We start from the raw sequence: 144,179 nt of genomic DNA on the forward strand, positions 1-144,179 counted from the left end.
TCAGCGCTTAGAACAGTGCTTCGCACATAGTAAGTACTTAATAAATATCATTATTATTATTATTATTGTTATTATTATTGTTACATTTAGGATCAACTTTCCAACTCACCTGGAAGCTTGGAATCCGTGAACCGATTCCAGGAGTCAGAAGATGGTGAAGATGGTGCCCAGGGTGGGGGGCACGTGGATGCGGGCACCAGAGGACTGTGGTGGTGGGAAGGCTGAGTTGAGCCGCTCCTTTCAAAGCCAAAATGCCCCGCTGTGAGGACTGTGGCAGAGACGACAAAGGATGGCTGGCTCGGGGCCAAGGTGCGGCCGGACAGCCGGCAGGTCACTTCACCTCTCTGTTCCTCAGTCCCTCATCTGTAAAATGGGGATTAAGACTGTGAGCCCCCTGAGGGGCAACCTGATCACCTTGTAACCTCCCCAGCGCTTAGAACAGTGCTTTGCACATAATAAGCGCTTAATAAATGCCATTATTATTATTATTAGGTCACCCCCAAGAACGGGGCGGGGTTTGAGGCCCGCGGCGAGCCCTGCAGCGAACCCCCTAGCCACGACAAGCCACGCCCCCAGCCGCGGAAGCCACGCACCTAAGGGGAAAGAGAAGCAGCGTGGCTCAGTGGAAAGAGCACGGGCTTTGGAGTCAGAGGTCATGGGTTCGAATCCGGACTCCGCCACATGTCTTCTGTGTGACCTTAGGCAAGTCACTTAATTTCTCGGAGCCTCAGTTACTTCATCTGTAAAATGGGGGTGATGACTGTGAGCCCCCCGTGGGACAACCTGATCGCCTTGTATTCCCCCCCCCAGTGCTTAGAACAGTGCTTTGCACATAGTAAGCGCTTAACAAATGCCATCATCATCAGAGCCATGCCCCCACGGGAAAGCCACGCCACTTAGAGGAGGAGCCACGCCCCCAGGCTAAACCACGTCCCACATGGGGAAGCCACGCCCCTTAGAGGAGAATCAATCAATCAATCAATCAATCGTATTTATTGAGCGCTTACTATGTGCAGAGCACTGTACTAAGCGCTTGGGAAGTACAAATTGGCATCACATAGAGACAGTCCCTACCCAACAGTGGGCTCACAGTCTAAAAGGGGGAGACAGAGAACAGAACCAAACATCCCAACAAAATAAAATAAGTAGTATAGAAATGTACAGGTAAAATAAATAAATAAATAAATAAATAGAGTAATAAATATGTACAACCATATATGCATATATACAGGTGCTGTGGGGAAGGGAAGGAGGTAAGACGGGGGGATGGAGAGGGGGACGAGGGGGAGAGGAAAGAAGGGGCTCAGTCTGGGAAGGCCTCCTGGAGGAGGTGAGCTCTCAGCAGGGCCTTGAAGGGAGGAAGAGAGCTAGCTTGGCGGATGGGCAGAGGGAGGGCATTCCAGGCCCGGGGGATGACGTGGGCCGGGGGTCGACGGCGGGACAGGCGAGAGCGAGGTACATTGAGGAGATTAGCGGCAGAGGAGCGGAGGGTGCGGGCTGGGCTGTAGAAGAAGAGAAGGGAGGTGAGGTAGGAGGGGGCGAGGTGATGGAGAGCCTTGAAGCCCAGGGTGAGGAGTTTCTGCCTGATGCGCAGATTGATCGGTAGCCATTGGAGATTTTTGAGGAGGGGAGTAACATTCCCAGAGCGTTTCTGGACAAAGACTATCTGGGCAGCGGTGTGAAGTATGGATTGAAGTGGGGAGAGACAAGAGGATGGGAGATCGGAGAGGAGGCTGATACAGTAGTCCAGACGGGATAGGATGAGAGCTTGAATGAGCAGGGTAGTGGTTTGGATGGAGAGGAAAGGGCGGATCTTGGCAATGTTGCGGAGCTGAGACCGGCAGGTTTTGGTGACGGCTTGGATGTGAGGGGTGAATGAGAGAGCGGAGTCGAGGATGACACCAAGGTTGCGGGCTTGTGAGACGGGAAGGATGGTAGTGCCGTCAACAGAGATGGGAAAGTCAGGGAGAGGACAAGGTTTGGGAGGGAAGACAAGGAGCTCAGTCTTCGACATGTTGAGCTTTAGGTGGCGGGCGGACATCCAGATGGAGATGTCCTGAAGGCAGGAGGAGATGCGAGCCTGGAGGGAGGGGGAGAGAGCAGGGGCAGAGATGTAGATCTGGGTGTCATCAGCGTAGAGCTGATAGTTGAAGCCGTGGGAGCGAATGAGGTCACCAAGGGAGTGGGTGTAGATTGAGAACAGAAGGGGACCAAGCACTGAACCTTGGGGAACCCCCACAGTAAGAGGATGGGAGGGGGAGGAGGAGCCTGCAAAAGAGACTGAGAAAGAACGACCGGAGAGATAAGAGGAGAACCAGGAGAGGACGGAGTCTGTGAAGCCAAGGTCAGATAACGTGTTGAGGAGAAGGGGGTGGTCCACAGTGTCAAAGGCAGCTGAGAGGTCGAGGAGGATTAGGACAGAGTATGAGCCATTGGATTTGGCAAGCAGGAGGTCATTGGTGACCTTTGAGAGGGCAGTTTCCGTGGAATGAAGGGGACGGAAGCCAGACTGGAGGGGGTCGAGGAGCGAGTTGTTGTTGAGGAAATAATAATGATGATGGCATTTATTAAGCACCTACTATGTGCAAAGCACTGTTCTAAGCGCTGGGGAGGTTACAAGGTGATCAGGTTGTCCCACGGGGGGCTCACAGTCTTCATCCCCATTTTCCAGATGAGGGAACTGAGGCCCAGAGAAGTGAAGTGACTTGCCCAAAGTCACACAGCTGACAACTGGTGGAGCCGGGATTTGAACCCCTGACCTCTGACTCCAGAGGTCGCGGCTCTTTCCACTGAGCCATGCTGCTTCTCCAGTCAGGAGAAGCCAGGACCCCAGGCTGTTACGCCCCATTCATTCAATCAATCAATCAATCAATCAATCAATCGTATTTATTGAGCGCTTACTGTGTGTTGAGCACTGTACTCAGCGCTTGGGAAGTACAAGTTGGCAACATGTAGAGACAGTCCCTACCCAACAGTGGGCTCACAGTCTAGAAGGGGGAGACAGAGAACAAAACCAAACATACTAACAAAATAAAATAAATAGAATAGATAGGTACAAGTAAAATAAATAAATAAATAGAGTAATAAATATGTGCAAACATATATACATATATTCAGGTGCTGTGGGGAAGGGAAGGAGGTAAGATGGGAGGGATGGAGGGGGGCGAGGGGGAGAGGAAGGAAGGGGCTCAGTCTGGGGAGGTCTCCTGGAGGAGGTGAGCCCGCCCGCCTTACCTCCTTCCCCTCCCCACAGCACCTGTATATATGTTTTTACATATTTATTACTCTATTTATTCATGTATTTTATTTGTACATATTTAGTCTATTTATTTTATTTTGTTAATATGTTTTGTTTTGTTCTCTGTCTCCCCCTTCTAGACTGTGATCCCACTGCTGGGTAGGGACCGTCTCTATATGTTGCCAACTTAGTCCAGTGCTCTGCACACAGTAAGCGCTCAATAAATACGATTGAATGAATGAATGAATGAGAAGCACTCGTGAAGAGCCCCGCCCCTAAGGGGGAGGGGCCGCGCCCCGGGATGTAGGCCTCGCTCCCTCCTGGCCCCGCCTGGACCATGCTCCGCCCCGCCCTCCGCGGTTTCCATGGTGACGAGTCGACACAAGGCTGGGCCGCAGTGGTGTCCGGGTTGGGGCAGCTGCTGGCCTGTTCCCTCCTTCCTTCCCTCCTTCCCTCCCTCCAGGCTGGTGAGTGACCGACAGAGTGACTGCTGGGGCAGCTGGTGTGGCTTGGGGAAGCGGGGGGCACTGGCCCTCCTGTCTACATTAATAAGAATAATGATGGGAAAAATAATAATAATAATAATAATAGCATTTATTAAGCGCTTACTATGTGCAAAGCACTGTTCTGAGCGCTGGAGCACTGTTCTAATAATAATAGTCATTATTATGGTATTTGTTAAGCCTTATTATGTGCCAAGCACTGTTCTAAGCGCTGGGGTAACAATAATAACAATAATAATGGTATTTGTTAAGCGCTTACTATGTGAAAACACTGTTCTAAGCGCTGGGGGGGGGAATACAAGGTGATTGGGTTGTCCCACGTGGGGCTTACAGTCTTAATCCCCCTTTTACAGATGAGGGAACTGAGGCACAGAGAAGTTAAGTGACTTGCCCAAAGTCACACAGCTGACAATTGGTAGAGCAGGGATTTGAACCCATGACCTCTGACTCCAAAGCCCGTGCTCTTTCCACTGATCCACGCTGGGTAAATACAAGGTAATCAGGCTGTCCCCCGTGGGGCTCACAGTCCCTTCTGGAATGTGAGCCCGTTGTTGGGTAGGGACCGTCTCTGTCTGTTGCCGACTTGTACTTCCCAAGCGCTTAGTACAGTGCTGTGCACACAGTAAGCAATCAATAAATGCGATTGAATGAATGAATCATTTTACAGATGAGACAACTGAGGCAGAAAGGTATTAAAAGACTTGCCCAAGGTCACTCAGCAAACAAGTGGCAGAGCCAGGATTAGAGCCCACTACCTCTGACTTGTAAGCCTGTGCTCTTGCCACTAGGTATTTGTTAAGCTCTTACTATGTGCCAAGCACTGTCCTAAGCACTGGGGTAGATACAAGGTGATAAGGTTGTCCCACGTGACACTCACAGTCTTAATCCCCATTTTACAGATGAGGTAACTGAGGCACAGAGAAGTGAAGTGGCTTGCCCAAGTCACACAGCAGACAAGTGGTGTAGCAGGATTAGAACCCGTGTCCTCTAACTGCAAACTATTTCCATTATCCTGAACACATCAGAGTGAAATAGCTGAACAAATAATTAAATGTACAGACAATTATCTATATAACTGAAAATTTACACATACACAAGTGCCGAGAATAGGATTAAAGGACCACAATTTTTAGGGATGGGTGTTCGTCTGACAACTCAATTCTCTTGATTTTGTGCAGTAATACATATGGTCTTCCTCTTCTGAAAAAATATTAAAAATATACTTTTGATTAGATATTGGACTTAGGGTGTTCAGGATAATGGAAATTATTTGACTATTACCTAAATTGCTGATGCAATGTTTGGCATCTTTTGTTGCCTAGTAAAGTTCCATTTTAACTATTTGTTTTACCCATTCATATTACCTCACACAATCATTGTGGAAAGATATTATTTGAATTTTTCAATAATGATAATAATAGTGGTATTTGTTATGTGCTTACTATGTGCCCGTCACTGTACTAAGCACGAGGTGGATACAAAGTAATCAAGTTGGACACAGCCCCTGTCCCACATGAAGCTCACTCTATTTTACAGATGAGGTAACTGAGGCCCAGAGAAGTGAAGTAACTAGCCCAGGGTCACAAAGCAAATAAGTCGTGGAACTGGATTAGAACCCAGGTCCTTTTCACTCCCAGGCCTGTGCTGTATTCACTAGGCCAACTGCTTCTCAATGCTTAACAAACTAAATATACTTTAAATCATCCAGGAGACTAACAGTGATTTGTTCTAATGGAAGGATTTGTTCCTACCTGGTTATATTGGACCTGATCCTCTCTCAGCCTATAGCCCATTTTCTGTTCATTTCACAAAACCACAGACACATTAGAGTAGTGGAATTGGCCAAAGTGCATTTTAATAGCACTAACATTTTCCAGTGTTTTCCTGCAGAGCATTTTTTTCACAATTTTGCATTTTTAACAAACATTTGTGAGTTGATTAAAAACTTGTCTCTTCCTTTACAAAGATTAAAATTCAAATTTCTGATGTCACCAAAGTATTGTTATTTTAGAGGAAGAAATTTCCTGCCATGCCTCTATTATGCATAATAGAAGTAACTGAGGACTGATTGAAAAAAAATTACCATTGATTTCTTGCCATCTCTGTAAATGGGCATAGACTAGTCATTGTTTCATCTTTAGTTCTCAGAGTTTTGAATAATTAGGGTTTATGTTGTGAGTTTAGTTTCTTAAAGGGTGATCAGAATCTCTTCTCTTACTCTCCCTTTTCTTTCTCCCCATTGATACCAGCCACCAGTGAAATTTCACCTCTTCTCCCTTTTTGCACCAAAAGGGTCTTGTCTTATGCCACTGAGTCGTCTCTGACCCATAGCGACGCCATAGACACACCTCCCCCAGAACTCCCCACCTCCATCTGCAGTCGTTCTGGTAGTGTATCCATAGAGTTGTCTTGGGAAAAATACAGAAGTGGTTTACTATTGCCTCCTTCCACGCAGTTACCCTGAATCTCCAACCTGACTCTCTCCCATGCTGCTGCTGCCCAGCACAGGTGAGTTTTGACTTGCAGCAGATTGCCTTCCACTTGCTAGCCACTGCAGAAGCTAGAAATGGAGTGGAATGGACATGTCTCTGCTTGACTCTCCCTCCCATAGTCGAGACTGGTAGAGTACGGGAAACTCTCCATGTGCAACCCTGAGAGGGGACCAAAAGGGTTTGTTGTTATGCTGTCGAGTTGTGTCCGACCCATAGTGACGCCATGGACACATCTCTCCCAGAACGCCCCTCCTCCATCTGCAATTATTCTGGTAGTGTATCCATAGAGTTTTCTTGGTAAAAATATGACAGTGGTTTACCATTGCCTCCTTCTGTGCAGTAAACCTGAGTCTCCACCTTTGACTCTCTCTCAGGCCACTGCTGCCCAGCACAGGTGAGTTTTGGCTTGTAGCAGATTGCCTTCCAATCGCTAGCCCCAGCCCAAGCCAGGAATAGAATAGATATGCCACTGCTTGACTCTCCCTCCCATAGTCGAGACTGGTAGGGTACTGGAAACTCTCCAGGTGTGACCCAGAGAGGTGACCAAAAGAGTACTGAATAATAATAATGATGGTATTTCTTAAGCACTTACTATGTGTGAAGCACTATTCTAAGCGCTGAGAGTTAAACGACTTACCCAAGTTCACACAGCAGGTATGAGTTGGAGTGGGGATTAGAACCCTGGTCCTCTGACCCCCAGCCCCTTTCCCCTAGGCTATGCTGCTTCCCATTGAGCCACCATCAGATTCAGTATTCTGTGAAATCTTACTCCAGTGAACTATTCCTGCTTTGATGGTCCTGGAGTATGTGAGTGTGGAGGGACCAAGGTGCAGGGAGAGAAGGGAAGGAGAGTCCCCAGGAACAAGGGAGGATGAGATGGGAGTAGGGAAGAGATGGACACAGGGGTTGGAGGGGGTTTGGTAGAACGGGGAGGAGGGAGGCGATCGAGAGGGATTTACAACGTAGCTTTGACTTCTGTGCCGTGTTCAACATCACTCTGGGGTTGGTTCTGGAATGGATTCTAACGAACCCCATGTAATTCTATGCGCAAATGTTCTTCATGATAGAATTATTCACGAGCAACCAGATTTTGAAAAAACATACAAAACAACTCCTTATCTTCCCACTCAAACCCTCTCCTCTTTCCAACATCCCTACCACTGTTGACACCACCTCCATCTTCCCTGCCTCAAAAGGCTACAACCTTGGCATTATTCTCTACTCATCTCTCTCATTCAACCCACTTACTCAGTTACCAAACCCCGTCGGTTCTACCTTCATGACATCTGTAGAATCTCCCCACTTCCTCTCCATCCAAGCCGCTGTCACGCTTGTCCAGTCACTTGTCATCTCCCACCCCCACTACTGCATCAACCTCCTCCCTGACCTCTCTTGCCTCCATCCTCTCTCCTCTTGGTTTGTACTTCACTCTGTTGCCTGAATTGATTTTCGAAAGTATCATTCTGCACACATCTCCCTACTCCACAGAAACGTTCTATGGTTGTCCATCCATCTCTGCCTTAAACTGAAGTTCCTCACCATTGGCTTTAAGATAGTCAAAAAGCTCTGGTTTTAATTAAGAAGCAATCAACAAGAGAAGTGGAGAAGCAGCATGGCCTAGTGGATAGAGCATAGGCCTAGGAGTCAGAAGGACCTGGGTTCAAATCCCGGCTCCACCCCTTGTCTGCTCTGTGACCTTGGGCAAGTCACTTCACTTCTCTGGGCCTTAGTTACCTCATCTGTAAAATGGGGATAAGACTGTGAGCCCCTTGTGGGACAGGGAATGTTTCCAACTTGATTACCTTGTATGTACCTCAAAGCTTAGTACAGTGCCTGGCATATAGTAAGCATTAAACAAATACCACAATTATTGTAGACTGTAAGCTCAGTGTGGGCAGGGAATGTGTCTATTGATTGTTTAATTGTACTCTCCCAAGTGCTTCATACAGAAGCACTGTGGCTTAGTGGAAAGAGCACGAGCTTGGGAGTCAGAGGTGGTGGGTTCTAATCCCGGCTCCACTACTGGTCAGCTGTGTGACATTGGGCAAGTCACTTAACTTCTCTGTGCCTCAATTACCTCATCTGTAAAATGGGGATTAAGACTGTAAGCCCCGTGTGGGACAACTTGTTAACCCTGTATCTCCCCCAGTGCTTAGAACAGTGCTTGGCACGTAGTAAGCGCTTAACAAATACCATCATTATTATTATTATTACAGTGCTCTGCACACAGTAAGCACTCCATAAGTATGACTGAACAAATTTTTACAATTCAACAGAGTTGATAGACACGTTCCCTGCCCGTAGAGAGCTTAGTCTAGTGGGAGAGACAGACATTAAGAAATATAAAAAGTTGTAATATATAGCTAATCTATGTGTACATAAGTGCTGTGGGGCTGACGGTGGGGCAAATAGCTAATGCCTGAGGGTCACACATGGGAGAGGGAGCCAGGGAGAAGCCAGGGAAGGCCTCTTGGAGGAGATGTGACCTTAATAGGGCTTTGAAGGTGGGGAGAGTGGTGGTCTAGTATATATGGAGGAGGAGAAAGTTCTCCAGAGGGAGGACATGGGCAAGGAGTCAGTGGTGAGATAGATGAGATCGGGAAACTGTGAACAAGCTTGTGCTAGAGGAGCAAAGTGTGCAGGCTGGATGCTCTTGAATCCCTCCAGCACTTGCATACATAGTATTATACTCTGTGCTTCTCCTTAATTAAATGATTTTAATGCCTTTCTCCCCCACTAGACTGTAAAGTCTTGAGGCCAGGGATCATGTCTACCAACTCTGTTGTACTCTCCCAAGTGCTTAGTACAGTTCCATGAACACAGCACTCAAAAAATAGCACTGCTCGGTTGATTGAGTTGTACCATGGAGAATGCCTCTACATGGTTGCAATTTACCTCCCAAAGTCGACATTTTATATTTAAAAGTGGATAGTTTTTCCATTAAACATAATACTTGGCTCGGTTTTCAAGTGTAAGAACTGTGAAAGATTTTTCATCATAATTAGGAAAGCAGAGTGTCTCAGAATTAAAAATTCATTATCGGTGTCATTTTATATTTCTGAGCTATCCTGCAGAAAATTGATATCTGCCACAGACTTCCTCTTTGGCACCAGAAATCACCATCATTATCACCACTCCGCCACTCCCCCACCTGCAAAATTGTCAAAGGAATTTTTGGCTAATCACTATGGAAAAAAAAATGAAGTTTAAGAGGAATGTTATTAGATACTTAAAAAGACATGATACAGATCATTCTTTTATATGAATCTCACATTAAACTCCTGCTGCTTTTGCCCAGGCCAGCCCATGAGCATAATAGTTTCTTCTGACTCCATAGGATGTTGTGTCCAGAAAGACGCACACTGAGGGAAGAACGTTCCCTAATTTTTCAATAGCATTCTGATTAAAACATAGAATGAAAACACACATTAGAGAAGAACTGACTGCCTCATCAGGTCTTTTCCGTTAAAACCAAACAGAAGTTAGGGGCAGTTGACTTATGCTTGGGGGTATGACCTAATTAATTCCAATCACTGTCTCAACCCTAAATCTCCATGGCTTTGTGGATGTGACCGTTGAAATATTAAGCAAGATTACTGTAAACATGCTCAGACAGGATGCACATTCTGTTTATATTTAGGCACATGCTAAATGGTCTCCTTGGTAATAGGATGTTCCTGGGCAGTTTTTCAGTCCACATATTAATGCTGGAATGATACAAACTATCATTGTCTCCCCCCTGCCCCCGCTAGACTGTAAGCTCATTGTGGTCAGGGAATGTGTCTGTTTATTGTTGTATTGCACTCTCCCAAGTGCTTAGTACAGTGCTCTGCACACAGTAAGCATGCAACAAATACAATTGAATGAATGAATAACCCAATTATATTTTGATGAAAACATTACAGGAAAAGCAGAGATCATGAAAGCCTTTTTAAAGAGCTCCGAAAGCATATTTGTCCTGAGAAACATCACTACCATCGGAAGGCATGAAAACTCAGACCTTATTTTAAGGGTAAGAACAAAAAGTCATTATTACTCAGTATTAACTCTAGATTACTTTAGGTGATAAACCAGGAGCCAGGATTTATGTCTTCCTGTGTTGTTCAGTCAGCTCTCAACCAATAATGAACAACAGTGACTTTAATTTCTCTAGCTACATGGCCTAGTGGAATGAGCATGGGCCCGGGAGACAGAAGACCTGGGTTCCAGTCCTGAGCATGTCTGCTGTAAGATCTTGGACAAATCACTTAACTTCTCTGTGCCTCAGTTACCTCATCTGTAAAATGAGTATTAAGACTGTGAGCCCCACTTGAGACGTGGGCTATATCCAACCTAATTACCACTATGTACAGTGCTCTACACTCATTAAGTGCTTAATAAATACAATTGAATGATTGTATCTACCCCAGTTCTTAATTCATTCATTCAATGGTATTTAGTGAGCACTTACTGTGTGCAGAGCACTGTACTAAGCACTTGGGAAGTACAAGTTGATACAGTGTGTAGTAAGAGTTTAACAAATGCCATTAAAAAAATAAAATTCATCTGTTCTTAGAAACAGTAGCTTGTTTTCCTGATTCTACTGATAGATATAGAACAATAGGAGAGGAAGAGAGTAATAAAAATATTGGTAAAAGCCTCTTAGAAGAACATTAAGGAGAGGGAGGAAATATTTGGAATCAAAGTTTAAAAAGGAGATAGCATTAAATAAATCAATATATCAATTAATGGTATTTACTCAGCATGTATTGTTTACAGAGCCCTGTGCTAAACACTTGGGGGAGTAGAATACAACAAAATTCATCGTAAAAGGAACTTACAGCCTAGACAAGGAGAAAGGGATAAAAATAAATTACAGATATGTGCATAAGTGCTGTGGGGCTGAGGGTAGGGTGACTATCAAGTGCTTGAAGGTAAAAAAGTGACTAATTGCATTGAGTAAAGTGTAATGTCTTTTCTAAGCAGGTGATAGCTTCTAAGTAAGCAGCTATGAGGTCTAGAGGGTCTTCCTCTAATAATAGTAATAATAATGGCATTTATTAAGTGCTTACTATGGGCAAAGCACTGTTCTAAGCGCTGGGGAGGTTACAAAGTGATCATGTTGTCCCACAGGGACTCACAGTCTTAATCCCCATTTTACAGATGAGGTAACTGAGGCACAGAGAAGTTAAGTGACTTGCCCAAAGTCACACAGCTGACAAGTGGCGGAGCCATGATTTGAACCCATCACCTCTGACTCCAAAGCCCGGGCTCTTTCCACTGAGCCATGCTGCTTCTCTAAGCCCAAGCCACTTTTTAAAACATAATATAAGTCAAACTTGCGGCTTGTGAAATGGAGACCTAGAAAGATAGCTCTGAGGCATTCAGATATTAGCAAGCTATTTGGAAACTGTAGTTAATGTGGTAGTCATTGTCGTTCAAGTGGTAGTCAGAAGGTGACACCTAGCCTTAGAATCTGAGCAGGTCAGACTGCATTTAAGCCCACAGGTTTGTTACATGGAATGAGAAACACTAGTCAGAAGAGAAATATTGACTCATGATAAATCCATTTCATCCTTGGAAAGGAAACCTGTCAATTTCCTAGTTTCCATCTGGGATTTAAATGATATATTTTCCAAAGATCTGTAATTTATTTATTTATATTAATATCTATCTTCCCCTGTAATAATAATAAATAATAATGATGGCATTTGTTAAGCACTTACTATGTGCAGAGCACTGTTCTAAGCACTGAATAATGGTATTTGTTAAGTGCTTACTATGTACAATGCACTTTTCTAAGCGGTGGGGGAGGATACAAAGTGAGCAAGTTGTCCCATGTGGGGCTCACAGGCTTAATCCCTATTTTACAGATGAGGGACCTGGGGCCCAGAGAAGTGAAGTGACTTGCCCAAAGTCAAACAGCTGACAAGCAGCAGAGCCGGGATTAGAACCCATGACCTCTGACTCCCAAGCCCGCGATCTTTCCACTGAGCCACGCTGCTTCTCACTAAGCTTGTTTTGGGCAGGGAATGTGTCTGCTTATTGTTATATTGTACTCTCCCAAGTGCGTAGTGCAGTGCTTTGTACCCAGTAAGCACTCAATAAATATGATTGAATGAATGAATGAAGGCGAGGTTAGGGGCAGATCAGTGGTACTGCTGCTCCCCTGTTGGAAAAGAGCAAAAAGCACAGCTAACTTCATTATCCACTGGGCAAGCAGCTGGCAGATCTGAATTCTGGGGCCCAGCCCAGCCCACTAAAATCCAAGCCTGAAAAGAAAATACAAACACATATGCAGCGTGGCTCAGTGGAAAGAGGCTGGGGCTTTGGAGTCAGAGGTCATGGTTTCAAATCCCGGCTCCACCAGTTGCCAACTGTGTGACTTTGGGCAAGTCACTTAACTTCTCTGTGCCTCAGTTACCTCATCTGGAAAATGGGGATTAAGACTGTGAGCCCCACGTGGGAAAACCTGATCACCTTGTAACCTCCCCAGCGCTTAGAACATTGCTTTGCACATAGTAAGCACTCACTAAATGCCATTATTATTATTATCTTTCAGATGCCCGAGCCCATCTTGGCTAGGCAGAGAAGCAGCATGGCCTATTGGCAAGAGCATGGGCTTGGGAATCAGAGGACGTGGGTTCCAATTCCAGCCCAGCCACTTGTCTGCTTGGGCAAGTCACTTAACTTCTCTTTGCCTCAGTGACCTCATCTGTAAAATGGGGATTAAGACTGTGAGCCCCACCAGGGACTGTGTCCAACCTGTTTTCCTTTTATATAGGTTCTAATCCCAGCTCTGCCATATGTCTGCTGTGTGACCTTGGGCAAGTCACTTAACTTCTCTGAGCCTCAGTACCTCGTCTGTAAAATGGGGATTAAGACTGTAAGACCCACATGGGACAACCTGATCACCTTGTATCTCCCCCAGTGCTTAGAACAGTGCTTGGCACATAGTAAGCGCTTAACAAATACCAACTATATATATATATATATACATACACCCCAGCACTTAGAACAGTACTTGGCACATAATAGGCACTTAACAAATACCATAATTATTATCATTATTATTATTGTTATTTGACTTCCTGGTGGCAGGGGGAGGGTGGGAGGAGAGAACTCTGGAGACTTGAACACGCACAACGTTAACTTCATCATTTTATATTATCTAAAAGCATCACCACTATCAGTCTCTTAAACCTGCTGATCTATGGTATATAGAGTATCATTATTATTGACTCTGGTGGTTGATATTCCTTTATTATAAGGTTTATGTTATAATGAGGAGAGAGTCATTCATCCAAAGTTTTCCCCAGGGACAGAAAGACAGAAATATTGTTTTAAGATCTGCCTTGTTTCTTCATCTTCTGAAATTTGTGCTAGAATTTAGGGTATTCCATTTGGGTGAGGGAAGTTGAGGGTCTATTTAATAGCTCAGTAAACTTTAACCAAAAAGTTAGTAATGCCAAACTCTTGTAAACTTACCTCTACTCTGTGGAGGCTTCAAAATCAATTCAGATCTTAGCTGTCAGCTAAAACTGGAGCTGGAAAGCTGCAGATCAGATGAAAACAAAGAACAGAAATTACAAGAAAATTCATTTTCCATCACCTCTTCTCATTTTGGGTTTCATTTAGCACTGTTCCTTGTGACTTTCAGCTTCCTGCATCTTTCATTTATTCTACAGTCCTTAAGTTCATGCCATTCATCCTTTCATAGCACTGCCCATTCTCAATGTTAGTTCTGTAACTTTCAATAATGCATCATCTTTGGAGTACAAAATACAAAAGCCATCTTGAAGTGACATTAAATGTATTTTAATAAGGGTTTTTCCCCCTTTTCCCGTGAGTTGCTGGCTAACTCCATATTCCCGGGCCCCTCGCTTACTAGCGATGTTTCCCAGGATGAAGAGGACCATGCTGTGATTTCAAGTCAGCCACTGCTAACTTTAGAGGAGAATGAAGCTTGTTTCACTTGAAAAATGGCACATATGAAGGATACTTTAAACTGGAAAGTTTCAGAAGAATCTTCTAAGTTATACAGGATGCCTGCAGCCTAGAGAATATAGCATCTGGAATGTTAAAATGAATAGCTAGTGCTGAATTTTTCAAAGGATAAAGTGTTAATTTACATGACCTGTGGGAAAAAGCATAATGGGGATATTAGCCTTTATGGGCCTTTGGCAGCGTGTTCAAAAAATGAATATTACATCTATGGAAAATGGAGGGACATTAGAAGACAAGCCATGACTTTGCAGATAAACTTTTTAAAGTGGCCAAGTTTCAACTCGAATCACATTTCTCATAAGGAAATGATGAAGCCTTATGTGTCTGAGTTTCTGAAAAGACTGGCACTTCTGCATTCCAAGAAGTCAGTGCTACTAAAAATGTAATCAGGATGTATGGTGAGGCTGAAGTTCAGCACATTTAATTTCATACTGGTGCCAGACAGGAAAAATATAGTGCTGTTGCTCTGTAGGGTGAGGTTCTTCCATTCTACAGAACTTAGATACTTTCTTTCTGAATTGCACCCCAATCAATCAAGCAATTTGTCATATTTATTGAACACTTTGTGCAGAACACTGTACTGAGCTCCTGGGAGAGTTCACTGTAACAGAGTTGGTAGACTCATTCCCTGCCTACAGTGAGCCAACAACTTGGCACAAATGGGTACTAGCTGGGGGAATTCCCCCCCCTCCAACAGGCTGGGCAGAGCAGATTTACTTATTTATTTATTTTTTGCCACTATAGTTACAGAGCTTATAGGTGTCTCTTAATTGACTAATTACAGCATGGTGTAGGGGATAGAGGACAGTGCTGGGAGCCAAAAAGCCTGGGTTCTAATCCCCGCTCTGCCACTGGTCTGTTGTGTGACCTTGGGCAAGTCACTTCACTTCTCTGTGCCTCAGTTACCTCATCTATAAAATGGGGATTAAGAATTGGAGCCCAGTGTGGGACAGGGACTGCTTCCAACCTGATAAACTTGTATCTACCCCAGTGCTTAGAACATTGCTTGGCACATAGTAAGTGTTTAACAAATACTATTAATATTACATAATTATACAATTGGCACCAACTCATTTGTATTTTCCCAAGCAGTTAGTACAGTGCTTTGCACCCATTAAGCATTAAATGTGCCATTGATTGACTGATTTGATGAACTTTGAAATTTATAGAACCCAATGCCTCCCCTTCCTTTCACCCCTTCTTTTCAACTGAGGAATTGATGATGCCGGTAGACGTTGATTGCAATAATTCCATCACAACATATCTTTCCGGAATTTCTGTAGCTAGTTTTTCAGATTATCTTCCACTTCACCTTTTTTCTCATTACTCCATACTTTCCTTTTAAATATTCTTTCTTCTATGTGACTGTGCTACACCCACTCCTGGACCACCTCACTCCCAGACTTCCATAATGGGAAATATAAACACATAATAATAATAACAATAATTTTGGCATTTGTTAAGCACTTATTGTTGGGTAGGGACCATCTCTATATGTTGCCAATTTGTACTTCCCAAGTGCTTAGTACAGTACTCTGCACACAGTAAGTGCTCAATAAAAATGATTGAATGAATTAATGAATGTGCCAAACACTGCACTAAGTGCTTGAGTTTATACAAAATACTCAGATGGGGCACAGTCCCTCTCCCACATAAGGCTCATAGTCTCTATCCCAATTTTACAGATGAGGGAAATGAGGAACAGAGAAGTTAAGTGACTTGCCCAAGCTTACACAGCAGACAAGCGGCAGAGCTGGGATTAGAGCCCAGGTCCTTTTTTACTTAGTTGCAATATGTGCATATATTGTGCAAGAGCATATTGCAACTGGAAAAAAAAATCAGTAAATGCTACGTGTTTAGCACTTACTATGTGCAGGGTACTCTACTAAGAATTTGGGAAAGTACATTATGATAGAGTTAGTAGACATTATCCCCTGCCCACAGGGAGCTTATGTAGATACCACATAGACAGACATTAATATAAAAGTTTTTAGGTTGGGGTTTGGTGGGGTTTCTTGGTTTCTTAACCTTGAAAAATTGCTACCCTCCCAAAATTCACCATTCTAGATGAAGTCCTATAAGCTTATCAGGAAATCTGCCAGTCAGTGGACATATAAAACTAGTCCTTCTTAGCTTAATAGCACACAAGGTTGGAGGCATTAAACCCCCTCTGAGACCCTCCTGTTTCTCTTGGGATTTTTAATGACCATTTTCAGCTTGGAGGCTGAAGCTAGTCTATGTTTAGTGAAATATGTTCTGTTGTCATTTTTCCTTTACTCATCCAGGAAATTTGAAAGCAAATCTGGGTTTGATCATAGAAATTGACAAGAATCAGTTATCTGGAAAGATAGTTAATATAGGAGTTTTCCAATTCTATTTGCCTTCTTTCTGCCACATCTAGTAGTCTGTTCTCCGAGCAGTGTCTATTACTCATCCCTCCCCTGGCACCACCTCTAAAAATTAGCTTTACTTCTTTGGGCTAGCTTCCCCTTCAGCACTTATTTCTAAACCTTTTTCCTGATTCTAGTCTCCAGGTATTGATGATCAACACGCTCTCATTGAATTTAACGACTCTGAGGGCAGCATTGTTCTTCAGGATTTCAACTCTCTCACTGGTACATTTGTCAATGACTGTCACATTCAGAATGCTGCAGTCAAGTTGGAACCCGGAGATATTTTGCGCTTTGGAGCTCGAGGGCCATCCTATGAGCTGGTGGTCGAAAACTCACCCCAGGTAATGTAATAGCTTTCCTTGTTCCATTTCCAATCCACTGAGTTTTTCTTTTCCTCACTTCTTAGCTCTTCTAGGAACATAGTGAAACACCATGCTTCTCTATGCTGTGGGAAGCAGCATTTCCTAGTGGATAGGGCACAGGCCTGGAAATCAGAAGGTCCTGGGTTCTAATCCCAGCTGTACCACTTAACTGTTGGGTGACCTTGGGCAGGTAATTTCACTTCTCTGTGCCTCAGTTACCTCATCTGTAAAATGGAGATGAAAACTGTGAGCTCCATTTGGGACAGGAACTGTGTCCAACCCAATCATCTTGTATCTACCCCAGTGTTTAGTACAGTGCCTTGCACACAGTAAGTGCTTAACAAATATCACAATTACTGTTACCAAGAAACAGCTGGATTTTATGAACATTCATTTGTTTGAATGAACAAAATGGAATTTATTACAAATTTGACCAAACATTTGGTGACTAACAATGTAAAGTGGGCCTCTGAGGTAGCATTCCCTTGATTAGATTCTCTTGAAAAAAAGAAAATGTAATGCATTATAGTATTAATAAGTAATCAATCAAGCAATAATATTTATTGAGCTCATACTGTAAACCGACCTCAGTACTAAACCTTTGGGAGAATACAGTACAACAGAGTTTGTAGACACGTTCCCTGCCCTCATTGAGCTTATAGTCTAGTGTAGGAGATAGGCATTAATATAAATAAATCTCCGATATGTACATACGTGCTGTGGGGCTGAGGGAGGGGTGAATAAAGGGTGCAAATTCAAGTGCAAGGGTGATGTAGAATGGAGAGGGAGAAGAGAAAATGAGGGTTTAGTCAAGGAAAGCCTCTTGGAGGAAGATGTGCCTTCAATAAGGCTTTGAAGGTTGGGAGAGTGAACATCTGTCAGATATGAAGAGGGAGGGTATTCCAGGCCACAGACAGGATGTAAGCGAGAGGTCAGCAACAAGATAAACAAGATTGAGGTATAGTGAGCAGGCTGGCAGTAGAGGAGCATATTGTGTGGTTTGGGCTGTAGTAGGAGAGGAGTGAGGTAAGGTAGGAGGGCAAGGTGGTTAAGTGCTTTAAAACTGATGATAAGGAATTTCTTTTTGATGCAGTAGTGGATGGGCATCCACTAAGGTTTTTGAGGAGTGGGGAAACATGGACTGAACATTTTTTTAGGAAAATGATCCAGGCAACAGAGTGAAGTATAGACTGGAGTGGGGAGCAGTAGGAGGCAGGGAGATCAGCAAGGAGACTGATGCAGTACTCAAGGTGGGATAAGATGAGTGCTTGGATTAACATGGTAGCAGTTGGAATGAAGAGGAAAGGGCAGATTTTAGCAGTGTTGTGAAGATTGAACTGACAGGATTTAGTGACTGACAGATTGAATATGTGGGTTGAATGGGAGAGCTGAATCAAGGATAACACAAAGGATGTAGACTTGTGAGAAAGGAAGGATGGTGGTTTGTCTAGAGTGATCAGAAAGTCAGAGGGAGGACAGTGTTTGAGTGGGAAGATAAGGACATGTTAAGTCTGAGGTGCCGGCAGGACATCCAAGTAGAGATGTCCTGAAGGCAGGAGGAAGGAAATACGAGACTGCGGAGATGGAGCTAGATCAAGGCTGGAAATTTAGATTTAGTTATCATCTGCACAGAGGTGGTAGTTGAAGCCATGGGAATACATGAGTTCTCCAAGGTGAATGGTTGTAGATGGATAATGGAAAGAGACCAAGAACTGAACCTTGAAGGACACCTGCTGTTAGGGGGTGGGAGGCAGAATAGGAGCCAGCAAAGATATTGAGAATGAGCGGCCAGAGAGATAGGAGGAAAAGCAGGAGGGGTCAGTGGCAGTGAAGTCAAGATTGGACACTGTTGCCAGGAGAAGGAGGTGGTTGACAGTGTTGAAGGAAGCTGAGAAGTCACGGAGGATTAGGATGGAGTAGAGGCTGTTGGATTTGGAAGAAGGAGATCATTTGTGACTTTTGAGAGGGCAGTTTCTGTGGAGTGAAGGGGGTGGAAACCAGTTTGGAGCCAGTAAAAGAGAGAATTGGAGAAGAGGAATTCAAGACAGCAGATGCTGACAATTCACTCAAGGAGTTTGGCAAGGAATAACCGGAGGGAGTCATGGGGTCAAGGGAGGGCAGTTTGGATGGAGGGCAGATTTAGAAATGTCGTAAAGGTAAAACTGACAGAATTTGGGGACAGATTTCCTTTCTAGACAAATTGCTATTACGCTGAAGAGGAGAACCAACAGATGACAGTGTCAGTAAAACCCTGAAATTAATCCTGGAAATTAAGGTTCATCCTTTTGCATAAGGGTTCCATTGTCTCCATTTCATTTTTATTTTGAAGATGTAATTTTTGTTGCGTGGCTCAAAGGCACAACAGAAACAAGAGATTTGATTCAAGGTCGCTCCAATAGGGTCAGAATGAGAAATCTTTAGCTCCCTCTTCTGAGCATTCACGGGCACTTCATTGAAGAGGTTATAAAATACCTTAATAAAGCTATAAACTTTCTTCTCAAGATCCAAATAAAGGAAAAGTTAAAGCTTCAGAGACCCCAAAAATACCTCATATTTTTGGGTTTCTTTTCTGTGAGCCTAGAGATCATCTGGAGAATTTTCATGAGTCATATGTTCCCATAGTAGTGGCTCTCCAGGAAGAGTTATACCCATATTCGGTAAATACATTAAATCAAAACCCAGTGTAAATAGGCAGCACCATGTTTGTCTCTGCAGTGCAAATGCCAATGCAAATAGGCAGAACCATTTTGGTCTCTCCAATGCTAATGCCAGTGCAAATAGGCCACACCATGTTGGTTTCTCCAATACTAAGGCGAATTAAAGTAGGCAGCACCAAATTGCTCTCTCCGGAACTGAAGCAGCAACAGCACTTTCAGGCAGCCTAAGTTCAAGTTCATTCTTGGTGATTCCCCAGTTGGACAAAAGGTGAGAAAAGGGAACTTTTTATCTTTGACATGTAATGTTTGGGAGACATTGCTACACTCACACCCTGAGTTAAGATCTCAGCATTCCTACAAATATGAAGGAAGATTATTTCATGCATCTATACATCCATCCATCAGTCAGTTGTATTAACTGAATGCTTACGATGTGCAGAGCACTGTACTAAGTTCTTGGGAGAGTACAGTATAACAATATAACAAACATATTCCCTAGCCACAAACGAACTTACAGTCTAGAGGGGGAAAGTTTCTGTTTGGTGCTTTTATTACCAAAGCACCTTACATGTGTTATTTTTATTTACTCCCCACAACACCCCTGCGAAGTAGGGTTCAAATATTATTATCCCCATTTTACAGCTGGGGAAACTGAGGCATGGGGAGGTTAAGTAGCTTGCCCAAGGCCACACAGTGGATGGGTGGCAGAGCTGAGACTAGAAGCCAGGTCCTTCTGACACCCAGGCCCATGCTCTATCCACTAGGCCATGCTGCTTCTCCAAATAATAGGATATGAGTTTTTAGGATCAGTACTAGTTCAACTCAATTTCTATTCCACCATATCATTTTTAAATTAACAATAGTAACAATAATTGTGGTATTTGTTAAGCACTTTTTATATGTCAAGAAATAAAATTAAGTCACCCATAGTCTCTGACCCGCATGGGGGTCACGGGGCAAGGCGAACACATATTTAATCCGCATTTTATAGATGAAGTAGCTGAGTCGCAGAGAAGTTAAGTGATTTGCCCAAGATGACACAGCCAGGAAGTAGTAGAGCTGGGATTAGAACTCAGGTTTTCTGATTCCCAGTCCTGTGCTTTATCCACCAGACCACACTATTTCTTTTAAGTTGGGTCAAACCCCTCAACATTTAATTTTGTCATTTTGTTACATTTTTCACTACCTTAAGAGATCTAAAGTCAATTACCGAATCCATCTTAATTGAGCCACAGTTGATTCATTACACCATTATTGTGTATTAAATTGATATGTATTTTGGAACTTGGTAGCAGGAAGCAATGTAGTCTAAGGTATAGAGCATGGGCCTAGGAATCAGAATCCCAGTTCCCCCACAAGTCTGCTGTGACACCTTGGGCGAGTCGCTTAACTTCTCTGTGCCTCAGTTACCTCTGTAAATTGGGGATTAAGACTGTGAGCCCCATGTGGGACATGGACTATATCCAACCCAATTAGCTTGTATCTACCCCAGAGCTTAGAACAGTGCCTGGCTTATAGTAAGTGTTTAGCAAACGGTATTTTTTTAAAAAAAGATATGGTCATTTTTAAATATAAGTATTTTTTTTCTGGAGGACTTCTTGGCTTCTACTTCTGTTAAACATTTTGCTGTTTTCTTGGATAATTGGCATCTGTAGTTTGATTTGACCTATGATTAATGTTTGTGTTGCTCCAATATAAAACCTTAACCCTAAAACCATGATTTGAAAATTATTAAATTTTGGATTCACATTAGAGGCCGGTACCTTATATTAAGACAGGATTCCTTTGCTATGATTACCAACAGTTAAACTGTGATATTAGTCATTCATCTGGGCGCACACATAATTTCGCAAGTATCAGAAAGAGGTATATTCCTGGAGAAATGCCGAGCACACAGGTGGTATTGTTTGCAAATCATAAGAATGAACACTAAAATAAAATCTAAACATTTTTGAAATTTTGACTTGGTTTTTATCTAGTTTATTCCAATTGACAAACTCCTGGGGATTGCTTTGGGTTGTGATTTTTGGGAATTCTTTTCAATGGATTCCCCACATTTTTAAATACATTTTCCAGCACTGTCTCCTATATATCTTTACTCCTCCCTCTAAAACAGAACCAGATCAGAATTCCTAACTCTTCCCCATCTTTCTGCCCTTCATCATTGTTGGTCCCTAACTTAAGTCTTGAGTGAGAACATAATACTTGACACCAAATCTAACCAAAGAAATTAGGAGAGGCAGTGTGGACTAGTGGAAAGAACCCAGACCTGGGAATCAGAGGATTTGGGTCTAAACCTGGCCTAACTTGGGACTAAACCTGTGTCTAAATTTGGGTCTAAACCTGGCTCCTGTGTGCCTGCTGTGTGATCTTGGGCAAGTCATTTCACTTCTCTGTGCCTCATTTACCTCGTCTGTAAAGTGGGGATTCAATACCTGTTCTCTTTCCTTCTAAGACTGTGAGTCCTGTATGGGACAAGGACTTAAAAGATCCCACAATCCTTATTATCCACACTAGCAAATAACCTAGTCTACAGACTAAGATGTAGAGAGAGCATAGTCATATCACCAAGGTTTCTGGATTTCTTGCTTTTGGATGAAATACATTTACATTTGAGCCATTTATAATTTTCAGGCCCCTTAGACACAAAAATTGGAAACATTACTCCTGAAGGGATTTGAATGTCACTCATTTTTTGAGCAGCCCCAGCTAGAAAAAGGGAAAAGAAGAAAGATTTCACAAAGCATTCTATTCATCATCATCGTCATCAATCGTATTTCTTGAGCACTTACTGTGTGCAGAGCACTGTACTAAGCGCTTGGGAAGTACAAATTGGCAACATATAGAGACAGTCCCTACCCAACGGTGGGCTCACAGTCTAAAAGGGGGAGACAGAGAACAAAACCAAACATACTAACAAAATAAAATAAATAGAATAGATATGTACAAGTAAAATAAATAAATAAATAGAGTAATAAATATGTACAAACATATATACATATATACAGGTGCTGTGGGGAAGGGAAGGAGGTAAGATGGGGGGATGGAGAGGGGGACGAGGGGGAGAGGAAGGAAGGGGCTCAGTCTGGGAAGGCCTCCTGGAGGAGGTGAGCTCTCAGGAGGAAGGAGGAAGAGAGCTAGCTTGGCGGATGGGCAGAGGGAGGGCATTCCAGGCCCCGGGGATGACGTGGGCCGGGGGTCGATGGCGGGACAGGCGAGAACGAGGTACGGTGAGGAGATTAGCGGCGGAGGAGCGGAGGGTGCGGACTGGGCTGTAGAAGGAGAGAAGGGAGGTGAGGTAGGAGGGGGCGAGGTGATGGAGAGCCTTGAAGCCCAGGGTGAGGAGTTTCTGCCTGATGCGCAGATTGATTGGTAGCCACTGGAGATTTTTGAGGAGGGGAGTAATATGCCCAGAGCGTTTCTGGACAAAGATAATCCGGGCAGCAGCATGAAGTATGGATTGAAGTGGAGAGAGACACGAGGATGGGAGATCAGAGAGAAGGCTGATGCAGTAGTCCAGATGGGCTAGGATGAGAGCTTGAATGAGCAGGGTAGCGGTATGGATGGAGAGGAAAGGGCAGATCTACTCCCAAATTTGGAAAAAAATAACTGGTCCATGGGTCTTGAAGTTAAATCCTATATTTTTCTATGTCATCAAAAATGCACTAACAGGATTCTCCTGCCCAAACATATTAGAAAATATTGGCTCCTCCCTACAACATTTGTTTGCTAAACCAGAACAAAAGCAATGCCTCTGCTCTTAGAACTAGGAAATTAAGGTAACAATACTTGGCGTGTCAGAGATTTCGTGAAACTCACTGTTTCCTAAAAGCTTTACAATCTTTCCATGAGCAAAAACTGTGAAAGCAAAACATTATTTTAGTGGTGTTGTTGCAGTGTTTTTACAAGGCTGTTGGGTGTGAGTATAATTATTTCACTAGCTTGCATAAATTGGGTGTTTCTTCAAAAAAAACATAGAAATGCAGGTTCCAAAATCAGGATATGGCATAATTGTTTCACAAATGGTTTTACTGACAACAGTTTCTTCAGCAGCAAAGGCATTTCCTTTCTGCATTGACCAAGGAATGGAACTCTGCAGTAGAATGTTTACACACTTAATACTAAGTTGTGTATGTTCTGAATGCCATTTGCCTTTAGGTATCAGCAGAGCTTCAGAGATAGAAAGGAATGATAGCAGAATGTTTTCCTGCTTATTAGCCAAGGCTGGACAGGATCTAAAATAAAAGAAACCAGATTCATGACATCCCTTCCCTGTTGAAATAGTTACATTTCAAATAACAATATCTTTTGTTTACCCCTTTTTCCCTGACTAGGTCTTCAAGACTAAGCTCCTTATGGGCAGGGAATGTCATTGTTTATTGTTGTATTGTACTTTTCCAAGTGCTTAGTACAGTGCTGTGCACACAGTACACGCTTAATAAATACAATTGAATGAATGAACAAATTTCTCCATTTCGAACTCCCTTCTGCAGTCAGTGAATTATATTTATTGAGCACTTACTTTGTACAAAGTGCTGGGAAGAGTATACTATAACAGTATAACAGACACATTCCCTGCCCACAATGAGCTTACAGTTTGCATTGCCTATAAGGCTCAGTGGAAAGAGCATGGGTTTTGGAGTCAGAGGTCATGGGTTCAAATCCCAGCTCCACCAATTGTCAGCTGTGTGACTTTGGGCAAGTCACTTAACTTCTCTGTGCTTCAGTTCCCTCATCTGTATAATGGGGATTAAGACTGTGAGCCCCACGTGGGACAACCTGATCACCTTGTACCCTCCCCAGCGCTTAGAACAGTGCTTTGCACATAGTGAGTGCTTAATAAATGCCATCATTATTATAATTGTTATTATACCTGGATCCATGTCCCTTAAGCATTTGATATTCACCCCAGCCCTACAGTACTTATGTCCATATCTTTATTCTCTCCCATTTCCCCTATCAGTATTTTATTTCAATGTTAGTGTCCTTATCTCGACTGTGAACTCCTTGTGGGCAGGAAATATGTTTATCAACTTTACAGGATTGTTCTCTCCCAAGCACTTAGTACAGTGCTCTGCACACAGGAAGCCCACAGTCAAACAATCTATCAGTGGTATTGTGTGCTTACTCGGTGCAGAGCACCGTATTAAGCACTTGGGAGAGACAGAGTTGGCAGACACATTCCCTGCCCACAAAGGTTACCATTAATGGACTGATTGATTTTTCCTCCTGCTACTACTATTATGAGGGCATTTTATAATAATAATAATAATGTTGGTATTTGTTAAGCGCTTACCACATGCCACATACCACTGGGGTAGATACAAGGTAATCAGGTTGTCCCCCGTAGGGCTCACAGTCTTCATCCCCATTTTACAAATGAGGGAACTGAGGCCCAGAGAAGTTAAGTGACTTGCCCAAAGTCACACAGCTGACAAGCGGTGGAGACGGGATTAGAACCCACAACCTCTGACTCCCAGGCCCAAGCTCTTTCCGATAAGCCACACTGCTCGTCTATAACGTGACCAGATTTTCCTAAGTTCCGAGTGGAATAAAGGGTAGGAGTAATGAATCAGCATATGGGGTAGAAGCAGCATGGCCTAGTGGGAAAAGCACAGGCCTGAGGACCTGGCTTCTCAGCCTATCTCCACCCCTTGTCTGCTGTGTGATCTTGGACAAGTCACTTCAATTCTCTGTGCCTCAGTTCCCTTATCTGTAAAATGGAGATTCAGTGCCTGTTCTCCTTCATTCTGTTGTATTTATTGAGCGTTTGCTGTGTTCAGAGTGCTGTACGAAGCACTTGGAAAGTACAGTTCGGCAACGGATAGAGACAATCCCTACCCAACAAAGACTGTGAGTCAGTCAGTCAACTGTATTTATTGAGTGCTTACTGTGTGCAGAACACTTGGGAGAGTACAATATAACAACATAACAGACGCATTCCCTGCCCACAATAAGCTTACAGTATCGAGGGGGAAACAGACATTAATATAAATAAATATATATGTACATAAATGCTGTGGGGTGGGAGAGGTGATGAATAAAGGGAGCAAGTCAGGGCGACACAGAAGGCAGTAAAAGAGGAAAGGAGGACTTAGTCAGGGAAGGCCTCTTGGAGGAGGCATGCCTTCAATTATGTTTTGAAGGAGGGGAAGAGTAATTGTCTGTAGGTTATAAGGAGGGAGGGTATTCCAGGCCAGAGGAGGAAGGTGAAGTTCGAATTGCTTAGAAGTGCTCATGGAGGTTGGGGATCATGTTGAGAAGTGAAGCCCAAATAATCCCAAAGTTCCTGTTCCACAGCGTCTTCTTCCCCCTCCTTCAAATTCTTGCTAAGTTAATTGTATTTATTGAGCATCTACTTTGTGCAGGTACTGTACTAAGTACTTGGGCAAGTACACTGCAGTAACCTATAGAGTAGTTTCATCTCTTCAGTCTTCCACTGCCCGCCCTGCATTGAGGAAGGTAAATGAAACATAGAATGTCCAAACAGTGGGTAGCAGGAAGGAAGATGAGGAAAAACAAAGGGCCTTCCATGCCTGAGTAATCAACTAAATGACTAATCAGAGCCCAAGGATTTGGGGCTCTGCTGTTTTAGCAGTATTAAGTGCTTCCTATGTGCCAGATACTGTACTAAGCGCTGAGGTAGATACAAGCTAATCAAATTGGACAAAATTTTTGTCCCACATGGGGCTCACAGTCTTAATCCCCGTTTTACAGATGAGGTAACTGAGGCACAGAGAAGTTAGATGACTTGTCCAAGGTCATATAGCAGAAAAATGGTGGAGCCAAAATTACAACCCAGGTTCCTCTGACTTCCAGGCCTGTGATGTATTATAATATTAATAATAATAATTATAATGGCATGTATTAAGCGCTTACTATGTGCAAGCCATGCTGCTTCTCTAAAGCCATAAAAATTTTAAAAGCTTTACATTTTTTTAAAAAAAGTTTTGAAGGCATAAGAAAAATTGACAGATGTGTGCAAAACAATTTACATATCCTTCAGTAGGAAATTCTCTTTTAAGTAGCTTTGAAATAGAAGCTTTAATGCTTGAAACTGTAGAGATGGTTGACAGCTGAAGATAATTTTTTCTGAAGTTTCTTTACAAGTGTTTTTCATTCTCTCTTAATATGGTTCTCCTGGTGCTGCTTTATAACTGTAACTTAATTAGAGTCATTGAAAATTTTCCTTCTTTTCAACCTGAAGCGTCTTTTAAGTTTTAAATGACCTTAATTTTAATGCTAATATTTTATTTATGATGAAAAAGATAGCCTCTTTCATCTGCTAAACATTATGCACGTATGGCACCTTTCATAGGAAAGACTGTCACCACACTTTTAAATGCTTTCTTGCAAACCAGACATCTTTCCTAATAGGATCATATCTGAATTCATAACCTGAGTGACCAGGCTTCATCTTGCTTACCATTCTGGAAGAGGTAAAGTCAGGTTCTTTTAAAGTCCTATGGTTCATGCAGAAGCACCTGAGAAAACTTGGGTCACCTTGAACTACAAGAAAAGAATAGAGATTACGATGTTGAAAGAGAAACCAAGTAAAGAAAGGGAAGTCTGACCCTAAAAAGCATATCGAATCCCTTTGATTTAACGACTTCAGGGAACCTAAGTTTGCTAGACCCTTTTCTCGCAAAACTTGATCATGGTTCTGCAGTTTCTGATATTAGCAAGATCTAAACTTTACTAGCATATAAAGAATATGCTTAATCCACTGACCATCCTACTCCATCCTAACATATAAAGATCGGCTAAGGCCTTACAGAGGAAAAGCCCTGAAGTTGAAAATTCAAAAGGGATTAGGATGAAGGATTTGAGTTCCTCTGGTCATTCTAATTGACTGTCTCGAGAAGCAGCATGGCTTAGTGGAAAAAGCATAGGCCTGAGAGTCAGAGGACCTTGGTTTTGAACTGGTTTTGCCACATGCTTGCTGTGTCATTTTGGGCAAGTCACTTAACTTCTTTGGGCCTCGGCTTCCTCATCTGTAAAATAGGGATTTGATACCGGTTCTCCCTTCTCTTAGATTATGAACCTCATCTGGGACAGGAAACTGTATCTGACCTGATTATCTTGAATATGCCCCAGTCCTTAATACAGTGCTTGGGACATAGTATGTGCTGAACAAATACCACAGTTATCATTACCTTGTTCCCAAGCTCTGTGCTATGGGATCTGATAAGGAGTTTGAAGGGTGAAAGTATGACTGGGAATAATTTCATCGTGCAAAGAAATTTTATTTTTGAAAGTTAGCCCAAAGAAATATATGGATGTGTAATTTTGGGAAAACAGCATGGTGTAGTAGAAAAAGCACAGGCCTGGGAGTCAGAAGACATGGATTCTAATCCCAGCTCTGCCTCATGTCTGCTGTGTGACTTGACTTCTCTGTGCCTCAGTTAACTCATCAGTAAAATGGGGATTAAGCCCCATGTGGGACAGAGACTGTGTCCAACGTGTTTACCTTGTATCTACCCCAGCACATAGAACAGTGCTTTGTGAATAGTAAGCGCTTAAAAATACCAAAATTATTGTTATTATTAATATTTTTATTGTCTTTGAAGATGATATTTCTGTTAATGAGATCCTTACTATATATGGGTGTTTACAGCCCAAAAGACTGACGAATGATGAATCCTTTCCACATTGTATGCATAAAAAGATCATCCTTTTTCATATTAATGTATTTGCTACATGAAGGATCTATTATTTTTAACCTCCCTCTTGGTATCCCAATTTTTCCAAAACTTCTGTTCACTTGATCAATCAGTTGCAGTTATTGAGCACTTACCATGCACAGAGCACTGTTCCAGGCACTTGGGAGAGTACCCTGCCCGTGACAAGCTTACATTCTAGAGGGTGACAGACATTAATATAGATAAATCAAATTACGGATTTGAACATAGTACTGCGGGGCAGAGGTAGGGGTGAATAAAGCGTGCAAATAATAATATAATAATAATAATGGTATTTATTAAGCACTTACTAAGTGCAAAGCACATTTCTAAGCACTGGGGAGGTTACAAGGTGATCAGGTTGTCCCACGGGGGGCTCACAGTCTTAATCCCCATTTTACAGATGAGGGAACTAAGCACAGAGAAGTTAAGTGACTTACCCAAAATCACACAGCTGACAATTGGCGGAGCTGGGATTTGAACCCATGACCTCTGACTCCAAAGCCTGTGCTCTTTCTACTGAGCCATGCTGCTTTTCTATCAATCAACCAATCAATCAATCAACCTTGCACTCAAATCCCAGTGCAAGGTTGATGCAGATGGGAGTGGGAGAAGAGGAAATGAGTACTTGGGGAAGGAGATGTGTTTTTAATAAAGCTTTAAAGGTGGGGAGAGTGAACATCTGTCGGATGTGAAGAGGGAAGGAGTTCCAGGTCAGAAGCAGGATGTGGGAAAGGAGTCAGCAGTGAGATAAAAGAGATTGAGGTATAGTGAGTAGGTTGCCAATAGAGGAGCGAGGGTTTGGGCAGTATAGACAATCACGGAAGTATGGTAGGAGAGGTTGAGGTGATTGAGTGCTTAAAAGCCTATGGTAAAAAGTTTCTGTTTGATACAGAGGTGATGGGAAGTCATTGAAGGTTCTTGAGGAATGAGCAAATGTGGACTGAACAGTTTTTGTTGTAAAATGATCCAGGCAGTGGGGTAAACTATGGACTGAAGTGCGGAGAGACAGGAGGCAGGGATTCCGGCAAGGAGGCTGATGCAGTAATCAAGGTGGGATAGGATAAGTACTTGGATTAACATGATAGCAGTTTGGATGGAAAGGAAAGGGCAGATTTTAGCGATGTTGTGAAGGTTGAACTGACAGGATTTCATTCATTCGTTCAACTGTATTTTTTGAGTGCTTTTTGTATGCAGAGCACTGTACTAAATGCTTGGGAGAGTACAACATAACAATAAACAGACACATCCCCTGCCCAAAATGAGCTTACAGTCTAGAGGGAGAGACAGACATTAAGATAAATAAAATTACAGATATGTACATAAGTGCCGTGAGGCTGGAAGGGAGAGATGAATGAAGGGAGCAAGTCAGAGCGATGCAGAAGGGGGAGGGAGAAGATGAAAGGAGGGTTCGTAACTGACAGGTGGAATTAGGTGAGTCAAGGATAGTGCCAAGGTTGCGGGCTTGTGAGACAGGGATGATGGTAGTGCTGTCTATATGATGGAAAAGTAAGAGGGAGGGCAAGGTTTGATTGGGAAGATGAGGTGTTATGTTTTGGACATGTTAAGTTTGAGGTGTTGGTAGAGATATCCTGAAGGCAGGAGAAAATGTGAGACTGCAGAGAAGGAGAGAGGTCAGGGCTGGAGCTGTAGATTTGGGAATCATCTGCATAGATATGGTAGGAGAAGCCAAGGGAGCAAATGAGTTTTCCAAGGGAGTGATTGTCAGTCAGTCAGTCAGTCATATTTATTGAGTGCTTACTGTGTATCGAGCACTGTACTAAGTGCTTGGGAGAGTACAGCAATAAACAAACACATTCCCTGCCCACAGATGGGTAATAGAAGGGGAACCAGACTGAGCCCCGAGGGACTCTGATAGGTGGTGGGAGGCAGAGGAGGAGCCCACAAAGGAGACTGAGAATGAGAGGCCAGAGAGATAGAAGGAGAAACAGGAGAGGACAGTCTCACTGATGCCAAGGTTTGATAGTGTTTTGACGAGAAGGAGATGGTTGACAGTTGAAAGCAGCTTGAGAGGTCAAGGAGGATCAGGATGGAGTAGAGGCCATTTGATTTGGCAAGAAGGAGATCCTGCAATCCTGATTGCTGCATGTCATGCTCATCTGACAGGTTGTTTTCTCTCAAAATTCCTGTTTAACCTCAGTGAGGTCATATCAGTTTATAAATGTCATATTGTGTATAATAAAATCCTGTTAAAATTGGAAACTACACTAAATAATAGGGAAGGAAATATGTCACAGCTCCTATTAAGAAGGGTTTAAAATGGGTTTTATTATTAAGTGCCGTTGAGTCATTTCCAATTCATAGCGACTCCGTGGATATACTTTCTCCAGAATGTCCTGTCCTGTGCTATAATCCACAACCTTTCTAACGGTTCTTCAGTTATCATTGTTATGGTCTCTATCCATAACAAGGCTGCTTGTCTGCCTCTTCCACGTTTTCCTAGTATTAGTGTCATCCTTCCATGTCTTCCTAGACTTTTCCTAGTATTAGTGTTTTCCCCAAGAATTAATCCTCCTGATTATGTGTCCAAAATATGCTAATCTAAGTCGAGTCATTTGGCCTTCTAAAGACCGCTTTGGCTTAATTTGCTCCGAAATCCATTTGTTTGGTTTTTGGGCACTCCATGGTATTCACAAAAGCCCTCTCCAACACTACATTTCAAAATAATCGATGTTCTTTCTATCCTGGTTTTTCACTGTCCAGCTTTCGGTTCCTTACATTGTCACTGGAAACATGATACAATTAACAATTTGTGCTTTAGTGGCAATTGTTACATCAGCACATTTCATGACTTTTTCTAGGCTCTTCATAGTAAGTCTTTCTTACATTAATCTTCCACGTATTTCTTGACTACTAGTTCCTTTATTGTTGATTGTCGTTCCCAGGAGAGAAAAAATGTCAACTATTGTCAACAATTGTCAACTTCTCTCCATCCACTACAAATGTGTTAAAAATCCATTTGTCATGATCTTTGTTCTCCTGACATTCAAAGTAGGCCCATCTTTTTGCTCTGGTCCATAACTTTTAATAATAAGCCCTTCAAATCATCTTCACTTTCTGCTATAGAGTAGTATCATCAGCAAAATCAATTTTGTTTACATTCCTTCCTCCCATCTTTACTCCCCATTCATCTTCATCCAATCCAGAGTAAGTGATTATGAACTGCTATAGTCTTGAAATTGAACAAAATTATATGTGTGGAGTCGAAAGCTATAACACTGGGTAGTGATGGTTTCTCAGTGTTTAGATGGGATTAAAGATTCTAGGACATGAGGGGAGAAAATACAGTCCACAGGACAGATTCAACTCACCAGTGATTCACCCATCCCAACACTTTATCTAGCTAATAGTAGGGGTGCAGCATTCAGGAGTTGCAGCATTCAGGAGTTGCTACCTGCCCCCACAGGGGATCAGGGGTGAAGAGATGAGGAGCTGCCAGCAGGATTGGAGCCTTTTAGGAGCCATGGTGGGTGCAAAAACAGCTACTTTTGCCTCTAAAATCATCCTCCCCCTCCCCACTCTTAAGCACAACACTCAGATGAAGGTGGACCAGCAATAAGAAAAATCTCCCAGCAAGTGGAAGCAACATAGCCTTGTGGGTAAACCACGGCTCTGGGAGTCAGAAGGACCAGCATTCTAATTTCCTTATTCACCCCACCCCGTCCCAGCCCCACAGCACTTAGGAACAGATCCGTAATTTATTTATTTATATTAATGTGTGTCTCCCCCTCTAAACTGTAAGCTCACTGTGTCTGAAATATTGTATTCTCCTAAGCACTTAGTACAGTGCTCTGCGCACAGTAAGCGACTGACTGACTGACTTTCTTCCTCCTGCAGTTTTCCTATACACCCGTGATCCGACGAGCCGCCTGGCCAAGCCAGCTCCAGTTCGTATCAGAACCACTGAAGCCCAGTCTTCCATCCACTCCTCCCCAGCTCCCTTCCCTCCAAGCTGCTCCATCCCTTGGCATTCAGCGGAGCTGGTCCCAGAGGTCAAATGGAGTCACCACTCCCCACCCCCCAGTGAACAAGAGACCAGCAAGTGCAGGAGCAAGAAGGATGATTTCATTTGTTTCTGGTACTTACAACAGGCCTCTTGCCGTTAAACAAGGTATTCGATTGATTTTTCCATCTCTGTTGCAATAAATAATACAGAACCCTCAGTTCTAAACTCACACAATGAATACATTGGGCCTATCATATGAAAACAGTGCACTTCTAAAGGAGGTTATATTATTAATTAGCTAAGCCCAGATCCACCCAAAAATATCCTCCACATCTTTTTCAACCGTCACAGTGGAGGGATGGAGAGAGAGAGAGAGGTAGTGAAGAAGAAGAAAAAAATGAAGAGGAAGAAGGAGCCAGATGGGAGGAGGAGAAGCAGCATGGCCTAGTGGAAAGAGCACAGGCCTGGGAGCCAGAGGACCTGGGTTCTAATCCCAGCTCTGACAATTGTTTGCTGTGTGATCTTGGGCAAGTCACTTAAGTTCACTGTGCCTCAGTTCGCTCAATTATAAAATGGGGATTCAATACCTGTTCTCCCTCCCACTAGACTGTGAACCCCATGTGGGATGGGGACTGTGTCTGACCTAACTAGTACCAACCCCAGTGCTTAGAACAGTGTTTGACACATAGTAAATGCTTAATAAATACCCCCCAAAAAGGGAGAGAAACTCCCAAAGGAGGTTCGGATCCAGATGGCTAAGAACTGGGGGAGAGTTAAAAATCAGGAGCCATGAGTGGAAAGGAAAAGAGCTAAGCACAGTGGAAGTCACCTGCTTTCAGGGTAAGTCAAAAGGAGGAAACCCATTCTATGACATCCTCCCTTTCTGTGAGGAGTCCACTACTGTTGAGGAAGATTCTGGCAGAAGCTGTGCAGCTGTCCCCTCATCCAGTCAGACTCCTGTCAGCTCCACTTAAAGGGGAAGTGTGGGGGGAGCTTGGAAGATTGGGGAGGGGATGGTGATATGAAAGTAATCTCTGCTTTTATCCTTCTATTTGTATTTATATTCTCACACAGTTATCTGGAAGAACACTCAAAGGGCTATATGTGTCCACACTTTGGTTGGGTTTTTTTTATGGTATCTGTTAAGTGCTTACTAAAGTATGCCCTGTTCTAAGAGCCAGGGTAGATATAAGTTCATCAGACCAGTTACAATCCCTATCCCTATGGGGCTCACAGTGTAAGTAAGAGGGAGAAAAGGTTTTGAATCTCCATTTTGCAATTGAGGAAACTGAGGCACAGAGACATGAAGTGTCTTGCCCAAGGTCACACCACAGTCAAGTGGCAGAACTGGGATTAGAACCCTCTGGCTCCCAGGCTTTATCCACTAAGCCAGCCACTCTGCTTCCCCGATTCCCTGCTTCTATCTTCAGAACTATGAAATAGAGCATCTGTTCAGCATTTTGGAATGCAGCTGGGAGACTTTTCCCTACAGCTGGTAGTTGTCCTTCCATCCGTGACTTACTGCATTTGATCGTCACGATTCTTGCAGTCTGAATGGCTCTTGCCAACTTGGAGTGCTTAGCTATTTCCTTTGGGTGGAATTTCAATGGACTTTATGAAGCCTGCTCAAGGTTAAAATGGTATTAATGTCCCAGCCCTGGGTAATTTTAGATACATTTCCACTTCAAAATTCACCCCATTTCTATCCACCAGGCTGAAAGAATCCTAGACTTTGGTCAACACTGGAGTCAACTGAATTGTTTTTCTTCAAATCATCAGTGGTATTTACTGAGTGCTTTCTATGTGCAGAGCACTGCAGTCAGAGCTTGGGAGAGTACAGTACAACAGAATTACTAGACACCTTTCCTGTCCATAATGAATTTACAGTCTAGAGAGGAGCTTACAGCCTAGAAATGAGTTGTTTTTGGACAGGGATAGACAGCAGACATAAGAAGCCAAGGCAACTGGGAGTTGTACTCAAGCTTATTGTTGTTCCCCACCTGAAGGTTTATTTAGGGCATCTGAACACTTTGTTCCCCGAATGCTAACCTTCTCACTGTACCTCCATCTCGCTGCTGACCCCTTGCCCACTCCTTTCTCTGGCCTGGAATGCCCTCCCACCTCATAACAGAGAGATAATTGCTTTCCCCCACTTCAAGGCCCTATTGAAGCCACATCTCCTCCAAGAAGCCTTCCCTGACTAAGCCTTCCTTTCTTCTTCTCCCACTCCCTTCTGTGTCACCCTGATTTGTTCCCTTCATTCATCCTCCCTCCCATCCCCACAGCACATATATGTGTATATATAAATATATATATATATATACTTTATTTATATGAACATTTTTCTCCCCCTCTAGACTGTGAGCTCATTGTAGACTGGGAATGTTTCTGTTTGTTGTTGTATCGTACTCTCCCAAGCACTTAGTACTGTGCTTTGCACACAGTAAGCACTCAGTACATACAAATGAATGAATGAATCTGAACATTTGCATTAAACATCCTATGTGACTACTGACAGCAATTCCAGTGAAGTGCTGAGGCCATTCAAAACATTTTTCATGGTTTACTGCAATTGAAAAATCTCTCTGCTGGTTTTTTCCAACTTAAATATTAGCTCAATTCACCTATTGCTCTCAAGATTTTCTCCTAATTTTATCTTGTTTTCATCCACAGCTCGACTCATTTTCAAACCCTCCCCAAATTCCCACCTCCTCTGGGAAGCCTTTCCTGATACATTCATGAGAACCCAGTTGTGTTTACCCAACACCCACCCTTAGATCTTTTGTATTTTATTCCAATCCTCAGCACTTACATTGATATGTATATTTTTAAACGTATACTTATTTATTTGTGCATTAAATTATTTCTCCAGCCATTCACTTATTTTTATCCTTTCTAAACTGATGTCTTTTTTCAGTCTGGGCCAATATCTTGGGAAATGGAAAATCATCAGTGAATGGAATTCCGGGGTACAAATCCCTTAACCAGGATTTATCGCCTCAGGAAAAGGTGAGCTATAGTCATGATAAGGTGTGATGTCTGTGGAACCAGATTTATCTGTGCTAACAGTAGCTGGGAAAGGCAGATTTCTTAGAATCCAGGCCCTGGGCAGACTGGTGGCTTTGTACCCGAAGAGTCAAGGTGTTCATCATGGTGCTCCTTTTGGCTGATTCCCTGACAAATGATATGGGCTTTGAGGGCAGTCAATTAGTCTTATACCAGCCAAGTGAAAAATTGGGTGGAAAAGCAAGAAATCCTTTTAAAAACCTGCCACATTTGATTTGTGCTTTTCCATTTACAGTTTAGGATTTGTTCTGGATTGTCTCTTCCATCCATTTCTCTGCTGACTTGATCCCCTTTTCTTTTGTTCTTTGGAAGTCTTTTGCTTCTATTCAAAGTGGGGCCATATCCTCCATTTTTGTCCACCAGTCATTTTTCTAATTGTTTTTTGTAGCATTCAATAAGCCCAGTTCTTTAAACTCTACAAATGTGGAACAGCAATTTCATGAAACACTGGAAATCATCTCCTGCCCCACAAAATTCCCAAGTAGGATTTTCTTGGGGGAGAAGAAAAACACAGCAATCATATGATTCTCATTGATTTCATATGGAGCCAATTCTTGTCATCATTAGCCATTTGAAGGTTTGGTTCTGAGATATGTTGCCAGGTGACCTGAGCAGAAACAACTGCAAGGAGATCAAGACATTATCCCTAGGTTTTCCAGAACATTTGAAAATATGGAAAACCTCTTTTAGGTTTACAGCACCTAGAGTCTCTCTTACTAGGCAATTACAATGTGATCTGCCATCAGGATGAAATCATTCTGAAGCTGGTAAAAGAAATCAGCCGTCTCTCTGGTTTTGAAAGCGATTCCAAGCACAAAGATTCCACTATAACAAATCTGCAGAATGAAATTGCGACATTGAGTCAGAAACTGTCTCGAGCAGCGCCTGGCTGGAATGAAGTGGAAATGGCTCAGAAACTACTGTCTCTGGATAAAGACATTGGAGCAAAAGTGGAAGAGATTCAAAACTTAAAAGAGCAGGTATTGCATAATGATGATGACTATCTTAAAAGAGTATTTTTAAAAGAGTATTTTTAAGTGGCCCGGTCCAAATCTGGGTAATTCAGACAGAAGCTTAATTTCTTTTTTTTGAACTATCTGCTTCTGCTGTGGTTAGGTAGTGTGGTCTGAAATTTTTGCTTAAAGTACTGGGTCTTTCTGAAAATGTTTTGTAAATTTCTATTTTACTTCTTATTTACTTAGTAATTCAGGATATGTAAAGTATCAAAAAACTATCTCTAATCTGGATTTTCCTCTTTTAGCCCCCGAAAGATCACCTGAGCAATTGCTTTCCCTGAGCTCCCAGTCCCAGCCCAAAAGCTTGATGCAGCAAGGTAGACTAAAGAAGGAGAAGCATTTTATGCTCAGGCACATGTCTTACAAAAAAGATGTGTCTTAACAAAAAAAGGAAAATTCCAGAGGGCTTTTCCAGCTTAATTGTTCGTCTCCCAATCAGTCAGTCAGTCCTATTTATTGAGCACTTACTGTGAGCAGAGCACCATTACTTCAGCATATTTGCATCACTGAAACACTCACTACTTCTCATTGCACTTTGGAAAAGATCATTTAACTTGTTTGTGACTTAAGTACTTCCTCCTATTTGTAAATCATTCTGTCTCTATCTCCCACAGTGAATTGTTAAGTCTCTGCCACACATCTGCTATGTGACCTTGGGCAAGTCACTTAACTTCTCTGAGCCTCAGTTGCCTCATCTGTAAAATGGGGATTAAGACTGTGCACCCCACGTGGGACAACCTGATCACCTTGTATTCCCCCAAGCACTTAGAGCAGTGCTTTGCACATAGTAAGCGCTTAACAAATGCCATTATTATTATTAATAATATTATTATTATTACATCTTCTATTGTACTTCACCAGTTGTGTACAGTGTACAGCGCTCTGCATGCAGTAAGAGCTCGATAAATACTATGTATTTATATGTCTGTAATTTATTTATTTCCATTAATGTCCATCTCCCCCTCTAAATGGTAAGATCGTTGTGGGCAGGGATTGTGTCTGTTATATTGTTGTATTGTACTCTCCCAAGTGCTTAGTATGGTGTTCTTCACATAGTACATGCTCAATAAATACCATTGACTGCCTGACTGATTGATAGACTTTATTGTAGGGCTTGAAGGGATTTTTCTCCAGGGATAAATGGTCTAGGTGGTGGCCCAGATCCAGAAAGCACTTTCCCCTTCTCCTCAAAGCTGCCACCACACCCTTTGGGGGAAGTGGAGAGTCAGGGCAGTTGTCCAGATCATTTAGACAAAAGACCTTTATGTAATGGAGGAAAAAGCAGTCTCAGGGTTTCAATTCTCCAGTTGGGGTTCAACACTGACTGAATTTACTGGATTATTGTTTAGCTCTCCACTTCCCATTGCTTGGTTTGAAACCAAATCGGTTTTTAAATATCAATTAACAACTGTGTTTTTGTCTCAAAGAACTAGACGCTTTAAAAAAAATGTCATAAAATAGATTCAAGTGCTTTGTACAGTGCTCTGCACACAGTAAGCACTCAATAAATTTGATTGCATGCATCTGTGTTTGTATTTTTGTTTCCTGCTCACAAAGTAGGTTTTCTCCCCCCTCTCTTGGGTGCTTAAAATCTCAATTTATAGGACTTGATAACCTGGTTGTGTGCTGCAAAATCCATCTTCTCTCTCTCAGAACTTCCCCCACCCTTCCCTTTCTCTCTCTCTAGACTGTAAGTTCCTTAATAATGATGGTATTTGTTAAGTGCTTACTATGTGCAAAGCACTGTTCTAAGTGCTGGAGAGGTTACAAGGTGATCAGGTTTTCCCACCGGGAGCTCATAGCTTTAATCCCCATTTTCCAGATGAGGTAACTGAGGTCCAGAGAAGTTAAGTGACCTGCCCAAAGACCCATAGCCAAAAGTTGTCAGACCTGGGATTTGAACCCATGACCTCTGACTCCAAAGCCTGTGCTCTTTCCACTGAGCCACGCTCCTTCTCCCTGTGGGCAGGGAACATGTCTGCCAACTCTGTTAATACTGTACCTCCCAAGTGCGCAGTACAGTGCTCTGCCCACAGTAAGTATTCAGTAAATTCCACTAATTGATTGATTGCTCTATCCCTCTTCTCCTCTCTTGCTTAAAATTCATTCATTCAACCACTTGTCTGCTGTGTGGCCTTGGGCAAGTCACTTCACTTCTCTGTGCCTCAGTTGCCTCATCTGTAAAATGGGGTTTAAGACAGTGAGCCCTGCATGGGACAGGGACTGAAGCCAATCCAGTTTGCTTGTTTACAACCCAGAGCTTAGCATAGTGCCTGGCACATAGTAAATGCTTAACAAATGCTACAATTATTATTATTTTATGGAAATTTGGGGGAATACAGCCAAAGGTGGTAGATCTTGAATTTTTGCCTTTAGAGGGTGATTGGGAAATTGTTTAACAGGAGGGACTCATGGAGCTACAGGAGGGTAAACTATTATTTCCTGCATATATTGCCACTTGGCCTGGAAGAGTGAGACAGGGGCTTTTTTTTTCTTTAATTTAAGTGCTTACTATGTGCTAGACCCTGTCCTAAGTGCTGGGTTAGGTACAAGATAATCAGGTTCCACAGTCCATGTTCCTCCTGGGACTCACAGTCTTAATCCCCATTTTACAGGTGAGGTAACTGAGGCACAGAAAAGTGAAGTGACTTGCCCAGGATCACACAAAAGATGAGTGGTAGAGCTGGGATTAGAACCCAGGTTCTCTGTCTCCCAGGCCAGTGCTCTCTCCACTAGAGCATGCTGCTTCTGCATATCAGTGCTCTGCACACAGTAAGCGCTCAGTAAATATGATTGAATGAATATCAGATTTAGAGATAGTAGTCACCTCAATCTCTCTTTTATTTTTGTCATACTTTCCCAAACGTTTAGCACAGCCCTCTATGAACAGTGATATGTCCCTGTTACCCTCATCCAGCCACTATTAGCTTTGTTCTGGGAAACCAAAAGCTGCTGTGATGTTGAGAGTCAAAAAGAGTTGTTTTAAACAGTGAGAGGACCCCAGTGAGAGCACTATTTGAACATTTTCAAGTCCTAGAGGGTAAAATCTATCCCTGGATTGAATCCAGTATTAAATACATTTCTGTGGAAGGAGCAGAGGACAAGTAAATTGAGATTTCAGATTTCATTCTAAATTCTGCATCTGTCTGGAATCAAGAGGGCTAAGGGCTTCCAGAAATCAAAAGTGATTTTTCAACCAAACAATTATGAAAGTATAAACCTCGGAGAAGAGGCGGCTCGGTTCCCACTGTCTGGTTTTTTGCTGATTTTGTGTGGACTTCTATAGATCAGTCATCTGCAGAGAGGCTCTAGTGAGGTGCTGTGCCACTCCCTTTCTGAGCGTGACCTGGAAATTACAAACCTGAAAAATGAGAGCGAGAACTTAAGGAGGAACAACACTATCACATCAGGTGAGTTTTCTTCTAAGGGCTGCCAAATGTAAATTCCTGGAAAGGGAATGAGTCTCCCTGCTTCTTCTTCTTGGGATGGCGTCATGTCATTTCTGATCCATAGTGACTCCAAGGACACACCCTCTTCTGTCATAACGTCATTCTGGTATGTGTATCTATAGAGTTTTCTTGGTAAAGGTACGGAAGTGCCTTACCATTGCCGCCTTCTGCTCAGTCAAACCTTGAGTCTTTGCCATTGTTTTTGATGAGTGTTTTGATCATTTGATCAACATCCTTTGGTTCTTTCCCATGCCACTGCTGCCCAGCCCAGGTGAATGGACTTTATCTGATGCTTCGGCTTAGACCTTTCAATTTCGGGTAACCCTATAAGGCATAGCTCTAAGCTTCATCAGTGTACAAAAACTCTCCTGCCACAATAAGGTGTCAGTTCATAGGATAGATGTGTCTCCCAGCTCTGTTATACTGTACTTAGTACCATGCTTTGCACACAGGAAGCACTCAATAAATATGATTGATTGATTGATTGATTACATCCTTGGCCCTCCCCAAACCAAACAGCGCTTCTGGAGGACAGAGGTGGGACACGGCCCCAGCTTGCCTCTGGGCCTTCAGGGAAAACCTAGACGTTTTCAGTCCAGAGGTATACCCAGGCAGTCTGGGAGCTCTAGAGTTTTCCCAGCTTTGATGTTGGGAGCCGGGACGCCCCAGGGCTCAGCTTCAGTGGCACCAGAATTTTGGTTGGGAGGCCGCAGGTTCCCGAAGAACATCTGCTCTTGATCAATTTCAAGGTGGCCATGCTTAGTGGCTAGAGCGAGCCTAGTGATTAGAGAACAGGCCTGGGAGTCAGAAGGACCTGATTTCTAATCCTGGATCTACACATGTCTGCTGTGTGACCTTGGGCAAGTCACTTAACTTCTTTGTGCCTCCATTACATCATCTGTAAAATGGGGATTAGAGTGTGAGCCCCATGTGGTACAGGGACTGTGTCCAACCTGATTGACTTGTATCTACCCCAGGGCTTAGAACAGTGCTTGGCACATAGTAAGCCCTCAACAAGTACCATTATTATTATTATTCCAAATGTTGACCACATCAATCAAATGAATAAAGCCAGAGAGTCATAAATGTGAATTTCACCATGATTAGCTGGAACGGACGCAAGCTGAGTCTTCACTGAAGGCATCCAGTGAAGAGATGAAGAATGGTCACTACCTTATGCTGTTACTTGCTAAATGCTTGCTAGGTGCCTGGCTCTGTACTAAGTGCCGGACTGGATAGCAGCAAATCGGGTGGGGCGTGGTCCCCGTCCCATCTGCCCGTTGTTGGGTAGGGACCGTCTCTATATGTTGCCGACTTGTACTTTCCAAGGGCTTAGAGAAGCAGCATGGCTCGGTAGAAAGAGCACAGGCTTGGGAGTCAGAGTTCATGGGTTCTAATCGCGCCTCCCCCACATGTCTGCTTTGTGATCTTGGGCAAGTCACTTCACTTCTCTGAGCCTCAGTTCCCTCATCTGTAAAATGAGGATTAAGACTGTGAGCCCCACGTGGGACACCCTGATCACCTTGTATCCCCCCCAGCGCTTAGAATCGTGCTTTGTACGTAGTAAGTGCTTAACAAATACCATTATTATTATTATTAGTATTATTATGTGTTTTTATTCCTGTGGAACTGAATAAAAATATCACAGTCATTGTTAGATGCTGGTTCCTTATTTCAAGCAGGTGATAAATCTGAGCCTTTAATCTGAATCCAGATACTCCAAAAGCTTAGTGGACTGCCTAGTAATTGGCAGTCAGTTGTCAAGCATTTAAATTGGTTCGGCGTGAGGCTTGAATGGTCACATGTCGAGCACTCTCTACAGGGGTGTAGACTGAAGGCTGGGGAAATTGCGTATGGTGAACAGGAGAGTGAAAGCCCAAGCATTTGTGTGTTCTCCAGAGAATTATATACCAGGACAGCTGGGATAAATTGTTTAAATGTTCTGTGTCTCTATTTCCTCCCCCGTAAATTAAAGCTTGTAGTACTAATAATAATAATAATAAGGGTGTTTGTTAGTATTTACTATGTATCAAGCACTGTTCTAAGCACTGGGGTAAATATAAGATGATCAGATTTTACACAATACCTGACTCACATGGGGCTCAAAGTCTTAATCTCCATTTTACAGATGAGTGTAACTGAGGCACAGAGGAGTTAAGTGACTTGCCCAAGGTCACACAGCAGAGAGGTGGTAGAGGCATGATTAGAATGAAGGTCCTTCTGAGTCCCAGGCCAGTGCTCTATCCAGTAGGCCATTCTGTGCTCTATTTCAGCTAAGGGTCAGTAGTTCCATGGAGTTGCCAAGCATTATTGCTGTGGCAGGTGAAAAGTTAAAAACAGCAGCTTACCTTCTCCCAGCCTCTTCAACTTCTATCAGTTATTTCTGGTCCCAAGCTCACTGGCAAATATCTAACTGCAAAACTGATTAATCAGTGGTGTCAGAGGCCAGTTGTCAATCCAAATTGTCATTAAGGTGCATCCTTTCATGGCTTGAGAGCAATAGTTGACTCTAAAATAGGTCTTGAAAATTGTTTGGGTTTTTTTATGGTATTTATTAAATGGTTACTCTGTATCTAGCATTGTTCAAAGCACTGGAGAAGATACATGTAAATTAGGACAGATTCAGTCCCAATCCCACACAGGGTTTACAGTCTAAGTGGAAGGAAGAACAGGCATTGTATCCTCATTTTGCCATTGAGGGAACTGAGACACAGAGACGTTAAGTGACTTGCCCAGTGTCATATGACAGGCAAGTGTTAGGAGAAGCAGCGTGGCTCAGTGGAAAAAGCCCGGGCTTTGGATTCAGAGGTCATGGGTTCAAATCCCGGCTCTGCCACTTGTCGGCTGTGTGACGTTGGACAGGTCACTTAACTTCTCTGGGCCTCAGTTACCTTGACTGTAAAATGGGGATTAAGACTGTGAGCCCCCGTGGGACAACCTGATCACCTTGTAACCTCCCCAGCGCTTAGAACAGTTCTTTGCACATAGTAAGCACTTAATAAATGCCATTATTATTATTATTATTATTATTATTGTGTTGTAGCCAGTATTAGAACTTGGGTCCTTTGGCTTCCAGGCCCATGCTTTATCCATTAGGCCACGCTGGCATTTGTTAAGTGCTTACTATGTGCCCAACACTGTACAGGATTAGTACAGTGTTACAATGTTCCCAATGTAGCTAAAATTGGGATAGCTACAATTTTATCAGATTGGACACAGTCCCTGTCCCACATGGGGCTCACAGTCTAAGTAAGAGTTTCTCTGGTTGTTTTGGAAAAGGATAACGTATTGTAGTTCCTCTTGAACAAACTGCCCTCATTTGCTGCTGTCATAAATGTCTGTCTGAAAATATCCTTTGTGTCCGGGGAAAATGGGATGCCCTCTGAGAAACAAAGTTTCTGGACACAGGAATGGAAATGTCCAGCAAAATAGGGTTATAAAGAAAGGATAGAAGCTTAGCTCCAAATAAAAGGAAACATTTGAAATGAAAGGACTTTAGAGAGCTGAAGACTAAAATACTTTTTTATCACCAGGCTAGTCTTATCATTTAGATCCTTGTGAGCCTTCTAGTCTATGCCCCGGCTCCAGGAGAATCCCTATTATTTCCATCTCAGGCAGATGAGAGTCTATCCCCCTTTTATTTTTTCAATCTCCAAGGAAAAACATTGCAGTCAGCCTTCCTAACCCATCCAAGTGTCTTATAGCCATCACTCTCAGGATGTACTTTCTGGGGTCTAATTTCAAATGTTCCTGCTGTAAATTAACTCTAAATTGCCTTCCTTTGTCCCCAGTCAAGAAGGAGGTTGCAGCCTTTGAAGTTCAGTTCTAAGCTTTCAGAAAGTTAGCCAAACAGTGAATTTCTTGCAGTCACTAGTAATATTCTTTGGTTTAGACACAAAATATATCACAGGTGCACTGTTTGTTAGGGATTATAGGCCTCTTCAGCTACATCTGTACTCATGGGTAAATTTCATCATCAGTGGCATCGTTTTCCAATATGAAAGATAATGAACTAAATTTAGATGATTATCATTATTTCTAGGTGTTTTATCAAAAATAACTATTTCCTTTCATTTTTCAATATTTCATTCCCCAAGAAAAATATAACAAGTGATTATATTTTCTGTAAAGAGTCCTTTGGAACCTCTCCTGCCACATTCCTATTGGTTAGAATTATTATTTTCCTAAGTAGAAAAGCAAGTCCATGCCCAGAGGTGTCAGCCCACTCCAAGAACAAAATATGTCTGGGGAGAAAGTGGTTTGGCTTTGATATCAATCACTCCGCAATGGACAAAACAATTTGGGGATTTGGAGGCTTGCCATTACATTTCAGGCTCCTTTGAAGCCAGAGTTCAGAAAAGACCTTGTAGTCTGCTGCTGCTGCTTTTTTTTCCCTGCAGCTCAGCTTGTTGATGCCTCTCTGATAAATAGAGAGACAAAGTGAACTCCAAATCCTTCCAGTTTCTAGTTTTCTGCTCTTTGACCTCAATACCTCTTTTTTCAGCCCTAGTGACCAGTTTGCAAAACGACATTGCAGCAAAGGAGCAGCAGATTCAGCACCTCAAGCAGGATGTGGACAGGCTGGAGAATGAAAACAGGGAAAAGGATCATCAACTTGCAGCCATTATTGCCAGAGTGAATATATGCTACCATTTTTTGCTCATTAATGACCCTGTGGGGGTAAAAATTATCCATAGCCTTCCAATATTTGGTGCAAATCTTCTAAACAAGGAGTGTTTCTATTTGCTACCATGAAGTCACCGAAGTTGGCCCTCAACTCCCCTTTCTAGGGTGAGGGCTGGTTTAAAACACTATTTTTATTAAATGGTATTTGTTAACCACTTACTATGAACGAGGCTGTACTAAGTGCTGGGTCAGACACAGTCCCCGTTTCATGTGAGGCACAGTCTTAATCCTCATTTTGCAGATGAGGTAACTGAGGCACAGAGAAGTCAAGTGACTTGCCCAAGGTCACACAGCAGACAAAGGGCAGAGCCAGGATTAAAACCCAGGCCCTTCTGACTCCCAAGCCCAGCATCTATCCATTAGGCCACATTGCTTCTCTATTCTGTCAATAGTCAACTTCACCTCTGCTCCACCCTCCCTCTGCAGATTTCTTTCACCCACTTTAGTGGCTGAAGCCAAGATCAGGAAATTTGACAGTTGGCAGATGTGAAAAGTTATAAGCAATTTTTTATTATTATGGTATTTATCAAGCACTTACTATGTGTCAAACACTGTAGTAATTGCTGGGGTAGATACAAGATAATCAGGTCCCTATCCCACATGGGGCTCACAGTCCGAGTAAGATGGAGAACAAATATCAAATCTTCATTTTACAGATGAGGAAACTGGATCACAGAGAAATTAAATTGCTTGTCCAAGGTCACACAGAGGAGAAGTGGCTGAGTCAGGAGTAGAACACAGATCCCCTGACTAAGCCCATGCTGTTTCCTCTGGGTCATGGGTAGGGTAGGGTTTTGAAAAAATCCTTCCTCTTAAGTTGATCTTTAACCTCACCCTACTGTATTCAGCTCTGGCATTTTTCACTAGATTGCAAAATCCTGCTGGGTAGGGACCTTCTTTTTGGATTGTGACAAGTACAACGGATGCTTAATAAAGGTTTTTATTTGACATTAAATTCAGTGGTCACCCCACTTAGTAGGTGGGGCTAATCCAGATTTGTAAAGGTGGCTTTTTCTCTTGTTTCACAGCCAAGTTTCCTGAAGAAAACTGTAAACTGTATTCCCTGACCTCTGTCTTTGAGTGATACTGTTTCTGTGTTGGTGAGTCAGGAGATCTGAACTAGTTGGTGGCTAGGGGTTACTGCACAAAGTGATCTTTGATGCTTCAAGCTCAAGGGCTCTGGTTTTGTGAAACTTGGATTAGTGACAATTATTTCATTTGAGAAACAGTGAGGCCCAAATAGAAAGAGCTCAGGACTGGGAGTCAGGAAACCCAAATTCTAATCCCAGTTCTGCCACTCACCCTCAATGTGACCTTGGCAAGTGTCTTAATTTCTCTGTGCCTCCATTTCCTCATCTGTAAAATGGAAATTAAATTCCTTTGCTCCCTGCTCTTTCTAGTCCTGTAGACTGTAAACTCACTGTGAGCTGGGACTGTGTCTGTTTATTGTTTATATTATATTATTATATTGTGGCCTCCCAAGCACTTTCTGCTCTGCACAGCGCTCAGGAAATATGAGTGACTGATTGACTGTGAGCCCTGTTATTATTATTGTTATTATCATTATTATATTTAAGCACCTACTATGTGCCAATCACTGTTCTAAGCACTAGGGTAGATACAAGATAATTAGGTTGTCCCACGTGGGGCTCACAGTCTTAATCCCCATTTTACAGATGAGGTAATTGAGGCAAAGAGAAGTGAAATGGCTTGTCCAAGGTCACACAGTTGGCAAGTGGTGGAGCTGAGTTTTGAACCCACGTCCTCTGACTCCCAAGCCCATGCTCTTTGTACTAAGCCACACTGCTTCTTGTGTGGGACAGAGATGGGTGGTCAATCTGATTCTACCCCAGTGCTTAGTAGTGTTTGGCACCTAAAAATGCTTAACAAATACCACCATTATTATTATTATTATTCTTTTATTATTATTGTTTTTGTTGTTATTATTACTTTGGGAGGGAATGAAAGTTGTCCAAAATGAAAAACCAACCCTGAGTGTCTGCTTTTCATCTGACAACTTCCTTCTTTCAACCTGTCCTTGCCAGTGCTCAAGCCTGAAAGAGGAAATTAAGAAAAATAACTCAGAAGCAAAGGAAAAAGAACTAAGAGCTTGTAAAAATGTGAGTTAATTCTCATTGTTATTTGCCGTCCATTCAAAACCTTGAAGTGCACATTCAGAATGTCGGTGAAACCAATTGTTAGAAGCCACGGGCTTCACCTGCAACCTTTTCATATCAAGAATTTTAGAAGCTGGATCTTTATTTCACCAAAAGAACCCCTCCCTTCACACCCACAGAAATACAGGACCCAAGCTAATAATTTGTGGTGGGGCAAAGCAGCAGGTCATGGAGCGGCTGAGAAAAGAATGAGCTCCAGTTGATCCTGCTGCCTCTGCTGGTGTCTCGCTGGGCTCCTTGCTTCATTGGCTAGCTCACTGAAAAACCCAAGAAGCAGGTGCTGCCAGGGGCAGTAGTAGTAGCAGCAACAGGAGGAACAGGAGCAGTGTCTCTTCTTGTCTGCCCCTTCTTGAGCTCCCCTTAGGGAGCCCAGCAAGAAGCCATTGCCTGTCACTACTTTAGTGCTTGGACTATCTGACTGTGAGCTCACTGTGGGCAAGGAATGTGTCTGTTATATTATTATAATAATTGTTGCATTTGTTAAGCGCTTACTTGGATACAAGCAAATTATGTTGGACAGAGTCCCTGTCCCACATGGGATCACTGTCTCCATCCCCATTTTACAGATGAGGTAAATGAAGCAGAGGGAAGTGAAGTGACTTTCCCAAGGCCACACAGCAGAGCAGTGGCTGAGCCAGGATTAGAACCGGTCTTTCTGACTCTCAGGCCTGTGCTCTGTCCACTAGGCCATGGTGCTTCTCATTATAGCATTGTAGTTTACTCTACCAAATACTTAACACAGTGCTCTGCACACAGTATGTGCTCAGTAAATATGATTGATTGAGTACCTATAAAAGCTCTGCTGTAGAACATTAAAATTACTTTGTCCACTGTTTGTGATGAATAGAGCATGGGCCTGGGTTTTAATCCTGGCTCCACCACTTCTCTGCCGTGTCACCTCGAGCATGTCACATAACTTCTCTGTGCTTCATCTTAAAAATGGGGATTAAGACTGTAAGCCCCATATGAGACAAGGACTGGGTCTAGCCTGGTAAGATTGGATGTAACCCAGTGCTTAGTACGGTGTCTGGCACATAGTAAGCACTTAACAAATATCATAAAAAAATTAAATTATTTAGTCCATTGTTTGTGATGTTCTCCTGTGAGTACTAAAGATATTGGAACTATCAGTGTTGCCATACCTTGACTATATGGATTGTGGCACAGAAATTTCCATGCTTAGCCAGCATGGTACCTGTCACGCTCAATGTACACATATAACACATGTGAATACCACACAAAGATTTTCTCAAACTGAGCTCCCCTGGCTCTGATAGTCACACCCCAGCAAAAATTCATCTATCAATCAATCAATTGTTTTAACTGAGCACTACTATGTACAGAGCACTGTAATAAGTGTTTGATAGAGTGCAATACATCAGAATTGATAGACACATTGCCTGCCCGCAACAAACTGACAGTCTAGAGAGGGTGACAGATATTAATATAAATAAACACATTACGGATAGGTACATAAATTCTGTAGGGCTGAGGGACGGGAGAATAAATGGTGGAAATCCGAGTGCAAAGATGACAGAGAAGGGAGTAGGAGTAGAAGAAATGAGGGCTTCCCATTCACCAAAATCAATACTAGGTTGTATCAAAGTTTACCTGTTTCTTTGAAGTGCTTATCCTGCCTTAGAAAGGTATGCCTGAATTTTGAATTTAGAAATACTCCTTGGTGGTGAAGACTAATGAATTGGTGGATATTTTGCATGATAAACACTGCACTAATATTTACATTCAAAATAAATCACCTGTAATAGCTGCTTCCCTTTTCTACTATAAATCCAGCCCATCCTATATGATAATTAAATATTAAAGACATGTAAAAAATGAAAAAATGAAATAGCTGAACCCAACGGTAATAGTTTTCAACTTAATGAACTCATCGAGACTTGGGTAGAGAAGCAGCTTTGCCTAGTGGTTAGAATACGGGCCTGGGAGTCAGAAGGACCTGGGTTCTAATCCCAGCTCAGCCACTTGTCTGCTATGTGACCTTGGGCAAGTCACTTAGCTTCTCTGAGCTTCAGTTCCCTCATCTGTAAAATGGGGATTAAGACTGTGAGCCCCATGTGGGACAGGGACTGTGTTCAACCCGATTTGCTTGTATCTACCTAAGCTCTTACTACAGTGCCTGGCACATAGTAAGCATTTAACAAATACTATTATTTCTATCATTATTATTATTATTGGTAAATCGTTACAACTGTCAAATAGAAAGACACATTATGCTGTTTCTGTTTTATCGAAACTCCTGCAGCGCATCACAGAGATGGAGCGAGAAATGAAAAGACTGCAGGAAGAGATAGACAAGAGCCAGATAGAGCAGAAAATGGCCATGAAGAGGCTGGAAGAAAACACTAAGGTTTCCCACTGTAGGCTTTCTCCATGCGGAGTGGTTTATGTACAACGAGCAGTAAGATGTCAGAGAACACTGACCTAGAGATCAAGCAGACAGACTGGATCAATTTCTGGCTCTGTCACTGACCCACTTGGTGTTCATTTGACTGCTTCAAGTTTTGGGGTCCCTACCTGGAAAATGGAATAACTGTAGTTTCCTACCACAAGATACTGAGATAACAACCAGCAGCCATTTTAGTCATGCCAGGGATTCAAGCACTTTTCCTGTTATTGTTTTTCACCCCTTCTTCAGCCCAGCCCTGGGGGATTTCTAAGTTATCATCCCTGTTTGCCTTGGAACTGGGCCATGATGTGGTGGCTTTCTAAATTAAGCCTCTGGTAAAAGAATAAAAGTAGTAACACAAGTGAATTTCTGCCAAGGGGCACCACGTGCTTCATGTATGGAACAGTAGAAAGCCAATCAGTCCATCAGTGGTATTTATTGAGCACTAGAGCACAGGCTTTGGAGTCAGAGGTCATGGGTTCAAATCCTGACTCCACCAACTGTCAGCTGTGTGACTTTGGGCAACTCACTTAACTTCTCTGTGCCAGTTACCTCATCTGTAAAATGGTTATTAAAACTGGGAGCCCCATGGGACAACCTGATCACCTTGTAACCTCCCCAATGCTTAGAACAGTGCTTTGCACATAGTAAGCGCTTAATAAATACTATTATTATTATTACCAAGCACTCCTTATTCAAGGAGAATAAACTGCAACAGAGTTGTTAGAGACCTTCTGTGCCCGGGAAGGGTTATAGTCTAGAGAGGTAGTCACATTTAAAAACAAATTGGGGCAGTCACATTTAAAAATAAATTATGGATATGTACATAAGTGCTCTGGGGCTGAAGATGGGGTGAATATCAAGCACTTGAAAAGTAGAGATCCAAGCACCTAGGTGATGCAGAAGCCAATTATCCAAACTAACTAGGATCAGGTATTTGGGATTGAGGCTATCTCAGATAATTGAAAATTTGGATAACCGAACATAATTAGTTTTACTATCTCCATTAGATCTAAGTCCTATTTTGTTTGGTTATCTAAACTAGTCTCAGACCAGATAACTAATCTTCAGACAACTGAGGGTTGTTAATGACTTTCTACCCTGTTTCTTTCATTATCACCTCCCCTGTGAATTGAGTGGTAGCAGATATTACATATACTCTCAACATTTTTCAAATGGAGAACTGAGACCCAGAGAGGTAAAGAGGGGGTCACATAGTAAATCAGTGATAGAGCCAGGAATCAGACCCAAGTCTATAACTCTAACCCAAAATGATAAAACATCAATATGATAAGTCCTTGGCTATATTTTTCTTTTATCAGACAACTAGTGCTCTGTCACTTTGGAGCAATCTGACTCATTCCTGGGAACAATAGAATTAATTTTTCCAAATGATTTAGCCTCTCTTTTGGAAAGACAACATGATGCTACTGAGGAGTTAGCTAACCTACCCATAGCGCTATACTGCACATTATTATTGTTATTTTTATTGTTACTGTGTTTTTTGGGTGCTTACTTTGTGCAAAGCACTGTCATAAGTAATAATAATAATAATGATGGCATTTATTAAGTGCTTACTATGTGCAAAGCACTGTTCTAAGTGCTGGGGAAGTTATATGGTGATCAGGTGATCAGGTTGTTCCACGGGGGGCTCACAGTCTTAATGCCCATTTTACAGATGAGAAATAGAAACCAGAACCTTCAGCAATCAATCAATAGTATTTATTGAGCACTTACTGGGTGCATAGCACTGTACTAGGTATTTTGGACTATTCCCAAATCTTCATCTCAAGCCTGGTCTCTCTCCTTCTCTTTAATCTCATATTTCCTCCTGACTTCAGGGCACCAAACCTCAAAGTTAACATGTCTAACCCAGAACTCCTCATATTGCCACAAAAGCCTTGTCCTCCTCGTGACTTTCCCATCACAGTAGTCAGCACCACCATCTTTCTTGTCTCTCAAGTCAGTAATTTTGGCATCATCCTTGATTCATCTTTCTCATTCAACCCACAAATTCAATCTGTCACCAAATCCTGTCAGTTCAACTTTCACAACATCACTAAAATCTCTCATTTCCTCACCGTCCAAACTGCTACCACTTATCCTATCCCATTTTGATTACTGCATCATCCTCGTTGCTGACCTTCGTGCCTCCTGTCTCTCCCCACTTCAGTCCTTACATCACTTTGCTCCCCCATATCATTTTTCCTCAAAACTGTTTAGTCTAGGTTTCCCCACTCCTCAAGAACCTCCAGTGGTTGCTCATCTACCTCCACATCAAACAGAAGCTCCTCATCATAGACTTTAAAGTTCTTCATCACCTGACCCCCTCTTTCCATACCTCCCTGATTTCCTACTACAACCCAGTCCCCACACTTGGCACCTGTAATGCCAACCTACTCACTCTACCTCAGTCTCATCTATCTCACTCCCAACCTCTCGCCCATCTCCTGCCTCTGGCCTGGAACTCCCTCCCTCTTCATATCCCATAGAATTCACTCTTCCCACCTTCAAAGTCTTATTAAAATCACATAATAATAATAATAATGGTATTTGTTAAGTGCTTACTATGTGTCAAGCACTGTTCTAAGCTCTGGGGTAGATACAAGGTAAGCAGGTTGTCCCATGTGGGGCTCGCGTCTTAATCCTCATTTTACAGATGAGGCAACTGAGGCCCAGAGAAGTCAAGTGACTTACCTAACATCACAAGGCAGACAAGTGGCAGAGCTGGGATTAGAACCCACGACCTCAGACTCCGAAGGCTGGGCTTTTTCCACTAAGCCACACTGCTTCTTTCAGAAGGCTTTTCCCAACTAAGCTGTTGCTTCCTCTTCTCCCACTCCTTCCTGCATTGCCCTTGCATTTAAAATTTCTCCCTTTATTCACCCCTCCCTTAGCTCCACAACACTTATGTACACATCTGAAATGTATTCATTTATATTAATGTCTGTCTCTCCTTTAGATTAAAAACAGGTTGTGGGCAGGAATGTGTCTACTTGTACTTTCCCAAGGGCTTAATACAATACTCTGCACACAGTAAGCTCTCAATAAATATGATTGACTGACCAATTGATTCATTTGAAAAATGCAATACTACAGAGGTGGTTAGATGCAATCCCTGCTCACAAGGACCTTACAGCCTATAGGGGAAGACAGACATTAAAATAGATTAATGGTAGGAGAAATAGTAGATAAGAATATTTACATAAAGAGACAAAAATATTTACAAAATTTCTGTTATTTAAATCAAAACCATTGCTCTTTTACACAGGCCACTTTGGGAAGACAATATCATTAAACAATCTAAACTGTAAATAAATGCTTGCAGGAGTCAAAAACTCCAGCAGAGAGCAGCAGCACACCCTCTCTTTTCTCCTTCAGTAGGGAGGGCCATTTTTGCCCTGGGAAGATCTTCTCAACATCACCTACACTTTATTTTATGGTATTTGTAAAGCACTGACTATTTGTCAGGCACTGTTCTAAACGCTGGTGTAGATGCAAGATAATCAGGTTGGACACTGACCCTGTCCCCCATTGGACTCACAGCCTAAGCAGGAGAAGCAGCGTGGCTCAGTGGAAAGAGCCCAGGCTTGGGAGTCAGAGGTTATGGGTTCTAATCCCGGCTCGGCCGCTTATCAGCTGTGTGACTTTTGGCAAGTCACTTAACTTCTCTGGGCCTCAGTTACCTCATCTTTAAAATGGGGATTAAGCCAGTGAATTCACTGTCTTAATCCCATGTGGGACAACCTTATTACCTTGTATCCCTCCCCCCAGAGTTTAGAACAGTGCTTGGCACATAGTAAGTGCTTAACAAATAATAATAATAATAATAATGGCATTTGTTAAGTGCTTACTATGTGCCAAGCACTGTTCTAAGATCTGGAGAGGATACGAGGTAATCAGGTTGTCCCACATGGTGCTCACAGTCTTAATCCCCATTTTACAGATGAGGTAACAGGCCCAGTGAAGTGACTTGCCCAAGGCCACACAGCAGACAAGTGGTGGAGCCGGGATTAGAACCTATGGCCTCCTGACTCCCAGCCCCATGCTCTATCCACTACACCATGCTGCTTTCCTACTTCATATTTGCTGTTAGAAGAAATGAGGAAACCCCTACCTTCCTGGAGACTAGTAACCCATAGCTTCCCACAGAGTGGATTATAGTAGTACTAAGAGGCCTTCCCCAACTAAACCATAATTTCCCTTACTCCCTCTCCCTCTATGTCACCCTTGCACTTGGATTTGTAACCCTAATTCACCCCACTTACATGCACATCCATGATATATTTTAATGTCTGTCTCCCCCTCTAGACTGTGAGCTCCTTGTGAGCAGGGAACACATCTCTCCCAAGCACTTAGTACAGTGCTCTGCCCACAGTAAGCACTAATTAAATATGATTGATTGTTGATTGATTGATTGATTACAGAAGCATGATCATTTGAACCACCTTTCCCCTCAGGTTGAGAAAGAGGTTCAGGAAGAATCCAAGAGAAAATCACTGGAGCTGAAGGAGATGGCATGTAGAGAGCTCCTCATTAAAGCAAATTTAGAGAAGGCAACTTTTCAGGTAAACAGGTTCTCACCCAGACAGCTCCTTCTTATTTTTCCACTGTCGTCTTCAAGCCAGCTCACACTCTTCACTCCTCCCACAAATCTTCTAACTGTCCCTCACTTAACTCTCCTATGAATCAGTCAATCAATCAGTTGTGTTTTTTGACTGCTTACTATGTGCTGAGCACTATATTCAGGGCTTGGGAGAGTACAATACAGCAGAGCTTGTAGACATGATTCCCTGGACACAGGGAATTAGCAGACTAATGTGTTTGAAACACCAAATGTGCTTGAAACATTCAGTTCCATTTAAAAAATGCTTCTGGTGAAGAAAAATGAGGCACATAAAGATGGTATTTGGATTTTTGAGATGCTATCCAGGAAAATGAATGCGCACAAAATAGCTTATTGAAAAGAGGTTTTCCAGTGTCAACCTAGCTCAATCAAAAGGTGCAGGGTACTTGTAAAGGAAATTTTGCCTATGCTACATTGATGAGTGGGAAAAATAATGAAAATGTAGACCTGTTCAGATGAGGTTCACACTATTTTCATGCAACTATTTTCTTACCTCCTCCAGGAGGCCTTCCCAGACTGAGCCCCTTCTTTCCTCTCCCCCTCGTCCCCCTCTCCATCCCCCCGTCTTACCTCCTTCCCTTCCCCACAGCACCTGTATATATGTATATATGGTTGTACATATTTATTACTCTATTTATTTATTTATTTATTTATTTATTTTACTTGTACATTTCTATCCTACTTATTTTATTTTGTTGGTATGTTTGGTTCAGTTCTCTGTCTCCCCCTTTTAGACTGTGAGCCCACTGTTGGGTAGGGACTGTCTCTATGTGATGCCAATTTGTACTTCCCAAGCGCTTAGTACAGTGCTCTGCACATAGTAAGCGCTCAATAAATACGATTGATTGATTGATTGATTGATTACAACCACACAGCCCTCTAGCACACTAATGTCAATGTGTCTAATCTTAAGCACAATCATTATAATAATAATAATAGTAATGGCATTTGTTAAGCACTTACTATATGCAAAGCACTGTTCTAAGTGCTGGGGAGGATACAAGGTGATCAGGTTGTCCCTCATGAGGCTCACAGTCTTAGTCCCCATTTTACAGATGAGGTAACTGAGGCACAGAGAAGTGAAATGACTTGCCCAAAGTCACACAGCTGACAAGCGGCAGAGCCGGGATATCATCATCAACAATGATATTTATTGAGCAGTTGCTGTGTGTAGAACACTGTATTAAGCTCTTGATGTCCCTGATTTATTGCTCATGTCTTTTCCCTTTGCACTTCCCTCCTCAAATCTGCTAAGCCAAGTCTCTCTCTCTCTCTCTCTCTCCTTTCTATACCCTCCTAAAATGCTGTCTTCCAGGATTCCCTGATTAATCCTCATCCTCCTGTCATGCCACCCCCACATCAGCTGCCCTTAGCATACATGTTTGTTTTACTGTTCACTTAGTTAAATACTTACTTCCATTTTTATTTTTAACTCCACTTTTACTCTTTTACCTACTGTATCTTTAGCAGTGTATTTCCATTTCTCTCCCCCATTAGATGGTACGCTCCTTTTCTGGGACTGGGTGTTTTATATCTATCATTTTTTTTATGGTATTTGTTTGGCACTTATATATCTGGCACTGTTCTAAGCTCTGGGGTAGTTGCAGAGTGGCTTAACGGAAAAAGCACAGGCTTGGGAATCAGAGGACGTGGGTTCTAATCCGGCTTCTACCACTTGTCTGCTGTGTGGCCTTGGGCAAGCCACTTCACATCTCTGTGCCTCAGTTACCTCATCTGTAAAATGGGGATTAAGACTGTGAGCATCATGTGGTACATAGACTGTGTCCAAACTGATTAGGTTGTGTCTGCCCCAGCACTAGTACAGAACCTGGCACATAGTAAATGCATAACAAATACCATGAAAAATTAATTGATTAATAAAATAATAATTGAATGGGGCTGTCCTCCATATTGATTTTTCCCAGCTTTGCAGTAAGGAAGCCAGACCAGTCCAACTGGTCTCTAATAATTTCTGTTACCTTATGTTTCATTCTTCTGTTCTGCTTCAGCTGGAGCACTTCAGAAGTCAAATTATTGAAGCCATTTATGGGCGAGAAAAGGCAGTTCCAGAAAAGACGATTCCAAATCAACAGGTGGGTCAAGACCTCAAACAACCTGATTCTGCTTTTTGGTTTGTATATTTGAGACTCGAGCTACAAGTGCAGCATGGCTCAGTGGAAAGAGCATGGGCTTTGGAGTCAGAGGTCATGGGTTCAAATTCCTGCTCCACCAATTGTCAGCTGTGTGACTTTGGACAAGTCACTTCACTTCTCTGTGCCTCAGTTACCTCATCTATAAAATGGGGATTAAGACTGTGAGCCCCCCGTGGGACAACCTGATCACCTTGTAACCTCCCCAGCGCTTAGAACAGTGCTTTGCACATAGTAAGCACTTAATAAATGCCATCATTATTATTATTATATGCTCCTGTTTGTGTAAATGGAAAATACATTCCCCTCTGTTGGTACGCCATAAGTTTTGTTTGGTTTTAATATAATTTATTTTCAATTTAACCAACTGGGATTTTTTTCAAGGAAAATCCTCAACAATCTTGTAACATTTTTGTAGAAATCAAAGTGGACGGTTCAGTCTTATTTACCCCAACCTCCCACATATCTATTTTAAATTCCATTATCATTTTTCAAGAGGAATTGGCTTTGTGCAGGATGAGTTTTCTAACGTGTTCATTGTGAAATGGCTCAGTGGCTGGTAGGTTTGATTGCCACTGGGTTACATTATTATTCCTTCCTGTGCTTGGCCCATTTTGTCTTGCCAGTTAATACAGAAGATTAGTCAGGTCATTGCGGACCACGTCAACTTCCAGCAGAGGAAACAAGCACTGCAGGAGGAAATCCTGTCCAGGAATTTAAAAGAGGAAGAAATGTCTGAGCACATCAAGGAATTGAAGAAATCCTTAGAAGCCTGCCAGGTCACTTGCTATATATTTTGATGAATTCCAAGTTAGTTTAGTTCTGTTCTTGTTTGCAAAAATGATTTGGTTCCAGCATAATTCTAGTAAAAGGAGTAAGGTGGGCGACATCAGGACAATCTATCCTATCTGCATTATCTTACCTTGCTTGAGGGTAATAGTATTATATTGTTAAATTGTACTCTGTCAAGTCCTTAGTACAGTGCTCTGCACACAGTAAGCACTCAATAAATATGCATGATTGATTCAGGCAAGAAAATAAAAGCCCTTTAGAAAGCTTAAATTGGTAGATGATTTTTTTAATCTGTTAAAGCAATCAACAAGCTCTGACTCTTTGCAAGCTTCCCAGCAGTTTCCATTCAAAGGCTGATGTCTGCTCTTCAATCTAACAGAGCAATGGCTATGTTGTTTTATCCTTTGGGCTTTGATCAAAGCATAGGATAAAGGCCCCAAAGGCCTCACTGTGCTTTACAGCCACAAAACACATCTGCATCCAAGCTAGCAGCTGGGTCTGCTTTCTCTGGAAGTAATCAAAAATCATTTGGGGATTTGATGAATATGTTAGGCCTGGATCCTTGACACACGCTCAGATTGGAGAACAAAGCTCTGTTTTCTTCACGCACTTTTTCAAAGGGCACACCAGAGTGCGGAAGTAGCCTCTTTAAAATGTAATCTCTGAACAGAATTTTAGGATGAATTTGTGCTGTTGGAATCACAGCTGCTTTAAGAGGGGAGCAATTTTAACAGTACTGAGTAGAAATTTCAGCATGAGGAAAGCTAATTTTCTGAAACACGTATTTTTCCATAACTTCCTGGAACTGCCAATTTTAGCAGTAACACAAGGCTCTATGCTTCCTAGCAGAGTGAAGTCTTGTATCTTAATTAATTACACGAATCAATACTTTTCACCATGAAAGTATTTGATCCAAATTAATGGGATCTGGCTTCTCTTTCATCTCTTGTTTTTCCAGGCTTCCTTGAAAATGCCTTACTGTAGCCTTGATTTAAGAAGGGAACTTAGCATCCTTCAGGATCTCCGCATTGACCCCTCCATTCGGTGGATCCAGGAGTCTGTGGTAGAAGTTCTAACCAGCTTGCTGTCATTGGTACAAGAAATAGAACAGCTCCTGCAGGAGACTGGAATTGAATTATCTAGTTCTGACAAAGGTTTCTGAGATTTATTGTTGTGGTATTTTCCCATACTGTTTCCTAACTTTCCAGTTGTTTGTTAAATCTCACAGGGCTGGAGTATCTTTTGAAGAAAACTTCTTGGGTGTGTTTAAGATTGTCTTCTCCTCCAATCTCACTCTGCTTCTCAGTCTAGAGGTTGAATTTAGGTTTTACAGTCATTTGGCTGGAAGGAATCTTGAGAAGAATGATGGAGGGTTCACTGGGCTAGTAGTTAGACTCTAGGAGACCCTGGGACACGACAGCCAAAAAGTTCAACTAGTCCATAGGACACCAATGCCCAGCCCTATTTCCATATGTGCCGTCCCCCTATGGTACTTCCAGGGCTATTTTTAAAAAGCAACCACGATGCAACACAGAAGCAGCATGGCCCAGTGGACTGACCACAGGCCTGGGAGTCAGGAGGACCTGGGTTCTAATCCCGGCTCTGCCACTTGCTAGCTGTGAGACCTTAGGCAGGTCACTTCACTTCTCTGGGCCTCAGTTACCTCATGTGGAAAATGTGAGCCCCATATGGAACATGGATGTTGTACAGCCTCATTAGCTGGTATCAACACTGTGTTTAGGACAGTACTTGGGGCATAGTAAGCACTAAATAAATACCATTAAAGAAAACAACAACAGATGCAAGGTGTGTATCAGGCTGTTTCTGAATGGAGCACACAAACAGGGAGGCAGGAACAATCATTCATTCATTCATTCCGTCGTATTTATTGAGCGCTCACTGTGTGCAGAGCACTGCACTAAGCATTTGTGAGAGCACAATACAACAATAAACAGACACATTCCCCACCCGCAAGGAGCTTACAGTCTAGAGGTGGGGAGACATATTAATATAAATAAATCAATTACAGATGAGACATCAGTGCTGTGGGGCTGGGTGGGGGGATGAACAGTGGAGCAAGTCAGAGCGATGCAGAAGAGGGTAAGAGAAGAGGAAAGGGAGGCTTAGTCAGGGATGGTCTCTTGGAGAAGTGCCTTCAATAAGGCTATAAAAGGGGGGAGACTATTTGTCAGTCAGATTTGAGGAGAGAGGGTGTTTCAGGCCAGAGGCAGGGCTTGAGCGACAGGGCGGCAGTGAGATAGATGAGATCGAGGCACAGTGAGAAGGTAAACATTAGAGCAGTGAAGTGAAGTGGGTTGTAGTAGGAGAGTAGCAAGGTGAGGTGGGGGGGACAAGGTGATTGAGTGCTTTAAAGTCGATGGTGAGGAGTTTTTGTTTGATGCGGAGGTGGATGGGCAACCACTGGAGTTTTTTGAGGAGGGGGGAAACATATCCTGAAATGCTTTTGTAGAAAATTAAACTGGCAACAGAGTGAAGTGTGGACTGGAGTGGTCAGAGACAGAGGCTGGGAGGTCAGCAAGGAGGATGATGCAGTAACCCAGGTGGGATAGGATGAGCGATTGTATTAACATGGTAGCAACTTATTAATGTGGTATGGTATTAATGTGATGGCAGTCATTTCAAAGCTATAAGAAGTTCAGTCTCAAACAATGTGGTATAATAGTGAATTGATGGGAGACAACTGAGGTAGCCAGATCAGCCTGACAAATGGCAATCAAGAGAAGGTTATTCTCCTTGCAAGGAGATTGGGAGACAGATATGAAACTATTATAAGTGACAAATGCATCACCATGGCAAAGTGAATCAATGGTGTTTATTGAGTGCTTAATATGTGCAGAGAACCGTACTAAGTACTTGGGGGAGAGTTCGAGTTAGTAGACACAATCCCTGCCTTCAAAGAGCTTACAATCTAAAGGGAAAGGACTATGTTTATACACTCTCAGAGTGAAATGGATTGTCAGTTATACACAGGTCATTTCATGTAAATTTAAGTATCTATAAACTATATATTGTAAATTATTTATTTATATTAATGTCTGTCTCCCAATTGTAGGCAGAGAATATGTCTACCAACTCGTATTGTACTTTCTCAAGTGCTTAGTACATTGTTCTGCACACAGTAAGCATTCAGTAAGTAACACTGATTGATTGATTCAAGCTACCAGTAACCTTAGATGGGGTTCCACTATAGTAACATCATCTTCTAATACCAAGGATTAATGTATACAATTATAAATATTAATGTGTGTATATATGTATATATATGTACACGTATGTATGAGGCGGGAGGGGTATGTGTGTATAACACAGGAGAAGCAGTATTGCCTCGTGGATAGAAAATGGGCTAGGAAGTCAGAAGGACCTGGGTTCTAATTCTGATCCTCCACTTGTCTGCTGTGTAACCTTGGGCAAGTCACTTGTACCTCCATTGCCTCATCTGTAAAATGGGGATTGAGACTATGAGCCCCATATGGGACAGGGACTTAGAACAGTGCTTGGCATGTAGAAAGTGCTTACCAAGCACTATTATTACTATTTCCTAAATGCTGAATAGAGAGCCTTGCACATAACACATATTTTAAAATGAGGTTAATTCCACATGAGTGGGGGATCATCTCCTGACAAGAACTTCGGGCTGATGGGTAGCATGGTGATTGACAGACACCCCTTTCATGCAAATGATAGGCATTTTCACCATGTCCTGCAAGGCAACTAGAATAGCTCACCAACATGGGTGGTCAGAATGCAACTGGCCTGAAAATAATCATATAATAATAATAATAGTTATGGTACTTATGCACTTACTATGTCTAGGCACTGCAATAATAATAATAGTAATAATAATAATAATAATAATAATATGGTATTAAGCATTTACTACGTTCCAGGGTATTCTGATAAGCTCTGGGGTAGATACAAGCAAATCAGGTTGGACACAGTCCCTGTCTTACATGGGGCTCACAATCATTCATTCAATGTTATTTATTGAGCGCTTTCTGTGTGCAGAGTACAGACAACAATAAACAGTGATATTCCCTGCCCACAACAAGCCTACAATCTAAAGACGAGCTTACAGTCTCGAGCTCCAATCCCCATTTTGCAGATGGGGCAACTGAGGCAAAGAGAAGTGAAGTGACTGGATTGATTAATTGACTGATCAAATATACGTGTACCAGGCTACTGTCATTCATTCATTCATTCATTCAGTGGTGTTTAGTGAGTGCTTACTATGTGCAGGGCACTGTACTAAGCACTCAAGTCACTTAACTTCTCTGTGCCTCAGTTACCTCATCTGTAAAATGGGGATTAAGACTGTGAGCCCCACTTGGGACAATCTGATCACCTTGTATCCTCCCCAGCACTTAGAACAGTGCTCTGCATATAGTAAGCACTTAACAAATGCCATTATTATTATTATTACCATACAACAGTAAACAATGACATTCCCTGCTCACAACGAGTTTACAATCTAGAGATGGGTAGACAGATATCAATACAAACAAATAAAGTTAGAGATAATATACATATGTGCTGTAGGGCTGGGAGTGGGGATGAGCAAAGGGAGCAAGTCAGGGTGACGCAGAAGGGAGTGAGATGAGGAAAAGTGGAGCTTAGTCTGGGAAGGCCTCCTGGAGGAAATGTGCCTTCAATAAGGCTTTAAAGGAGGGGGGAAATAATTGTATGTCATATTTGAGGAGAGAGGACATTTCAGGCCAGAGACTGGTCATGGGCTAGGGGTCAGTGGTGAGACAGGTGAGATGGAAGCACAGTGAGAAGGTCAGCACTAGAGGAGCAAAGTGTGCAGGCTGGATTGTAGAAGGAGGGAAACGAGGTGAGGTCGGAGGGGGCAAGGTGATGTAGTACTTTAAAGCCAGTAGTAAGGAGTTTTTGTTTGATAAGGACATGGATAGGCAACCACTGGAGTTTTTAGACATGTCCTGAACGTTCTGGTAGAAAAATGATCCAGGCAGTGGAGTGAAATATGGACTGGAGTGGGGACAGACAGGAGATTGGGAAGTCAGCAAGGAGGCTGATGCAGTAATCCAGGCAGGATTGGATGAGTGATTGTATTAACATGATAGCAGTTTGGAGAGGAAAGGGCAGATTTTAGCAGTGTGGTGAAGGTGGGACCAACAGGATTTGGTGACAGATGACTATCCAGGTTGAATGACAGAGAGGAGTCAAGGATAACACTAAGGTTATGGGCTTATAAAATAGAAAGGATGATGGTGCCATCTACAGTGATGGGAAAGTCAGGGGGAGGACAGGGTTTGGGTGGGAAGATATGGATCTCTGTTTTGGACATGTTAAGTTTGAGGTGACAGGAAGACAGCTAAGAGAGATGTCTTGAAGGCAGGAAAAGACGCGAGACTGGAGAGAGGGAGAGAGATCAGGCCTGGAGATGTAGATTTGGGTATCCGATGGGTTGGGCATTATGATGGGTGTCACAATAATAATAATGCTGTCCTGCACTTTCCACTCAACTCAAGGGAGGTCATAAAGCAGCCTGTATGTCTGGACTAAGATTGCTCTACTGCCCTCTGTGAAGTTGAGGGGTGAGGGACAGAGGCTAAAGAGGCAGCTGCATGTGTAATGGAGGCAGACACGTGAATTAATTTTTCCAGACCGAGGGACCTGGGGTGGTACCTATTCTGTCTTTTTGTCTTTACCAAGCACTCCTGGAAAGGAATCCAGCTTTAGGCTTGGTTTCCATCCACCAGAAAACTCAACTGGGCGATAGCTCGTGGTGGGCAGAGAATGTGTCTGTTTATCGTTATATTGTACTCTCCCAGGCACTTAGTACAGTGCTGTACACACAGTAAGCGCTCAATAAATACAATTGAATGAATGAATGAGAGGTTCTCCAAGTTGCCCCCCACCCCGACCCCGACACCCCGGCTCTAACTCTAACAAACTGGACATGTTTAATAACCAAGACGGTTTGTAAAATCCTAATTGTTCTCCCTAAGGGGAGCACAAGCGGCCTCATTCATTCTAAATTAATCATGTATTAAGAGTCTGAGTGTTAGAAGACATAAAGAAAAGTAAAGATGATGAAGCACTTTAGCTCAAGAGGGTATTACTTTCAAGAGTCTGAGCAATAAATTCCTTGCCACTCAGTGTGGTTGAAGGGTAAGAATCATCTGGTGGTCTGCCTAAAAGCTTGAAAGTTAGCCAAGCAGTCTCACTGGCTGACTTCTCTTGACTTCCAGTTGATCAAGAAAGAAAGAAATGTTTTTCTTTTAGATTTACTTTCTTTCAAAGTCCTAAGTAATCCACATAACTTGAAAATTTGTAACAAGGTTTTACATCCCTAATTAATTACCTTCTAGCCTCTTCAAGAGGATGGATGGGTAAGGTGTGAGATTTTTAAGCTTCGAAAGGGACAGATGGAGACATCAAGAGGTAGCCAGGTCAATGTCTGCTTATTGTTGTATAGTACTCTCCCAAGTGCTTAGTACAGTGTTCTGCTCACAGTAAGTGCTCAGTAAATATTATTGAAAGAGCCTGGGCCTGGGAGTCATTCATTCATTCAATTGTATTTATTAATCACTTACTGTGTTCAGAGCACTGTACTAAGTTCTTGGGAAAGTACAGTACAGCAATAAACAGTGGATATTCCCTACCCACAATGGGCTCACAGGCTAAAGGCGGGGAAACAGACACCAACATAAGTAAGTAAAATTACAGATATATACTTAAGTGCGATGGGGCTGGGAGGGGGAGGGAGAACAAAGAAGGTAAGTCAGGGCAATGCAGAAGGGAGTGGAGATGAGTCAGGAGACTTGGGTTCCTCACTTGTTTGATGTGTGACCTTGGGGCAAGTCATTTCACTTTTCTGTACCTCAGTTCCCACATCTACAAAATGGGGATTAAATACCTATTTTCCCTTCCCCTTAGACTGTGAGCCCCACATGGGACAGGGATTGTGTCTTGATCTGATAATACTGTGTTTACCCCAGTGTTTGTTTTGGCACATAGCGCTTAACATAAACCACAGTTATTAATATTATTATGGACCCTACTGGTTTATAATCAACTCTATGAGAAATCCGTAGTTGAATTTATTTGTGTTATCCTTTAGATACTTCTGTTTTCCTCTAACAGGGTCAGGAAGAATTTCCTGCCTTTAAACACTGTTTGTGTCTGGAACATATAGGGTCTTGAGGAGTTCTGTCAAGACTGGGATAGGACCCTGGGACCAGAGCCTGTGAACATGGTGCAGTGGATAGAGTACAGGCCTGGGAATCAGAAGGTCATGAGTTCTAATCCAATCTCCACCACTTGTCTGCTGTGTGACATTGGGGAAGTCACTTCATTTCTATAGGCCTCAGTTACCTCATCTGTAAAATGGGGATTGAAACTGTGAGCTCCATATGTCTCCCCCTTCTAGACTGTGAGTCCACTGTTGGGTAGGGACCGTCTCTATATGTTGCCAACTTGTACTTCCCAAGCGCTTAGTACAGTGCTCTGCCCACAGTAAGTGCTCAATAAATACAATTGAATGAATGAATGTGGGATAGGGACTGTGTCCAACCAGATTTTCTTGTATCCACCCGAGTGGATACAGTACAGTATCAAGTACGAGTACAGTGCCTGGCACCTAGTAAGCACTTAACAAATACCACATTTGGTATTAATAAATAATAATAAACCCTGGCAGGTTCATACCTGACTCAACCAGGCTTTTCCTCCTCTTGCTGCCTGCACCTCAGCAAGGGGAAGGGGGATGAAGTGGACTGGATAGATTTAAATGTCCTTTCATTTTTCTTCCCTAAGTAAGTATACTTAGTACAACACAGCACTGTACTAAATGCTTGGGAGAATACAATTATTATTATTATTATTATTATTATTATTATTAGTGATAATAATAATAATAAACCCAGCCAGGTTCATATCTGACTCAACAAAGCTTCCCCTCCTCTTGCTACCTGCACCTCAGCAAGGGGAAGGGGGATGAAGCAGACTGGATAGATTTAAATGTACTTTCATTTTCCTTCCCTAAGTATACTTAGTCCAACACAGCACTGTGCTAAACACTTGGGAGAATACAATACAACAGAATTGGTAGACGTGTATTCTGCCCACAATGAGTTTAGAGTCTAGAGGGGAATTTAGATGGGAGCTGAAAGAACTGGAACCTATCATCTTCTCATTTCTTCCTTAAGGAATATCATTGTATATGAAAAATCTTCTGGAGAATCATCAGAAAATTGTCAGCAAAGCTCAGACACTCCAGGTAACTATGATATGAAGTTATTGCATTCTTTTCTATACTGGCAACACTGATTAGCATTTCTATAACATTTTGTATTTTCAGAGGAGTTCATAATCACTGGTTAATCCTTCCTACCTCTTGTAGCAGGGAATGATATTTTCCCATTTTCCAAATGAGAAGACTGAGAATCAGAGGCTGAGTTATGGGCTCTGGCTCCCTCAGGGAGGGAGCAGTGAAGCTAGTCATGAAGTCTACCTCTGTCAAATGAGAAAATTGTTGAAATAGCCTCTAACGTTTTGTAACGCCCACAATGGAGTATTTGTAAAAAAAAAAAAAGCCCCTCGCTAAATTTGGTTTTAGTCATTAGTTATGCATGCCCACTTTTCACAAACAATGTATAAAATTGATAGGCAAATGACCCCTTTATTGCTTCCCCATCTCCTTCTCCACTATATTTTAATCTCTGTCATTATTCTCTCCCTCCAGGCAGAGCTAGACCATTTGCAGGAAACTCAGCATTCTCTGCTACAGGAAAAGCTGAATGAGCAAAGTATAGAATTTGAGAAACAGTTGCAGGCCCAGATGAAGCAGATGTGGGCAGAAAAAGAAGAAGAAAACAAAATGGTAGAGTAGAATACTGATTGTAGGCCTTGATTGTTTTCTTTCTTCCCATCAAATATCCAGAATGGTGTAAAGGCCTATTCAAATATTTTATCAGCATTCTGTGGTCAATCCAGGAAACAAGTGGTATCAGAGGCCTTTGAGGAACACTTGTTAAAAATCTTTAAATCCAACATTAACTTAAGGAACAGTTAGAAGACTAGTGGACAAAGCATGGCCTCAGAAGCAGTGTGGTATGATGGTTAGAGCTTGGGCTTCGGAGTCAGAAGGAACCTGAGTTCTAATTCCTGCCCTGCCACTTGTCTGCTGGGTGACCTTGGGGAAGTCACTTCACTTCTCTGTGCCTCAGTTACCTCATCCATAAAATGGGGATTGGGATACTGAGCCCCTCATGGAACATTGATTGGGTCTAGCCTTGTAACTACTCCAGTGCTTAGTACAGTGCCTAGTGCCTGCATAGTAAGCGCTTAATGAATACTATTAAAAGAAACTTTCCTTCCTGAAAAATGCTTAGGTTTCACAAAGAAACTGACTTCTTTTCCTGGTTCCTGTATTCTTGGCCAGTCGTGCACATCAACAATTCAAATTCTGTTTTGTTCAGGCCTGGCTTTCCCTCTATGAATGGAAATCCATTTGCACATTCCTTTTAAATCACACAACTCTGGCTTATTTATTGAGAAAATAAAAAGTGATTTGAATTACATTTTGGACCCAGTTGATTTTGGCCATGACCGACATTGCTGATTTTCTCTCTTGTGCAACTGCTTCCCCAGCTGACAAATGAATTCTATTTTTCCCTGCTTTTTTGTCAGTAACTTCCCTTTTTCAGTGACATTAACTTAGACTATTTGACCCAAGTAGTTCAGCAGTAAAGGTCTTGCTTGGCAGACAGTGGTTCAGAATTATTTGAGTGAATTTGTTTTATGAGAACAATTAAACTTGCATTCACTTTCTCTACCCCATAAGATACGTCTCAAATATTCCTCCCTCGATTGTAGAAATTAAGAACCCAAATCATTTCCTCCCTCATTAAAACGTAAATGCTCTTGAATTGCCTTTTTTGAATTATAGAAAATTCTGGTTTCTTATACTATTGCCATTTTGCTTCTTATTAATGTTTTCTCTGAATGAACTTTATATAAAACATCTGTTTTGGTTTTCAGATTTTGGAGAATAGAATTGCCCAGGAGAAAAGCAAAGCAAAGAAAGCTTTAGAGGAAGAAAAGAAAAAAGTGCAAGATCTTGAGAATCATTTAGGAAAACTAGAAAAGGTACCTAGCTCGGGAAAAATAAGGTGACTTAACAGTAATCAGCCTTCTCTATAAAGGTGATTAGAAGAGGAAGCTTTAAACCCCACATAAAATGGACAGAGAATGGAAGGGTTGGGAAAGCAGCATGGCATAGTGGATAGAGCCCAGGCCTGGGAGCCAGAAGGTCATGGGTTCTAATCCTGGCTCTGCCACTTGTCTGCTTTGTGACCCTGGGCAAGTCACTTCACTTCTCTGTGCCTCAGTTACCTCATCTGTAAAATGGGAATTGAGATTTTGAGCCCCACATGGGACAGGGACTCTGTCCAACTTGATTTGCTTGTATCCATCCCCGAGTTTAGTACAGTGCCTGGCACATAGTAAGTGCTTAACAAATATCATTATTATTATTATAACTATAGCAGTGCAAGGGACAGGCCCAGGGGGTGGGAGGGGAGATTTTAAGGATCAGGAGTCCTAAATCCTAGTTTGGGTTCCTCTAGTGACTCAGGATGTGAGGTATTAGGATGGGGGAGGAAGGGAATCCCAACTCTTCCACTTGCCTGCTCTGTGACTTTGGACAAGTCACTTAACTTCTCTGGGCCTCAGTTTTCTCACATGTAAAATGGGGATCCTATACCTGTTCTCCCTCCTAGTTAGACTGTGAGCTCCATGGGACAGGAATGGTGTCTGACCTGATTGACTTGTATCTACCTCAGCACTTAATATAGTGCTTGGCACCTAGTAAGGCTTAATAAATATCACAATTATTATTATTGAGATAGAGGCTCCTCCACAGCGTACAGTCCAAAGGCCAAGCGGTCAAAGGTCAGACAGTGTTTGTGGAACTAATTGCCAAAGGCGGGGCTCTGTCATGGAGCTGGTAATAAGGATCAACTCCCAACTTCCCTATAGGAGCTATTAACAAAGTGATTGCCCCTGTCATGATGTTGCCTTGAAAGTTATGTTATTCCCAGAGATTGTTTTTACCCTGGGTAAAGTGTTAAAAAAAAACCTATTAGATGAAATCAGTGTGAGGTTTTCAAAGTAAAAGGTTAATGAGAAACACTGAAACTCAGGAAAGCTCTCCTGGCCACCCCAGCCCTTGGGACAATTTCCCACAATTTCTCCATGTTAAAACAAAAATGATAATAATGATATTTGTTAAGACACTATGTGCCACATACTTTACTAAGCACTGGAGTAGATACAAGATAATTTGGTCAGGTACAGTCTGAGTAAGGGGGAGAATAGGTATTGAATCCCCATCCTACAGATGAGGAAATTGAGGCACAGAGCAGCCCAAGGTCATATAGCAGACAAGTGGCAGAGCTGGGATTAGAACCCATGTCCTCTGACTTCCAGGCCCCTGCTACTTCTCATTCTTTTCAGTGACGTGCCTCTCTCGCCCAGCTTTTTCACTCTGACCTATCTTTTCCAAGTCTTTTCTTCCCTCTTAATTTTAGTTGCATTCTTTTTTTGAGTCAATCAGTCAATCAGTTGTCTTTATTGAGAACATACTCTTGTGCAGAACACTATAGTAAGCATTTGAGAGTGTATACTAGAGTTAGTAGAAATGATCCAAGGATCTTACAATCTAGCAAAGTCCCAATCATCTGTGTATATTTATCTGTTCATACATTTTCTTCCTTTCAATTATTTTCCTTTTTGTAACCTTGTCATCATCCTCCTTTTCTCCTCCCTCCTCTGTTTTTGCTTTCCTGCCATTTATTCACTCTCTTTTATAATATTCATTGAGCACCCAATATGATTTTCAGCACTGGGTGCAATGCATTATACGTTTGAGAAGTACAAAACAAGCGATACTTTCCCTGCCCTCAAGGAACTTTCCCTCTTCCTTACACTCTTTCTCTGGCCATCTTCCTGCTTGTTTTTTTTCCCTGCCTCCTTTTTTCCTCTTTTCTCTTTATTCAGAGAATAGAGATCCTTAGACTCTCTCCTTGTCCCTTCTGTCCTTGCTGTCCTCAACCCAGCTACTTGAAGTGGCTCTGTTCTCCAGGAGAGAGCTGGCACAGCCCCAGAATTCCCTGACTTTCAGAAAGCAATGAGAAGAGGGTGACTGAAAAATCAGTGGCTTGATCTGAATCTTCTCAAACCAGTCTTCCTTGGGGTTCAACCTTCTCTCCTCTATTCTAGTTAGCACGGATGCCCACTCCCAGCCAGGTGTAGCCAAAGTGGGTCCCTGGTTTTAGAAATAAGGTGTGTTTCTTCTTGATGACCCAGCTTTTATTGCCTGATCTAGGAGGTGGAATGTAAAGCAAAATCAGAAGAACTGTTAAATTCAAAGTTAAATGAAGCCCTGGCCAACTTAGAAGCTGTTAGAAAGACTGAAGATAGAGAAAAATATGAAGTGATCCTTCAAACAAAACTGAGTGCAACTCTGGCAGGTCTAGAAGAAGCTAGCAATAAGCAGGTAAGTCCAATGTCCATCTTTGGTGGGACTGAGGAGCTAAAGGCCTTCTCTTTGGTTTTCAGCAGCAGGCAATGGAGGTGAAGCATGTCTAGACTGTGAGCCCGTTGTTTGGTAGGGACTGTCTCTATATGTTGCCGGCTTGAACTTCCCAAGCACTTAGTACAGTGCTCTGCACACAGTAAGCACTCAGTAAATATGATTGAATGAATGAATGTCCGTTTCAGAGTGAAAGTGAAATTGAACAAGGTTGCTCCCTTTATTTATCCTCTCTTCCCCCAGCCCCACAACACTTACGTACATATCTATAATGTATTTATTCCAGCGCTTAGAACAGTGCTCCAGAGCTTAGAACAGTGCTGGGCACATAGTAAGGGCTTAACAAAATCCATCATTATTATTATTCATATTAATATCTGCCTCCCCCTCTAAACTGTAAGCTCATTGTGGGCAGGGAATGTGTCTGTTTATTGTTATATTGCACTCTCCCAGTGACTTAATACAGTGCTCTGCACACACTAAGCACTCAGTCAATATGATTGACTAAATGAACGAATGAATGAATGAATGAAAAGTTGTGGTATCCTCTTTTGGAGATGTCATAAAAATAAAAACAGCAGTCTTTCTAATATGGTTAATTATAATCTATCACAGAGGCAGAGGATGAATTGGATGACCCATCAAGGCCCTTTCCAGTGCAATGATTCTATGATTTTCATATCCACTGCCAGGGTGGGCTAGTGGAAAGAGCACCAGCCTGGGAGTCAGAGGACCTTGGTTCTAATCCTGGCTCTGCCAATTGCTTGCTATGTGAGCTTGGGCAAGGCACTGAACTTCTCTTTGCCTCAGTTTCCTCAACTAGGAAACAGGGATTAAATCCTACTCCCTCCTACTTAGACTGTGAGCCCCATGTGGGACAGGGACTGTGTCCAACCTGATAAACTTGTATGTACCCCAGCGCTTAGAAAAATGCTTGTCATATAGTCAGGCTCTTCACAAATACCGTAAAACAAAACAAACAGGAGAGGCCTTTGGATGGCTTTAACTGGTTGCTTTTGTGTTGCTGTAATCACTTTTTCTGAACATCTGTGGAATTGAGAGGCATTCCAGGCTGGAGCTCTGATTATAGGTTGACTGAAGGGAACCCAAGGCCTAGAATTGTGCCCGAGACCCAGGAAAATCTGAAGAAGGTGTTCAGGATGAAAGACTTTGCCCTGGTTCTTAGTGCATATATTTTGGCCCGTCCTTTGGTTTCCCAGGCTGCTTTAGAAGAGCAGGTATTGGTTCAACAGCAACAGCTGAGATTGGTCCAGGAGGAGAATGACTTACAGAGGCATCAACTTCAAGAGGAAATAGTGCAGTATAAGGAACAAATTAGACAGCACTCAAAGACCATTGTAACTTTAGAAGAAGGACTACAGAAAGCAACACAGCAGCGTAAGGAAGAGGAGATTGCAGCTTTGAAGGAAAATATCCCAGGTTGGTAAAGAATAGCTGTTGAAGATGGTTTTGTATTGGAAGTAGTTCATTCTTTGGCAGTTGGTACATGCTTATTGATAAGAATATTAGAGTTCTGTTTTCTCACCGGAAAGAGCATTTTCTGGGTGGCCCTAATTTTGTACCTGTTATACAACAATTTCAGAAGCCTTCTGTGGTTGCAGTCTAAGCAGAGAAATCATCATAATGATTTAGGACATCTTTTATAGAAGCGCAGTGGGCCAAAGAATGACAACTGGTGATGAGTAGTTTGAAGGTTCAGGATAATGGCATGAATCAAAATCATCTTTTCAACCATAAAGACATCAAATGTAGTGGGCTTTGAAAGGCTCCTTTTTGCCTTCAGCTTATTTTGTGAGTTGGATAAATGCACTCTCAAAGACCAACTGGGATTTGTTTATTTTTTCCTTTTTAACAAGGTAAAGAGGAAATAATATGGAGCTGAGGACATTCTGAGAGAACAGTAGTATGGCCTTGACAAGATCTGTGATACAAAGAATATCAAATTAATAGCTGAAGGGAGGTGGGAGTTAGTACCCCTGGGGTAAAGCCCTAGTTTTGTCATGGGTTGTCTGGGTGGCCACCACAAGTAGGGTGAAATAACTCGTCTCCTACCATTTCCTTGTATTATGACTAGCAGTGTGAGGCACTATGGCGTCTAACAATCAGAGTAGTTGTATTTTTCTTTAGTAGCTCAGGTGAAAATCCAGAAAGATCTTCCAAAATTGTTTCCTCCACAAGATGTTTCTGCCAGTGAGAAGGCCTGTTACCACTTGATGTAAGTATCCCAAGAGATCTTTGATGGTCCTTATCAATAACATTATTTTGACATCTCCTTACTGGAAACAGAAAATGCTATCCTAAAAGTCTTTCATTAGAGTATAAAATTATTATGGGCAGGGAATGTGTCTATTTATTGTTATAGTGTACGCTCCCAAGTGCTTAGTACAGTGCTTTGCATACAGTAAGCACTTAATAAATGCAATTGATGAATGAATGAGCAGAGTTTGGGTGAACACTGACCACAACCATATTAGATGAAAGTCCTCTGTTAGGGACATAGTAAGAGTACAGCCCTACCCCTTTGAATGACTGTCAAGCAGTCAAGAAAACACTTTTGTGAAGTTTAGTCTCCTGTGCAGCCAAAATCAGTTCGAGAAATGCCAAAGCCACTGAAGCACATTGTGGGTGTTCAGCAGATTTGAGCAGCCTGCTTTGGAAAGTTCCAGAATCATTTTGGGGGAGATAATTAGACTAAAATTTGGCAGCGATCTGAAGAGCATCCTAAGGGTTGCCCTCTTTATTAGTCAGAAGCACATGTCTCAAAAAGGCAGAGGTGCATATAAAATTAAGCAGTTAGCCAAGGAGAAGAGAACCATCTTCTCACTGTGCTACTGTATTCTTAGACCACTGTAATCTGAATGCTCTCAGTCTCCAGAAATTAAAATTTAAATTGACAGATCCTAAAGCTGATTCAATGATGATCTGTACCGCTGCTTTACCTGAGAGCTAATGTCTTTATTCTGAGGGATTTATACTTGATGCTTTCCCCTTGCAGGCTTGTTCCCTGTAAAGTTGATTAATGGGCTTCCTATTTTTAGGAAAATAGTGCATATCGGGTCACTTATCTTCTGCTTATGTGAACAATCTCAATTCTGAATTTCCTGGTTTTCTGGATTGGAATAAAGTCTCTAATTTCTCTCAACTCCTATCATCAGTCTCATTATTATTATTATTATTAACAATTGTGGTATCTGTGGTATTTAAGTGCTCACTTTGTACCAGGTACTATCCACTATCCATTGGGATGGATACAATTAAATCGGGTTGAGTACAGTTCCTGTCCCCTGTCGCAGCCCCACTCTTTTTCATGGTTCTGAGCCACCCTTTCACAAAAAGAGGAGTGGGGATTTAGAGAGTTCTGAGATCAGAGAGAATCACTTGGTGGCCCCCAGGGCCCCACACTTCCCACAGCCTCCTTTTTTTCCTAGCCACTCAGTCTGTTTCCTCAGCACCCTCTCTCTCAACACTGCATCCTCCTTTTCACCTCATCCCTCAGCGCCTTAGCTCCAGTTAAGTGTTTCCTTTACTGGACAAAATAAAGGGAAGGTATTATTACTGCCCTCCCTTCCCAACTACAGGAGATGCACCATATTTTTTATTTAGGGGGGGGGACACTTCTTTTGGAAGGGGGTGAGGGGAAGGGGCTGGGAAAAGAGGAAATTCTGGAGGTACAAGTTCCTATGACCCACTTCCCCATCCTTTCTAATAACCAAGTTGGAGGTGCATTAACTATCAGCCTTGTGAATTTCAGAGAAGATGTAGTGGCAGCCCGAAGAGAAATCCTGTCTCAGCAAGACCTCATTCTGCAATTAAGAGAAGACTTAGCAGAAGCCCAAGCCAGAATGTCAGATTTGAGAGGCATGTTCCATTTATTACATGATTTATCACTCTGACCCACTTCACTATTTTCTCTTAGGGCGCAGAGAAAGCCTCCTTGGGTCAGAAATATTCACTAATCCACAGAGATCATCCCAACCAAACTGAGGGACAGCTGGCTAAACTCTCCAACATGACATCTGCCTTTTTATGGTCATCTATAGTAGATGCTCTCTGGAGGGTTGGAGGTGCTTCGGAAGCTTTCCCTCCAGAGGCACCGGCTTCTTTACGCAGCTGCATTTGCCTTTGAAGGACATTCAACACCTCTCCTTAGCCCTGAGTAAAGTCCATTGGGTCCTATTGATTCTACTTTGGAACCATCAGAGACCTTAATCCTTAAATCTAAGTGGAATGTCACCAGATTTCAGATTTGATGATTTTTAGAATGGGTAACTTTTTAATAAGGGGAGCAGTGAGGCTCAGTGGAAAGAGCATGGGCTGGGAAGTCAGAGGACTTGGGTTCTAATCCCAGTTAGGCCACTTGTCTACTCTGTGACCTTGGACAAGTCACTTCACTTCTCTGTGCTTCAGTTTCCTCATCGGTAAAATGGGGGTGTAGTACCTGTCCTCCCTCCTACTTAGTCTCTGAACCCCATTTGAGAGAGGGACTGGGTCCAACCTGATTATCTCATATCAATCCTAGCACTTAGTTCAGTGCCTGACACATAGTAAGTGATTAACAAGTACCGTGAAAATAGTAGAAATAAAAGGGGCTGATAAATAGTCTCTCTGCTAGCAGAAGGCAATCTAATTTTTCCATTATAACCCTAACTTGTGTCAAGCATTCCAAATAATTTGTCTCCTAAGACTTCCTTAGCTGGAAACTCCAAATCATTTTATGACTAATTTCTCCAGAGCGGAGTGTATTCCCTAGGAGTTTTTTTGCTTTGTTTTGTTTTGTTTTGATATGGCATTTGTTAAGAGCTTACTATGTGGCAGATACTGTACTGAGTACTGGTATAGATACAAGCCAATCAGGTTGGACACAGTCCAGGTCCTACGTGGGGCTCACAGTCTTAATGCCTGTTTTATGGATGAGGAAACTGAGGCACAGAGAAGTGAAGTGACTTGCCCAAGGTCGCACAGCAGACAAGTGGTAGAGCCAGGATTAGAAACCAAGTCTTTCTGACCTCCAGGCCCGTGCTCTGTCCACTAGGCCAAGCTGCTTCTCCTAACCAGTTGGTCAGGCCAGGTGTGATCCAGTTCCCTAAATGCTCACTGAAGCCTCTGAAGAATTTCTGTAATTTAGACCCACTGTCAGGGCCTGAAGTAGAGTCATATTGAGGTGGGAGAGAGGGTTTTTTAAGGAGCAAGAACTCCTTTGCTTTACCCCAGTGCCACTCTCCTTCCCGACTTCAAAACAAAACAGCACTCAATCAATCAATCAATCAATGCAGAGCACTGTACTAAGCACTTGGGAGAGTACAATATAACAGACCTGATAGCCACGTTCCCTATCCAAAAGGAGCTTACAGTCTAAAGGGGGAGACAGACATTAATATAAATAAATCAATTACGGTTATGTACATAAGTGCTGTGGGCTGAGGGAGGGGTGAAAAAATGGAGCAAATCCAAGTGCAAGAGCAACACAGAAGGGAGTGGGAGAAGAGAAAGTGGGAGTTTAGAGAAGGCCTCTAAATCGAGCACCCATTTTATGGGGTTTTGACAAGATGCACCCCATCCCTAAATCTGGGTATCTGGACTTCAGCCCGATGCCCCTGCATTAATCTGGCCCTGCCAGTCGGGTCTGTCTCTTCGGGTCTGGATTGGTTTGCTGCAACCTCAGTAGAAATTGTCGGTGAGAGTCTCACCCAGGTGCCTCTGCCTTTTTCAGGAGAACTCAATGAGAAGCAAAAGATAGAACTGGAAAGGAACATCAGCCTGGTTCAGCAGCAAAGGCAGGAGCTGTGCACATTGAAGGGGAGGCTGTCAGAGATGGCAAACCTGGCCGAAAAGAAGGACAAAGAGCAGAAAATTTTAACGGAAGAGCTAAGGTAGGGTCGTTGTGTTCATTAAGGGGCCCAGCAAAAGCCTCAGGAGATTAAAGCTTTGTCGAGTCAAATTAGCTGTGGGTTGGATGATTGCTATTTTGGGAGTGACCCCTCCTTGAATTTTGGCAGTTGACCTAAATCAGAAGCAGGAACTTAGGTCTGGTATTGGAAAACCCAAATTACAGCTACAAATGTTGCTCACTGCCCATTTTTGGTCAGAGCGTGTTACCTGGTGTTTGTCATCTGTCTGATTTCCTTGAATCATGCTCCCTGATGTAGGTCAACCCTTATTAGCTACATCCTTTGACCACAGGTGTGCCCAAGAGAGGCTGAAAACACAGGATGCAGAACAAGAGAAAAGCAGAAAATTCGAACAGGCCCTGTGTGATGTGTCTGTCCAGACAAATATTGCCCAAGGGGATGTCTTCACTGCTGTCAAGCAGGTGAGGCCCAGTCTGCCTTTGCCACACGCACTAGAAATTCAGGAAACGAACTCAATTTTCTGAGTTATTCCTTGATTAATTATGTCTCCTTTAACAACCGCAAGCTTTCAAATACTTGGAAAGCACAGCAATAAATCAAAAGGAGAGAGCTCTCTTCAATGAGAAAAGCCTAAAACATGCCGTACGCAGTGAGCCTAGTGTAGCCAGCCCTGTTGCTGGGTGTGTTATTGTGAAGTGGTTTTAGTAGGTTAACTGTGGGATGTGGTTGCACTTCAAGACCATGCTTTTCCCTGCAGACATAGATTTGTGGTGGCATGGGTGGTTGTGAGAACTAAAATGGATTTTATGAAAATAAAAAGCAACGCCTTTAAATTAATAGCATCTAAATTTATTTTGGAAACAAAGCCAAATCCTTTGACTTGTGTTCTTGCTCTTCTCATTGACGTCTGTGCCCTGCCAAACAACAGATCAGGCAGGCTGAAGAAATGACTCTGCTCCAGGTGCTTCTCCCTCTGCCAAGGTGACCTCTTCCTAGCCCACATTCAAAACCATTGTATTTTGTTTTGTTTATTACTGATAAAGGAAGAGAAGGTGAGGGATGGAGAGGGTGGGGAGGAGCAAAAGTGTAACTGGGAGCAAGGAGCAAGGCGATTCCACTCCTTTTTCCAATGATCAGAAGGAGTGGGAGAAGATGAATCCTCCTCTGAAGAAGCAGCAAGAGGAGGCAGACTAATCCGAGTCGAGGTCAGAAGTGATCTTAGGCTGAACCAAAAGGGGCCTGAACTCGTTTGCTGAACTCTCTAGACTGTAAGTTGCTTGTGGATAAGGAATGTGTCTACAAATTCTGCTGTATTATACTCTCCCAAGCATTTAGTACAGTGCTCTGCACACAGTCAAGTGCTCAATAAACACCACCAATTGATTTACGGGTTGGTGATGGAGGGTGCTGTAACCTCACAGATGACAGAAAATTGTAGCTTCAACAACCAAGAGAAACTATTGTGAACTAGTGCACGTGCACAACATTCCCAAAACCAAGCAAATGATTTTGTACCTTATGAAATCGCTTGCTTGGTTTCGTAAGTATGAAAGGTTGAAGTCTCCACATTCCCACAGAAAGCAGCATGTATCTATGGTGTCATCTTGGACAAGTCACTTCACTTCTCTGTGCTTGTTACCTCATCTGTGATTAAGACCGTGAACCCCATTTGGGACATGGACTGTATCCAGTCTGATTATCCCATATCTATCACAGCATTCAGTGCAGTGCCTGGCACATAGTAAGCACTTAACAAATACCACAGAAAAGTTATTAGAGAGGATCAGATAATGGAATCTCCCTGTTTATGTTCAGAAACTCTCATCTCAGTTACAGTTGGGAGCATTCGTTTATTCATTCAATTGTTTTTATTGAGTGCTTACTGTGTGCAGAGCACTGTACTAAGTGCTTGGGAGAGTACAACATAACAATAAATGGACACAATCCCTGCCCACAATGAGCTTATTGTGTATTCCTTCACAGCTGTTAGTACAGTGCTGTGAACATAGTAGGAACTTAATAACAACTACTACTGCAACGTGCCCTGAAGATCTTTTTATAGGGTCCTAAGTAACCATATTACAACTACACTGAAGGACAGGTACAGATTTGAGCTGGGGATCATGGTTCTAACCCAGAGCTAAGAGAGTTTCTTTGTAATTCCAGAAACCATCTGCAGGGCTCAGTGACCTGGGGGCTAAATGTAAGGGGTTCAGACATGAAGAGGTAATTCAGCGCCAGAAAAAGGCCTTGTCTGAGCTGCGATTGCGAGTTAAAGAATTGGAAAAGGTCGGCTCCCCAAGTAAGTTCTCTTGATTTCTTCTCTAGCATGTCTTAACAATTATGTGCATTCAGTTGCATCTAGGTAATTATTCCTCTATAAATACCCTGAAAGGGGATGTTTCTCACCAAGATATTTGGTTCCCATTGTAAGAGCTCTGGGGCAGAATTAGTAACTAAAAATTAAAGCGGCAGCATCTGCTGAATAGGCCACTGGAACAGAGATCGAGAGACTTAGATTTTGGTCCTCATTACTAACCTGCTGTGTGGTCCTGGGCAAGTCACCTAACCTCTCTGGGCTTCAGTTATCCTACCTACAAACTGGGAATAATATCTAAATGCTAAAAAGATAAAGTAGAATGGATGTGAAAGATGTGGAGAAGCAGCATGGTCTAGAGGATAGAGCATGGATCTGGGATTCAGAAAGACCTTGTTTCTAATCCTGGCTCTGTTGCTTGTCAGATGTGTCTCTTTGGGCTTGTCACTTCACTTCTCTGGGCCTAAGTTACCTCATCTGTAAAATGAGGATCAAGACTGTGAGCCCCACATGGGATGGTAATGTATCTACCCAGCATGGCTCAGTGGAAAGAGCATGGACATGGGAGTCAGAGGTCATGGGTTCTAATCCCGGCTCCGCCACTTTTCAGCTGTGTGATTTTGGGCAAATCACTTCACTTCTCTGTGCCTCAGTTACCTCATCTGTAAAATGGGGATTAAGACTGTGAGCCCCACGTGGGACAACCTAATCACCTGGTATCCCCCCCAGAGCTTAGAACAAACAGTGTTTTGCACGTAGTAAGAGCTTAACAAATACCATCATTATTATAATTAGTATTATCCCAATGTTTAGAACAGTGCTTGGCACATCGTAAGTGCTTAACAAATACCACCATTATTACTTAACTTCCCTGTGCCTCAGTTACCTCATTTGTACATGAGGATTAGGACTGTGAGCCCCATGTGAGACATGGACTGTGTCCAACCTAATTAGCTTGTATCTACCCCAGTGCTTTATACAATACCTGTCCCACCATTTAAAAAAAGAGAGAGGGAGAGAGAGAACTGAGAAAGAAAGATATTTTGCCAGTGGCCCGATGTATGCTTTTCAAAATGTTACAAAAATATGGGATAGAAGTCTGCGGGGGAAAGTTCAGTGGACCAGGGAATGGGAAGAGTTCTTGGTTCTACTTTTAACTTTTGTTGAGGGAAATCATTCATTGTACACTGCTAAATATTTCTCTTTTTTTCTTCTCTCGGATTGTAAACTCTTTAAGGGCAGGGGTTGCTTCTATTTCATTTCTATACAATTTCCCAAGACCCTAGAACACTGCTCTGCACAAATCAATCAAACTAATCAATAGTATTGACTGAGCACTTTCTCTGTGAAGAGTATTACTAAGGGTCTGAGATAGTACTATAAAATTAATAGATATGATCCCTATCCTGAAGGAGCCTACAGTCTAGTAGGAGAGACAGACACTAAAATGTAAAAGTAAGGGGAATCAACTGAATTTAAAGATATGTACATAAGGGCTGTAATAGGCAGGGGAGGAGAGGAGGGTGATTACTTAAGTACAGAAGGGGTGAGAACCAAAGAGCATAGGTGACATAGCAGGAGAGGAAATGTGGTGGAGAAATGAGAGATTAGTCAGGGAAGGCGCCCTGGAGGAGATGTAATTTTAGTAAGGCTTTAAATAGATTGAGAGAGGAGTCGTCTGCCAGATGTGAAGGGGGAGAGAGTTGCAGGCAGGAGGGAGGGCACAAGCAAGAGGCTGAGTGCGAGAGAGATATGAATCAGACACATCGAGTAGGTTGGCGTTAAAGGGACAAAGAGAACAGGATGGGTTGTAGTGGGGGAAAAGGAGTTGCTAAGTAGTCGGAAGAGAGCTGATTGAGTGTCTTAAGGCCGGTGGTTAGAAGTTTCTGCTTGATGCAGGGAGGGATGGGCAACCATTAGAGGATTTTGAGGACTGGGGATATGTGCACCGTACAGTGTTTTAGAAAAGTGATCCAGGCAGCAGAGGGAAGTATGAACTGGAGAAGGGAAAGGGTGATGACAGGGAGGTCTGGGAGGAGGGCGATTAAATAGTCTGGTGGCAGTTTGGGTGGAGAGGATGGGGCAGATTCTGGAGATGGTGTGGGGGGAAAAACAGATTTGGTGTCTGAATATGCAAAGAGGAGGAAAGAGAGGTGTCAAGGATAATGCCTTGGTTGCCAGCTGTGAGACAGAGAGGATGATGATGTGATTAAGTTGGTAAAGGAGAATGATCAGCAGATGATGGTGGTCCTTAGAGTAGGCCTTCAATAAATAAATGATAAAAATGTTGTAAATGTCAAAATTACCCCACCTCATTCCAGTGTAGACTGGAGCCATTATGTAGATCCATAGAATGATTGGCAGTAGATGTTATAATCAGATTCCACCTGGGTTGGTCATTTTACCTCTTCTTAAGGTATTTAAGGCATAGTGGATAGAGCACAGGCCTGGGAGTCAGAAGGTCTGCTTGTCTGCTGTGTGGCCTTCGGCAAATCACTTTACTTCTCTGTGCCTCATTTATTTTATTTGCAAAATGGGGATTAAGACTGTGAGCCCTATTCAGGACAAGGACTGTGTAATTTGCTTTTATCAACCCTCAGCACTTAGTGCAGTACCTGGAACATAGTTAGCACTATACAAATACTATTATTATTATTATTATTGTTATTATTATTATTATTATTATTTATGGATTTTTCTCCCCTGTAGCAGGCAGTTGGCTGAAAAGCAGAACATTTTTCTAAGGCAAGGCATAATCTCTCTTTTCATTCTGATTGTCTCTTCCATTAGATGCTCATGAGAAGGGAACAGAGGCCATTTTAATCCTAAAGAAAGGAATGTTGGAAAACACTTCCCAGACAACATTCTTGGAAAATGGGTCTGGATTGCCACCTGTTTCAAACATGGAGGCCAGAATGGTAAAATGTGCATGTTAAGAACATAATAAATGCCATAATTTGCCAATGGCAGCAGCAAATTCTGCTCCTATGATGTGGTAACATGGATCCAAGACATATTTCTTCTCCCTGACTCTCTCTGTGGATAATAATCCTTCTATGCCTAAATCTCAAGGTTACCCAGCAAAGCAGATCCATGTTTTAGGGGCTGGGCCTCTAGCCCCAGAAACAGGGCAGGCAGGGGGAGCCTGGAGATCAAGGGAACCAGTGTTGGACCTTGCAGATATTGGAACCCCCAAACTCCTTACACCAGGCATGCAATAGAACATTCATTCATTCAATCGTATTTATGGAGCGCTTACTGTGTGCAGAGCACTGTACTAAGCGCTTGGGCGGTTCAAGTTGGCAACATATAGAGACAGTCCCTACCCAACAGCGGGCTCACAGTCTAGAAGGGGGAGACAAACAATAAAACAAAACATATTAACAAAATAAAATAAATAGGATAGATATGTACAAGTAAAATAAATAGAGTAATAAATATGTACAAACATATATGCATATATACAGGTGCTGTAGGGAGGGGAAGGAGGTAAGACGGGAGGGATGGGGAGCGGGAGGACATGATAATGCTGCACACACACACGATTTTGCAGAAGTCCCTAGATTGCCACCCAATTTTAGAACATCTGTCCAGGGTACCTGGACATCCCCAGGTTCTACAGAGCCCTTGTATTTTCCACCCAGGTGCCTCTGAGCACAGTCATCAATACTGGGGTGTGGAACTCAGAAACAGAAGCTGAGGGGGAAGGAAGTCAGGAGCTGAAAATAGAAATACAGTATATCACTGTGTCCTGTGCCATATTTGTACCCTACAAGGGCCAGACCAGCTGAAACCCAGACAACTGACCACCCTACAAGAGATCCCTCCCCTTCACCAGTCTCACAAGGCCCGCTGACTTAAATAAACTGTGAAAGCACAGTCTGCTCCAAATCAACAAAGTAACTAATTGCCAAATGTAGCTCAAGAGAGCCAGTGCCTGTGCACTTTCAGCTGGGATTCTTCAGCCACATTTTCCTGCAAAATCCGTGAGCAGACCAGGGTAGTCCCCTCTTCAATCCAATTTGTTTACCGTATTTAAATTACCTCTGGTTGGAAGATAAGTGTAGGCATGGGCTTTGAGAATTGTCTTAGGTTTGGTGGTGTGTCACCAGCCAACCCAGAGAAATTGCCTGCAAGCCTTGGTCTAGCTATGACAGTATTCTGTCTCCTCCAGAGGCAATGGGATGCTTGGAGAAACAAGGGAGATGGTAGCCATCCTGGACAGCCATCCAGGATTGTCATTCGAGACTGGGAAATGAATCAATCAATGATATTTATTGAATACCTATTAATATTAATAATAATAATAATAATGGCATTTATTAAGCGCTTGCTATGTGCAAAGCACTGTTCTAAGCACTGGGGAGGTTACAAGGTGATCAGGTTGTCCCTTGGGGGGCTCACAGTCTTAATCCCCATTTTACAGATGAGGTAACTGAGGCACAGAGAAGTGAAGTGACTTACCCAAAGTCACACAGCTGACAATTGGTAGGGCCGGGGTTTGAACCCATGACCTTTGACTCCAAAGCCCGGGCTCTTTCCACTGAGCCACGCTGCTTCTCTAATTTGTGTGCAGAACACTGCACTGAGCTCTTAGGATAGTAAAACAGAGTTGGTAGCCACATTCCCTGCCCTTAAGAAGCTCACAGCCTAGAGGGAAATCAAACAGGAGCTGTATTACAAAACCATTTTTGGAGGCCTGGAATTTTGTCCATTCCCATAATTATTCTTATTCTCCCCCCCACTCCCTCAACCTTCCTCTCCCTCCCTCTCACTCTTTCTCTATTTTTTTCTCTCCCCTCTTTCTCTCTCACTCTCTCTCTTTCTCTCACACACAGAGCTCTATCCTTGGAGACAGTAAGCACACATTTTACAGCCACATTGGCACTAGCATAAAATAATTTCGGGGTCAGGCAACCTTTTCTGGAAATATTTGAGAAGGCACATCCCTTCTGCTAGTGAATTTGGGCAAATGTTTTTGATCACATTTAGAGCATCCAAACTATACAAATATTCCAGCAATCCTTCGCCAGGCCTTTCAAAAAGCCTGGTGGTCCAAGGGGAAAGTTCACATGTGAGGAAGTAGTGGAAAGATGCTATTAAGCACCCACAAACACTGCCCCAGTATCTGTTTATTGTGAAATAAACTGTTTTCTTCTAGGGACTTTGGAAGTACACTTTTTTTTACAACTGAAGCTAGTGTTTGCAATGCTGAGATGAACCTCAGATGCTTTTTTTTTCCCCCAGAGGTTTTTAATCTAATATAGAGATGGGCACAGTGTCTTTCAGTAGTAAGTCATTCAAATTCATGGCAATTGCATAGCATCCATTCCATTCTATATTTTAACATTTTGACCTTTGTGAATCCCTTTTTTCATTAAAAAAAAGATTTTTCCAAGGTCCAAAGTTTGGTTACAGAAACCTGCTTTGAGATGATGAGATTAAAAGAGTCCCCCATCAGGGACAGCTGACATGCTTTGGTTGTGAGATTTCAGGACCCAGAACCCATGCACAGGAATTGATTATAAAGCCAGTTGCTAGTGTGGTGACAATCACACTCTTTCTTCCTCATCAATTTGTTCCCGCTGGGGCACGGGATGCAACAAGCAAATAGGCGGCAGGAGTGCAGCACACCGTGTAGTCCATCTGCAGTCTTCACTCATAGTAGCCGGCTCCAGGCAGAACTGGGACTAGAGCTGAGATCTCCTGACTTCCCAGAGGAATGCTTTTCCACTCTTTCCATTCCTCAGAAAACTCCACCGGTTGCCCGTTCATCTCCACAGCAAACATAAAGTCCTTACCATTGGTTTTAAGGTACTCAATCCAATGGTCTCTCCTTCTTTCCTGTCTTTCCTCGTTAATTTCCTATGACAACCCAGCCCACATACATCACTCAATCAATCAATCAATCAATCAATCGTATTTATTGAGCGCTTACTATGTGCAGAGCACTGTACTAAGCGCTTGAGAAGTACAAATTGGCAACACATAGAGACAGTCCCTACCCAACAGTGGGCTCACAGTCTAAAAGGGGGAGACAGAGAACAAAACCAAACATACCAACAAAATAAAATAAATAGGATAGAAATGTACAAGTAAAATAAATAAATAAATAAATAAATAGAGTAATAAATATGTACAACCATATATACATATATACAGGTGCTGTGGGGAAGGGAAGGAGGTAAGATGGGGGGATGGAGAGGGGGACGAGGGGGAGAGGAAGGAAGGGGCTCAGTCTGGGAAGGCCTCCTGGAGGAGGTGAGCTCTCAGCAGGGCCTTGAAGGGAGGAAGAGAGCTAGCTTGGAAAAATATGGAACGCTTCACGAATTTGCGTGTCATCCTTTGAAGTCAACCTACTCACTGTACCTAGATCCCATGTTTCTTGCCACTGACACCTTGCCCGTATCCTCCCTTTAGCTTGGAACTCCATCCCATCTTCAAAGCCGTACTAAAATCATATCTATTCCAAGAAACAGCGTGGCCTAGTGGATAGAGCCTGGGCCTGGGAATCAGAAGGACTCCGAACACTTGTCTGCTGTGTGACCTTGCACTTAACTTCTCTATGCCTCAGTTACCTCATCTGTAAAATAGGAATTAAGACTGTGAGCTCCATATAGGATGTAGACTGTGTCCAACCTGATTAGCTTGTATCTACCCCAGGGCTTAGTACAGTGCCTGGCACATAGTAAGCACTTAATAAATACCATAAAATCTGAAATTTTTCCACCATATTCACCCTCCCCTCTGCACTGCTGATGCCCTTGGGTCTGAACCCCTTAAGCAGTTTGATACTCACCAGACACCCAGTCCCACTATACTTTTGTCTATACCCTTGTATTCTGCACCTTCCCCTAAATGCAATATATTTTAGTGTCTGTCTCCTCCACTTGACTGTAAGTTCCTTGAGGGAAGGGATCATGTCTACCAACTCTATTGTATTGTACCTCCTAAGCCCTTAGTACAGTACTTTGCACATAGTAAGTGTTCAATCAATGCCATCAGTTCATTAGATAACAGTAGGGCTCCTATCAAATAAATGTCTTTCCTGGGGAGAACTTAGAGCAGGCTTTTTAAAGGAGGACATGTTTGCTTGTGGTCCTCAGCTAGACTTCCCGTGATCACGCATTTTAGCATCTTGTATTCCTGGCTCTTAAAAGCAAATGCAAAAAGTAATTATCATTTATTTTTGTTTCAGCCTCAGATCTCTCTTCCCAACTGTTACATGGCCATTGAAAGGATAGCAAAGCTAGAGACAATGGATGCTTTGGATCTCAGTGAGAGGCTGGTACGTATACGGAGGGCAGATTAACTTTCCCATTCAGATTGCAGGGAAAATGCAAACGTAAGTCAACTTTATGAAACCTCAGATGAAGTTAAGCTCTTCATCAGATTTGATAGTTCCACTAAAATGTTTCTTCTGGAAATACTATCTAACCTCAGCTTCACTGACACTGTCCTCTCTTGGTTCTCCTTCTATCTCTCTGCCTGCTCCTTTTCAGTCTCGTTTGCAGGCTCGTCCTCTCTGCCTCCCACCCCCTAACTTTGGGAGTTTCCCAAGGTTCAGTTCAGGACCCTCTTCTATTCTCCATCCATGCCCAACGTTTGGAGAACTCATTCCCTCCCACTTCTTCAATTACCATCTGTACACGGATGATTCCTAAAATCTGTCTCTCCAACCCTGACCTCTCTCGTCTCTCATTTCCTCCTGCTTCAGGATACTTCTACTTGGATGTCCCATTGACACCTCAAACTTAATATATCCAAAACAAAGCTCCTCATCTTCCCATCTAAATCCTGTCCTCCCTCTGACCTACAGCACCACAATCCTCCATCTAACAAGCCCGTAACCTTGGCACTGTCCTTGACTCATCTCTCTGATTCAACCTGCACATTCTGTCATGAAATTCTGTCAGTTCTACCTTCACAACATCTGTAGAATCTGACCTTTATTCTCCATCCAAATTGTTACTAAGCTGATCGAAGTCTTTCTCAAATCCCATCTTGATTACTGCATCAGCCTCCTCACTGACCTCCTTGCCTCCTGTCTCTCCCCACATACAGTCACTACTTAATTCTGCACCCAGATTGTTTTTCTAAAAAAAAATTCAATCCACATCTCCCCACTCCTCAAAAACCTCCAGTGATTATCCATCCACCTCTGAATCAAACAGAAACTCCTGACCATTGGCTTTAAGGCACACAGTTGGCTTGCCCCCTCCTATTTTTTACCTCACTGATCTCCTATTATACCCTAGCTCATGAACTTCCCTCCTTTAATGCCAACCTACTCAATCAATCAATCATATTTATTGAGTGCTTACTGTGTGCAAGGCACTGTACTAAGCACTTGGGAAAGTACAACACAAAAATATGACAGATGCATTCTCTGCCCAGAACGAGCTAACAGTTCCACTGTACTTCAATCTCTATCTTGCTGCCACCCTTTTGCCCACATCCTCCTTCTGGCCAGAAACTCCCTCCGCTTTCATAACCGAAAGATGATCACTCTCTCCACCTTTAAATCCTTATTAAAATCTCATCTCTTCCAAGAGGCCTTCTCTGTCTAAGTTATCCTTTCCCCTACTACCTCTCCCTTCTGCATCACCTATTCACTTGGGTCTCTACCCTTTAAGCACTTGATATTCACCCTTTCCTCAGCCCCACCAAACTTATGAACATATCTTTTTGCTCTGCCATTTCCCCTCTCTGTAATCAATTTTAATGTTTGCATCCTCCCCTAGACTGTAAACTTATTGTGAGCAAGGATCATGTCTACCAACTCCATTGTATTGTACTCTCCCAAGAACTTAGTACAGTGCTTTGCACATAATGAATGCTCTATAAAAACAATTTGATTGATTGATTGATTTGATAAAATCCGAGCAGAGACAGTACAGTAGACAGGGGTCAGTAGTTACTCTATTTGTGTTGTGAGGTATTGTGAAGGAGTGTTCGAATCTGCTTTTCTATTTGATTCTTGAGAAGGTGGAAAAGAGCCCTTAATGATGATGATGATGATGGTATTTGTTATGTGTTTACTATGTGCCAAGTACTGTTCTAGGCGCTGGGGTAGATACAAGGTAATCAGGTTATTCCACGTGGGGCTCACAGCCTTACAGATGAGGTAACTGAGGCACAAAGAAGTTAAGTGGCTTGCTCAAAGTCACACAGCTGACAAGTGGCGGAGGTGGGATTAGAACCCATGACCTCTGACTCCCAAGCCTGTGCTTTTTCCACTAAACCATGCTGCCTACTAAGTGAAGGGTGTGCTGAGTCAGTGCAGGATGCTTTGTGGGGTGATTATAGGAGCTTTCCAGTTTCAAAGGTATCATTTACCAAGGCATTCATTTTGCTCTAAGGTATAGAAGCAGCATGACCTTGTGAAAATCAATCAATCAATCAATCAATCGTATTTATTGAGTGCTTACTGTGTGCAGAGCACTGTACTAAGCGCTTGGGAAGTACAAGTTGGTAACATATAGAGACAGTCCCTACCCAACAGTGGGCTCACAGTCTAAAAGGGGGAGACAGAGAACAAAACCAAACATAGTAACAAAATAAAATAAATAGAATAGATAGGTACAAGTAAAATAAATAAATAAATAAATACAGTAATAAGTATGTACAAACATATATACATATATACAGGTGCTGTGGGGAAGGGAAGGAGGTAAGATGAGGGGATGAAGAGGGGGAAGAGGGGGAGAGGAAGGAAGGGGCTCAGTCTGGGAAGGCCTCCTGGAAAAGAACATGGGCCGGGAGTCAGGAGACTTGGGTTCTAATCCCAGCTCCACCACTTGCCTGCTGTGTGACCTTGGGCAAATCAATTAAATTCTCTGTGCCTCAGTTTCCTCATCTGTGAAAAAGAGGATAAAATCCCTTTAGACTGAGCCCCATGATGGACAAGGTTGTGGGGAAGGAATGGTCCTACCAACTCTATTATATTGTAAAAAAAAAAAAATTATGGTATTTGTTAAGCGATTACTATGTGCCAGGCACTGTTCTAAGCGCTGGGGTAGATACAGAATAATTGGGTTGGACACAGTCCCTGTCCCACACTGGACTCACAGTCTTAATCCCCATTTTACAGATGAGGGGACTGAGGCACAGAGAAGCAAAGTGATTTGCCCAAGGTCACACAACTGACAAGTGGCAGAGTGGGGATTAGAACCCATGACCTTCTGACTCCCAGGCCTGTGCTCTGTATGCTAGGCCATGCTGCTTCTCAAGCACTTAGTACTCTCCTAAGCGCTTAGTATAGTTTTCTGCACACAATAAGCACTCAATAAATATGATTGATTGACAAAGTCTGATATGGTTAGGTTGTGTCAATCCCAGTGTTTAATACAGTACTCGGCCCAAAGTCAGCACTAAACAAGTATCATAAGTTATCATTATGGTTGAAAGCAGCTAAATAAAGAAGTTTGCATTGTTTTGAGGGAGTGATAAACAGGTCAATCCTGTAATTGGAGAAATGTTTTCCATGCAGTATCTTGATCTGATGCACACCCTCGGGAACCTGATGAATATAAAGGAGTTGTCGGGGCTAGTGTCCTTGAAGAATCTGTCCCAGAACGAAAGGGAGCAAGTGAGCCACCTGAGACAGAGAGACCTGGAACTGGTGTGTGGGAATGTCAGCCAACTCCAGAGGCTGTTGGAGAGGAAGGAGGCGCTCCTGAGAGAGTATGAGACCGACATCCAACAGCTCAGGTACTAGAAGTTTTTTGGTTTTGTTTTGTTTTTATGGCATTTAAACACCTACTATGTGCCAGACACTGTACTAAGTTCTGGGGTAGATAGAAGCTAATCAGAATGGGTACAGACCATGACCCATATGGGGCTCACAGTCTTAATTCCCATTTTACAGATGAGGTAACTCAGCCACAGAGAAGTGAAGTGACTTGCTCCAGGTCACACAGCGGACATGTGGCGAAGCTGGAGTTAGAACCCAGGCCCTCTGACTCCTAGGCCCATGCTCTGTCCATTAGGCCATGCTACTTCTGAGTTTCTATTTGGTGCTTTTATTGCCAAAGCACCTTACATTAATAATGATGGCATTTATTAAGTACTTACTATGTGCAAAGCACTGTTCTAAGCGCTGGGGAGGTTACAAGGTGATCAGGTTGTCCCACGGGGGGCTCACAGTCTTAATCCCCATTTTATAGATGAGGTAACTGAGGCTCAGAGAAGTTAAGTGACTTGCCCAAAGTCACACAGCTGACAATTGGCGGAGCAGGGATTTGAAACCATGGCCTCTGACTCCAAAGCCTGGGCTCTTTCCACTGAGTCACACTGCTTCTCACTGTTTTAATTTGCTCCCCAGTACACCCTTGTGCGGTAGGGTTCAGGTATTTTTATTCCCATTTTACAGATGTGGAAACTGAGGCATGGGGAGGGTAAGTGCCTTGCCCAAAGCCACTCAGTAGACATGTGGCAGAGGTGGGACTAGAACCCAGGACCTCTGACTTCTAGAGCAGTAGCTCTCCCACTACAACATAGAGCCTCCCCAGAAAGTTGTTAAATAACTCATCAGGAGTTAAGTCCCTGATCCCTTCCTGTGTGAAACAATAATAATAATAATAATAATAATAATAATAATAATTGTGGTATTTGTTAAGTGCTTACTATGTGTCAAGCACTGTAGTAAGCACTGGGGTGGATACAAGCTAATCAGGCTGGACACAGTTCCTGTACCACGTGGGGCTCACAGTCTCAATCCCCAAGTTACAGATGAGGTAACAGGCAGAGAGAAGTTAAGTAACTTGCCCAAAGTAACACAGCAAACAGATGGCGGAGCTGGGATTAGCACCCATGACCTTCTGACTCCCAGACCTGTGCTCTATCTCGTATGCCATCCTGCTTCCAGTGGCTAAGCATCTGGGAATCTGTAAGGCCTGGAGAGAATTGAAAATCAGTGTCACAGGGAGGCAGATTTTTCTTTCCTCCCAAAAGAAAGTGGTCGTGAATGGAAACTCCGATATTCTCATTTAAACTTCCAAATATTTGCAAGAAAAAATGAGGGGATCCCGAGTATCATACAGCTTCACCCAACTCTTTGTGGCACCCATCTCCACTGCTGCTTCTAGACTATGGTTGTTTTCTGAAAGATCAAATCTTGAGAGAAACGAAGAGACTGTTTTAGGCATTGCTGGGGCTCATTCCCCTTCTCCACTGTGAGCCTCCTGAACCATGACTCATGCTGAACACCTCCTAGAGGGTTGACAGCTTTTCCTTAAGCCGCGTGTTAAACAACTTTACAAACGCTGAAAGAAATGAGAGAAAAAATGACTTAATTTCTTCTCTTTGCCCAGGCTGAGTAAAGTTTCTCTGCAGATGTACCAGTCACAGATAAATAAACTGGAAGATGATGTTCACAAAGAGGCTGAAGAAAATGCTTTGCTCAGAGAGGCCCTGGAGAGGACCCAGGCCCAGCTAAATCAAGAAAGGAGGATGAGCAGAGCTGTTAAGCAGCAGAAGGTAAGCAGATTTTGGTGGCAATGATTATACTTGATTTAACCAAGGTGAAAAGACAGTCAAGAGAAAGGAAGAAATTTGTCTAAACTTCATCCAACCAGCCAGCCGTACTTATTGAGCGCTTACTATGTGCAAAGCACTATACTAAGTGCTTGGGAGAGTGCAATATAACAATAAACAAGCACATTCCCTGCCCACAGTGAATTTAGAGCTAAAGGTGTCCTGTCTTGAAGACTCAAATATGTCCTGGTCATTAGAAGCAGTGTGTCTCAGTGGAAAAAGCCTGGGCTTTGGAGTCAGAGGTCATGGGTTTAAATCCCAGCTCCACCACTTGTCAGCTGTGTGACTTTGGGCAAGTCACTTAACTTCTCTGTGCCTCAGTTACCTCATCTGTAAAATGGGGATTAAGTCTATGAGCCCCACGTGGGACAACTTGATTACTTTGTATCTACTCCAGCGTTTAGAACAGTGCTTTGCACATGATAAGCGCTTAATAAATGCCATTATTATTATTATTATTATTATTATTAGAAGACAGGGGACCCACTCGAGGTCAAATTCCACGCCTCTAGCTCTTCGTACCCTTCCTTCCTCAGCACTGTCAGGGTTGTTTTTAAATGGAACCGCTGGGACAAGGGAGATAAGAATGAATAGAGGAGAAACTGTAGTGATCCACTGTGCTAGGCAGAGTCGTCCCCCAAGAACCTAGGAACGTGCAATTTGACTAATGGATGTAGCATCCCCTGCTTCCACAAAGTTCACGGTAGTTTTAAGATTCTCCAGGATTACTATGGGGCTGTGGTGAGTCAGCTTTACGTGGCCACAGAGAACCCGCTTCAGGCCCTAGGTGTCCTGAGGGGTCAGAGCCAGGACAGCTCCCAACTCTGAACCCTCTTCGAAACTGGGGCAATAAATCAATCAGTGGTATCTCTTGAGGACATAATAATAATAATAATGGTATTTTTAAGTGCTTACTATATGTCAAGCACCATTCTAAGCGCTTGGGTAGATACAAGCTAATCAGGCTGGACACAGTCCCTGTTCCACCTGGGACTCCACAGTCTCAATCTCCATTTTACAGATGAGGTAACTGAGGCACAGAAAAGTGAAGTGATTTGCCCAAGGCCACACAGCAGACAGATGGCAGAGCTGGGATTAAAACCCATGGCCTTCTGACTCACAGGTTCATGCTCTATCCACTACGCCATGCTGCTTCTCTATGTGCAGAGCACTGTACTCAACCCTTGGGAGGAGTACAGTACAATAGCGTTGGTAGATATGATTCCTGCTTACAAGGAATTTATAGTGTAGAGGGGGGAAACAGACATTATAATGATGTACAGATAAGGGAAATGGCAAATCATAAGGATATGGATTATTATTATTATGATGGCATTTGTTAAGTGCTTACTATGTGCCAAGCACTGTTCTAAGCACTGGGGAAGTTACAAGGTGATCAGGTTGTCCCACATGGGGCTCACAGTGTTCACCCCCATTTTACAGGTGAGGAAACTGAGGCCCAGTGACGTGACTTGCCCAAAGTCACACGGCTGACAAGTGGTGGAGTTGGGATTAGAACCCATGACCTCTGACACCCGGGCTCTTTCCATTGAGCCACACTGCTTCTAAAGGCCACTTGCCACTATGGCTGAGCAGAGAGGTATGCCCTATGGCCAGCAGGACATGTACAGGAGTTGTTTTTACCATAGCAGTGCCTGCTTTCACTCTCACCAGTTCCTCTGTGCCTGGAGACATGCACTGAGAGGCAGCCCCCCACAGTCAATCATATTTATTAAGCATTTACTGTGTGCACAGCATGGATATAAGGGCTGAAGGCCTTGACGTAGGGAGAGTATCACAAGACTTAAGAGTTACGGGCCCAAGTACGTAGGTGACACAGGAGGGCAAATAGGGTGAGGAAATGAGGGGTTATTCAAGAGTGGTCTTTTGGAGATGATATGATTTTAGTAGAGCCTCGAAGATGAGGAGAGAGGTGGTCTGTCTGATATGAAAGGCAAAGGAGTTTCAGGCCAGAGGGAGGACATGGGCAAGGGGTAGAGACTAGAGACTTCTAGAGTTTCAATGCACTGACTCGAGGAAGAGTCCTGGGCTGTTGGGCTTAATTAGAAATCCACTACATGATCTCCCTTCGGACAGTCAGAATCCCAGTGAGATCCAGCCCCATCCCAGCCCACACCTTCCACCAGGCCTGCTCAGCCCAGAGCCATTCTCTCCAAGGACCAGGGCACCTCATTCATTCATTCATTCATTCAATCGTATTTATTGAGTGCTTACTGTGTGCAGAGCACTGTACTAAGCACTTGGGAAGTACAAGTTGGCAACATATGGAGACGGTCCCTACCCAACAACGGGCTCACAGTCTAGAAGGGGGAGACAGACAACAAAACAAAACGTGGACAGGTGTCAAGTCGTCAGAACAAATAGAAAAATCTGCACGTCTGTCCTAAGGTACTGCTAGATACCTGCTGGGTTCAGGGGGTAGGGGAATTCTGGGGGTGACTCAGCTGCCTAGTTATGGCACCTGAGCTATATTGTGCTGGGAGCAGAATGATATAAAAGAGTGTGCTGTCCTATTTCTTCAGGCCTTTCAGCATTGGCTGAAGATCCAAGGTGGAAATACAGAGTGAAATGGCTTGCCACTCCAAAACCTCCCACTCCCTCCACTGCCTTCTACCTTAAACTGATCCTGGGAAGGGCAGTTTAAGGAGCAGAATTACTTCAGCATTAGGCAGCTCCACTCCTTATTCACCCTCCAGCCCAAGCACAAAACCCCAGCCGCTGAAGAAAGGCGGGGAGGGTACGCTCTTCAAGGCCTCTGCTTTTGGGGGTTTCATTCTTCACAAAGGAGGGAAAGAACCTAGAAAGGGCAGCCTCTGCAAATTGGTAGCCCTGAGTGACTATGTATTCCACTTCCCCATAAAAGCAGCTCGGCTGCCTCAGTGGTTTTTCCAACTCTACTCCTCCTTCCTGCTCACATTCAGTGACCATCTGATGCTCTGCAGAAGCCTGTGCTAGAGGGGAGAAGTGGATGTGAGGTTCAAGGCAAGTGCAGATGGGCCCCGCTCAAGTTTATAAGCCTATCGTGGTCAGGGATTTTCTCTTTTTATTACTGTATTATACTTTCCAAGTGCTTAGTACAGTGCTCTGCACACAGTAGGTGCCCAATAAATGTGACTGAGTGAAAGAATGAACAAGCACTTAATAAGCCCCAGTGCATTTCAGTTCCAGAAATCTCAGGGAAGACCTTGGCTAACACCTTTTCAAGTTTCTGTTATTGTGAATTTGACTCTATGTACTATGACCTGTTGTCTCTAAGATGGTGCTCTCCTGGTGCAGATGGCCAGAGTTTGCTTTGACTTGGCAAGGACCCATGGGGTCAGAGTAGCAACAGAGAAGTTGGCCTTCAGTTGGGTGAGACTTCCAGGAGCTGTCTTAAAACCACTTAACATCTTAGCTCGAAGCCCGCCCCAAACTGTGGGACCCAGCCCAGCCCAACCCCACACTCAATAGGGTCTGATGGAGACCCCCCACTTTTATTTTAGTGGGGAAACCCAGCCATGCAACCCCACCATGTCAGAGTACTTCTGACCCTTTTCCTTTTTCTCCTTTCCTTTTCTTCCACTCCACTTATTATGTGCCCAGCACTGAACTAGCTGCTGGGGTAGTACAAGTTAATCAAGTTGGACACATTCAGCCTCTGTCCCATAATCTAAATTGGAGGGAGTAGGTCACTCCCCATTTCACAGGTGAGGAAACCGAGGTTCAGAGCAGTGAAATGATTTGCCCAAGATCACCCAGTAGGAAAGTGGCAGAGCTGGGATTAGAACTCAGGTTCTCTGACTTCCATGCCCGAGCATGTTCTTTCCACTAGGCCAGGCTGCTTCAGTAGTTGAATTCTGAGGCCCTAACATATGAAGTGCTGCTGAAGGGACACCTTTCCCATGTCCTCTTCCTAGACTGGAACTCCCCCCGCTGACCTCCATATATGCCAGACGACCACTCTCTCCATCTTCAAAGCATAATTAAGGTCACATCTCCTCCAAGAGACCTTCCCCAATTAAGCCCTCTTTTCCCTGGCTCTTTCCCCATTCTGTGTCATCTATGCACTTGGATCTGTGACCTTTGGACAGTTGATATTCATCCCACCCCAAACCCCACAGCACTTACATACATATCTTTAAATTATGTATTATTATTTATTCATATTTATGTCTTGTCTCCCCCGCTAGACTGTAAGTTCATTATGGGCAGGAATGTATCTGCTAATTCTGTTGTACTCTCCCAAGTACTTAGTACAGTGCTCTGCACATAGTAAGCATTCAATAAATACCATCGATTGATTGAAATATGACAGATAACTTAATAGAGTGCAGCCCTTTAATAGTGTTTTTACTTTTTTATTCAGTCCTTAATGAATTATCCCATAGGGTTCTTGTGAGCTGGTTTTCTTGTCCCCCTTTTCCTAGATGAGAAGATGAGGTGAAATGCCTTACCCTGGGACAAATTCAGAATCGTAATTCACTCCCAACGCCCCAAACCTAGAGACAGTTTACCCTGTTTAAGAGCTTTGTCCCCACAAGGCCTTACTTGATTCGCATTTTGGTATCAGTTCATTTTCCATGTGATGACAGGAGCTTGTGTGGAAGCATTAACTTCAATTCTTAACACATAACCACAAGATTAAGTGTTCCCGAGGGAGCAGAGGTAGACAGACTCTGGGGAAGGGAATCTCCTGGCTTATTTGGGCAATCTGTGTCAGCATTGTTCTTCCCCTGTTACATGGACACAGGGAATTGGATTCGGTGGATTTGATTACAAAGAGTGAGGCAAAGGAGCTGAAAGATGTAATTTTTCTCTCCATCCCTTACCTTCAGTTCGCTGCTGGCTCAGAAATGTAGTTCTCCAATCCTGGATTTGATTACTTTGTTTTTTCTTTTTTTTTTTCCTTCCTACCTGGAGGATGGAGTTTTATATAAGGAGGCTCAAATGCCCTTTGGGTTAAGATATTTTTAAGATCACAGAAATTAGCAAACCAGAAAAATGCACATGCTTAAGGAGCAGCTGGATGATGGATAAAGAATATATCCATAACTTAAACCAATGGCCTAAGCAGAGTTATATGTTCAATTGTAACTCTCTCTTTTCACATTGCAAGCAGTTCAATCAAATCTATCAATTGTATTTATTGAGCATTTACTGTATGCAAAGCACTGTACTAAGCACTTAGGAGAGTACAAAACAACAGAGTTGGTAGACACTTTCCCTGCCCACCAGGAGGTTATAGTATAGAAGGGAGATACACATTAAAATAAATTATGGCTATGCATGTAAGCTCTGTGGGGCTGAGGGTGGGGTGAATATCAAGTGCTAAAAGGGTACAGATCCTAAGACTAACAGACTATTTAGGGGGAATCACTCAATGGTATTTATTGAACACTTATAATAATAATAATGGCATTTATTAAGTGCTTACTATGTGCAAAGCACTGTTCTAAGCACTGGGGAGGTTACAAGGTGATCAGGTTGTCTATCAGGGGGCTCACAGTCTTAATCCCCATTTTACAGATGAGGTCACTGAGGCACAGAGAAGTTAAGTGACTTGCCCAAAGTCACACAGCTGACAATTGGTGGAGCTGGGATTTGAACCCATGACCTCTGACTCCAAAGCCCGGGCTCTTTCCACTGAGCCACGCTGCTTCTCATACTATGTGCCAAGCACTGTACTAAGCACTTGGGAGAGTGCAATATTGCAGAATTAGCAGACACATCCCTTGCCCATAACAAGCTGACAGTCTAAAAGGAGAGACTGACATTAATATGAATAAATAAATAACATGCTATATAATTTTACCATATGCACATAAGTGCGTTGGGGTTAGAGGTGGGGCAAATATCCATTGTCCAAAGATCACAGATCCAAGAGCGAGCTGGGGAAAAGAGGGTTTAATCGGGGAAGGCCTGTTGGAGGAAATGTGACCTTAATAATGCTCTGAAGATGGAGAGAGTGGTGGCCTGACATATATGGAAGGAGGAGGGAGTTCCAGGTTAAGGAGAGGACTTGAGAAAGGGGTTGGAGGCAGGATAGACAAGATTGGAGCATAGTGAGTAAGCTGGCACTAGAGGAATGGAATGTGCAGGCTGGGCTGTAGTAGGAGATCAGTGAAGTAAGATAAGATGGAGGGAGATGACGGAGTGCTTTAAAGCCGATGGGAAGGAGTTTCTGTTTGATGTGAAGGTGGATGGCAGCCATCGGAGGTTCTTGAGGAGTGAGAAGACATGGACTAAACGTTTTTGATAAATGATTCATGCAGCAGAATTAAGTATGGACAGGAATGTGAAGAGACAGGAAGCTGGGAAATCAGGAAAATAACAAATGTAACCAAGAGCTAGCCGTGTACACACACACACATCACATCACCTCACACCATAACACTGCCTCAGCCTCTACTGCCCTGATGCTGTGTGCCAGGAAATGAAACACAATCAAGCTTCTTAACCCTAAAGAAGCTAAAGGAAAGCTAGAAGGGTGGTGTCAGTGGAGAAGCTGCTCAGAGGGTACTGAAGGGTATGGCAGGGAAGACTTGTGAGAGATCTTGAGGAGATGAAGTGTGGAAGAGCTGGCCAGAAAGAAGAGGGAAACCCAGTTGGTGGCAATGTGTTCTGAACTAAAAACAAATGAATCAAGAGACACCACCACTCTTATTAACAATAATAATGATACTAATTGTATTTGTTAAGTGCTTCCTATGTGCTAAGCCCTGTACTAAGCCCTGGGGTAGATACTAGATAATTGGGGTTCACAGTCTGAAAGGAAAAGAGAATAGGTATTTCATCCCCATTTTACAGATAAGGAAACTGAGCCAAAGTGAAGTGATTTGCCCACGGTCACACAGCAGGCAAGCGGTGGAGCAGAAATTAGGGCCCTATGTCACCTAGTGAGAAGAGCATGGGCTTGGGATTCAGAAGGACCTGGGTACTAATCCCACCTCAATTGCTAATGATAATGATAGTAATAATAATAATGATGGCATTTATTAAGCACTTACTATGTGCAAAGCACTGTTCTAAGCACTGGGGAGGTTACAAGGTGATCAGGTTGTCCGGCAGGGGGGCCTACAATCCCAATTGCTTTCAGTGTGTGTGACCATGGGCAAGTCACTTAACCTCTCCATGCTTCTGTTTCTTCAACTGTAAAATGGGGATTCAATAGATGTTCTCCTTCCTACTTAGACCCTGAGCCCCACGCAGGACAGGGACTGTGTCTGACTTAATTAACTTGTACCTACCCCAGCGCTTAGAACAGTGTTTGCACATAGTTAGCACCTAACAAATACCATTAAAGAAAAATCCTCTGACTCCCAGCCCATGCTCTTTCCACAAGCCTTGATTCTGTCCCCCCTTCACCTGAGGAAGGGGCTGCCTTAAGGCCCTGGGAAAATCCCCTCCTAAATGACCCTTCTCCCCAAACTGTCAGTTCTGTGGCCAGAAGGGAATCTGAGCAGTAAAGAGGGCTCGCGTCGACCTGAGGGCAGCCACAAGCCTCTAGCAGAGCATAGTCTACTGGGGCCCAGAGGCTGTTGGAAAACTGGGAACTTGCTCCTATTCTGTGTCCCATCCCCTTCTCCCCTACTTCACACCTATAAGTGGAGCTGACGGAAAGATATGTTTCTCCACTCAGCACCCGGCTCACATCTGCCGTGCCAAACACAATCCTGTGAGGAGGGGCAGATGTTTCCAAATGCATCTTGGATGCCAATAACACTTTTTTTCATTGCACATTTTGAAAACCAGTTGGGTCTCAAGCAGCGTGGCTCAGTGGAAAGAGCACAGGCTTTGGAGTCAGAGGTCATGGGTTCAAATCCTGACTCCGCCACTTAGCTGTGGGACTTTGGGCAAGTCACTTCACTTCTCTGAGCCTCAGTTACCTCATCTGTAAAATGGGGATTAAAAGTGTGAGCACCCCCGGGACAGCCTGATCACCTTGTATTTCCCCAGTGCTTAGAACATTGCTTTGTACACAGTAAACGCTTAACAAATGTCATTTAAAAAAAAAATTACTCTGGTGGATCTGTAAGCAGGTCCACTCAGCTGCTGCCAAAGCCTTGGAGGTCCTGGAAATCTCACAGAAAGGAGCATGGGCAGCAGCGACAGGTGGAAACATTCAAAAATCACTGGGCCACCCAAAATAATGGTCTGTTTCACCCTCTCAGTTAAAACCAGTGTTTTGGAGAAATGGGCTGCTGAAACAAACATACGCCCATGAATCAAATATTTGGGCTGTTAGAACACATCCAGAACTTATTTCATTTACTGAAACTTTAGCCACTGTAGATATGGCTCTGAGTTTAAGAAAGTCTGAATCTGCTTCTTTTTTTATTCCTTTAGCCACCCCTTTTGTAAAACACACTTCTGGCTTTAGAGCCCCTTGTCCAATGTGTAGCAAGAGCCAGCAGTTCTAATACAGGGACTCTGAAAGCAGCTTTATGGAGGTTGTCCCCTGCCTTTGAAGATAACTTTTTTAAAGCAGGCCCAGTGACATTCTCTTCCCAGAAGGTCAGCAGCTGCAGCACTTTCCAAGTACCCCAAACTAGAAGGAAATCACAGTGCCCCTGCAGCTCCTTTATTCCTCCTCTGTGGCTCTCCTTCCGACTTAGCAACTGTTTAGTCTAGAGGACCTTTTCCTACAGCTCGTTGGCCCAACGCAGCTTTGAAGCATCCCTCAGCCAAGGGTGCCAGGGCCTAGCTCTGTAGAGGCTGCTGAGAGCCAAGTCACAGCAGTGTGGATCATTAATTGGATTTGACTGATCTGGTAATCTCCTTCTGAGACCCACAGTCCCTCATCCCCGCTTCGAAAGACTTAAAATCCAAGGCAGGAAGCACGTGGGAATGAGGAGAAGAAGTATTTTGTTAGTGGTGGGGGGAGCAACTAGGAAGTCAGTTGAGTTGGCATTTTTGTATTAAATGGATACTTTGTATGGGTGAATAGAGCCTTCTGCAGGATCAGGTTACCCAGATGTGAGAGGGGAGAGAGAGATTACAGGGGATGGGGGAGGCCTTGCCTGGCAAATCCAATTAGTTTCTTGAAGGAAGCAGCAATGGAGGCCAACAGGAAGGCCAGGGAGGGATAATCTTCTTTAACTCCCAGGAGTCTTCCACAAGAGGACTCAGAATGATGATATTGAGTTTTGCAGACACTGGCATTTACTCCCTTGATATTTCTATAAAGTGGAAGGGAGCCCAATCACAAGAGTTGGCAAGCTGCTTTAGGAACTCTTCCTGTCTGAGCTCAAAGTCTCCCTGTACCTGTGCAATCTCAAGATTTCTCCGAGAATGAAGTACTCCCTCTTCACTCTGCCTCTCCACAGCCCACGCCCACCCGCCATCCGAGAACCACTCTCCATTACTCACAGGTGTACAGGAATATCTACTGGAGGTGGAGGCAAGGGAGCGGGTGAGCAGAGAAACTGCTCCTGTTTGCTTCAGGCTTTGGTCCTGGCAGGCAAAGGCGGGAACACCAGAAGCAGTGGGAGGATGGTAAGAGGGGTGCCAACACAGGAGCATTTTCTCTACTTACCTGCTCTGGCTTCTACTCCTCTGTTGGGTGTTGTGCTCTGTGGTTTTTTCTTTAGTAGGAACCCAGCTAGAAGCAGTCAACAATGGCAAGACCTTGCCTAGTACTTCATAGATAAAATTGAAACCATTAAGCGTGGCCTCCCTGAAATCTCCCCTGCTCTCCTCCAGTCCCCTCCTCCTCCTGCCCCATCTTTGACTCCTCCCATCCTACCCAACAGTATCTCAAGTGGAGATCTCCTGCCTCCTCTCAAGTTCTTCTCCGTCCCTCTTCGTCTCCAACCCCATCCCTTCCCACCTTATCAAAACAATCAGCCCCTCCTTTTTTCCCTCTGTGACCGCCATCTTTCACCACTCACTTTCCAGTGGCTCCATTCCCCACTGCTTTCAAACCAGCCCCAGTATCCCCCATCCTAAAGAAACCCTCCCTTGACCCCATAGCACCCTCTAGTTATCGCCCCATTCCCCTCCTACCATTTATCTCCAAACACCTTGAGCAAATTGTTTCCACTTGCTTCCTTCACCTCCTCTCCTTCAACTCTCTCCTTGACCTCCTGCAATCTGACTTCAACTCCCTTCACGCCACAGAAATAGCCCCCTCTAAGATCACCAGTGACTGACTTCTTGCCAAATCCAATGCCCTCTGCTCCATCCTAATCCTCCTCAACCTATTTTCTGTCCTCAACACTATGGACCACCCCCTTCTCCCGAAAGCATTACCTTGACTTCACTGACATGATCCTCTTCCAGTCTCCTATCTCTCTAACCAGTCCTCCTAAATCTCTTGCATTGGCTCCTCCTCTCCCTTCTACCCTCTGACTGTGGAGGCCTCTCAAGGCTCAGGTCTAGGTCCTCTTCTATTCTCCATCTATACCCACTTCCTTCAAGAACCCATTCTCTCCCAGGTCTTCCACTACTATCTCCATGTAGATGATTCCCAAATTTATTTCTTCAGCCCTGACCTCTCTCCTTCTCTGCAGTCTCACATTTCCTCCTGCCTCAGAACACCTCTGCATGAATGTCCTGTTGACACTTCAAACTTAACATATCCAAAACAGAAATACTCATTTTCCCACCCAATCCCTTTGTCCTCCCTGACTTTCCCATCACTGTAGACAGCACCACCATACTCCCTGTCTCACAAGCTCATAACCTTAGCCTTATCCTCAAATCACCTTTCTCATTCAAACCACATATTCAATCTGTCACCAAATCCTGTTAATTCCACCTTAGAGAAGCAGCATAGTTTAGTGGAAAAAGCACGGGCTTGGGAGTCAGAGGTTGTGGGTTCAAATCCCGACTCCACCACTTGTCAGCTGTGTGACTTTGGGCAAGTCACTTAACTTCTCTGTGCCTCAGTTACCTCATCCGTAAAATGGGGATTAAAACTGTGAGTCCCATGTGGGACAACCTGATAACCCTATATCTACCCCAGCGCTGAGGACAATGCTTGGGACATAGTAAGCACTAAACAAATACCATCATTATTATTATTATCACAACATCACTAAAATCCACACTTTCCCATCCATCCTAACTGCTCACGCTGATCCAAAACTGATCATATCCCACCTTGACTACTGCATCAATCCTATCGATCTCCTTGCCTCCTGTGTCTCTCCTCTGCAGTCCATACTTCACTCTGCTACCTGAATCATTTTTCTGGAAAACAGTTCAGTTCTATATTTCCCCACCCCTCAGATATCTCCAGTGGTTGCCCATGCACCTCTGCATCAGAACTTCCTTACCATCGGCTTTAAGGAACCTAGTTGGTTCTCTCCCTCTTACCTAACCTTAACTGTATCTCCTACTGCAACCCAGTGTGCACACTTTGTTTCTCTAACACCAATTACTCCTGTCTATTTCACTGCCAACTCCTTGCCTGAATGCTCACTCTGGTCTGGAAATCCCTCTCCTTTCATAGCCGGTAGGCTACCTCTCTCCCCACCTTCAAAACCCTCCTAAAATCACATCTCCTCTAAGAGGCCTTTCCTGTTTAAGCCCTCATTTTCCCTATTCCCCTCTGTGTCGACTATGCACTTGGCTGTGGACCCCTTAGGCATTTTGATACTCACCCTCATCTCCACAGTCCTTTTATAAATATCCTTATACTCCACTACTTCTCTTGTCCGTAATTTATTTAAATGTCTATCCCCCTCCCATCACAGACTGTAAGGTCCTTGTGGGCAGCAGGGATCATGTCTGCCAACTGTATTGTATTGTCATTCCCCAAATGTTTAGTACAATGCTCTGCACACACTAAGTGCTCAATAAATACCATTGATTGATCTATCCCATTATTATTGAGGCAGAGTGGAGAATGAAGAGTCTGGAAAGAGGTTTGAGTTGGGGATATGGATGGATGAATCCACAACTAGGTTGCAGGTTTAGCACTGAAATTTTTGGGTGACATCTACACTACCGTTATCAGAGGAGATTTATCCAAAAGTCTCTTCACACTTCCTCCGGTTTGGATTCTGTTAGTACATTCGCCCCCAAATGCAATGCCTCACTCATGTGATTCATAGCTAGACATAAATTCAAAGGGAGGGGAGGAGTGAAGGAAAATTCCCATAAGAGTTCTCGAAAAGCCACAGGAGTGAGTTGAGGCGTGAGTAGCAGCAGAACTGCTAAGATCCTTTAGCTTGCCTTACTAGTCTAGGAATGTCCGGCTAACTCACACCCAGATTCACTGGAAAGAACTGGCTAGAGCTGAAAGACACAGATGTAAATTTAGTCCTGGTTTTGATGTAACAAAATTAACTGAATTATAAATGATACTGTAATGTTTGTTAAGTGCTTACTATGTGCCAGGCACTGTACTAAACATTGGGGTGGATGCAGGCAAATTGGGTTGGATACAGTCCCTGTCCCCATGGAGTTCACAATCTTAATCCCCATGTTATGGATGAGGTAAGTGAGGCACAGAGAATTTAAGTGACTTGCCCAAGGCCACACAGCAGAATTATCCAAGCAGTTGCCAAAATATACAGGTAAGTATGTCTGGGTAAAGACATGCATGTAGATTATTGGCTATCGGTCCTAACCTCTCCATTTTTCATAGCATGGGAACATGTCTTGAAGTTGGGAATAAGAACATAAAATGGCAAGGACCAACTTCAGGATAGTGGATAGAGTTTGGACTTGGGAATCAGAAGACATGGGTTCTAATCCCAGTCCTGCCACTTGTCTGTTATGTGACCCTGCACCAGTCACTTCACTTCTCCATGCCTCAGTTCCCTCATCTGTAAAATGGGGATTGAGACTGTGAGCCCCATGTGGGACAGGGGACTCTCTCCAACCTGATTACCATGTATCTACTCCAGTGCTTAGAACGGGGCTTGGAACATAGAAAATGCTTAAGAAAAACTGTTATTATTATTATTATTATTACTACTATCTTGGTTGATTCTTAGTGAGCGCTGTGTTTCCAGAGGGGTTGGCAGCTGCCCCATGGGTCCAGGAATACTGCTGGCTGCCTGCCACCCATAGAGATTTTAGCCATATATGTGCAACCGCCCAAAGGAGTTGGAAAGTGCCTGAGCAGCTGAGGTTTTTGGCGACAGATCACACTGTAATAAAGGGCTGTGCCGAAGTACAGCAGCTGATGTGATAGAGCCTGCAAAGAGGAGTCCTCGTAGGGCTGTCGGCTCTGCCACATGAAAAGTGGAAACTTCTGACATTTCTGTTCTCTGCCACACTTACCCATATGGTGCCTTTGTACAGCATTGAGATTGATAATTAAGCTTCTTTCTAATTCCACCCACACCTCTTCCCCCTCCCACCCAGCAACGTGGGAAGGAACGTGGCCTAGTGGAAAGAACACTGGCCTAGGAGGCAGAGGACTGGGGTTCTAATCACAGCTCTGCCGCTTGTCTGCTATGTGACCATGGGCAAGTAACCTCACTTTCATTTCTTCATTCAGTCGTATTAATTGAGCGCTTACTGCGTGCAGAACACTGAAGCAGCATGGCTCAGTGGAAAGAGCATGGGCTTGGGAGCCATAGGTCATGGGTTCTAATCCCAGCTCCGCCACATGTCTGCTGTGTGACCGTGGGCAAGTCACTTAACTTCTCTGAACTTCAGTTACCTCATCTGTAAAATGGGGGTTAAGAATGTGAGCCCCTCCTGGAACACCCTGATCACCTTGTATCCCTCCCAGCACTTAGAACAGTGCTTTGCACATAGTAAGCACTTAATAAATGCCATTATTATTATTATTATTACTAAGTGCTTGGGAGAGTACATTATAACAATAAACAGTCACGTTCCCTGCCCACAATGAGCTTACAGTCTAGAGGGAGGGAGACAGACATCAATACAAATAAATAAAAGAAAATTACAGATACATAGGTAAGTGCTGTGGGGCTGGGAGAGGGGAAGAGCAAAGGGAGCGAGTCAGGGTGACTCAGAAGGGAGTGGGAGATGAGATAAAGAGGGGCTTAGTCTGGGAAGGCCTCTTGGAGGAGATGTGCTTTCAATAAGGCTTTGAAAGGAGGGAGAGTAATTGTCTGTCAGATTAGATCAGGCAGAAACTCCTCACCCTGGGCTTCAAGGCTCTCCATCACCTCACCCCCTTCTACCCACCTCCCTTCTCTCCTTCTACAGCTCAGCCAGCACCCTCCGCTCCTCCGCTGTTAATCTCCTCACCGTACCTCGCTCTCGCCTGTCCCGCCATCGACCCCCGGCCCACGTCATCCCCTGGGCCTGGAATGCCCTCCCTCTGCCCATCCGCCAAGCTAGCTCTCTTCCTCCCTTCAAGGCCCTGCTGAGAGCTCACCTACTCCAGGAGGCCTTCCCAGACTGAGCCCCTTCCTTCCTCTCCCCCTCGTCCCCCTCTCCATCCCCCCCATCTTACCTCCTTCCCTTCCCCACAGCACCTGTATATATGTATATATGTTTGTACATATTTATTACTCTATTTATTTATTTTATTTGTACATATCTATTCTATTTATTTTATTTTGTTAGTATGTTTGGTTTTGTTCTCTGTCTCCCCCTTTTAGACTGTGAGCCCACTGTTGGGTAGGGACTGTCTCTATATGTTGCCAATTTGTACTTCCCAAGCGCTTAGTACAGTGCTCTGCACATAGTAAGCTCTCAATAAATACGATTGATGATGATGATGATTAGAGGAGAGGAGGGTGTTCCAGGCCAGAGGGAGGACTTGGACTAGGGTTCAGCAGCGAGACAGGTGAGATTGAGACAGTGAGGAGGTTAGCACTAGAGGAGTGAAACTTATGGGCTGGGTTGTAGAAGGAGAGAAGTGAGGTGAGGTAGGAGGAGGCAAGGTGGTGAATTGCTTTCAAGCCAATGGTGAAGAGTTTTTATTTAATGTGGAGGTGGATGGGCAACCCCTGTAGTTTTTGAGGAGTGGGTGATATGTTCTGGTTGTTTTACCTCATCCGCAAAATGGAGATTAAGACTGTGAGCCTCATGTGGGACATGGACTATGTCTAATTTGATTATTTTATATCTACCCCATCACTTAGTACAGTGCCTAGCACATAGTAAGCACTTAACAAATATCATTTTAAAAAATAGCATTGTGGGGCTCATGTCTCCCCTCTTTAGAAAAAATTCCTTGGATTTTATGTTTTGGTCTCCTTCAGTCACCATTTCAAGCGTGGGGTTTGGAAAACCTTTTTGGAATCACCAGTTCTCTTTCAGAAAGTGTGACCCACGGCATCAGTCTTGTAAAGGAATTTGATTTAAGCATAAGATGGGATGCACATGAGATGCTTGAGAATTGAAATTTCCAGTCTTTCAAGAAAATTCCATGACTGTTTCAGTCCTAAAGATTGTACATTCTAATCTTTGCAGAGGCAAACGTTGGCATAATTGTTGGGGGAGAGCTCTCCAGCACAGTGAACTGACCTTTCTAAAATTACAGCTAAATTTTTAATTCAGGTTCCAACCTTACCTCTTAAATACAGCGGCTGAACTGCTTAGCCTTTGAACACTATCTATTTTCTCATGTTGAAAGCTACGAAAGGGTTTTCCAATACAGTGGACTTAAATCCATGGAAATCACCTCTCATGGCCCTTCAGGTAGATTCCAAGAATCATTTGGCCACAAATTATCCCTGTTCTGCACTGACCCTGTCCTCCCCCATCCTTCCTACCACTGCAGACAATACCACTATCCTCCCTATCTCTCAAGCCCGTAACCTTGGCAGTATCTCGGCTTATTTCTCTCATTCAATCCACATATTCAATCTATCACCCAAGCCTGTCAGTTCTACCTTCACAACATTGCTAAAATCCACCCTTTTCTCTCCATCCAAATTGCTACTATGCTGATCCAGCACTTGTCAAATCCCACTTTACTACTACGTCAGTCTTTTTGCTGAACTCCCTGCCTCCTGTCTCTCCCCACTCCACTCTTCTGTCTGGATCATTTTTCAAAGAAAAGTTCAGTTTACATTTTCCCATTCCTCTAGAACTAGCAGTGGTTGCCCATCCACTTCCACATCAAACAGAAACTCAATCAACTTGCCATTCATTCATTCATTCATTCAATTGTATTTATTGAGCACTTACTGTGTGCAGAGCACTGTACTAAGCGCTTGGGAAGTACAAGTTGGCAACATATAGAGATGGTCCCTACCCAACAATGGGCTCACAGTCTAGAAGGGGGAGACAGAGAACAAAACAAAACATATTAACAAAATAAAATAAATAGAATAAATATGTACAAATAAAATAAAGAGTAATAAATACGTACAAACATATATACATATATACAGGTGCTGTGGGGGAGGGGAAGGCGATAAGGCGGGGGGGATGGGGAGGGGGAGGAGAGGGAGAGGAAGGAGGGGACTCAGTCTGGGAAGGCCTCCTGGAGGAGGTGAGCTCTCATACTCTATCCTAATCCTCCTCGAACTCTCAGCTGCCTTCAACACTGTGGACCACCCGCTTCTCCTCAATACGCTATCCAACCTTGGCTTCACAGACTCTGTCCTCTCCTGGTTCTCCTCTTATCTCTCCGGTCGTTCATTCTCAGTCTCTTTTGCAGGCTCCTCCTCCCCCTCCCATCCCCTTACTGTGGGGTTTCCTCAAGGTTCAGTTCTTGGTCCCCTTCTGTTCTTGATCTACACTCACTCCCTTGGTGACCTCATTCGCTCCCACAGCTTCAACTATCATCTCTACGCTGATGACCCACAAATCTACATCTCTGCCCCTGCTCTCTCCCCCTCCCTCCAGGCTCGCATCTCCTCCTGCCTTCAGGACATCTCCATCTGGATGTCTGCCTGCCACCTAAAACTCAACATGTCCAAAACTGAACTCCTTGTCTTCCATCCCAAACCCTGCCCTCTCCTGACTTTCCCATCACTGTTGATGGCACTACCATCCTTCCCGTCTCACAAGCCCGCAACCTTGGTGTCATCCTCGACTCCGCTCTCTCGTTCACCCCTCACATCCAAGCCATCACCAAAACCTGCCGGTCTCAGCTCCACAACATTGCCAAGATCCGCCCTTTCCTCTCCATCCAAACCACTACCCTGCTCATTCAAGCTCTCATCCTATCCCATCTGGACTACTGTATCAGCCTCCTCTCCGATCTCCCATCCTCTTGTCTCTCCCCACTTCAATCCATACTTCACACCGCTGCCCAGATAGTCTTTGTCCAGAAACGCTCTGGGAATGTTACTCCCCTCCTCAAAAATCTCCAGTGGCTACCAATCAATCTGCGAATCAAGCAGAAACTCCTCACCCTCGGCTTCAAGGCTCTCCATCACCTCGCCCCCTCCTACCTCACCTCCCTTCTTTGCTTCTACAGCCCAGCCCGCACCCTCCGCTCCTCTGCCGCTAATCTCCTCACCGTGCCTCGTTCTCACCTATCCTGCCGTCGACCCCCGGCCCACGTCATCCCCCTGGTCTGGAATGCCCTCCCTCCCCACATCCGCCAAGCTAGCTCTCTTCCTCCCTTCAAGGCCCTACTGAGAGCTCACCTCCTCCAGGAGGCCTGAGTCTGGGACTCAGCCCCCTCCTTCCTTTCCCCCTCATCCCCCTCTCCATCCCCCTGTCTTACCTCCTTCCCTTCCCCACAGCATCTGTATATATGTATATATGTTTGTACATATTTATTACTCTATTTATTTATTTATTTTACTTGTACATATCTACTCTATTTTATTTTGTTAATATGTTTGGTTTTGTTCTCCGTCTCCCCCTTCTAGACTGTGAGCCCACTCTTGGGTAGGGACTGTCTCTATATGTTGCCAACTTGTACTTCCCAAGTGCTTAGTACAGCGCTCTACACACAGTAAACACTCAATATATATGATTGATTGATTGATTGATTGATTGATTTGAAGGGAGGAAGAGAGCTAGCTTGGCGGATGGGCAGAGGGAGGGCATTCCAGGCAAGGGAAAGGACGTGGGCTGGGGGTCGGTGGTGGGACAGGCAAGAACGAGGCACGGTGAGGAGATTAGCAACAGACGAGTGGAGGGTGCGGGCTGGGCTGTAGAAGGAGAGAAGGGAGGTGAGGTAGGAGGGGGCGAGGTGATGGAGAGCCTTGAAGCTGAGGGTGAGGAGTTTTTTCCTGATGCGTAGGTTGATTGGTAGCCACTGGAGAGTTTTGAGGAGGGGAGTAACATGCCCAGAGCGTTTCTGGACAAAGACGATCCGGGCAGTGGCGTGAAGTATGGATTGAAGTGGGGAGAGACGAGAGGATGGGAGATCGGAGAGGAGGCTGATATAGTAGTCCAGACAGGATAGGATGAGAGCTTGAACGAGCAGGCTAGCGGTTTGGATGGAGAGGAAAGGGCGGATCTTGGCAATGTTGCGGAGGTGAGACCGGCAGGTTTTGGTGACGCATTGGATGTGAGGGGTGAACGAGAGGGCGGAGTCAAGGATGACACCAAGGTTGCGGGTTTGTGAGACGGGAAGGATGGTAGTGCCGTCAACAGTGATGGGAAAGTCAGGAGAGGGCAGGGTTTGGGATGGAAGACAAGGAGTTCAGTCTTGGACATGATGAGTTTTAGATGGCAGGCAGACATCCAGATCATCATCATCATCATCAATCGTATTTATTAAGTGCTTACTATGTGCAGAGCACTGTACTAAGCGCTTGGGAAGTACAAATTGGCAACATATAGAGACAGTCCCTACCCAACAGTGGGCTCACAGTCTAAAAGGGGGAGACAGAGAACAAAACCAAACATACTAACAAAATAAAATAGAATAGATATGTACAAATAAATTAAATAAATAAATAGAGTAAAAAAATATGTACAAACATATATACATATATACAGATGCTGTGGGGAAGGGAGGGAGGTAAGATGGGGGGATGGAGAGGGGGACGAGGGGGAGAGGAAGGAAGGGGCTCAGTCTGGGAAGGCCTCCTGGAGGAGGTGAGCTCTCAGCAGGGCCTTGAAGGGAGGAAGAGAGCTAGCTTGGCGGATGGGCAGAGGGAGGACATTCCAGGCCCGGGGGATGACGTGGGTCGGGGGTCGACGGCGGGACAGGCGAGAGCGAGGTACGGTGAGGAGATCAGCGGTGGAGGAGCGGAGGGTGCGGACTGGGCTGTAGAAGGAGAGAAGGGAGGTGAGGTAGGAGGGGGCGAGGGGATGGAGAGCCTTGAAGCCCAGGGTGAGGAGTTTCTGCCTGATGCGCAGATTGATTGGTAGCCACTGGAGATTTTTGAGGAGGGGAGTAATATGCCCAGAGAGTTTCTGGACAAAGATAATCCGGGCAGCAGCATGAAGTATGGATTGAAGTGGAGAGAGACACGAGGATGGGAGATCAGAGAGAAGGCTGATGCAGTAGTCCAGACGGGATAGGATGAGAGCTTGAATGAGCAGGGTAGCGGTTGGGATGGAGAGGAAAGGGCGGATCTTGGCAATATTGTGGAGCTGAGACCGGCAGGTTTTGGTCACGGCTTGGATATGAGGGGTGAATGAGAGAGCGGAGTTGAGGATGACACCAAGGTTGCGGGCTTGTGAGACGGGAAGGATGGCAGTGCCGTCAACAGAGATGGGAAAGTCAGGGAGAGGGCAAGGTTTGGGAGGGAAGACAAGGAGTTCAGTCTTCGACATGTTGAGCTTTAGGTGGCGGGCAGACATCCAAATGGAGATGTCCTGAAGGCAGGAGGAGATGCGAGCCTGGAGAGAGGGGGAGAGAGTAGGGGCAGAGATGTGGATCTGGGTGTCATCAGCGTAGAGATGATAGTTGAAGCCGTGGGAGCGAATGAGGTCACCAAGGGAGTGCGTGTAGATCGAGAACAGAAGGGGACCAAGCTCTGAACCTTGGGGAACCCCCACAGTGAGAGAATGGGAGGGGGAGGAGAAGCCTGCAAAAGAGACTGAGAAGAACGACCGGAGAGGTAAGAGGAGAACCAGGAAAGGACCAGATGGAGATGTACTGAAGGCAGGAGGAGATGCAAGCCTGGAGTGAGGGAGAGAGAGCAGGGGCTTATTGCCCCCTCCTACCTTACTTCACTGATTTCATACTGCAACCCATCCTTCACATTTCACCCCTCTAACACACTGTTCACTGCACCTCGATCTCATTTATTTTGCCACAAAATGCTTCCCCATATTCTCCTTCTGTCCTGGAACTCTCTCCCTGACCAAATATGACAGACTTCATTCATTCATTCATTCAGTCGTATTTATTGAGTGCTTACTGTGTGCAGAGCACTGTACTAAGTGCTGGGGAGAGTACAATACAACAATAAGCAAACACACTCCCTGCCCACAACAAGTTTACAGTCTAGGCACAGACCATCACCACTCTCTCCACCTTCAAAGTCTTATGATAATCACATCTCCAAGAGGCCTTTCCTGATTAAGACCTATTTTCCCCTACTCCTTCTCCCTTACATGTTGCCTACGCACTTAGATCTGATGTGTTAAGCACTTGATATTCACCCCTCAGCCCCACAGAACTTATGTACACATCTGTAATTTATATTAATGTCTGGCTCCCCTTCTAGACTGTAAGTTCCTTATAGGCAGGGAATGGGTGTACCAGCTTTGTTGCATTGTATCAAACAGTGGTATTTATTGAGGGCTTACTGTGTGTAGAGCACTGTACTGAGTGCTTGTACTACAGTACAGCAGGGAGAGACAGACATTAATGTAAATAAATAATTTATAATATATAATGTATAGATTTGTACATATATTGTACTCTTCCAAGAGCTGTGTTCTGCATAGAGTAAGGGATCAATAATAATAATAATGATGATGGCATTTATTAAGCACTTACTACGTGCAAAGCACTGTTCTAAGCACTGGGGAGGTTACAAGGTGATTGGGTTGTCCCACGTGGGGCTCACAGTCTTAATCCCCATTTTACAGATGAGGGAACTGAGGCACAGAGAAGTTAAGTGACTTGCCCAAAGTCACACAGCTGACAAGTGGCAGAGCCGGGATTTGAACCCATGACCTCTGACTCCAAAGCCCATGCTCTTTCCATTGAGCCACACTGCTTCTCAATAAATATCATTGATTGATTGATTAAGCCTCCCTCTAGCTACAAGTCCTTCTCACTTTCCCTTCTAGAATAGCCAGTAATCCGGTTTTGCAGTGGACAGTCTATTTCAGCTGGTCTTTCCCCTGTCCAGTGTGGGTGCCACACCAGACACCTTTATAGCTGGCATTTTAATTTTCAGTGCCCAGCCTTCCTCTGCCACAGCTCCTGTGCCCAGGTTCTGGGGCCCAGTGGTGGCCTAGGCGAGGCACCCAAGTTCCTATGGACCTGGGATGGGAATGCAACCCCTCTGGAGCAAATCGGGTGGCCAGGGTACCCAGGAAAATTCTCTAGGTTCAGGCAAATTAGGGCAGAAATAGGCAGACTTCTACAAAAATGGCATCCCTAGGACACCATCACAATATGCTGCATGCTGGCAAACTATGTCATTATAGGCAGGGAACATGTCTGCTAATTCTGTTGCATTGCACTCTCTCAAGCACTTAGAACAGTGCTCTGCGCATAGTAAGCGCTCAACAATAATAATAATAACTGTGGTATTTGTTAAGCACCTACTGTTTGCCAGGCATTGTACTACGCACTGGGAGGGAGTACAAGTTAACAGGGTTGGACACAGTCCCTGTCCCACACTGGGCTCACAGTCTTAATCCCCATTTTACAGAGGACTGGGCCTCTGTCCAAAGAAGAGAAGTGACTTGCCCAAGGTCACACAGCAGGAAAGTGGCGGAGCCGGGATTAGAACCCATGACCTTCTGATTCCCAGGCCCGTGCTCCATCCACTAAGCCATGCTGCTTCTAAATATCATTGTTTGATTGATATGATTACAGGGTCTAGTTTATTCTGGTGGCGCCAATGGCCACCCTATTTCCTTCTGGCAAACCCCACCTCCTTTTTGGTCTCCATATCACTACACTCAGAGCACAGTCATTAGCCAGTAGCAAGCAGAGTTCTCCCATCAAACTAAATGGAAGAGTCCCCACAAATTAGAAGGCAGTTAAGTGGGGAGAGAATGCAAATTACATTTCTTTTATCCCACTGCCTGATTTTCATTAGGCCTACCATTTGATTTCATTCAAACCAAAGCTGATATCTTTTAGGTCCCAGACATATGGGCCTATGTTTATTTTCATTTCTTTTCTCTAAAATTGCAAGATTTACCTCTGACACCCCTCTCAGGATTACACCAGGAGAGGTTCCTGTACTCTACCAGCCTCGGCTTGTAAGAGGGAAAGTCAAACAGTGCTTTGCACATAGTAAGCGATTAATAAATGTCATTATTATTATAAGCAAAGTCATACCCATTCCATTCCTAGCTTGGGCAATGACTAGCGAGTGGAAGGCAATCTGCTACAAGTCAAGACTCCCCTGAGCTGGACAGCAGCAAAATGGGAGAGAGAGTCAAGAGTGGAGACTCGTTTACCGCATGAAAGAAGGCAATGATAAACCACTTCCGTATTTTTACCAAGAAAACTCTGTGGGTACACTACCAGAACAATTGCAGATGGAGAGCGGGGCGTTCTGGGAGAGATGCATCCGTGGGTCAGAGACCACTAAGCAGCATAAGACAAGACAAGACCTCAGACAGCGTTTATGCAACCCATTGCAATTTTCATTGTTTGAATGTCTACACATGAGATGATGGAGTATTTAGAGAGTTCATTTGATTTAAGGTGTTTATTCCTTTACCTTTAAAGCTTGGAGTCAAGAAAGCCAACCCAAAGGCAGACCAGAAAGGAGAAATGCAGAAGAAAGAAGTATCAAGTAAAAGCCCTACTAATGCTGTGTTTTCAAAATCCAGTGGCAGGCATTTGTAAGGTGTGTTGTTTTTTTACTCCCTGGGACTTCTGATAAGAGCTGAATTTGACCTTGTATGTTAAAATGCTAAATTCTACAAAATGTCTTTAAAATTATGTCAAACTTGTCCCAGAACATATGTTGTGTGTTACATTGTGGAGTTTAAGGAGGCAGGGGAAGTGTATGTAGATATGGATGTATAAATTCTCAGGTATATTTATAATGTGTCTAAGTGTCTACCATAGCCTTAAGGACTTGAGAAGGTGAGTTTATAGAGTGCTCAAATCATGCCAGAGCCAAGGAGCCCTGGAACCCCCTTTCCAAAAGTTCAGAGGAGGTTGGCAATCAGGCCGCTGAATTTCTGTGCTGCTTCAGTGTGATAAAATATGCAGAACAACATGGCGTAGTGGATAGAGCCTGGGATTGGGTGTCAGAAGGTCATGGGTTCTAATCCCGGCTCTGCCACTTGCCTGTGGTGTGACTTTGGTAAGTCACTTCACTTCTCTGGGCCTCATTCATTCATTCATTCAATCGTATTTATTGAGCACTTACTGTGTGCAGAGAACTATACTAAGCGCTTGGGAAGTACAAGTCGGAAACATATAGAGACGGTCCCTACCCAACAGCGGGCTCTCAGTCTAGAAGGGGGAGACAGATGACAAAACAAAACATGTAGACAGGTGTCAAAATCGTCAGAACAAATAGAATTAAAGCTATATGCACATCATTAACAAAATAAATAGTAAATATGTACAAGTAATAGAGTAATAAATCTGTACAAATATGTATACAATAATGATGGTATTTATTAAGCGCTTACTATGTGCAAAGCACTGTTCTAAGTGCTGGGGACGTTACAAGATGATCATGTTGTCCCATGTGGGGGCTCACAGTCTTAATCTCCATTTTGCAGATGAGGGAACTGAAGCCCAGAGAAGTGAAGTGACTTGCCCAAAGTCACACAGCTGACAATTGGCAGAGCCAGGATTTGTACCCGTGACCTCTGACTCCAAAGCCAGAGTCTGACTGTAAAAGCCTCAGTTACCTCATCTGTAAAATGGAGATTGAGACTGTGAGCCCCATGTGGGACAGGGACTCCCACATTCTTAGTACAGTCCTCTGCACTCAGTAAACACTCAATAAACACTATTGATTGATACAGGACCTGGAACCTTTGCAGACGATTTAATTATCTGATAGTTATGGGGTACCAAGTGCAACAAACAAGGCGGGCAGGAGTGCAGCATGTTTTGGGTTTTTTTTTAATGGCGTTCATCAGTTCATTCAATCATATTTATTGAGCGCTTGCTTTGTGCAGGACACTATACTAAGTTCTTGGGAAGTACAAGTCGGCAACATATAGAGACGGTCCCTACCCAAATAATAGTGGTATTTGTTAAGCACTTACTGCATGCCAGGCACTGTTCTAAGCACTGGGAAAGGTATAAGCTAATCAGTTTGGACACAATCCATGCCTCACATGGGGCTCATAGTCATAATCCCCATTTTACAGATGATGTACCTCAGGAACAGAGAAGTGAAGTGACTTGCAGGAGGCCACACAGCAGATAAGTGGTGGGACTGGAATTAGAACCCAAGTCCTTCCGACTTCCAGGCCCATGGTCTATCCACTAAGCCACGTTGCTTCCTGCAAAAGCTCTTCACAGGCATCACCCATTTTCAGCCCAAGTGGCCATGGCAGAGTGCCCACACTGTGCCATTGCAGTATAACGTGGCCTTCACCATCCACATTCACCAGCTGTTTTTCAGAATTCCCGCTCTGCCCATCCCACAGAGCTCCTGAGGTGGTTCTTCAGACTAAAATCTACACCTAGGTACTCAATTTATACAATTGATTATTGATAGATTGACTGATTCTCCACTGATGGCACAGCCCCAACAGATAGAGCCGGAGCTAGACCCCACATCTCCTGATTCTCAGAGCCAAGTTCATTCATTCATTCAATCGTATTTATTGAGCGCTTACTGTGTGCAGAGCACTGTACTGAGCACTTGGGAAGTACAAGTCGGCACATATAGAGACGGTCCCTACCCAACAACGGGCTCACAGTCTAGAAGGGGGAGACAGACAAAAAACAAAACATGTGGACAGGTGTCAAGTCGTCAGAACAAATGGAATTAAAGCTAAATGCACATCATTAACAAAATAAATAGAATAATAAATATGTACAAGTAAAATAAATAGAGTAGTAAATCTGTACCAACATATTCATTCATTCAATCGTATTTATTAAGCACTTACTGTGTGCAGAGCACTGTACTAAGCACTTGGGAAGTACAAGTTTTCAACATATAGAGACGGTGCCTACCCAACAGCGGGCTCACAGCCTAGAAGGGGGAGACAGACAACAAAACATATTTACAAAATCAAATAAATAGAATAGTAAATATGTACAAGTAAAATAAATACAGTAATAAATATGTACAAACATATATACAGGTGCTGTAGGGAGGGGAAGGAGGTAGGGTGGGGGGATGGGGAGGAGGAGAGGAAAAAGGGGGCTCAGTCATTCCATTGGATCATAAACGGAGCTCTGCCTAGTTGCTAGGGTTATGTAATAAAGTGGACTGGAACAATCACCTATACCCTTACCTTTAATAACCAGTCTCCAAGTCTGATTCATCCCTCCCATCTCACTCCCCCAACTGTCACATCTCTGGATCATTCTCCCCAGATCAGTTAATGATAGCAGCCCAATTTCTATCTTGGTAATTGCAGCTCTTGGATTCATTGTTCCCAGAATCTTGCAACATTGCTCTGTCATTATGAGTTATTTTCCCCTTTCTGAGGCAGTGGTGGCTAATTTGGGTGTGAGGCTGTGCAGACAAAGTACTTCTCTTTAGCAAATTGTTGCATTCTGGCACAATCACCCAGGTCTATCACTGCTGAAACGGGGGCTATGAAATAGCTAGAAAAGTCCATCTTTTCAGGCTGTTCCTGAGGTCTTCTCTGCCATTCGAGGTGGGCTGGCAGGTGGTGGGTGATTATGAATTGATCAATGGTACTTATTGAGCTCTTAATATATCACTCAATAGTATTTGTTGAGCACTTACTGTGGGCAGAGCACTGTACTAAGCACTTGTCTTATGCTGTCGAGTCGTCTCTGATCCATAGCGAAGCCATGGACACATCTCTCCCAGAATGCCCCACCTCCATCTGCAATTGTTCTAGTAGTGGATCCTTAGAGTTTTCTTGGTAAAAAAAATGGAAGTAGTTTACCATTGCCTCCTTCCACGCAGCGAATTTGTGTCTCCACCCTCGACTCTCTCCCATGCCGCCGCTGCCCAGCACAGATGAGTTTTGACTTGTGGCAGATTGCCTTCCACTCACTAGTCACTGCCCAAGCTAGGAATGGAATGGGTAGGCCTCTGCTTGATTCTTCCTCCCATAGTCAAGACTGGTAGAGCACTGGAAACTCTCCAGGTGCCACTCTGAGAGGGGACTGAGTGCTTGGGAGAATACAGTATAACAATAGATAGACACATTCCCTGCCCACAACGAGCTTGCAGTCTAGAGGAGGAGACAGACATTAAATCACAGATATGGATATAAGTGCTGTGGGGCTGGGACAGGGGATGAATAAAGGGACCAGATCAGGGTGACTCCAAAGGGAGTGAGAGAGGAGGAAAGGAGGGCTTAGTCAGGGAAGGACACTTGGAAGAGATGTGCCTTCAATAAAGTTTTGAAGGTTGGGGAGAGGGAGGGCGTTCCAGGACAGAGGACAGAGTAAACATGATCCCTGCTCTCATGGATCTTACATTCTGGCTAAGAAGTTTACAATCTAGCAGTGAGAAAATAATTGGTCCTTTCTTGGCCTGGACATCTTCAAGTGGTTATGATGCTAGGTGAGGTTGAAGATCCCTCTCAGGGTCGCACCTGGAGAGTTTTCAGTACACTACCAGTCTCCACTATAGGAGGGAGAGTCAAACAGAGGCCTATCTATTCTTAGCTTGGGCAGTGGCTAGTGAGTGGAAGGCAATCTGCTACAAGTCAAAACTCACCTGTGCTGGGCAGCAGTGGCACAGGAGAGAGTAGAGGGTGGAGACTCGAGTAAACCACGTCTATATTTTTACCTAGAAAACTCTATGGATTCACTACCAGAACGATTGCAGGTGGAGGTGGGGTGTTCTGGGAGAGATGTGTCCATGGTATCGCTATGGGTCAGAGATGACTTGACAGCATAAGACAAGACGAGAGATTGAAGAACTGCGGCTTACCAATTTGACCATTTTCATGCAAGATGTGTAGCTTATTTCCATCTGTACCTTGACCCTAGTTGCTTAAGGGCCATGGATGTCTGCTCTGTGACCTTGGGCAAGTCACTTAACTTATCTGGGCCTCAGTTACCTCATCTGTAAAATGGGAATTAAGAGTTTGAGTCCCATGCAAAACAGGGTCCGTGTCCTACCTGATTAACTTGTAGCTACCTCAGGGCTTAGAACAATGTTTGGCACGTAGGAAGGGCTTAACAAGTAACTTCTAGAGTGTGAGCCCACTGTTGGGTAGGGACCGTCTCTATATGTTGCCAACTTGTACTTCCCAAGCGCTTAGTACAGTGCTGTGCACACAGTAAGCGCTCAATAAATACAATTGAATGACAGTAACTATAATTATTAGCATCCCCCCTCTAGACTGTAAACTCGTTGTGGGCAGGAAACAGACCTACTTACTCCGCTGTATTGTACTGTCCCAAGCACTTAAAACAGAACTCTGCATACAGTAAGCACTCAATAAATATCACTGATAATGATTATGTGCCTCATTATGTTTTTAAATGGTTTTCAACGCCCATGTTCCCCATGGGAACCAAATGCTATATTTCTTTTCCTTCAACATGTCAGTACTGATAGTGTTTTTACTTTCCCAGGATTTCATCATTTTTAGCAGATTTATAATAATAATAATAATATTGGTATTTGTTAAGCGCTTACTATGTGCCAAGCACTGTTCTAAGTGCTGGGGTAGATACAAGGTAATCAGATTGTCCCACGTGGGGCTCAATCTTCATCCCCATTTTATAGATGAGGGAACTGAGGCCCAGGGAAGTTAAGTGACTTGCCTACAGTCACACAGCTGATAAGTGGCGGAGCCGGGATACGAACCCACGACCTCTGATTCCTAAGCCCATGCTCTTGCCACTAAGCCATGCTGCTTCCCTATTTATTGAGTCCAGGGAGGACTGTAGATAACTGTGGGCAATAGATCCACTTTCTGGGTTCATGTTCTCTCAACACAGGAGGCGTTGAGACAGACAGTAATATAAATAGATAAGTAGATAAATTTACAGATATGTACATAAGTGTTGTGGGGCTGGGGGGTGGGTGGATGAATAAAGGGAGCAAGTCAGGGTGATGCAGAAGGGAGTGGGAAAAGAGGAAAGGAGGGCTTAGTCGGGGAAGTCCTCTTGGAAGAGATGTGCCTTCAATAAAGCTTTGAAGGTGGGGAGAATAAATGTTTGTCATATAAGAAGAGGCAGGGTGTTCCAAGCCGGAGGCGGGACGTGGGCGAGAGGTCGGAGGCGAGTCAGTTGGTCAGTGTGTCAGTCGTATTTATTGAGTGCTTACTGTGTGCAGAGCACTGTACTAAGCACTTGGGAGAGTACAATACAACAATATAACAAACACATTCCCTGCCCACAAAGAACTTACAGTCTAGAGGGGAAGACAGACATAATATAAATAAATTACAGATATGTACCTAAATGTTGGGGCTGGGAGGGGGATGAATAAAGGGAGCAAGTCAGGGTGATACAGAAGGAAGTTGAAGAAAAGGAAAAGAGGACTTAGGATAGACCTCGTGGTAAAGATGTGCCTTCAAAAAGGCTTTGAACAGGGGAGAGTGATTGTCTGTGAGATATGAGGAGGGAGGGCGTTCCAGACCAGAGGCAGGATGTGGGCGAGAGGTCGGCGTCGAGATAGATGAGGTGGAGATACAGTGAAAAGGTTGGCATTTAGAGGAGTTGAGTGTGCAGGCTGGCTTGTAGTAGGAGAGTAGCGAGATGAGTAGGAGCAGGCAAGGTGATTGAGTTTCTCCTTTGGTAAGTCTCTCATTGTGTCAGTAAAAACATCCATGGGCTTTCCTGCGTAAATTGTGCTCCTCTATTCTTCCACCCCTTTGCATCCTGCTCCACTAGCCGCAACAGGGTAGCAGCATGGCCTAGTAGAATGAGCACGGGCTATGAATGAGAGGGCCTGGGTTATAATTCCGGCTCTGCCACTTGTCTTGTGTGTGACCTTAGGCAAGTCACTTTACTTCCTCTGTGCCTCAGTTACTTCATCTGTAAAGTGGGGATTAAGACTGTGAGCCCCATGTGGGACAGGAACTGCATCCAACATGATTAGCTTGCCTCTACCTCAGCATTTAGAACAGTGCTTGACACATAGTAAGTGCTTAATAAATACCATCACTATTATTATTATTTAAATTGGTAAGGGACCCTCCCCCCTGGCCCCAGTGCTCTCTGGAATTATAGAGAGCCCTCACAGCAGCCCTGCCCCACCTCTAGAGGTCCGAGTGACCTGACTACATCAAATGGTGCTTAGGGAGTTTCTCTCACTGCCTTCCTGTCTAGGTCAGTCAGTGATCCACACTGGTAGGGGTAGGAGGACATTTGATAGGGTTGTTTTTTAGCAGCTTCTGTTAACTTATGTGTTGAGCCCTGAGGTGAAGGCGGGAGGTGTCACATTCGCAACTTCCTGTGGGGTGATAGAGTTGAAGTGGGAAGATGGCACCACAACGATCTAGTTTCACAGAAGACTAGCACTGGAAAGAATCTAAAGAGGTCATCGGGTTCCCTCCTCTTCCTCCACATGCTCCATATGGTGGATTTGAATTTTTCCTAATTTTCAAGACCTCCAGAGAATGAGACTCCCCCTCAGCTCCTCCACTAGATTGTAAATTCCTTGAGGCCGGGAATCATCTTTACCACTTCTATTGTACTGCATTCTCCCAACTGCTTAGTATAGGGCTCTGCACACAGTAAGAACTCAGTATTTACAATCACTTGATTGATTGATGTTCCCTCTGCCACCCATTCTTGAGTCTTAAAAGTCCTGTTTTACTAGTTATTTCATGCTGTTCCTGACAACAGCTAGGGAGGGATAGGATGATAAGTGTACTGTCATAGAGCAGGAAAAAAAAGCAAAAAAATGTAACTCTCATTATTGCTTTTCATTTTAAAAAAGGGTATTTGTTAAGCACTTACTAAGTGTCAGGCACTGTACTAAGCGCTGAGGTTAGATACATGCTTAATAAGGCTTGGACACATTCATGTCCCACATGGGGTTCAAAGTCTTAATCCCCATTTTATATTTGAGGTAACTGAGGCACAGAGAAGTGAAATGACTTGCCCAGGGTCATATAGCAGATAAGTGGCAGAGCTGGGATTAGAACCCAGGTCCTTCTGACTTCCAGATCTGTGCGTTATCCACTAGACCGCACTGCTTCATTCATTCCTTCATTCAATCGTATTTATTAAGCACTTACTGTGTACAGGGCACTATACTAAGCACTTGGGAAAGTACAGTACAACAATAAAAAGTGACATTCCCTGCCCACAATGAGTTCACAGTCTAGAGGGGGGAAGACAGACATCAATACGAATAAACAAAATTACAGCTATATACAGAGAAGAGATGGAGTGTGCTCAGTGGAAAGAGCACAGGCTTGGGAGCCAGAGGTCATGGGTTCTAATCCCAGCTCCATCACTTGTCAGCTGTGTGACTTTGGGCAAGTCACTTAACTTCTCTGTGCCTCAGTGACCTCATCTGTAAAATGGGGATTAAGACTGTGAACCCCAAATGGGACAACCTGATAACCTTGTATCCGCCCCTCAGCACTTAGAACAGTGCTTCACACATAGTAAGCGCTTAACAAATGCCATTATTATTATTACACAGTGCTATGGGGCTACTTCTCACTGCTTCTATTTTGCTCAAAACCAGTGCTTAGTTTAGTGCCCCAGAGCTTAGTACAGTGCCTTGTACATAGTAAGTGCTTAACAAATACCACAATTATTATTTGTTTTGAGTTCTCTGAAGTTGTTGGTTTTGTGGAAGTTGCTAATGTGTCACCCTGCAGTTATGGCTCAGCTTCTCTTGCAACACTGGGTATTTTCATCGCAGCCCCCTAGGACTTCCCAAAATTATTTCTGGGACCAGGGCATGACTGTCTTTCAACATTCAGACATGACAACAGCTCTGGTACAGCTGGGCAATTACCACTGCTTTTTCAGCATCTCCAGTTCCCGATCTCGACTAATTTTAAAGGAGGTAATCATCATATTCAAAGAAGTCCATGAGGTATCCAAGGCAACCACAAAATGGATTTCTATCAAGTAGGGTTGTTTATAATGACCTGCACGTAGGTGTTCTGCCTCTCCTGACCTCAACCTTTAATTTTTGTTTTTTAATGGTGTTTGTCAAGTGCTTACTATGTGCCAGGCACAGTACTAAAGCACTGGAGTAGACACAGCACTGATCATGTTGGACAAAGTCCTTTTTCCATATGGGGCTCCCGGTCTTAATCTCCATTTTGCAGATGAGGAAACTGAGGCACGGAGAAGAGAAGTGACTTGCCTGAGTTCATACAGCAGACAAGTGACAGATCCAGGATTAGAACCTAGATTCTTCCTCACTCCCAGGCCCATGGTCTATCCACTAGACCACTCTGCTTCTCATGTTCTATTTGTTGTTCTCATGGAGCTTGGAGTTATGGAATGATCATGTTCTCTTTCCCTGCACTGGGCCACGTGTTAATTAAGAGATGAGATGGAGTCTGAGCCCTGGAATTCGGAGGCCCTACCCACGTGGGACAATAGTCTGTGAGCTCCATGTGGGAGAGGGGATGTGTCTGATTTAGCATGGCCTAGTGGATAGAGCACAGGCTTGGGAATCAGAAAGACCTGGGTTCTAGTCCCAGTTCTGCTACTTGTCTGTTATGTGACTTGGGGCAAGTCCTTAACTTCTCTGGGCCTCAGTTACCTCATCTTTAAAGTGAGGACTAAGACTGGAAGCCCTATGTGGGACAGAGACTGTGTCCAAACCAATTTCCTTGTATCCACCCCAGTGCTTTTTAGTACAGTGCCTGACACATAGCAAGCACTTAACAAATAGCATTATCATTATTATCTGATTTCTTGTATCTGTGTACCCCAGTGATTAGTGCAGTGCATGGTGCATAGTAAGCACTTAACAAATACCACCATTATTATTAATATTATGAGCATTTTGGCTGGAGACTTGGGCTCTGTCAGCCTCCTTCCCTAATCTTCTCTATCTAATTCCTGGGTTTTTGATGAGTAACTAGTGTTTGTGATTAATTAATAAATTGGTGTTTGTAAAGTGCTAGGTAGGTGCTAAATTTAACATCAGTCTCTCTCCCTTGCTCTTTCTTCGCAGGTCTCTTCTTCCTCTCATTCTCCCCCTGCTTCACTCCTTGCTGCTTTGCTTTGGCAGCACTTGAATGGAGGACCTGGTTTAGCACTGTCCTTGCCGGTCCCTTCCCTCCTACCCCAAGACCTCTTCCCAACCCTCCCCAGCCTCTATTAAAACTGTTTTTGTTCATAATTTGGCTTCCTCCCACCCCACAGAAGCAGCAATCTGAGAGAACCGAATGTGGGAGGGAGGAAAAATACTGTGAGCCAGTGATGACTAAGTTACCCTAGCCCTTTGCTGAAACGCTATCAGCATTTGCTCTTCTCCCCCTCCCCCTTCACCAGCCTGCCTCTGTTAAAATCCCTTTTCAAGTGATATCTTTCCCCCTGCGAGACAGTTTCCAACCTAGAGCCAAAGCTCTGCTGAGACAGACAGTGTCAACTGCTACTCCCCAATCTAAAGGTTTAGGGCCCTGACAGACATCTGATGTCACGGACAGGTGTTCTCCTCTAATGAATATGCTATTGTTTAGGTTACAGACATTTTCTAGAAGTTGCAGAATGAGTGAGCGTCCTCCTCAGTTTCTCTCCCCTAAGCTCTTCTTTTTCCTTCCCTTGGTTCTTTCCAGTAAGTAGTGTTTGTCTTTATTAAACACCCAATGGGTGCAGTGCACTTGCGAACTACAAAACCAAGATCCATTCCCTTTCTTCCTTCCTTAAATCCTGCTCTGGAGCACCACCGACCAAGATCCTAAATGAACACAAATGCTCCCTAGAATCTGTAATCCAAATAAATGTTACCACCCCGAATTTTCTATGTCTGGGCAAATCAGCAATAATCTAGGCCATCACTCATCCTGGCTCCTCATTCATAAGCACAGTATTTCTCAGCTCTCCCATAGAGAAACTCCCCATTAGTTTCAAAATCACAGCAAGATAGAGAATCAGTTCCTGCTCCAGGTTATAAGAAAACAAACACAAGAGCAATTGTAAAGACTTAGCAGTCCTGCTGAGAATTCCCTGAGTGATTACCGCTCCAAGGTTCTCTACAAGAACAGTCATTTTCTAGTGTGCTTGCAGAGTCTCCAGTACCCAAGGTGGGAATGACAGGCAGATAGGCAACTGGAGAGATTTATCTGGGGAATTTAGTCGTATGTCTATGCCATCTCCTGTATTGCCAATCTTGATCGATTGAACCCCAAACCCGACTTTTCCTCAGTAGCAGAATTTTTTTATGGTACTTGTTAAGTGCCATAGCATGGCCTAGTGGATAAAGCATGGGCTTGGGAGTCAAAAGGACCTGGGTTCTAAACCTGGCTCCACCATTTGTCCGCTCTGTGACCCTGGGCAAGTCACTTCACTTCTCTGTGCCTCAGTTACCTCATCTGTAAAATGAGGATTGAGACTGAGCCCCATGTGGGACAGGGATTGTGCCCAACCTGATTTACTTGTAACCACCCCAGCACTTAGAATAGTTCCTGGCACATAGTGAGCACTTAACAAATACCACAATTATTATTATTATCATTATTATTATTATTTTCATTATTATTATTATGTGTCGAGCACTGTTCTAAATGCTGGGATAGCTATAAGATAATGAAGTCCCACATGAGGCTCACAGACTAAGTAGGGGGAAAAACAGCGTGGCTCATTGGAAAGAGCACGGGCTTTGGAGTCAGAGGTCATGGGTTCAAATCCCAGCTCTGCCAATTGTCAGCTGTGTGACTTTGGGCAAGTCACTTCACTTCTCTGGGCCTCAGTTACCTCATCTGTAAAATGGGGATTAAGACTGTGAGCCCCAGGTGGGACAACCTGATCACCTTGTATCCTCCCCAGCGCTTAGAACAGTGCTTTGCACATAGTAAGCACTTAACAAATGCCGTCATTATTAACAAGTATTGAATCCTCATTTTGCAGTTGAGGAAACTGAGGCACAGAGAAGTTAAGTAGCTTGACCAATGTCACACAGCCGGCAAATGGTGGAACCGGGATTAGATCCCAGGTCCTCTGGCTCCAAGGCCATGCTTTATCCACTAGGCCCCATGCTGCTTTTGAGCTGAATAATCCAAATCACTGCCTCAACTCTACGTAGAGAAGCAGCGTGGCTCAGTGGAAAGAGCACGGGCTTTGGAGTCAGAGGTCATGGGTTCGAATCCCGACTCCGCCACATGTCTGCTGTGTGACCTTGGGCAAGTCACTTAACTTCTCTGAGCCTCAGTTACCTCATCTGTAAAATGGGGATTAAGACTGTGAGCCCCACGTGGGACAACCTGATCACTTTGCATCCCCCCAAGTGCTTAGAACAGTGCTTTGCACATAGTAAGCGCTTAACAAATGCCAACATTATTATTATTATTATTACATATGTAAGCAGACAAAAGTTTAACTTATATATAATTAAAAGTAAGACATTCTCCTTCAAGTCAAACCTCTCCACAATTAGTCAGTCAATAAGTCAGTCAGTCAATCATATTTATTGAGCCCTTACTGTGGGCAGAGTGCTGTACTAAGTGCTTGGGAGAGTACAATATAACAGACACATTCCCTGTCCACAGTGCGCTTACAGGATTCATTGATGTTCCTTATGTTTTTTCAGAAATAGCATGGCAACAATGAATAACTAACTCTGTCAGCTCAAAGGAAAGTGATAGTTCTGAAAACATAAATCCCTTCAGCTGTTTGGAGGCCATGTGTAGTGAGACAAACCCTAGTTTGAAATAGGTTCAGATCCCAGACTGCCAATCGCTCTTTGTAACTAAAGGAGGCTCTCAGCGATTAGATGATCACAACTCTGTTCCTAAGCGACAAATGTTCCAGCCACAGAAGCCACAATAACCAATCGTTCTTTCCCCTCTGCTCCCAATTCGTAAAGGAGGGCTCAGTCAGCGCAGGATCGAATGGCCCCCTAGACCAAGAAACAGCAGCATAGTTTAAAAATACTCTTCTTGAAATTGCTACCACCCTTCCTCAATCACATAATCCAGGGAAAGAGCCCAACTAAAGCCTGCAACCCCATATCTCTCAGGAAACCACTAATCCTCAGGTTGGAAGGGTTCTTCATTGCTCAGGCCCTTTAAAATATCTGGTTTCTGAGTAGTTGTTCCGTTGACTTCTGTTACCAACGCTCTCAGAGCTGCAAACAATCAGTCAACACGTACTAATTGAGCGCCCACAATGCATAGTGCTGCACTCAGTACTTGAGATCAGTCATATTTATTGAGCCCTTACTGTGGGCAGAACACTAACTGTACCAAGCCCTTGGGAGAGTCTAGAGACTGTAAGCTTATTGTAGGAAGAGAACATATCTGCCAACTCTCTTGTGTTGTACTCTCCCAAGCGCTAAATACAGTGCTCTGCACATAGTAACTGCTCAATAAATACCATTGATGATGATGATGATAATGATGATGTTGATACAATAGGTTGCCTGTCAACCTATGCATCAAGCAGAAACTCCTCACTCTTGGCTTCAAGGCTGTCCATCACCTCGCCCCCTCCTACCTCACCTCCCTTCTCTCCTTCTACAGCTCAGTCCGCACCCTCCGCTCCTGTGCCGCTAACCTCCTCACTGTACCTCATTCTCACCTGTCCCGCTGCCGACCCCTGGCCCATGTCCTTCCCCTGGCCTGGAATGCCCTCCCTCCACACATCCACCAAACTAGCTCTCTTCCTCCCTTCAAAGCCCTACTGAGAGTTTACCTCCTCCAGGAGGCCTTCCCAGACTGGCCCCCCCTTTTTCTTCTCCTCCTCCCCATCACCCCCCCCCCCCCCACCCCACCTCCTTCCCCTCCCCACGGCACTTGTATATATTTGGACATATTTATTACTCTATTTTACTTGTACATATTTACTACTCTATTTGTTTTATTAATGATTTGCATATAGCTATAATTCTATTTATTCTGACAGTTTTGACACCTGTCTACATGTTTTGTCTTGTTGTCTGTCTCCCCCTTCTAGACTGTGAGCCTGTTGTAGGGTAGGGACTGTCTCTATATGTTGCCAACTTGTACTTCCCAAGTGCTTAGTACAGTGCTCTGCACACAGTAAGCACTCAATAAATACGATTGAATAAATGAATGAATATAACAAAGTTGGTATAACCTCCCCTGCCCTCAGGGAGCTTATGTCTAACATTATTATTATTGTTGTTATTATTCCATTTAAGTGCTTACTATGTGTCAAGCACTGTTCTAAGTGCTGGGGTACATACATGTTTGTCAGGTTGGACACAGTCCCTGCCCCACTGGGGCTCACAGTTTAAGAAAACTTACTCAAAGAGACTTGATCCCTGCCTTCATTCAATCAATCACTAAAATGTACCAAGTACATATAATTTGCAGAGCACTGTACTAAGCACTTGGGAGAGTGCAATAGAATTGGTGTATGTGATCCCTGCCCTCAAGGGGCTTGCAATCCGGTGGAGAAGAAAGACATTAAAATAAATTACTGCTAGGAGGAAGTAATAAGCATTATGTAGGTAAGTGATATGGGAGGTTGTGAATACAAATGAATCAGGTGACTCAATGCTGAAGTGACAGTTGGGATGTAAGGTGGAAAGATTGGAATTTAATTTGAAAAGATTTGATAATAATAATGTATTTGTTAAGCATTCCTATGTGTCATGCACTGGGGGAGGTACAAGATCATTGGGTTCCATAGTCTAAATAGGAGGGAGAACACATTTTGAATCCGCAGCATGGCTTAGTGGAAAGAACACGGGCTTGGGCGTCAGAGGATAAGGGTTCTAATCCCAGCTCCACCACTTGTCTGCTGTGTGACCCTGGGCAAGCCACTTCACTTCTCTGTGCCTCAGTTACCTCTTCTGTAAAATGGGGCTGAAGATTGTAAGCCCCACATGGGACAACCTCATTACCTTGGGCTTACTCCAGTGCTTAGAACAGTGCTTGGCACATAGTAAGTGCTTAACAAATGGCATAATAATAATAATAATTATTATTATTATCTTCTGGACTGTAAGCCCGTCTTCAACTGTAAGCCCATCTGGGGCAGGAATTGTCTCTCTTTATTGCTGAATTGTACTTTCCAAGCACTTAGTACAGTGCTCTGCACACAGTAAGCGCTCGATAAATACAATTGAATGAATGAATGAATCCCCATTTTGCAGATGAGGGAACTGAGGCACAGAGAAGTTAAGTGTCTTGCCCAGGATCACATAGAAGATAAGTGGCAGAGTCAGGATTAGAACCCCTGTCCTCTGACTCGCAGGCCCGTGCTCTTTCTACTAGCCATGTTGCTTCTGATGGAGATGATGTGATTTCAAAAGAACTCAAAACCTCCAATGACTGGCCATTCCTCTCCACAACAAGCAGAAACACCTGACCACTGACTTTAAGGCACTCAGTCAGTTCTCTCCCACCTACTTGTTCACTCAATCAATCAATCGTATTTATTGAGCATTTACTGTGCGCCGAGCACTGTACTAAGCACTTGGGAAGTACAAGTTGGCAACATAGAGAGACAGTCCCTACCCAACAGTGGGCTCCCAGTCTAGAAGGGGGAGACAGACAACAAAACAAAACATAATGACAGAATAAAATAAATCTAATAGATATGTACAAGTAAAATAAATCAATAAATAGAGTAATAAATATGTACAGTCATCTCTACATCTATGAGAGACAGGCTGTCCCCTCCTCACTCCCGTCTCCCACTACACCCCGGCTTGACTTTTCATTCCTCTTAAGTTTATCTCTGCAATTTTCCTCTTTCTCGTCTCTCATTCGTTCATTCATTCATTCATTCTATGCTATTTATTGAGCACTTACCGTGTGCAGTGCACTGTACTGAGCTCTTGGGAAGTACAAGTCGGCAACCTATAGAGATGGTCCCTGCCACTACCCACTTATGCACACCTTCCCCTCTGCCTGCAGCTCCCCAGTCATCACCTATAAACCATAGCTCTTCCCAGATTCAATTTTTGGGGTTTTTTTTGTTTTTTAATGGTATTTGTTAAGCATTTGCTATGTTCCAGGCACTATACTAAGCAACTGGAATAAATACAAAATGATCAGTGTGACTGAATGGAAAGAGCGTGGGCCTGCGAGTTAGAATGATCAGGATTCTGATCCCGGCTCTGCCGCTTGTCTGCTGTGTGATCTTGTCACTTAATTTTTCTGTTCCAGTTACCTCATCTGTAAAATGGGGATTAAGACTTTGAGCCCCATGTGGGACAGGAACTATGTCCAACCTGATTAATTTGCATCTACCCCAGTACTTAGGACAGTGCTTGGCAAATAGTAAGCACCTAACAAATACCATGAAAAAGAAGAAAAAAAAGTAGGACATGTCCCACTTGAGGCTCACAGTCTTAATCCCCACTGAACAGATGAGGTAAATGAGACATAGAGAAATCAAGTGACTTGTCCAAGGTCACATAGCAGACAAGTGGCAGAGCTGGGATTAGAACCCAGGTCTTCTGACACCCAGGTGCATGCTCTTTCCTCTAAACCATGCTTCTTCTAAAAAAGTACTCCTGAAATCACATCTCCTGCAGGTAGGCTTTCTCAGTTAATTTCTAATCTCCCTGCATTATAATCCTCAAGATGCCTCTCCAGCTAAGCACTTAAGTTCTCACAAAGCCCCCAGAGCAGTCATGTACAGATCTTTATTACTTCCCCCATCCATAATTTCTTTCAGTGCTTTACTCCCCCAATAGATCATGTGCTGCATGAGAGCAGGGTTCGTGGGTATTAATTCTATAATACTCTCCTCAAAGTGTTTAGTATCATAATCTGCAAAAAGTAGACTCAATAAGTACTGTTGATTGAGTAATCAATTATTCTTCTCAGGTTACATTTTTCCAACTATTACCTCAGTCCTTTTACACTCACAACTCCCTGTGGCCCTCTTGCATGTATTGATTTAAATTATCTACTATTTAAACACTTTTTGCTCCTATCTGTAAATTATTATGCATCTGTCTCCCCAGTTAGACTGAAAGCTGTCCATGGGTAAGGATCATGTCTCTAATATCTGTTGAACAGCATGGTGATAAGTGCTCTGTATCGAATAGGTAGTCAATAAATCATATTGATCGATCTGCAATGGAAATAGATTTTCCTTTTCCAAGTTATTTCCCTTGGCAAGAACTACACCAAATGTGGACTCGTTTAGAATAAACCCCAAACACATTTTTAAACATCTTGCATCATACTGAAGCAGACATAAATATTTAGTGTTTCAGATGGGCCGATGACCCCACAGATAATGGTTAGAAAGAGATTAGGGTCTCCAGATATGTAAAAGCACAGTTTGCAGTAATGAGCCCTGTTCTAACTTCTGATCTGGGATGGAATACTGGGAACTACACAGCTCTCCGCAGACAGAAGATCTTCAGAGGTTTCAAGACACAGTGTCTTTGGCCCACTTATGGCTGTGGCCAATCAGTGTGGTTTGTTCAAAAGACACTGTAAAATACTTTACTGCTCCGTGGATCTCTCATTCCTTAATGGTTTGATATTTGCTGAGCACAATATGCTAGCACTGTGCCCATATCCTCACACACAGCTGACATTCTGCATTGCCATGACACATAGCATAAGTTGAGGACATATATCATATGCCCAAATGCTGCCCCATTATGTATTAATCACTTTTATTTATTTCAGCACTTTTATGTTTGCATTGTTTTTCTTGGAAAATTGAAAGGCAGAATAGTTTGGGGAGAAGGTGGCAGAAGTCTCCTTCCCTGTATGAGACGGAGAAGAATCAGAGGAGGAAAATAAATTGGTAGAGAGCAGTGTGGGGGTGGCTGTTCCCGGCATATGAGACCATTTGGTGGCAGGCATGGAATCGGAATGACAAGGTAAAGGGAGCAAGCTGTGACTCCAGGATGTTATTGATGAGGATGAAGCAAAGATGCCTCAACCAACGTCTGAAACGAATGGAATTTTTCCAGTCCGACGGCAGGCCTGGAACAGGGCACCATGGAGCAGAGCCTTCCTTGAATTCGTGACTCTGATGCGTGACTCCTTCATGGGTCTTGGCAAGTGACTAGAAGGGCCAGCGGATGGGTCCCTGAAGACCAATGACAAAGGGCTTTTGTGTCTAAAGATGACCCTCTGACCTACTGAAAGCTCACCTCCTCCAGGAGGCCTTCCCAGACTGAGCCCCCTTTTTCCTCTCCCCCCACCCTACCTCCTTCCCCTCCCCACAGCACCTGTATATATGTTTGTACAGGTTTATTACTCTATTTATTTTACTTGTACATATTTACTATTCTATTTATTTTGTCAATGATGTGCATCTAGCTTTACTTCTATTTATTCTGAGGACTTGACACCTGACCACATGTTTTGTTTTGTTTGTCTCCCCCTTCTAGAATGTGAGCCCATTGTTGGGTAGGGACCATCTCTGTATGTTGCCAAGTTGTACTTCCCAAGTGCTTAGTACAGTGCTCTGCACACACTAAGCGCTCAATAAATACAATTGAATGAATGAATGAATGATGGGCAGGGAATGTGTCAGTTGTTGTATTGTACTCACCCTGCATACAGTAAGTGCTAAGTAACTATGAATGAATGAATGAATGAAAAACAAGGATGAATTGAACCCAAGCATTTTCCATGGGTCTGTGGCTATCTGTTTCTCCTGTGAAGGAACCAGGCACTGAGCTAGGTACCCAATACGCAAGAGTTAGAAGTTCTGCCAGTAACGTGTTATTACCATCCTTTCTCCTGTTAGCAAAATAAGTCTCATCGTGGTCTCTCCATCTCTTTACCCAAATCAGGAAGGCTGCAGAAGAAGATGGCCCATCTCTGGGGTGGAGTTTGCAATTTTGCCAAATTCCTCCAGGGTCACGAGAACTGGGGCCTTTCCCTCACCTTCCCGGAGGAAACTCTGGGAAGGGGCTAGGCTGGGGAAACCCACCCGCCACCTCAGCCCCACTGGTCCAAGTGGGAATTCCAGCCTCCCTTGGCCCCTCACTTCTTTCCCTTCAGCAGCTCCCGGATCCCGCAGTGAGGAAGGGAGGGTTTGACATCGAGTCGTCTCCATGACAACGAGCCCAGTGTCCCCTAACACCGGGATTATGACTTCACTGCAGGGGATTCCAGCGGTGGGAAGGTGGGGGACGGCAGGGAGAGGGTTGGCTACCAAGAAGACATTCCCAATTCGAGATGCTCCCTTCCCGCTGAACCAGTGAAAGGGGGATGGCTGCTATGCGGGGTTCGGGGAGAAGATGAGGAGGGGGGTTCGGGCTTCCCATCCCTGCCCCCCCACCAACCCCAGCCCAGCCAGAGCGGCTCAGCAGGTGGGATGAGCACGGCTCCTCCTCCTGCCCCAGGCTCCCAGGGAGGAGGCGGAGTCGGGAAGAAGTTGGGCCGTCCAGAAATGCTGGACTCGGCCCGGTCCAGGCCGCCCTTCTCACCGCCCAATAATAATAATAGTAATAATAATAATAATAATAAATAATGGCGTTCATTCATTCATTCAATCGTATTTATTGAGCACTTACTGTGTGCAAAGCACTGTACTAAGCGCTTGGAAAGTACAAGTTTGCAACGTATAGAGACGGTCCCTACCCAACAACGGGCTCACAGTCTAGAAGGGGGAGACGACAACAAAACAAAACATATTAACAAAATAAAATAAAAAGAATAGTAAATATGTACAAGTAAAATAGAGTAATCAATCTGTACAAAAATATATACAGGTGCTGGGGGGAGGGGGAGGAGGTAAGGCAGGGGGATGGGGAGGGGGAGAAGAAGGAGGGGGCTCAGTCTGGGAAGGCCTGCTGGAGGAGGTGAGCTCTCAGTAGGATTTTGAAGGGAGGAAGAGAACTAGCTTGGCAGTTGTGCGGAGGGAGGACATTCCAGGCCAGGGGGAGAACGTGGGCCGGGGGTCGATGGCGGGACAGGCGAGAATGAGGTACAGTGAGGAGGTTAGCGGCAGAGGAGCGGAGGGTGTGGGCTGGGCTGTAGAAGAAGAGGAAGGAGGTGATGTAGGAGGGGGCGAGGTGATGGGCTCCATCACCTCGCCCCCTGTGAGCCCACTATTGGGTAGGGACTGTCTCTATATGTTACCAACTTGTACTTCCCAAGCGCTAAGTACAGGGCTCTGCACACAGTAAGCGCTCAATAAATGCGATTGATGATGATGATGGAGAGCCTTGAAGCCGAGGGTGAGGGGTTTTTGCATGATGCGTAGGTTGATTGGTAGCCACTGGAGATTTTTGAGAAGGGGAGTAACATGCCCAGAGTGTTTCTGCACAAAGATGATCCGGGCAGCAGTGTGAAGTACAGATTGAAGTGGGGAGAGACAGGAGGATGGGAGATCAGAGAGGAGACTGATGCACTAATCTAGTCGGGAATAGGATGAGAGATTGAACCAGCAGGGTAGCGGTTTGGATGGAGAGGAAAGGGTGGATCTTGGCGATGTTGCGGAGGTGCGACTGGCAGTTTTTGGTGACGGACTGGATGTGAGGGGTGAACAAGACAGCAGAGTCGAGGATGACACTAAGGTTGCGGGCTTGTAAGACAGGAAGGATGGTAGTGCCGTCAACGGTGATGGGAAAATCAATCAATCAATCAATCAATCATATTTATTGAGCGCTTACTATGTGCAGAGCACTGTACTAAGCGCTTGGGAAGTACAAATTGGCAACATATAGAGACAGTCCCTACCCAACATTGGGTTCACAGTCTAAAAGGGGGAGACAGAGAAAAAAAAAACCAAACATACTAACAAAATAAAATAAATAGAATAGATATGTACAAGTAAAATAAATAAATAAATAGAGTAATAAATATGTACAAACATATATACATATGTACAGGTACTGTGGGGAAGGGAAGGAGGTAAGATGTGGGGATGGAGAGGGGGACGAGGGGGAGAGGAAGGAAGGGGCTCAGTCTGGGAAGGCCTCCTGGAGGAGGTGAGCTCTCAGCAGGGCCTTGAAGGGAGGAAGAGAGCTAGCTTGGCGGATGGGCAGAGGGAGGGCATTCCAGGCCCGGGGGATGACGTGGGCCGGGGGTCAACGGCGGGACAGGCGAGAACGAGGTACGCTGAGGAGATTAGCGGCGGAGGAGCGGAGGGTGCGGGCTGGGCTGGAGAAGGAGAGAAGGGAGGTGAGGTAGGAGGGGGCAAGGTGATGGAGAGCCTTGAAGCCCAAGGTGAGGAGTTTCTGCCTGATGCGCAGATTGATTGGTAGCCACTGGAGATTATTGAGGAGGGGAGTAATATGCCCAGAGCGTTTCTGGACAAAGATAATCCAGGCAGCAGCATGAAGTATGGATTGAAGTGGAGAGAGACACGAGGATGGGAGATCAGAGAGAAGGCTGATGCAGTAGTCCAGACGGGATAGGATGAGAGCTTGAATGAGCAGGGTAGCGGTTGGGATGGAGAGGAAAGGGCGGATCTTGGCAAGGTTGTGGAGCTGAGACCGGCAGATTTTGGTGACGGCTTGGATGTGAGGGGTGAATGAGAGAGCCGAGTCGAGGATGACACCAAGGTTGCGGGCTTGTGAGATGGGAAGGATGGTAGTGCCGTCAACAGAGATGGGAAAGTCAGGGAGAGGGCAAGGTTTGGGAGGGAAGACAAGGAGTTCAGTCTTCGACATGTTGAGCTTTAGGTGGTGGGCAGACATCCAGATGGAGATGTCCCGAAGGCAGGAGGAGATGCGAGCCTGGAGGGAGGGGGAGAGAGCAGGGGCAGAGATGTAGATCTGGGTGTCATCAGCGTAGAGATGATAGTGGAAGCCGTGGGAGCGAATGAGGTTGCCAAGGGAGTGCATGTAGATTGAGAACAGAAGGGGACCAAGTACTGAACCTTGGGGAACCCCCACAGTAAGAGGATGGGAGGGGGAGGAGGAGCCTGCAAAAGAGACTGAGAAAGAGCGATCGGAGAGATAAGAGGAGAACCAGGAGAGGACAGGAAAGTCAGGGAGAGGGCAGGGTTTGGGAGGGAAGATAAGGAGTTCAGTCTTGGACATATTGAGTTTTAGATGGCAGGCAGACATCCAGATGGAGATGTCTTGAAGGCGGGAGGAGACACGAGCCTGAAGGGAGAGAGAGAGAGCAGGGGCAGAGATGTAGATTTGGGTGTCATCAGCGTAGAGATGATAGTTGAAGACGTGGGAGAGAATGAGTCACCAAGGGAGTGAGTGTAGATGGAGAACAGAAGGGAACCAAGAACTGACCCTTGAGGAACCCATACAGTAAGGGGTCCCCCTTCTAGACTGTGAGCCCGCTGTTAGGTAGGGACCGTCTCTATATGTTGCAAACTTGTACTTTCCAAGCACTTAGTACAGTGCTCTGCACACAGTAAGCGCTCAATAAATACGATTGAATGAATGAATGAAGGGGATGGGACGGGGGAGGAGGAGTCCGCAAAAGAGACTGAGAATGAACGGCCCGAGAGGTAAGAGGAGAACCAAGAAAGGACAGAGTCTGTGAAGCCAAGGTTTATAAAGCGCTTACTATGTGCAAAGCACTGTTCTAAGCGCTAGGGAAGTTACAAGGTGATCAGGTTGTCCCACGGGCTCACAGTCTTAATTCCCATTTTCCAGAAGAGGTAACTGAGGCACAGAGAAGTTAAGTGACTTGCCCAGTCACACAGCTGACAATGGGCGGAACCGGGATTTGAACCCATGCCCTCTGACTCCAAAGCCCATGCTCTTTCCACTGAGCCACGAACGAGGAATAAAGAAGAGTGGAAATAGACAAAGTCCCGCCCCTGAACAGCCGTCCAACCCAGAGAGGACCCGGCCAAGGCCAGGACCCCTCCGCTTGGTATAGTGCTCTGCACACAGTAAGCGCTCAATAAATACGATTGAATGAATGAATAAATGAATGACCCCTCAGGAGGAGGAGAGCAGGGGGGAGCTGCAGGGGGAGGGAAGGGAGGAGGGAGGGGGAGAGGGGGAGCTAAGGGGGAAGGGATGGGAGGGGAGCTTCAGGGGGAGGGAAAGAAGGAGGAAGGGGGAGCTGCAGGGAGAGGGAAGGAGGGAGGGAAGGTGGGGAGCTGCAGGGGGAGGGGAGGAGGGAGGGAGAGTGGGGGAGCTGTAAGGGAAGGCAAGGAGGGAGGGGAAACTGCAGGGGGGGCTGCAGGGGGAGGGAAAAATGAAGAAGGGTGGGGGGACCTGCAGAGGGAAGGAAGGAGAGGGAGCTGCAGGGGGAGAGAAAGAAGGAGGGAGAGGGACCTGCAGGGGAAGGGAGGGAGGGGGAGTTGTAGGGGGAGAGAAAGAAGGAGGGAGAGGGACCTGCAGGGGGAGGGAGGGAGGGGGAGTTGTAGGGGGAGAGAAAGAAGGAGGGAGAGGGACCTGCAGGGGGAGGGAGGGAGGGGGAGCTGTAGGGGGGAGGGAAGGAGGGTCGGGGAGCTGCATGGGGAGAGAAAGAAGGAGGGAGAGGGAGCTGCAGGGGGAGGGAAAGAATGAAGGAGGGAGGGGAAGCTGCAAGGGGAGGGAAGGCGGGAGGGAGGGAGGGAGAGGGGAGGGAAGACGGGAGGGAGGGAGGGAGGGAGGAGGGAGCTGCAAGGGGAGCAGGGGCTTGCAAGTCCCACCTTAAGAGGCGGTGTCTGGGCGTTGGGGAGTGTCAGGAAGAGGAAGAGCCCGGAGCCAGAGCTGCCGGGGGTGGGAGGGGAGAGCCCACTGCCCAGCCCGGCCCGGCCGCTGCCCGGACCCCCGAGGCGACCATGGCCACGGACGAGCTGGCCACCAAGCTGAACCGGCGGCTGCAGATAGAGGGGGACGGCAGCGGCGACGAGGGGCCGGGCCCGGGGCCGCCCGGGCTGAACGGGGCGGGGGCCGGGGGCCAGGGGGCCGGAGGGCCGGGGGCCGGGGGGCCGGGGGCCGGAGGGCCGGGGGCCGGGGGCCCGGGGGCCGGAGGGCCGGGGGAGCCGTGGGGCAGCGCGGACGACGAGCTGAGCGCCAAGCTGCAGCGCCGCGCCGACCTCAACCAGGGCATGGGCGAGCAGCAGATGTCGCCCAGCAGGCGGGCCTTCAACCCCTACACCGAGTTCAAGGAGTTCTCCAGGAAGCAGATCAAGGACATGGAGAAGATGTTCAAACAGTGAGTGCGGCGGGGACGGGGGCGGGGGGACGGCTCTTCCTTCCCAACAAACCCTCCGGACCCTCGCCTTCCTTCTGCCCCAGACATCCCCAGGGAAACCGCCCCCACCTCCTACCCCCATCCCCCCCATCTCTTCCGACCTCAATCCCCCTCTCCCCCGGACCCTTCGCCCCATCTTCCCCCTGCCCCACTCCCGTGAAACCCCTCGCCACCACCATCCCTAATGTAACCCTGTCCCCCATCCCCACCCCATCTCCCCCTAATCCCCCATCACCCCTAAGGTTACCCTCTCTCCTATCCCTCACCTCCATCTCCCCCTTATCCTCCTCATCCTCCCCACAGTCACCTCTAATGTAACCCCCTCCCCCATCCACACCTCTATCTCCCCCTTATCCTCCTCATTCTCCCCCCAGTCACCTCTAATGTAACCCTCTCCCCCATCCCCACCCCTATCTCCCCCTTATCCTCCTCATTCTCCCCCATCACCTCTGTCACACTCTCCCCCGTCCCCCACCTCTACCTCCCCCTTACCCTCCTCATCTTTTTTTTTAAATGGCATTTATTAAGCGCTTCCTCTGTGCAAAGCACTGTTCTAAACGCTGGGATAGATACAAGGTGATCAGGTTGTCCCACGGGGGGCTCACAGTCTTAATCCCCATTTTACAGATAAGGTAACTGAGGCACAGAGAAGTGAAGTGACTTGCCCAAAGTCACACAGCTGACAAGTGGCGGAGCCGGGATTTGAACCCATGACCCCAGACTCCAAAGCCCGGGCTCTTTCCACTTAGCCACGCTGCTTCTCTATCTTCTCCCCCAGTCACCCCTGTCACCCTCCGCTTCCTCAGCTATCCCTAACAAGATGCTCTCCCCCCTTCCCTCACTCTGTAACGCCCCCCCCCGTCCCTTCCCTCCTTATCTTGGGATTCCAGTTGTGGCCCCACCGTCCCCAGTTGTGGAATTCCCCTCTCCCCAGGTTCTAGGGAAAGAGAGGTTCACCATCTGTAACCCCACGGCTCCAACCCGAACACCTCTGTTCCCCAGGAAGCGAGCAGTGAGAACCCTGCCCGGTGTTTGTACAGATTTATTACTCTATTTATTTTACTTGTACATATTTACTATTCTATTTATTTTGTTAATGATGTGCATTTAGCATTAATTCTATTTAATCTGACAACTTGACACCTGTCCACATGTTTTGTTTTGTCGTCTGTCTCCCCCTTTTAGACTGTGAGCCCGTTGTTGGGTAGGGACCGTCTCTATATGTCGCCAACTTGTACTTCCCAAGGGCTTAGTACAGTGCCCTGAACACAGTAAGCGCTCAATAAATACGATTGAATGAATGGCTAGAGCACGGACCTGGGAGTCAGACGGACCGGAGTTCTAATTCCAGCTCTGCCACTTGTCTGCTGTGCAAACTCACTTAACTTCTCTGTGCCTCTCAGTTACCTCATCTGTAAAATGGGGATTAAGACTGGAAGCCCTATGGAGGATAGGGACTGTGACCAACCCGAGTAGCTTCGGTTTATCCCAGTGCTTAGTACAGTGCCTGGTACCTAGTAAGCACTTAACAAATACCACAGTGATTATTATTATCATTATTTTTCTATTCCTGGATCCCCAACCCCTGCCCCCTCCCACACTTCATCCTTCCCCTTAGCCTTCTTCCCAGCTCTCCCTCCCTTAGAAGCTGAGTCCCACTGGGCCAAAAGCTCATGCCCTGCCCTGGCCAGTGCCCATATGGATCAGGTGTTGCCATGGTTTCTAAAATGCTAGATGGTCCTGGGCTGGCATAGGCTGGGGTGAGAGCACAGCAGGGGTGGAGGTGGGGGTTCGCCAGAGGGCCCACCTACCGTCCTCTGCACCACGGAGCTGGTGGTGGTTCTGGGGATGGGGGTCATGGAGCTGCCTAGGACCTCCAGGAGAGGCTCCTCAGTTTTGCTTTTGGGGGCGAGGGGAAAGACTGAGCATGCTTGTCCCTCACCTAAAAGCACAAAGAGCATATTGGAGTGTGCCCTCACACCATCAAACCCCAAAACAGGATCTTAAAGACCACAGCAGCTTGTGAAATTCCCTTCCTCTTTCCTTTTGAGTTGCTGCAACTTTTACTTCCAGAAATGAGTCTGGCCCAGACTCAGATGGGAGAGTAGGGGGTTTGAGGCAGATATGTTCTTCCCCTTCCCAACACCTAAGGGCCCGGGTGGGGCGGGGGTGAGTGCGTGTGTTTGTGTGTGTGTGTTGAGGTGGAAGGGGGTGGCCCAGGGGTGTGTTTGAATATGTGTGTGTGTGTGGTGTGGTGGAGGGGGGTGGGGAGTGGAACAAACATGTTTAAAATCTTTCCAGTTTCACCAAACCATCTTCTCCGCTCCGTGATGCTTTGAAGTCTATCATTGTCTGCACAACATAGACTGTTGGTTGCTCTGAGCAAATGGTTCCCAAACCCCTTAAAGGGTGAGCTCTCACAGAGCTGCAGCCTCTGTGGTAATTGTGAGTCATAGGGGGACAGAAGATGCTTTAGTATCTGACTTTCATTCATTCAGTCGTATTTATTGAGCGCTTACTGTGTGCAGAGCACTGTACTAAGTGCTTGGGAAGTACAAGTTGGCAACATATAGAGATGGTCCCTACCCAACAACGGGCTCACAGTCTAGAAGGGGGAGACAGACAACAAAACATGTGGACAGGTGTCAGGTCATCACAATAAATAGAAGTAAAGCTAGATGCACATCATTAACAAAATAAATAGAATAGTAAATATGTACAAGTATTCATTACACAACCTCTCCCTAACCTCTGTCAGATTTGATTCCTAACTACCACTTCTTTCTTGTCCCCTACCCAGTGCTCTACAATTCCAAGATCCCCCACTTTCTCACTGCCCACCTCTCATCCCCCAAAAAACCCGACCTCCATTCTTTTCTCCTCAGACTCTCCCAAGCAGCCTCATCTGCCCCGTTTATCCCCAGGCTTCTTATCCTTCCCCCGCCGCACCCTGCTAGGGAATCTCCAGTTTAGAACGATCAGGCTCCTTCCCTCCCCAGCCCACTTATCCTCTGAGAAGTCTTGGTATAGAGAATTAGCCATTTCTTTAGAACTTTTAAAAAAAGTCTTACTCCAATTGCCTAGAACCACTCAGGACAAAGCTACTTCCCTGGCTTCCGGACCACATGGTTGACTGGAGAAGGGCCTGAGAGGGAGAATCTTCCCGGGAATCTGTCGCAGGCTCTTTTGGAGGCACGGACACTGTTAGAAAGCAAGCAACCTTAGTCTTGGGGGAAACAAGGCACCTCTGTGCCAGCTCCAACCAGCGGGGTCCAGGCTGTTTCGCAGTCTTTGGCAGCTGTCAGGGAACTGGCACCCGCTGAAGACAGAACCCCTTTCTGCTGCCTACCTCGGGGCGGCGGCGATGGGGTTGCAAGCTCTGGGTGTGAGCCAGCGTTGTCTGAATCCCAACCACCCTTGTCCCCTATGCTGGCCAAGGTTGGGCACTGGCAGAGAAGCCTCTCTCGCAGCCCTCTTTACCACCCCTTAGGCAACTTTCGCTCATTTGGCCCACGGACTAGATTCTCATTCGTAAGCTTGGCTCAAATGCTTAGTACAGTGCTCTGCTCACTATAACTACTCAGTAAATATGATTGATTGCCAGGAAAACCAAGTGCCCAGTTGGAGAGTGGCCCTGGACCCTTGATGGAAAATAAAGTGTGCTGTCATGGACAGGAGGTGTCTTCCTTCTTATCTGGAAATTTCCTGCCTTACTACACTCTGCCCAGGCTCAGCCAAGCCCCATTCTCCAAGGCCCTCCACCCAAAGGTTTCCGTTGCTGCTCAGGACTAGTTCAGAATCCTCAGAATGAGCCTGCTTTCCTTGTGCCACTCCTTATCTGGGCAGAACTGGCTCTACCACCCCTGTTTATCCATTTATCTTGGGAGGGAGGAGGACATCTGGGAGTTTCTGAGCTGCACCACCAGGCCTGTGAGTAGACTCTAGAATGAAAGCTCCTTGAGGGTAGGGGTCTTGTCTACCAACTCTATTGTGCTTTCCCAAGCTCTTACTACAGTACTCCGCACAGAGTAAGCAGGTAATAAATACCATTGATCGACTGACACTTCTGGAGGTCAGGAGACCAGAGTCCTCCGTCCCTTGATGGCATGGGCGGCGTTCAGTGTTTCGTAAACTGAGAATTTGAAAACAAGCAGAGAATGGTGGTGTGTAATTCTGTCCTCTGAGGGCTTATCTCGGAAAGATGCTCAAATTCACCAGCCCTCTCTGGGGACTCTCCAGACACCCCCTGCTCTGAGCTGCTGACATACTTGCCCAGATCCTCCCTCTTCAGTTTCCATATACTCTTTCCTTCCTCCTTAGGCTGATGTTTTGTCTGTCCATGGTATTTTTGAGCTACTACTCTGGGCCGAGTGCTTGGGAGAATACCACAAAGTTCATCATCTTCACACTACCCTGAGACCCTCTAGCTCTTCCTTCTCCTCTCTCCCAATAACACTGCCAATCTCTTACACTCCAGTTCACACCAGTTTTTTGTTCTCCTGATATACAGACCCCAACATGCTCAATCAAGGTAGAACTCACCATAAAAATGCTCCCTTTGAGCCTCAGTTTCCCCAACTATACAATGGACTGCTCATGTATTGTTATAGTATACTCACCAGACCACTTACTACAGTGATTTGCGCACAGTAAGTGCTCAGTAAAGACAATTGAATTAAATCGAACAGTCCCCAGCGCCTTCCTATTGGGATTGCAACTGCTGGGGAGAGCTGGGAGCCCATATCAAAATCCCTGCTGTATCTAAGACTTTTCACCCTTTAATCACCACTACTTCCAGAACAAACCACTTAAGGCCATCTCTATGGATGGTTGCCGCCAATATAATAATAATAATGGTGGCATTTATTAATCGCTTACTATGCGCAAAGCACTGTTCTAAGTGCTGGAATATAAGAGCACTGCAAGCGAGAAACCATTTTGCAAACCAAAAAAAACCCCTTCTTTTATAAAATACCCTGAAGCTTGAGGACCTGTGGTAATGGTGGTTGTTGCCAAGGCTCAGCTGCTGAGTGTAGTCCCGGCTCTGGTTAAGCACTTGCAAGAGTGAAAGACTTTACAACTTCCCCTCCCTGCTTCCTCCTTACTAGGATGTGTTGAAAGGTCCCTAGTGCCCTGGGTCATGCATTCTTTCAGCCTCTTCCTGGCCCTTGAAATTGTCCTTTCCTGGCCCCAGCTGTGGTGACCTTTGCTTCTGCTATTACTTTGAAACTTCTCGAGTCTTTTCTTCTTGGTATTTTTGCTTCTTGGTATTTTGGCTCATTTATCTTGCCTAAAGTTGCTGCACTTCTCCTTTTCACCCTCCATCTGCATCCCCAGCTGCCAGTGAGAGAGTCCAGTGTGCTGTGTTGGCCAGGCCTTGGTCTGGGCTTTGCCAGCCATGGGCACCCTAACATGGAAGCAGGACCTGGTTTCTAATCCCAGCTCCACCACTTGTCTGCTGTGTGACCTCGGGCAAGTCACTTCGCTTCTCTGGGCCTCAATTACCTCATCTGTAAAATGGGGATTAAAACAGTGAGCCCCAAGGGGAATATGGACTGTGTTCAACCTGATTAACTTGTATCTACCCCAGTGCTTAGAACAGTGCTTGATGCATAATAATAATAATGATGGCATTTGTTAAGCACTTACTATGTGCCGAGCACTGTTCTAAGTGTTAGGGGAGTACAAGGTAAGGTAAGGGGGATACGTAGTAAGTTCTTAACACATACCATAAAAAAGAGTGTGACTAGTGAGCCCCATAATAATAATAATAATGATGGCATTTATTAAGCACTTACTATGTGCAAAGCACTGTTCTAAGCGCTGGGGAGGTTTCAGGGTGATCAGGTTGTCCCACGGGGGGTTCACAGTCTTCATCCCCATTTTACAGATGAGGTAAATGAGGCACAGAGAAGTAAAGTGACTTGCCCAAAGTCACACAGCTAAGTACAGAGCCAGGATTTGAACCGATGACCTCTGACTCCAAAGCCCATGCTCTTTTCCACTGAGCCACGCTGCTTCTCATCAATCAATAAATCAATCATATTTATTGAGCACTTACTGTGTGCAGAGCACTGTACTAAGCGCTTATGACAAGGTGCTCATGACAAGGTGCTACCCCAGGACACCCTAACCCCAGTGCTGGCGGGAGGGAGGGAGCGAGCCTGAGCTGAGGGAGTTGCCAGTCAATGAGGGGAAAGGGAGAGGGGAAGAGGATGGGCAAAGGTTATTGCTTCCATACACACTCCCTAACCCCACCTTCCTGGAGGAAGGGAGGCATGCACTGGTGGAGCCGGGGGGTAGGAAAGAGCGATGGGTGTGTACATCATAAGTACTCAGTAAATTGATTGATTGGCCGGAAAAGCAAGTGCCCCTTTGGAGAGTGGCACTGGATCCAGTTTCAGCGGGTGACTTGCCCCACGTGCTCTGCGGCAGCTGGAGCATCTCTGCGGGGCTGCCCAGGGCCGGCTGCCGCTGCAGGAAATACAGTCATCTGCTGCCTCATCAAGGGAGGGCCCCTCCTGAGTCACTATCTGGCCAGAGTTCACCCCAGCCCCGGGGAACCGGATAAAATGCCTGCTGGTAGACTGACTTTTCCAGGTGTCCTCCAGGTTCTCCTCCCCCTGAAGCTCTTCCTGGAGCAGAGAGAAGGGACAGAGGTTTAGGGACGTGAAATGGGAGCAGGCAAAAGGGGGAATAAGCCAAGGGACAACTTATTACCACTTAAGCACACAGTAAGTGCTTAGTAAATACCATTAATTGATTGATTGATTGATTGAAGAAGGGCCATTGGAATAATAACTGCGGTATTTTGTTAAGCACTTACTATGTGCCAGACACTGGTCTAAGTGCTGGGATAGATATGAGATGATGTTGGACACAATCTCTGTCCCACATGGGACTCACAGTCTTAATCCCCATTTTACAGATGAGGGAACTGAGGCACAGAGAAGTGAAGTGATTTGCCCAAAGTCACACAGCTGGCGAATAGCAGAGCCGGGATTAGAACCCAGGTCCTTCTGACACCCAGGCCTCTGCCCTAACCACTAGACCACACTGGATAGCCTGCTGCCATTATACCGGTCTTTGCAATCTCCTTTGGCAGCATCTGGTACTCTTGAATTCTGGCTGGGTCTCTACAGTGGGGAACTAGTCTGGATCTGTGGGCTGAGTTTCGCTCAGTGGAGTTGCTGGAAACGTGTGAGTCCCCTGCACCACCTTTCCCCTCTCCAGCTGATTCAGTGGAAGATCAGATGTCGAAGAGTCATAGGAGGAAATAGTGGGTGGTTGGGCAAACGACACATGAGTCATGCTGGACAGGATAGGTTGAAACATCGGAAGGATTTTTTCAGCACCCACGTAGTATACCGTATCTGGGCAGAAGCAGAGAAAGGGACAAATTTGGATATATTCATGTACAATGTAGCCATAATGGATTGTTGGAGGGAAAGGTTAAGTTGCTGGAAGGGAAAAATGGAGTTGAGGGAAGACGTTTAGAGACACCTGTGCCAAAAGTTGCCAAGGAGGACAACTTTAACTGTTTCTCTCAGCATCCTTTGCTGCCACCATCAGACAGAACATTGGGTTGACCAGACCAAGGATCCGATTCCAAGGAGGAATGGCTGATGTTCTTTGGTTCTGATCAGAGGAGATGGCCTACGATGCTCTTTCATGGTGGGGAGCATGGATTGGGTGAATGGGGAGGCATTTACAGGCCACTTTATATCAATTCTCTTACTCTCTTGATCTCTTGAGAAGAGAGGTGATCACAATGGTCAGGAGCAGAACAGAATCGAGATTCCAGGGAAGTCTTCGGTTTTCAATTCTGCTGCTGTCCAAGAGTAAGAAGGAGAGCTGATTTATCCTTCCTTTCATTCCTTCATTCCTTGCCCAGTATTTATGGAGCACCTACTCTGAGCCGAGCCCTCTAGTTGGAGTTTGGGAGAGTACAGCTAAAGAAACCCATTCGCTGCCCTTGTGGGGTTTC

At 44.4% G+C, this 144,179-nt stretch overlaps 2 protein-coding genes and 2 non-coding genes across 7 annotated transcripts in view; 2 read left to right on the plus strand and 2 right to left on the minus strand.

Moving 5' to 3' along the window:
* Positions 1–3,674: 3,674 nt before the first annotated feature.
* FHAD1 (forkhead associated phosphopeptide binding domain 1) lies at positions 3,675–112,924 on the plus strand. 4 transcript variants are annotated; one of them, XM_038746864.1, is made up of 29 exons: positions 3,675–3,705; positions 10,139–10,245; positions 16,747–16,953; positions 32,171–32,444; positions 35,197–35,288; positions 36,092–36,325; positions 39,648–39,771; positions 44,315–44,445; positions 46,542–46,616; positions 48,937–49,041; positions 53,541–53,648; positions 55,717–55,800; positions 56,484–56,636; positions 57,608–57,803; positions 64,842–64,912; positions 65,378–65,515; positions 66,676–66,783; positions 69,023–69,193; positions 70,450–70,669; positions 71,378–71,465; positions 73,002–73,108; positions 74,961–75,120; positions 75,431–75,560; positions 77,266–77,401; positions 80,207–80,334; positions 84,615–84,704; positions 87,909–88,129; positions 89,731–89,896; positions 112,626–112,924. In XM_038746864.1, exons 2-29 carry the CDS (start codon positions 10,153–10,155, stop codon positions 112,743–112,745), a joined length of 3,930 nt encoding a protein of 1,309 aa, XP_038602792.1. In that variant the 5' UTR covers positions 3,675–3,705; positions 10,139–10,152; the 3' UTR covers positions 112,746–112,924. The 4 variants fall into 4 exon arrangements, 3 of the variants coding, with proteins under 3 accessions (XP_038602792.1, XP_038602791.1, XP_038602793.1); XM_038746863.1 differs by lacking the exon at positions 3,675–3,705 and adding an exon at positions 6,207–6,249; XM_038746865.1 differs by lacking the exons at positions 3,675–3,705; positions 48,937–49,041 and adding an exon at positions 6,207–6,249.
* LOC119929377 lies at positions 6,638–6,775 on the minus strand. The gene has a single exon (XR_005451503.1). It is a non-coding gene; the product is annotated as a small nucleolar RNA SNORA7 (small nucleolar RNA).
* A 3,126-nt stretch (positions 112,925–116,050) lies between the features above and the next one.
* On the minus strand, positions 116,051–116,188 carry LOC119929194. Its single transcript, XR_005451330.1, has one exon. It is a non-coding gene; the product is annotated as a small nucleolar RNA SNORA7 (small nucleolar RNA).
* Positions 116,189–135,699: 19,511 nt separating this feature from the next.
* The window catches only part of EFHD2 (EF-hand domain family member D2), a 20,138-nt gene continuing 11,658 nt past the window's right edge, over positions 135,700–144,179 (plus strand). The window contains exon 1 of the mRNA XM_038747413.1: positions 135,700–136,153. Coding sequence (XP_038603341.1) covers positions 135,777–136,153 — 377 coding nt within the window. The 5' untranslated portion in view covers positions 135,700–135,776. The remainder of the gene's footprint in view (positions 136,154–144,179) is intronic.

This window comes from Tachyglossus aculeatus, chromosome 5 (genome assembly GCF_015852505.1).
Source record: "Tachyglossus aculeatus isolate mTacAcu1 chromosome 5, mTacAcu1.pri, whole genome shotgun sequence".
NCBI lineage: Eukaryota > Metazoa > Chordata > Mammalia > Monotremata > Tachyglossidae > Tachyglossus > Tachyglossus aculeatus.

Excerpts from the sequence above, each read along its gene's own strand:
- FHAD1 (XM_038746863.1), top strand. The coding sequence starts at position 6,228 with ATGCTGCTGCTGCCCAGCACAG. Across the intron at positions 70,670-71,377 it reads TTTGAAGGAAAATATCCCAG|TAGCTCAGGTGAAAATCCAG; the intron begins GTTGGTAAAGAA and ends ATTTTTCTTTAG. Across the intron at positions 77,402-80,206 it reads GGAAAAGGTCGGCTCCCCAA|ATGCTCATGAGAAGGGAACA; the intron begins GTAAGTTCTCTT and ends CTCTTCCATTAG.